This window comes from Melanerpes formicivorus, unplaced genomic scaffold (assembly GCF_026170545.1).
Source record: "Melanerpes formicivorus ecotype bairdi unplaced genomic scaffold, bMelFor1.0.p_v2 SCAF_2, whole genome shotgun sequence".
Lineage (NCBI taxonomy): Eukaryota > Metazoa > Chordata > Aves > Piciformes > Picidae > Melanerpes > Melanerpes formicivorus.
In genome coordinates, this window is record NW_027142354.1 from 7,123,174 (window position 1) to 7,267,352 (window position 144,179).

A 144,179-nucleotide genomic window follows, 5' to 3' on the forward strand; every position below is an offset into this window, starting at 1 on the left:
CCAGAACAAGGGGACACAGTCTCAAGCTGCGCCAGGGGAGGTTTAGACTCGAGGTGAGGAGGAAGTTCTTCACTGAGCGAGTCATTCCTCATTGGAATGGGTTGCCCAGGGAGGTGGTTGAGTCATCGTCCTTGGAGGCGTTCAAGAGGAGATTGGACGTGGCACTTGGTACCATGGTCTGGTCATGGGGTCTGTGTTGATAGGTTGGACTCGATGATCCTCGAGGTCCTTTCCAACCTAAGTTATACTGTGATACTGTGATACAAGTAAGGAATAGAGTTATTAAACTTACAACAGAAGCTGGGTGATTGTTTTCATACAGTCATGAAAATTCAATGCTAATAAACTAAACTGCTTCACTCTGCCATCATTAATGGGGCAAAGAACTGTTGATAGATAATTTACTTCATAATATTTGTTCATCTCAAGGCTAGACATCTGTAATTTGGTCTGTCCCTGTTGAACAGATAATATAAGGGTCAAAACTTGCATGGGACAACACTGATTTCTCTGAGTGTATAATTTAAGGTGATTTGAAGGATTATTTCAATCTTGACAATATTATGAAAAATACTGGCATAACTTTTCTTGTCACACTGAAGTGCTGTTTTGTTAATGCTCCTAATTTTTTCATGCTTTGATTCATCCAGAGAGGTTCTAGAAATTCTTCTTCCCAAGGACAGTCCCAAGTGCTAAAAGAAAACAATGACTTTCAACAGTTGTTTTTCACTATAGCGTCACATTTCAGACCACTTATAATAGCTACTGAATAACATCATTGTTACTTAAATAAAAATGCTACCCACTGCTTTATCAGAATCACTCTTCAGTTGAAATTTACAATTGCATCACTTATCACAGCAAGAAATCAATTTCACTAAAAATAATAGAAAGGGGCACACTGTATGCCAACTTTGTATAGCAATTCATTTGAAACAAGTGAATTCACAACATCTATGAAGGAGACTTGTACTAATTACACTTTTCTTTTCTGTTCTTTTCTTTTTTATTTTTCCCTATAATTCACTCTCTAGAAGTTAGAAAATATATTTAAGGCTTAACTGACATTTCTGACATTTTCCAACTGTTTTTGTCAGACTATTTTTAATGAACAAAAATAATGGATTCTAATATTTCAACATGAACTTAATTCTTATGAAAAAAAAAAAAAAAAGAAGGCAGACATAAAAATAGATTAATGCATTACTTCACAATGTACATTTTTGTCAATCCTAAAGGTCATTTACATTTCTCTGCAGTCAGAATATTTCTCATCAAGAAATACTCATGTTGAGAAAACAGGTCCTTGAGGCAGAAAACTGCACTACCACAAGCATAATTTAAGGACATCAGATGAAATGTAGTTATTTCTTTCCATGTTTGAAGTACACATTAGTTTAATGATAAATTTCATAGTTTGGATGTTTGATTTGAAATTTAGAATGTTTTTAATGGTATCTAAATTATAGAATCATAGAATCAATAAGGTTGGAAAAGGCCTCAAAGATCAAGTCCAATCTGTCACCACAGACCTCATGACTACTAAATCATGGCTTGAAGTGCCACGTCCAATCCATTTTGAACACCTCCAGGGATGGTGACTCCGCCACCTCCCTGGGCAGTCCATTCCAATGGCCAACAACTCTCTCTGCGAAGAACTTTCTCCTCACCTCGAGCCTAAATTTCCATGGGCGCATTTTGAGATTGTGTTATAGTATGTGGTATATTTTATGCTTTTCTTTGGAACTCTTAAGTCCATTTTTTCCCTTCATTTTTTCATCAAAATGGAATGTATATTGGGGAAAAAAAATTGAATTTCAACTAGTGATCTCTGTTAATGAATCATCTATCTACAAATAATTGGTAAAATTTTAATTTAAAAATATTGATTCATGACACTAGTATTCATAGAATTTAATTTTATGGACACTACTAGCTCAGTAGAGTCTTTCTACTGAAAGCTAAGACACAAATAAGACTATTAAATACAGTCTCAAGCTATGCCAGGAGAGGTTTACAATGAATGTTAGGAAGAAATTCTTCTTAGAGAGAGTGATTGCCCGTTGGAATGGGCTGCCCAGGAAGGTGGTGGAGGTGCCATCACTGGAGGTGTTTAGGAGGAGACTTGATGGGGTGATTGGTGCTATGGTTTATTTGATTAGATGGTGTTGGTTGATGGGTTGGACACGATGATCTTGAAGGTCTCTTCCAACCTGGTCTGGTTTGGTCTGGTCTGGTCTGGTCTGGTCTATTCTATTCTATTCTATTCTATTCTATGCTATTCTATTCTATTCTAAGATATGTGTTGGAATAGGAGCTGTGTTGTGGCCAGTAATGGCCTAAACATGGGATTTCAAAAAGATCCTTCAGACTGCCAACCTAAGGAATGAAGGGTTAATCTCTTTTGGTTCATGTACATGTCAGTCTTGTACACAAACCAATCACACATTAAAAAAAAACCCAAATGTATCATTACTGCGGTCTGTTATAGTTTATTTATTATTTTCTATTATATTATGGTTTGAAGAAGTAAAAATAATTCAAATGAATTGCAAAACCAACACTATGTGAATTAAGCAAGGCTTTACACAGCAGAAACAGCACAGAATCCAACGTCCTAGAATAACATTTAGCAATGTAAATTATTTGGCCATCCCCCAAATTCCTACTTAAACTTTATATACTCACAAAGTTTTGCATAAAATTGAGGTGAAAGACATAACATTCATAGCCAAATTCAATATAGAAAGATGCTTTATTTTCAACAGAATAATTGAATGAGCAGAATCCTGCAGAAAAAAAATTTAAATGATAATATAAAATCAGATCCTGCAGGACTGTGTAATAACTGGTGTACATACGGGATAAAGGATAAGTTAAGATATCATACACGACCATAGCTCAAATTTTCCTAAGGTTTTAATGTCAGGATGCCAATAAAAGTAAAAATAATAATGTGGAGGCAAAATTATATTAAATCAAATTAATATACTTCCACATATGCATATATGAGAGTGGTGAGGTACTGGAAGTGTTTGCCCAAAGAAATTGTTGAGGCTCCATTTCCAGAAGTGTTCAAAGCCTGGTTGGACGGGGCCTTGAGCAACATGATTTAGTAGGAAGCATCCCTGATCTTTAGGATAGGATAGGATAGGATAGGATAGGATAGGATAGGATAGGATAGGATAGGATAGGATAGGATAGGATAGGATAGGATAGCATTGAATTGACCAGGTTGGAAAAGACCTTTGAAATAATTGAGTCCAACCTATCCTCCAACACTATCTAATCAACTAAACTATGGCACCAAGTGCCCCATCCAGTTTCTTCCTGAACACCTCCAGTACGGATCTCTTCTAACCCAAGTCATTCTATGATTCTATGAAAAGCTGCTTATATGTCTTTCATTCTTCATATTCAAGTCTACACAGCCCTGTGACCATTGGTGCAGTGGCTTCAAGGCTGGTTCATACTGCCTGAATGCTTTTTTGAAATATTTTTATCATACAACCAGCAAAAGATTCATAAAGAAGGTCAAACATCTAACCAAAGTAAAACACTCTAATCCAAAACAGATATAGAAAACAAACCAACCAAACCAAAAAATGTATAGCAAACAAATTCTGAAGGTTTGGGCTCAGGTGTATCACCTAACCTCAGGCACTTGGCAGTAGTGATTAAGTCAGGAACTAGGGCTTCAGCTATTCTTAGTGAAGGAAATTACCTCAATGAGACAGAAATTCTCTTTAAAGTGTCTGCACGCCTCCAGTATGCATACGCAAAGACATGATCTAAGGTGGGTAGGTTTTTTAATCTAGACATAGGAGTAACATAACCTAAGTGGAATGTCTTCAGAGTGTCCATTCATAATTCAGAAAAGTGAATTTCTAAAACCTTTGTTTCCTGATGTTTCTGCTATAGTAGGTAAGCAAAACAAAACAGATATACAACGAAAGATCCTTATTTTTTTTGAGATCAGTATATGAAAAAGCCTATTTAAAGCCTGTAGATGGGGGAGGGGGTGGAAATAACCTGCCTAACTGATAGTGGACAACTGAAAAAGCTTGTATTGCTTCATTACCTTACAGTTACGTTATGCTACCACTGTGAAAATTTGCTTTATAGGTTGCTTAGGAAAAATGCTTCAGTAGACTGTTTACAAATACTGTGCATTTTGTGTCATTCTACTTCTACTACTAACCCCACTCTCATTTTCTGTTTCTTATGAAGTATTTAGATGCATACTGCCCTAAAAATGAACTCCTTGATTATTTTGAACTTTTATGCTGTTACTCAATGGTCAATTAATTCCACTTAAGGTCATAGTTATGCTTTTTTATTGCTTGTGATAATGTTATTTGACATTCATGTTACTTCATTATGTGTTATAAAAGTGATAAATGAAGAACTCCTAACTGTAGAATACAAGCTTTTTCTTCTTGTCATTCCTGCTGCATAAAGATTTCTAAGTATTTGGGAGCCTGTTCTAATAGTGAAGTAACATGTGGTCCACTCTGGGACACAAGACTTAGCTAACAAAAATAGATTTTGTAGGTGATAATGGACCAGAGCTTTCTCCCAGCCCATGAAAGACCACTTAACCGAGGGAGATTTCTTTTACTACCATTCAGCATACAAAGAAAGATTTTTTTTCCCCCTTGCTTATTCACAGCCTACATTAAAGATTAATATAAAATATAAACCCTTACCAATCTGAATTTTGTACTGTATATTATGACTCTTCAAAAAAAAATATATCCATATGTACTCACTGAGGCCAAATAGCCATACTTATTTAATCATAAATACTTATTAGCATGTTCAGTTACTAGTTTAGTTACTTCAAAAATGTTCTCTCCTTGCTCTTTGCCATATCCATATGCAAACAACTTTGCAAGCCATATTTCCCACATCAGTTTTGGGTTTGCCTTTTTTTTATTTAATTGCAGTTCTCTGTAAATGTAACTGCATTAACTGAAGGCAAAGGAGGCGAGAGGAAGAAATTGCATCTGGCATCCCTTAGTTAAAGGCAGGAATTATGCTGTTGGCATGTCACAGGACAAAGATACATATATATACTGAGGTGTGGGATTTATATATTTATATATACAAATAAATATATATATATAAATATATATATATAAAAATCCCAAAACTCAGTAATCTGCAGAACAATCAGTCAGAAAAGGAAATTAAGTTTGGACTACATTCAGAGGCTTTAAGGCTTTCTGGATGTAGTTATGGTGCTTAGAAATTTTAGCAGACCAAGGACAACTTTTGTAATAGGCTACTCTATTTAGAATTTATCCAGTGTGGTACTCTTAAACTTTTTCCTTGATGGATTTCTTCTTCTCTTCTTTCCCTCTCTTTTTTTTTTTTCCCCCTTCCTTTCCCCTTTTTCCAGTACAGTACAACAAACAGATCACTGTAAATGATATACTCTGAGATATCTGATGCAAGAACTTCTTTGTATGACTGTGGCATGGAACAACTGTGAAAAAGCAACTGTTCCATGCTTGATTGGTTGGGAGACTTGCAAAGCTCCTATCATCTGATTAAACTACATTCAGCTATTCTGAAGCACTTGTATAAGAGAAAAGATTGAGTACATGTAGAAAGTTTCTTCCCATTCTGTACACCTGTAATTTAACAGAATGGAACATTTCTGAGTATCTTTAAGCCCATCACTCTTAGGCCCTGACAGTCATTTTGTGGAATTTTCTTCCCCTTAGAAAAATCAAGAGGGACACCATGGTAATCAATACTCACTCTTTGTGCAAAAAATAAATCAGCAACAGAAAGGAAGTTTCAGAAAATATATTGTAATATAAGGATGTAACCAGTAAACAAAATAATGTTCACAAACAAATGTTCATTATTAATATTCTTTGCATAAAAATTAAACTGATGGTCTGAGTCTTGTATAGGTACGAAATATTAACCCTGCTCTTGTGAAGCCTGTATCTGAGTCACTCAGGAATGAAGAAAAGTCACAGAATCACAGAATTAACCAGGTTAGAAAAGACCTTTGAGATCATCAAGTCCAACCTATCACCCAACACAATCTAAGATAAAAGAGGAATAGGGAATGTTTTAAATTGATGCCCTTTTAATCAGCTCATAAGAGTTTAAAAGGATTTTCAAATTATAATGTTTCAGAGAAGTTGGAGGGCAGAAAATGGGGGAGCCAGTGAATTAGTTGTATCCTGCACTTGCACTGGAGTCAGACAGACATGAAGCTTTCCTGAAGCAACTCAAGTGCTGCCATTACTTCCCAGGAAATGACCATGCCTGTCAAGTACAGTACACCAGCTGTATTACTATATTAAGGATTGACCTTCAAAACTGCCTTCAAAGGACTGGGTTCTCTGAAATTATTCCTCTTACAGAGGAAAGAGAATATTCCTAAAAAATAATTTTAGCTACTGAAAAAAAAAATCTACCATGGTCACTGAAGCAATTCTTTCCTGCTCAGAGTCCCCAAAATAGACAAGCTTTTACCAGGTTAATTTGCTGTGCTGAATATTTTAGATAACTTTATTATTAAGGACAGCTAATTTTTCACTGGGAGTTACAATTGTAGAAAACATATATGCTTTCTAATCCTGGTGAAGCTTGAATGGCTCTGTTCCAAACACAAATGACTTCTACAAGGTATCAGTAGAAAATGAGAAAATATTAACTGTTTAAATACTGCTCAATATGAAAAAAAGTTTTCAAGGGTTTCTCTCTGGTTCCTTTAATTGCACATCGCTGTATCTGCACACAACTTTTGTTTTGACAGCCTAAGACTATGGTTCCCACTTGTGCTCATTCTCTTGTCATACAAATTCCTTCTAAAGTCCCACAGAAGCATATCCCTTCCATCTGCCTTCTCTACCTGAAAATAAAGAAAGGTACTAAAGTTTATATAATAAGCCAATCTGAATTACACCTCTGTAAGACTTGTCATCTCAGTGACTGTCTTCCCCAGTAGAGACCATATACTTCTACTAGACCAACTACTATTAATTAAGAAAGCAATTATTTCTTCTCTGGATTGGGTCTTCAGATTATAAAATTTCCAGACCAGGAAGTTTACTTAGTTCCTTTGTTCCAGTAACTGTAAACAAAAAAAAATAATAACTGTATATTTGGAAAGTAACAGAATGGTAACTCATAGTAGTTTTCATAAGAAAACTAGAATCCACCTTAGAAATTGACATAGAAGTATTCTTCTGTAGAAGCAGTCAAGAGTTCTCAAATGTGACAGAAAAAATGTTTATATAGTGAGTTATGTTCCTTGTCAGAAGGTTCTAAACATAGGATCAGAAATTGTCTAACTTATTCAGTGTCTTGACAATTCTCTGTGAAGCAGGTGTGATGCTCATCTAAAAGAAGGGCCTGAAGGATCATTCAAGGAACTGCAGTCCTGTCAGTCTGACTTCGGTACCAGGAAATGTCATGGAGCAGGTCATCCTGAGCACCATCACATAGCACTTACAAGACAACCAGGCCATCAGACTCAGTCAGCATGAGTTTATGAAAGGCAGGTCCTGTCTGACTAATCCAATCTCTTCTACAATAAGGTGACCTGCCTAGAGGATGAGGGAAGTGCCATGGACATTGTCTCCCTGGACTTTAGTAAAGCCTTTGACACTGTCTCCACAGAATTCTCCTTCAAGAAACACATGCCTTAGATAAGTGCACTCTGGCTGGCTGGCCAGGCCCTAAGAGTGGTAGTGAATGGAATTAAACCTGGCTGGTGCCCAGTCACTAGTGGTGTCCCCCAGGGTTCAGTACTGGGGCTTGTCTTCTTCAACACTATTATCAATGATCTGGATGAGGGAATTGAATGCACCCTCAATAAATTTGCAGATGACACCAAGCTGGGTGGATGTGTTGATCTGCTAGAGGGTAGGGAGGCTTTGCAGGGGAACCTGAACAAGTTGGACCAATGAGCCAAGGCTGATTGTATGAAGTTCAGCAAGGCCAAGTGCCAGGTCCTCTACCTGGGTCACAAAAATCCCAGTGTGCCCAGGTGGCCAAGAAGGCCATTTGCATCCTAGCCTGTATCAGAAACACTGTGGCCACCAATAACAGGGAGGTGATCATCCTCATGTACTCAACACCTGTGAGGCTACACCTTGAGTATTGTGTTCAGTTTTGGGCCCCTCACTACCAGAAAGACATCAAGGTTCTGGAGCATGTTCAGGGAAGGGCAATGAGGCCCTTGAAGGGCCTGGAGTACATGACTTACGAGGAGCATCTGAAGGGGCTGGGGTTGTTCTGTCTGAAGAGGAGGCAAGGGAAGACCTCATCACTCTCTACAACTACCTAAAGGGAAGTTGGAGGAAGGAAGGGGCCAGCCTCTTCTTGGTGACAAGTGACAGGACAAGTGAAAATGGTTATAAGCTGTGCCAGGGGAGGTTCAGGCTGGATGCTAGGAAATATTTCTTCACAGAGAGGGTTTTCAAATATTGGAATGCTCTGCCCAGGGCAGTGGTGGAGTCACATGCCTGGAGGTGTTTGGTGCTTAGGGACATGTTTAGTGTTCACTCTTTCATAGTGGGTCAAAAGTCAGATTGGATGATCTTTGAGGTCTCTTATTCTGTGAATTATGTAAAAAACCTGATGTTTTACCTTCAGTAAAATTTCAACATCTTACAAGTACAATGATGCTTCTATGATTACAGGGGGTAGAAAATATAGACAAAATATGTTTTTGAAATTCTAAGGAAATGATAATTTAATGGTTTATTTGTTGAGTTTTTTACCCCCTCAAATTTCATACATGGTTTCAGTCACAACTAGGAAGTCTGAGACCCGACTGCGGGACTATGGATGAAAGCAGAAATGATTCCCAAAAGACTACAGAATGTTACATTTCCTGTCACAGACAGCAAGATATGGAGATATTCAGTGGTTTGTTTGCATTATTCAGATCCTGCAAGCAGAAAAGCATAATTAACAAAAACTTTGATCATTCTTGTCCTGTAGTAATCCTGTTACAAAATTCAGTGTCAATTGCATTTATTTTTCTTGTGAGCTGGATCTAAAATGTTGGAAGTTTGATTTTACAATCAGTTCATCTTAAAACTTTAGAGGCATTGTGATTTTTCAAGTGTTTTTCTCATGATTATTAATCATCTGTGATCATGTATCTTCTTAACTTATGTATGCACATTTTTTTCTGTGTATTTGTCTTTTTCAACTTTGAGTTTGCATACCTAATCCATTTAAAGATGCATTAGAAATAATCTTCTGACTAGTACTGTGTTACTGCTGAAAGAACTCATAATAAGAAGGTTATTTGAATGCCTGGATTCTAATTCTATTCATTGAAGACATTTCAGTTTAGAAAGAAGGTAAAGAAGAATCCTTTTACACTAAAAACATCAAAAATAATTCTGGAGAAAATACTAGCATCTAAGGAAATAGGAATATGAAATGTAATACTGTTCTCAGGTTTTTCACTGAAGCTTGCTATGGTTATGAAGAACACTATTTCACCTTTTTATTTTTTTCAATCTAATTTTGTTGCAAGCTTTGAAACTGCATGGTTAGTACACATGCTGTGATTACGGAGATTTGTCTTAGCCCAGAATAGAAGTGGTCAGATGTATTTCTGTGCCATGTGTCAGCTAGTGCTGTGACTCTCTGTTTGACCATCTTTGTATATCAGACTTATAATATATGTAGCAGGCTATTCCCTGCTTAAAAGGTCCACAGCACATGGAATTAATTAGGTAATTGTCCATACAGTGGCCTATCACCATGTGGGGGTGGCATGGCAGTGACAGTCAGTAACCTGGCTTCTGGTGAGGGAAATTGCTTCTCAGACTCCACTGACTGTGTCAGTGAAGGACTGACACCAGCTACAGCTCTACAATGGTGCAGGTTGTACATAGGCATTCTGTCGTGTCTGTCTTCTTAGGCAGATGTTTTAGATATATGGAAGCAGTAACCAATGAAGCCGATCTCTACTTTTATGTTGAATTTTATGGATGCTTAAACACACTTCTTAAACACACAGTGCTATCTACGGAGTTATAGAAGTTGATTTTTTTTTTTTTTTTACTCATATGCAACTGTCTAGACATTTGTGATATCCCAAGGTATCTGAGATATTTACTTGGTGCTGGGAGACATGGTTGGGACATAAAGGACACCCACTACCATTCCGTCTAACATCAGCGTGTAGCCAGGTGCACATACGAAAAGGCACTACAGACAAGAGGAGAGGCTGATGGGGCCGGGGATTGTTTAGCCTGGAGAAGAGGAGGCTCAGGAGAGACCTTATTGCTCTCTACAACTACCTGAGGGAAGGTTGTGGCCAGGTGGGGTTTGGTATCCTCCCAGGCAACCAGCACCAGAACAAGAGGACACAGTCTCAAGCTGCACCAGGGGAAGTTTAGGCTGGAGGTGAGGAGAAAGTTCTTCACTGAGAGAGTTGTTTGCCATTGGAATGGGCTGCCCAGGGAGGTGGTGGAGTCACTATCCCTGGAAGTGTTCAAGAGAGGATTGGACATGACACTTGGTGCCATGGTTTAGTCATGAGGTCTGTGGTGACAGATTGGACTTGATGATCTTTGAGGTTTCTTCCAACCTTGGTAATTCTGTGATCTGAACAACTGAACTGGTCCTAAAAATACAGACGAAAAAGAAAATTGTGAAGGAGACTTTACTAGATGTCTAATACTCCTTCACAGTTTTCCTTTCCTGGATTTATAGACAGTCTAACATTCAGTTAAAATATCTGTATAACAATATAGAGCCTAAAAAGAATGTTAAAAATTTAATTTTGAGTCTACCTTTCACTTGTGTTTTTTTTTCAACTTTAGCTTCCATAAGCTTTTCTTCTTTTTCTCACACAGTAAGAACAGATATTAAACTTCAATATTTTCTCAAGAATTTCAAGGCAGCTTACAGATACAAAACTATGAGAGAATACTATCTACTTTGGTCTCCCTCCTTACTTCCCATTATGGCTAAATGAATAGAACAGAATAGAATAGAATAAACCAGGTTGGAAGAGACCTTCAAGATCATCGCGTCCAACCTATCATCCAACACCACCTAATCAACTAACCCATGTAACCAAGCACCCTGTCACGTCTCCTCCTGAACACCTCCAGTGACGGCGACTCCACCACCTCCCCGGGCAGCCCATTCCAATGGGCAATCACTCTCTCTGTGTAAAACTTCCTCCTCACCTCCAGCCTGAACTTCCCCTGGTGCAGCCTGAGACTGTGTCCTCTTGTTCTGGTGCTGGCTGCATCTTAATGTAATGGTTTCAGAACTTTGTACAGAACAGACAGCTACTGAAATCAAGGGAAAAGGACACACACACACCCTGTGTCAGAGTCCAGGGGAAAGAACAAAGTCAACCAACCAACCAAACAAATAAAAAGGCTAAAACTCTTCCAGTCAATTGCTGAACAGCATGTCAAATCCAATTGTAAAAAAAATCATCCTGAAATATGTATTATTATGTATCTATAACACTATATATTGAATTAAGTGCAGTCAGCATTTAGGAGATTAATAAAATGCCAGACCTTATTTTCTTTATTTCTGAAGACTGCAAAAACAAAACATGATTAACCATTTGGACTCTGTTTCTAATCAATGAATGCTTGTATAAATATATTGTGCTACCCAAAACTGAAGAGCAGTCTTGCCTACAGAAACCTGAGATGGACACCAAGTCAGCATACATAGAAACTGTGTGCCAGACACCAGCAATAATTCCTGAATGGCTTGATTAATTACGAAGGTAAGAACTACACAATATTGAGGCAGCAATGAAAGTTTAAAATCCCAAGCAAGTCAGTAAGACTTCTTACTGAACTAATAATGTTTAACATTTAATCAGATCTGGTGTGACACCACTTTAATGGACTTCAGATGGAAGCATATTTAAACCACCATAGTTTAGAGATGGAGCAGCTCTTAATAGAATCTCTTATTCTGCTGAATTGCAAATAAGAGACAAAGTAGGGAGTAAACATTTGAATTATGAAAGCCAAATAGATGTAGCTATCCAAATTACAGTAGATTACACCATCTAATTGTTTCATTTTCTGATTTAAAATTTGAAATCAGAAAATGTGATTCAGCAAGATAAAAGCCATGTGTTTTGTTTTGTTTTTTAATTGGCTGGAGACAATTAAAAATATAAAACCTAATTAATTTATAAGATCTTCTAATATTTTCAAATGAGTATAAAAAAATGCATTCCTCTTTATACTTTCAGGTCACAATTACAAAAGGAACATCTCAATAGCTTTTGGTCAAGATCAACCAAATAATCCAAAGGCCAAAGATATTGATAGAAAGGTTTCCGTGAGTTTTCAAGGGGCTTGATAAACAACAATTAAACAGACATCCAGCATACCACTTAAGAATTCTGCAAAAGCAAACATCTTCACCCCCCACCACAACAAAAATTTTTGGTGAAGTCCTATGAAAACTGTCACCTTTTCCTTCCATTATCTTAAACCCATCTTTGTTTTATTAAGAAATATCATGTTTATGTTTAACTTCAATGCTAAGAAGGTGTGGCTGTTTGAGGCTGTGCTTTTAAGAAAAGGGACAGTGCTGGGACACTCTGGCTGAATGTTTTGGTGAAGACAAATGAAAACATCGATATTCTAAATGAATTTCATTGGTAGATTGAGTAGAGTGCAGTCCTAAGTTTTGTGTAGCTGGGATTTTCTCTCAGTTCGCTCCTTTCCTTCTCCCTTTCCAGCTCGTCTGCTTCTGGGCTCCCTGCCAGAGCGAGCCTGAACAGATAAGCAACTAATTCGCATGAGGCCTACTAAGATTCTGCTTTATTAATTCCTGCCTTTTTCTCTCTTTCTAACTCTCTTTGGAAAAAAAGGGAGGTAGGGGGAGAGAAGGGTTTCGTTCCTGTATTCTTGGTTTTTTTTTTTTTACTTTGCTGTATATTTCTGTGTAAATATTGTAAATACTGTATATTGTGTACTTATCTTGCATTTTCCACCTTGCTTGTAAAATATAGCATTTCCCTTGCTTCTCCAGCTGGGTTAGCTGTGGTTTTTTTTTCCCTCTTTGTGGGGGAGAGAAAGCTTAGGTCTTCTCTCCAAACCACCGCAGAAGGAATTATTTCAGTTGCTCTTTCCTCTAGCCAGCAGGACTGCCTATACATACTTCATTGAATGAGGGTTCAAATCTTCCCATCAACGACAGGAAGACACTAATTAGTTTGAGAAGCCCCAAAATGAGATTGAAATTTTATGTAACTTCTAAAATTCACCAGAACACAGTAGACTGTCCCAGCATCTGGAAGCACTTAAACAGAATTCACTTAGTAGTTGATTATTGAGGAATAGTTTTTTTAGTATATAAAAATATAAGTCAAAGTGATTAGATTGTGTGTTTTCAAGTACATTACTGACATCATGTTAATTATGTAGAATCTTCACTTTAGACTAAAATGCAGTAATTTCCTGCTTTAATATGAAAAACTTAAGAACAAGTTTTGAAAAGGAATGTATTAAAATTAATCTTAATTTGAAAGCTAACATATGTAAAGATAATTGCTTGCCTTACTAATGGATTTCAGAAGCAACCAGGTTTTTAAGCCCTGTGAATAAATTAAAATTGTCTTTATCTTATTAATATGGAAATCCCTTCTGTACTCTGTCTATCTGGTACATCGGTAATTAAAGATTTAGAAGCCCTTTGCCTGATTCATTTCAGTGAAGCAGGTAAAATCACAGAGTCTGTGACTACCTTTGCAAATCCTCTAGATTATAGATATCAATGCCCAGCGTTTTTTAAAGGTCTGGAAACTTTCTAGATATATTCAAAGGAACTGTCATTTCACAGTCCTTATTCACTGATAAATTAAAGCTGGAAAGGAACTTCTCCTCTGGTGACTTGTAGACTTAAACCTAGGATCTGATATACTCTTCTCTGCACTCATGTTTGAGAACTTGTCAAGTGAGGTCATGTTGTCTTTTTTTACACATATCGATAAGGATATGGTAAAGAACTAGGGATTAGGTTCAGAAGGAGCACTGTAAAGCCTAAATTTAAGTTTCCAGGAGACTAAGCTGCACAGACTTCCCTACATAATCACCAAGATAATACACTTAACATATCTCCAAAAGCTAGCACACTGAATGGGAAGCCCTGAAACAACAGAAGTCTAAAAGCCTCCATACAGAAATACAGTAGCTGAGATGTAGACTAAAAGTTAAACCAAGGATTTGTATAGCACTAGTATCCTCATAGGTTCCTTGTTTAAATCAAACATTCATATTTCATCCTTCTGTTCTCCATCCTGCTTTTATAGGATAAAGTTTTATAATTGTTTTAAACCAAAGAGATTTCTAGAGGTTTTCCACTGGTAGCTGTTCCAACAGAACTTGAACAGTCAGGAAGTTTCTCCAAATCTGTTTCTTTTTCATTATCATTTGTTCTTTTCCAGCCATTATATTACTTAATGAAAAATTATGAGCAATAAGATCAGAACAGGCCATAATACTCTTGCTTAATCCTTTTAGCAGTTCTCTCTATGCAGAATAAGTCCTTCTCCATTGTTCCAGTGTCAAGGAAGCATGTGTTTGGGAACATCTCTTCCTTCATTATCCATGGCTCCATTTTCCTACATTCTTCTTGAATTTCCCTAACTTTATTATGGCCACATTTCTTCTCTGATCTTGATCACCGTCTGACTGGTTGGTTAGTGTTGTTTAACATTTTAATGAGTTTTCTGACTTCATCTAAAGGCAATATATTCAAGAAAATAAGAAATTGCCCCTGGGTTGGGACAAACCTCATTGTCAATACATACTGGGGATAATGTGATAGGGAGCAGTCCTGTGGAAAAGGATGAAAATCTGGCCATGAGTCAACAACGTGCACTTTCAACCCAAAAGACCAGTCACAGCCTGGGCTGCATCAAAATACTTGTAGATTGAAAGAGGTGACTCTGCCACTCTGGTGAAACCTCATCTGGAGTACTGTGTCCAGATGTGGAGTCCTCAAAACAAGCACATGGACCCAATGCAGGGACCTCAACCCACCACAAGGGGAGGGCCACAAAAATGGTCAGACAGTTGGAGCACCTCTCCTGTGGAGACAGGCTGAGAGAGTTGGGGTTGTTCAGCTTCAAGAAGAGAAAGCTCCAGAGAGACCTTACAGCAGCATTCCAGTACCTGAAGGGGACCAACAAGAAAGCTGGGGAGAAACTATCTACAAAAGCATGCAGCACTAGGACAAGGGACAATGAGTTTAAACTAGAGAAGGGTAGATTTAGACTGGATATTAGGTAGGATGCCTTCACTATGAGGGTGGTGGAACACTAGAAAAAATTGTCCAGGGAGGTGGTGGAGGCAGAGTCCCTGGAAATATTCAAGGTCAGGCTTGACCAACCTGACTGCAGGGGGGGTCAGGGTAGATAACCTTTAAAGGTCCCTTGCAACTCAGTGCATTCTATGATTCTATGATAAATTGGCATACAAATGTCTGGGAAAGTAGGATACGCAAAACATATCTGACAGCATTTATGTGATTCAAGATCTGGATTTTCACAGTACTGAGAATTTTGCAAGAAGCTATCACTGCGATTCAGCATTTGAGAAGCCTAAATTATTGCAAGCCAGTCAAAATCAGAAATTAAGTTGAATTTTGCTGTTAACTTTAAAGCAATTTCATCTTATAGAAGTATATTTGAACTAAGAATGACCTCATATTGTTTGGTACATTCATGCTTTACAAGTTTATATTCACAGTATCACAGTTGTAATTGTAATTCCTGGTATGTATTACTAAACAGTATAAATATAAAAATAAAGGAATATGAAAAGAGATGTGTAGGATTTCTGCAATATGTTACTTAGTTTCAGTTTTTTTAATGTGTTTTTATTTTATAGAAGAAACCTATGGTTGGTTTGAGGACAAGAAATGCCAGGTTCTTCAGATTGTTCTCTGATGTGGATCAGTTTTCATGCTGCAGATATATTATCATTCCAGAGAGAGCTTTGTGTGTGCAAACAGATTATAAAAGGTTAATAAATGTCCTAAGCATGTTAGGCTTAAGGACTATGTATTATAGTTAATTAGAAGCACATAAGTAGAAGGTTTGGCTGTTAACCTATTGATCCACTGAACTTTAAACCAATGTACAATAACTGGTTGACCACTCAAGTCACATATAATCATTTATTACCCTTTATATGTTCCCATGAATAAAACATTTTTTAAAACAAAATGTGATTCAAAAGCATATTTAAAACTAGTTCTCATAAGTGGCTACTTTAAAATAGTGACTACTCTCACAGGCTTTTTCTGAGCTCTAATTTATGAACTTGAATAGCTTTGAGTACTCCTGCCCCTTGCTTTCCACTTTGTCCTTCTCTTAGAAAATTGTTTTGATGAAGACAAAGCTAGCTTTTTGTACAGAAATAGCTATTTTGAGAAACATCGCTGCAAGCAACATTTCTCATTGGTGGAAGCAAGTGTACTGATACCGAATTAAGTTTTTCTTTAATACAATAAGCTATTATTAAAAATAATTAAAAGATGATGTACAAGTCCATGAAGGAGAGAGGGACATTGAGAAACTAGTACAATCACTATTCTATACAATTAGACTGAATTCCCTCACTAGATATTTGCTGCTAACAATTGATTTTTTTAAACCAATTTATAAAATTCCCAATCAGGAACTTCCTCCTTTATTTATTTTAATTGAAGATCAGAAAATAAATGTGACACAACTGCTCTTATCAGTGTGCTTTTGGAAAAGCACAAAGGTAATTTTGAAGACTGTGTTCCTCTTTGTTAGCTTTTTTCCCCCTCATTTCTTTTTTTTCCTACAATTTAGAGTTCCCACTACACACATGCAGTTATTTAATTTGTGCAAATTTATGAACATTCTTCTGCTCTGGAGCTTAAAAGTGGACAGCAGCACTGTGTGTGAAAGCAGGTTTATAGTCCCTAACAGCACTGTAAGCGCTTAACCATAATTTCTAATGATGTCTGTTGGACTTTACTCTGGGGATAATAGATCTGTTTGAAAACAAAATTCATAGAAGCAAGGGGCTTTTGGTCTAAAGAAATTGCAGATTCACATTCATTGAGCATATTTGACCTCTGCTCTTCCATTCTCAATGAGGAAGGGCATGAGGCTGTGTTGTTTTTTTTCTGTCGAACTGAGTAAAACTGCCATTCACTCCATTAATGAGAAATTCAGCTATTGATCTGATCTTTGCTCCACTGCCATTGATTTCTGCTCTTTGTTTTGTCATTCGGACCTAGAACTGTCAATAAGTTATTGACCGAAGGATAGAAAATCAATCATTTGTATTCTCCTTAGTGCTTGTGAAAATTGAATTTATCTTCATATTCACTGACATTTTACTATGAAATCTGAGCTTGTAATACAGCTGTTTCAAATTATTTTGGGCTTAAGAAGTTTATGATTATGAAATATAATTTTTGACAGAGTTAATTTACAGCTTAATGGTTTCTAAATGGCAATAGAGAACAACTCAGCATTAACCATCTGTAAGTAAACTGTGTAGTATATCTTTTACAATAGATTAGAATTATAACTCCTCTGATAATAAAACATTTTAAATCCATGCATCAATATCTGAATTGCTATTAGGTATTTTTCTGTGTTCTTTTAATACAAGAAAAGCATAAACAAAACAAGAGCGGAATATAGAAAGCATTCACAGGAAACTACCTATTGTGGATGTCAATGTGTTACAGAAAAGAGAGTTTAAAGTCGAAAGGATGACTTCAAAGACCTTTTTTTTATTTATAGATTTATAAGGAAATCATTGTTAGATTTATTTTTCTGTTTGGATCACTAGTTAGTTGTCCACTGCAAAGAATTCTGAATTCTATGCTGGATGATCTCAGATTTAGAGCTACACTTAGTTTTTCAAGTAACATTTTTTTCAGGTCACTAGATTCTCTGCGAGTCATTTTTTATTATATGTTTTACTTGATACTTCTCTGTGTGGTCTTTCAACTGAGTCCTCTGGGTAAACTAACAAAAAGTAAAGGCCAAAAAAGAACATTAAGTACTCTTTCATTTGACTGGATAGCCTGGGTCAAATACTTATGTTTTTGCAATATAGGCTTCTAAAGGTATATAACAAGAAACTAACTGTTTCCAGTGTTCGAGGGAGATGCTTCCTTGCACCTAGAGACACAAGGAAGGCAACAGAAATATATACCAGTACGTCAAAAAAATACCAGTTCATAAAGAACACGTCACCTATCATGACACAGATAAGCTTTACTGGTGGCTATAAAAGCCTTAGAATAGGAATCAAAACATTAGTGAAATGATAAAAAGCAGAGTCAATAGCCTATGATAGCATTAAAGGAGAAAAATTGACGGTTCAGGACACATCCAAGTCAATAAAAATCGTTGCATCAGTTTTCAGAAAACCGATGTTGGTGGAGCTGCTGTTGATGATGATGTTGTACACTCACAATTTACTTTTTGTTTGGTGGGGTTTTTTGGTCTTTGGGGTTTTTTAAGCATTCATTTCTATTTTATCTGATTCAGGATAAATAAATGCTGCCATTATATGATCGTATCTGAAATTGACAGAGAAGATAATTGTTTTCATTTTAAGAAATTCCTACTAAAGTGAAAATATTTAACTTCTGATTATACAGATAAAGACACTAATCTTGGTAGTTTTGCTCTAGTGATTAACTTGGAATCAATACAAGTTTGGACTATCGAAATCTGAAAAGATTTTTTTGCAAAGAAGCCCCTTTCAATGTCCCACTGAGGACTGAACTACTACTGATCTGAGCAGATGAATACCCTGCAGAGACTTTCAGTCACTTTCTGTACACAGAATGCATATCATAATTTCCTAACAAAGACTTCTTTAGCATAACAGCTGAGTGATATATCCTTATACACACATACAAAAATATGTATGAGACTGTGTGCAAATAAGGAGGTCAGGAGTACAGAATTTTCCATGGATTCACCGTTGCTGTGGTGGTGGTGGTTTCAAAAAAAAAAAAAAAGCACTGTGATATTTTATGAGTTGAGTTTTATGGTTGAGTATCCTGGTGGACTCCAGCAGTCTAGGGACAGTTTAGGTTAGACATAAGGAAAAATTTCTTCACAAAAGAGTCATCTAGAGATGGCTGAGTTACTATCCCTGGAGGTGTTTAAAAGTGGTTTGCTTAGGGGCAAGGGCTAACTTTTGTGTACAGGTAGATCACAGAATCACAGAACATCAGAGGTTGAAAGGGACCTCCAGAGACCATCAGGTCCAAATCCCCTGCCAAAGCAGGATCACCTAGGGTAGTCTGAACAGGAATGGATCCAGGCAGGTTTTGAAAGTCTCCAGAGAAGGAGACTCCACAACCTCTCTGGGCAGCCTGTTCCAGTGCTTCACCCTTACTGTAGTTTTTCCTCATGTTGAGGTGAAATCTTCCATATTCAAGCTTGTACCTCTTGTTCCTTATCTTATTACTGTGCACCACTGAAAAGGGATTGGCCCCCTTCACTCAACACCCCCTCTAAGTCTTTGCTTCTCAAGACTAAACAGCCTCAGGGATCTCAGTCTCTCTTCATAGGGGAAGTGCTCAAGTCCCTTAATCATCCTTGTGGTTCTCCATTGGACTCTTTCCAGGAGATCCCCATCTGTCTTGAACTGGGGAGCCCAAAACTGGACACAATACTCCAGGTGTGGGCTCAGCAGGGCAGATTAGAGGGGGAGAAGAACCTCCCTAGACCTTCTGGACACACTATTCTTGATGAACCCCAGGTTACCAATAACTCTCTTGGCCACAATAATCCCATGGAGAACTTATTGTCCACTAGGACTCCAAGGCCTTTCTCCATGGAGCTGCTTTCCAACAGGGCAGCCCCTAACCTATACTGATGCCTGTTGTTATTCCACCCCAGATGTTTCATACTAGTAGACAAATATGATCTGTTGCAGAGTTTTATAGAGTTTAAGCCCATTATGATTTTATATTTTAGGGCCAAATACTAAGAATAAACCAACTATTATGTTTTTCACAATTTAGGGCTTTTGTTGTTGTTTTTTTTTTCCCCAGAAGACCTTGTTTAACACAAAAATGTGATCCCAAGTTAACTCTGCAAAGTCATTGCTTCTCTGGGATTCACAGCCCTTGGCATTAAATGGCCCATATTGGACTGCTCAGCAACAATTCCTCTGCTTCCCAAAAATGGGTTGTGACTGCATGAGTGAGAGAAATATACATATCTATGTATGGAATGATCTTTCTGATTTTCAGATTTTTTTAGTGGAGTGGTTCCTTTTACTTACATTCCAAAGAAGTTTTTATCCACGTGTTGTACTCAGGAATTGTAGCTTTCAAGAAGTGAAACTTGGAAAAGCAAATTTTTGGTAGAAAGTATAAATTCTTTACGAATATTTGTATTATTTAAACACAGAGATAAATCTATAGATCAGTAATTTAAAAACAAAAATAGAATTATTTTGTCTTTTCATTCACATAGGTGTTCTTAAATTCAAGATTCCCACAGAAAAGAAGGACATTCTCTAGAAAATTCTCTAGAAATTCTCTAGAGTATAAAGAAAGACTGAGTGTGAGGCCTTTAATTTAGGAAAAGCTGATGCTCAGAGGAAGTTCTGAAGAAGTTTTGACGTAGATCTCAGTCTTGAACATATTCCTGTAAGAAGGACAATTTGGTTCAAATTAACGAATTTCCAAAAGCAGCAAGTTAGTTTCTTTCATATCAGAGATGCCAGAACTGCAGAGAAGAACATTAAATGTTTCAGCAGTGTTTACACTTCTAGGCTTACACTTTCAGGCTTTCAACTCCGTTACTTTTGCCATCTAAAAAAGAGATAACATTAAATTCAGCTAGAGAAATGGAATCATTAAATCTTTTTATCAAATGCACAGATGGAATGAATGCAAAGCTATAAATAACATTCAATCAGTTTTATTGTTTATACAGTATGCCTAGCTGTAAAAATCAGGAAAATCTACCAGCTTTTTGTCAGTCACTGCTCAAACTGATTGACACAGAACCCTGTGTGAAATTGTTTATCTTATATGGGCTTATATATAGATATAGATAAAGATATTTCTGTTTCTTAATTAAAATACACATCAGTGTGATAATTTTCTCCAAAATGAGTGAATGCTGTAAGACCTTAAGGGTATGTGCTAAAAGTTGGGTTTTTCCACACTTGTTAGTTCAGTTGAATTAGATAACATGAATTAAAAGCATGGGTGGGGATCTGCAATGCTAACAACCTGAATATTGAGATTTTAACTATAACATATCTTTTTAGTTCAGGCAGCTGGGCCTAGGAATCATCAAGTACAGTCAGTCACCAAAAGAAAGGGATCAGTGCTTCTGTTATGCATGACACATGCTTTCAAACTGCTTGTAAACTAAGTGCCCAAAACACTACTTTGTGGGTTTCAAATTCCTTTTAACTAGATCTTATTTGCTGATCAACATCTTCCCATTTGTTAGCACACCCATGTGCCCTGTTAAAGATATGAATATTTTTCTCTTACCCTCTCTCCTTGATTTGCAGCATGATGCGTGAAACGGATAAAGTGGGATAAGATCACCCTGTGTTTGCTGTTTTGACTTCATGAAATTGCATTTCAGTTAAATAGATTTGGCATCATTTCTTGGGAAAGCTATTAATCATTTTGTGCCAGGAAAAAGGTTTGCAGAGAGAAATTTCCCTTAAGTGAAGTCATCTTTGTGCTATTACCAAAATTTGTCACCAATCTTCCAACAGTTATGACTTTACATGTCAAATTTTTGGGGGAGGAGAGGGGGGGGAAGGTGAAATCTAATCTGTCATTTCAAATTTTAAAAAGTGTTATTAATTAGCAGAACTTTTAACTTTAATCTAATTTCTGTAGTCATTAATACACATTTCCTTAAAAAATGCAAGTATTATAAGTTACTGGCTGGTTTAATTTTTTTTTTTTCTCCTTGTGATAATTAATTATTGGTCTATGCTATCTCTATTTCTTCTGTTCTTTTAGGGCTCTCTACACTATGTTATTCTTTGATTATCTCCATAATTTTGTTGTTGTGTTTTTAAAATTTGTAGAAAAATTGAATGCTGCTTTTATGATCTTATAAAAAGTATAACTCTAGTTTTTCCTCTGCCTGCTATGGAACTCACATCAGAAAAGGCAGGAAGAAGATAGAAAGAAGTTTTTCACCATGAGGGTGGTGAGACACTGGCACAGATTGCCCAGGGAGGTGGTAGAAGCCTCATCCCCAGAGGTTTTTAAGGCCAGGCTGGATGTGACTCTGTGACTATTTTAGGCTGTGCCTTTAAGAACGGGACAGTTGCTGGAACACTCTGGCTGAATATTTTGAAAACAAAGATAGGTCTAAACAAATTTCATTGGTAGATAGGTAAAATGCAATTTTAAGTTTTAGTTCAGTTTGAGTCTCTCTCAGTTCTAGTCTGTTCTGTCTTTTCAGCCTGTCTGCTTCTGAGCAACAGCGGCGGGACCTGTTAACCTTGAGATAAGAAAACTAATCCTTGCATGCGCTTTGAAGCCTAACAAGAATTTCCTCCTTAATAACTACCTTTTCTGTCTCTCTAACCCTTTCTTGGAAAATAAGGGAGGTGGGGGGAGAGAGGGGGGGTACAGGGGGGAACCCTCCTCTGTCCGGAGGAGGGAGTTTTGTTCTGTATTACTTTCTTTGCTGTGTATTTCTGTATATATACTGTAAACACTGTATATTGTGTATATATCCACTGCATTTCATCCTGCTTGTAAATATAGCATATCCTTTGCTTCTCCAACTGAGTTAGCTGTGGTTTCTTTGTGGGGGAGGGAGAACTGAACCTTCTCTCACCACCATATATTTTATTCCAACCATCCAGTGTTGGCCTCTACCATAGTAAGCACGTATTGCTTACCAGAACAAGAACGCAGTGGAGTAATATAGTCAATCTGCCAAGCTTCACCATGCTTGTACTTAGACCATCTGTCACCATACCAATGGGCTCATGACAGACTCTGAGCAACCTGATGTAGTGAGGGGGGTTGGAACTGGATGATCCTTGAGGTCCCTTCCAACCCTGACAATTCTATGATTCTAACTTCTCAAAATACTTTTTTTTTCCTTTGGATGAGCTGCAGATGCCCGTTCCTTGAGGGCAGATGAACCAGGAGGCAAGGTGACCAGTGACTTCATCAGCTCATCAGAGATCCCCTGTGCTTGCATGGGGCTAGGGTGGTGACAGAAATAGGCTTTGTCAGTCATCCATAGGAGATTGTCAGACAGCATGTAATGAGTAGGGTCCAGAGTAGAGCCAGGACATCCTACTTACACATCAGAATTACAAAGGACAGGATTACTTGAAACATGGGACTGAGGTCCTTCCAGAAGACATGGCTGGAGACTTGCTCTACTGCAGATTTTCTCAGGCACACGACACCCCTGTGCCGAGCTGAAATGGGGCTTCAGAATGGGGCAGCCATCTAGGTCTCACCTCAACATACATTAATAAGATTCAGAAATCATTTTTAGAGAAATGTAACAGAATTTTCTGTTTTACTTGCAATATTTAATATCCTTTCTACCTATACCTCTATTAGTAGCTGATTTTCTCAGAAATGTGGTTTGTCCAGTCTACTGTAGGTATTGTCAGCAACAAGATTGTCTGGTCAAAGAACTTGCCATCAGAATTTAAACAAGTTTTAGTTTAAATGACCTTAAACACTGCTACCTTTTTAATTTTCTTCACCTTTCAATCATAGTGGTATTATATTTATCTTACCTGCTCTAATAGTCAAAATACCCTACCTAAATACACAGTTGGGGAGACAGCACATTTATTTCATTTGACTATGCAATAGTTTTTCCAAATGTCAAAGTATTGCTGTTGCTTAAAACCAGCAGTGAGAATTTTTTCTCTATCACAGAAAACTGTCACATGAAACCAAAACTGCAATTTCTTTGTACCACAACTTTGCCTCTTATTCTTAATCATCGTTATAAGTTGTTGCCAATATAGAAAAGAGAGACACTTTTATACAAAACAGGCACATTTATCCCAAAGCACTGATAATGTACCAATCCTTTGTTTCTTGTAATCCTTCTCCATCTGACCTTTTATATACAATACATGTCAGCTGCAGGAATAGAATAGAATAGAATAGAATAGAATAGAATAGAATAGAATAGAATAGAATAGAATAGAATAGACCAGACCAGACTAGGTTAGAAGTACCCTCAACATCATCACGTCCAACCTATCATCCAACACTATCTAACCAGCTAAACTATGGCACCAAGCACCCCATCCAGTCTCTTCTTAAACACCTCTAGTGATGGTGACTCCACCACCTCCCTGGGCAGCCCATTCCAATGGCAAATCACTCTTTCTGTGAAGAATTTCCTCCTAACATCCAGCCTAAAACTCCCCTGGCACAGCTTCAGACTGTCCTCTTGTTCTGTTGGTGGCTGCCTGGGAGAAGAGACCAACCCCCACCCAGCTACAACCTCCCTTCATGTAGTTGTAGGTCTCCCCTGAGCCTCCTCTTCTCCAGGCTAAGCAACCCCAGCTCCCTCAGCCCCCCCTTGCAGGGCTTGTGCTCCAAACCCCTCAACAGCTTTCTTGCCCTTCTCTGAACATGTTCCAGCGACTCCACATCTTTCTTAAACTGAGGGCCCCAGAACTGGACGCAGTACTCAAGGTGTGGCCTAACCAGTGCTGAGTACAGGGGCAGAATGACTTCCCTGCTCCTGCTGGCCACACTATTCCTGATACCGCTCCCAAGCATCTAGTAAATCAGTTCCTTTCAAATTAGCACCTCTGAATTCTGATACATATTTCATATAAATGCATACTCCCAGTTTAAAATGTTTAAGTTTCATGCTTTTTGCTGTATCTTATGAAGAAATGTTAAAATCAGCCTCTGGTTTTAAAATTAATCGCAAGTTTAAATTAGTCAGTTTCTCTCATTACAAAATTCCATATAAATCAAAGACAAATTTCTGCAAAAAAATATTGTCAGTGGGCTGGTCTTATGGATTTTTATAATTTTCATATGCTCAGCAGCAACATGAAATGCTAATTAGGCAAAACAAAGTTAAAAATATCTACTAAATCACTTTTTGTATTTGCTCACACAGAAACAGAGGGTCAGTGATGCTTAAGAGGAGCACATTAATTTGTATATATAATGAAAAGACTGTTAGGGTTCATCTTAGAGAACCATCCAGCCTCAGAAAAAGGATACTGATATCAATAAGGCAGTTTTTACACTGGCAGACCTTAAGGATGCTATTTACACTAATAGATTGATGAACTATCAATGAATCACTTGGAGCAGTTTTTTTGTATGAGATGACATGAAAATTGAGGGGTAACCTACTTAGGGATGATGTGATGGACATGGGGATTCTTGATTTAGGAAGGTAGTACGAAACCAAGGGCCCATTTCAGAGAAAGAACATAAAAAAACAAAACCAAAAACCAAACAGAAGTCCTTCTCTTAAAAAAAACCCAACACACCAACCAACCAACCAAAATAAAACCCAAACCCAAGAAACTTAATCCCCACAAACTACTAATTGCATATATCACTTGTTCCCATAGTGACAAAATTTGGCTAAGAAAACATTTTTCCATGTCCTGGCCTGATGGGAAGCTTGGAGAGCATTAGCTGCCATCTCCCAGACCCTAAGTAAAATGAACCAAAAATCCTTCTCTGGAGCTGATTGAAAATGGCACAGCCCACCTCAGCATGAATGAATTTTCTGTTCCCAAAAATGGTCACCTCACACATCTTGTCCCAAGAAAACTGCCCCTGGGCTGGTCAGAAGACAGCCAAGATACTGATTATCTTGAATGTAATTGCTGAATGAGGAGGCAGCCCTGATAACTGAAGAATGCAGAGTAGGTAGAGTTGCTAAATACCTTCTTTGCTTCAGCCTCTAGTCCTAAACCTAACCCCTGTGAACTCCAGACCCTGGATGCAGGAGAGAAATCCTGAAGGAGGGAAGACTCTCCACTAGTCGATGAAGACTGGATTAGGGTTCAGTTGCACAAATTAAATATACACAAGCCCATAGGCCCTGATGAGATATACCCAAGAGGGTTGAGAGAACTGGCTGATGTCAGTCTACCATTCTCCATTATTTTTGTAAAACTGTGTCAAACAGAAGAGTGCCTGAGGACTGGAGGAAAGCCCATGTCACTCCAATTTTCAGAAAGGGCAGGAAAGAGATTCCAGGAAACTATAGACAAGTCAGCCTCACCTCCATTCCTGGAAAAATGACGGAGCAGCTCATTCTGTAGGTCATATCTAGGCACATGGAAGAGAAGGCAACTATCAGGAATAGTCAACGTGGATTTACCAAGCAAAAATCATGCTTGACTAATCTGATAGCCTTCTGCGTTGTCATAACTGAATGCAGTGAGACAGTGGATGTAGTCTACCTTGACCTTAGCAAGGCTTTTTACCCTGTCTCCCATAACATCTTTCTGAGCAAGCCCAGGAAGGGTGGGATAGAAGAACAGACAGTGAGATGGATTAAGAACTGGTTGCACAATAGAGTGTAAAGAGTGGTTATCAATGGTGCCATGTCCAGCTGAAGTCCTGGAGTCCCCAGAGAAACAGTGCTGGGTCCAGTCCTGTTCAACATCTTTATCAGTGACACTGATGATGGAACAGAGTGTCTCCTCAGCAAATTTGCTGATGATATGAAACTGGAGGCTTGGCTGAAATACCTGAAGGCTGTGTGTCCATTCAGTGAGACTTAGACTGGAGAGGATCCTAATGAGGTTTAACAAGATTAAGTGCAGAGTTCTGTGTCTGGGAAGGAGCAAAAAACCAGTAGAGGTTAGGAGATGATCTGCTAGAGAGCAGCCCCGTGGAGAAGGACCTGGGAGTTGTGGTGGACCAGTTTTCCATGCGACATCAATGTGCCATTGCCTAAGAAGGCCAATGGTAAACTGAGGTGCATTAAAAAGATGCCCCACCTAGAATATTGAATCCAGTTCTGGACTCTGCAGTTCAAGAGGGACAGCGATCTATTTGAGAGAGTCCAATGGAGGGCTACAAGCATGTTGAAGGGACTGGAGCACTGACTTATGAGGAAAGGCTGAGAGCCCTGGGGCTTTTTAGTCTGGAGAGCAGAAGACTGAGAGGAGATCTAATAAATGTATATAAATACATGGGTGTCAAGGAGGAAGGACAGACTCTTCTCAGTTGCACCCTGTGATAGGACAAGGGGCAATGGATGTAAACTACAGCACAGAAAGTTCCACCTCAACATGAGAAAGAACTTCTTTTCAGTAAGGGTCACAGAGCACTGACACAGGCTGCCCAGAGAGGTTGTGGAGTCTCCTTCTCTGGAGACTTGCAAGACTCAACTGGATGTGTTCCTGTTTGACCTACACTAGATTCTATAGTCCTGCTCTGGCAAGGGGGGTTGGACTTGAAGATATCGAGAGGTCCCTTCCACCCCCTAACATCCTGTGATCCTGTGAAAAGGAGAGTAGGAGGAGCAAAAGAAATTCTGAGCTTATTAAGGGAAGGTGTCAGTCTGAGAGGAAGAAGCTCTCTAGCTCTTCTATTTAAGCCTTGCAAGGCAGGTTGCAGTAATGCAATCTCTTTTTCACATTTAGACTCTCCTTTTGCAGGCCTCATTTTTTCTCTGTGAGGCATTTAATCTCTACCATCTATTTCCTCATTCATGACCTTGTGTCCAATTACAGTAACTATTCTTGCTTCCTCATGTCAGCTATATCTTTTCAGTATTTATCACTTTCAAATAGTATCTCTTATCAGAGGCTTTCTTCATATTTTTAGTTTTAAAAAGCCAATTAAAATTCACAGGAGCTGATAAGTCTACCATTTTCCACTGTTTTTAGTGATTTTCATCACAGTCAGTTTTTATATGCAAATATAGTCCTCAGCTCGATATTTCAGAGTTAGGCAAAAAAACCCCTTAGCCATTAGCAGCTTATGATTCCCACTGAAATTTGCCCCAGGTAAAATGTTTGATTCACCGTAGCTGAAGATCAGAATGATTAGAATAGCGAGTTTAAATAGCTATTTTTAATGTTTCATCTGACATCTTAAAACCTGCATGTCTGTCTGTTTTTAAGAGAGCGAGGGAATCTGACACAGATAACTGTCACGAGACATGATCTGTTACTGTAAGTAGGTACTAATTGCCACCTTCAAGCTTGCACAAACTGATAATATGCTTTAATTTAATTTATGTGTTATAATTACTTAAATACAATTTAGACCATTTTAAAGGTAATGCTCTGGGCTGCAGGTGTTCATAAGGTAGAGTACATTAAATTCAGTTCATTATCTTCCGTATCACCCTCTACTGCTGCCTTGTCAAGAAATTTGGAACTACAATCCACGGAGAAACTGATGTATTCTTAATTAGAGAATCTCAGGATGGCAGGGGTTGGAAGGGACCCCGGAGGATCATGTAGTCCAACCCCACCTTGTTGGACTTCCTCTCTGCCCAGCCTGTCCTGGTCTTGCTGTTTGGCAGCACATTTTTCTAGTGTGTCAGCCATTCCTCCCTCCCAGATTTGCATCATCAGCAGACTTGCTGGGAGTACACTCTCGTCCATCTTCCAGGTCACTGATGAGTGTGTTGTAGACGACTTGATTCAGAGCTGACCCCCACAGAATACCACTAATTGCAGGTATCTCATTACTGATCGCAGCCCTGTGAACTCCCTCATTCAGACAGTTCTCAGCCCACCTCTCACTGTCCATTCATCTGACCCACAAAACTTCCTAAGCTGCAGTATGAACAAGTTATGGGAGACAGTATCAAAAGACTTGTGGAAGTCAAGGTAAACAACACCAGCTGCTCTCCCCTCACCTACCCAGCCTGTCATGGCCTGTTCAAGCACAATTAAACCTTGGCAAATCCATGTCAGTCCTTCCTGACAACCTTTTTTTTTCTCCTATATACATAGAGATGACCTCTAGAATGAGCTGTTCCGTCACCTTCCCAGGGAGGGAGGTGAGGCCGAGTGGTCTAAGGTTTCCTGAGTTCTCCTTCTTGCCCTTTTTGAAGACTGGAGCAACATTGGCTTTATTCCAGTCCTCAATTATCTCTCCTGTTTTCCATGACCTTTCAAATATGATGGAGAAAGGCTTAACAAAATGTGCAACAAGAGTAGAGATGATTATTTTTATTCCCAGCCCCATTTCAGAAAATATACAGCATGTTAGAACATGCAAGAAAGATCAGAATTGTTTTGATTCTTAAGAGCTTTGAGAAAAACACATTTTGGGGTTCTTTTAAAACAATTTGGCAATAGAAACAACTAGCCTAGAGACTGTAGTTAAGTGCCTTTGATTACAAGCTCATGATTTTTTCTAACACTGTAATTTAATCACCAACATACCTCTTTCCCATCATGTTTAAGGTTCACTAATGCATAGCATAAGAATGAAAAACAAAGAAAAACTGTAAAGGGAATATCTGAAAAAGATTATTTGAAACAGTCATCTTAGCATTCTAATTTGCTTTCCAGTAAGTACTATATTTTAAAAGAAAATAAGAAAAAGAAGCATCAAAATATCCTAATTAATATCATAATGTAGTCCCCAGCTGGAGATCGTGATGAGAAATAAAGAGACAGTGCTGATACGCAAAGAGGAAAATGGATTTTTCTTACAAGTAAAATGTAAAGTGATAATGTTGGTATTTACACAAAATTACTGCTATAGGCAGCAGACAGAATGTAATATAAAAAGAAAATCCATTTTTTTAATCATAGAATCATACAATCAGTCAGGATTGGAAGGGACCACAAGGATCATCTAGTTCTAACTGCCCTGACATGGGCAGGGACAGCTCACACTAGATCAGGCTGGCCAGAGCCTCATCCAGCCTGGTCTTAAACAGCTCCAGGGATGGGGCCTCAACCACCTCCCTGGACAACCCATTCCAGGGCTGCACCACTCTCACAGTGAAGAACTTCTTCCTCACATTCAGTCTGTTAATGTCATACATATATTTAATTTACATGGATATTTTAGTTTGCTTCAGAAACAGTGAGTAGGCAAACACACACATAACAAAATCTGGGCCCCTCAGTTTAAGAAGGACATTGAGACACTTGCCCATACACAAAGGCACTACACATACAATAAAGCACTACAGACATGAGGAGAGGCTGAGGGAGCTGGGATTGTTTAGCCTGGAGAAGAGCAGGCTCAGGGGAGACCTTATTGCTCTCTACAACTACCTGAAGGGTGTTTGTTGCCAGGAGGGAATTGGTCTCTTCTCTCAAGCAACCAGCACCAGAACCGGAGGACACAGTCTTAAGCTGCAGCAGGGGAGGTTTAGGCTCGAGGTGACGAGAAAGTTCTTCCCTGAGAGAGTTATTCGTCATTGGAATGTGCTGCCCAGGGAGGTGGTGGAGCCACCATTCCTGGAGGTGTTCAAGAGGGGATTGAACGTGGCACTAGGTGAATTGACTGAATTGAAATTTTTGTTTTCACTGAATGTGATTTCAAAATATATTTCATTCAACTAAATAGTTGTTGGTTTTGTTTTCAATTCCTAAAGAAAACAAAATTCAGAAATTTACAAGTGAAGAAGTTGATAACTGTAGCCATTTTCTCAGGGTTCAAAACTGTTTGTTATGAAGATGACACATGATATTGTGCCTAATCCTGTATTTTTGGAAAACACTCTAACTACATATGCAGTTTTTAGGACAGAGGTCTGTTTCTTAATCTCAATTTTTCCTGTCTATATTAGGCCATTATCTGAACTGATAGTAAAAGTTTAAGCTTTAATGTTTCCAATAATCCTTTTAATAGTGAAGAGAGATAAAATCCCTTCCTCTTGGGGAGGCCATAGTTACAAGCACATCAGTGACAGAGAATAAGTAGTAGCGAAGAACCTCACTTGTGTCATAAACCTCTAAATTACACCTCATGAACTGACAGATTACAGTGCCAAGAGGCCATCCCACAACACCCCTCAGGGATCACTCACTCTGACTGAGGTCTCTGATTTCTCAGCTCTTGCAAGAGAACGATACAAATTGGTTGTAAATATAGCCCTCAGATTTGTAAATTTGTTTCCCCCCCCCCCCCCCAGTTTTCAGCTCCGAGCAAACCCTTTAATCTAAATACTCTAATTGTTTCAGGAAAGTCAAAATGACAATTTTCTATTCCCCTCCAGTGTAATTCTGCATGTTTAATAAAGACTTCTCAGAGATGTGCCCTAGAAAAATATTGTTTAGTGCTTCTTTAGACCTTTCCAGATAGCCACAAAAGACTTCAATGAAGTCTTCTATGAAGACTTCAATATTTTCCACTATTGCTATTTATTTTTCAATACTGCTAGACCTTTCATGTTGTCCATTCTTAAAACCTGACTTTCGTTGCAAATGATATGTTAGGATTTCTATTAAATTAATATGCTTAAAATGAACACTACATAAATCTGAGTTTTACCAATAATACCAATGCAGCCCAAAATATTAATTCAACTATAGAGATGTAGTCTGAGAAAAGTGTATTTTGCATAAGACAAAAATCAAAAGGTCTTCATTTGGAAACAAGAAATCAAGTAATTCACACCTGAGAAATTGTTACAGGTTCCAAGTATCTTACAGGACTTTGAACTTTAAAAGCATTCTCTGCTACAAGCAGTCCTCCTACTGCTTTTAAACAGGGATGAATACTTTTATGATGCAGTTCAGAGACCATGTGAAACTCATTGTATTACTACAGTGCATCTGTGTATAACTCAGGAGATGTATCAGGCGGTGTTAAGGGTCGGAAGACAAGTGAAAGCTCCCCCTAACTTGCAGTCAGTCTGGTAGTACGTGCAAATAATTGATTTTGTTCCTTTTGAAAAATGGAAATAATTTTGAAGTCACAGGTTTTTCCTGAACTTCCTTAGTTATCGGAGATTCCCAATATGAGAGAGAACTGAAATCTTAAAACATATTTAACCTTCAGTACTGTGGGTAGACATATTATAGAATTAAAATTGTCAGGGTTGGAAAGGACCTCAAGGATCATTCAGTTCCAACCCTCCTGCCATGGGTAGGGACACAGAATCAAAGAAATACAGAGTTAACCAGGTTGGAAAAGACCTTCAAGATCATTAGGTCCAACCTATCACCCAACACCATCTAATCAACTAAACCATGGCACTAAGTGCCTCATCCAGTCTCTTCTTAAACACTTCCAGGGATGGTGACTCCACCATCTCCTGGGGCAGTCCAACAACCAGTCTCTAATTTCTTCCTAACATCCAGCCTAAACTGCAAAATTATTTTAGAATCATAGAATTGTTGGGGTTGGATGGGACCTCAAGGATCATCCAGTTCCAACCACCTGTCATGGGCAGGGACACCTCACACTACATCAGATTCCTCAGAGTCCCATCCAGCCTGGCCTTAAAAAATCCTATGGATGGGGCTTCCACCACCTCCCTGGGCAACCTCTTCCAGTGTCTCACCCCATTCATGGTGAAGAACTTCTTCTTAACATCCAATCTGAATCTACCCATTTCTAGTTTCACTCCATTCCCCCTAGTCCTATAACTATTTAACATCCTAAAAAGTCCCTCACCAGCTTTCCTGCAGGCCCCCTTCAGATACTGGAGGGCCACAATAAGGTCTCCTTGGAGCCTTCTCTTCTCCAGACTGAATAGCCCCAACTCTCTCAGTCTGTCTCCACAGGAGAGGTGCTCCAGCCCTTTGCTCACCCCCACGGCCTTTCTCTGGACATGTTCTAGCACCATGCTCCTTCCTTTAATAAGGGCTCCAGAACTGGAGCAGTACTCAAGGTGGGGTCTCACCAGAGTGGTGTAGAGGGGGAGGGTCCTCTCCCTTGACCTGCTGGCCACACTTCTCTTGCTGCAGCCCAGGCTTTCTGGGCTGCAATTGCACACTGGCAGCTCATACTGAGCTTTCCATCCACCAGTACCCTTAAGTCCTTTTCTTCAGGGCTTAATATTCAAAAAGAAAAAAAAAGTTTCTACATAAATTCAAATGATGATTGAAGGGTCTCTTTTTAAGGTCTTTGATTCAATTAACCAAATGGTTTAAAAATATTTTAATTCTTGAAACATGTGAGCATACATTTATATTCATACAATTATTTAGGCTGGAAAGACCACTAGAAAGCATGTAACTTGTCTCTGCTTACTTTGATGTTAGACATGTGATAAAAAAATCAATTTCTATGTGTGCATTCTTGACCCACAATCATCCTTTTGTTTTCTTTTCTTTTATTTTATTTTTTTGAGTTTGTCCACAGCTTCAGTTGAAGAACTAAAAGTTCAGAGTCAGGTTTGTTTAAAATATTAGAACATTAAAATAAAATTCACATGCATGTTTGACTTCTCTGTGGTAGATATTTGACTTTGATAGAGTCTAAAAAAGCATTACAAACTATATATTTATTTTAAGCTTTTATTAGCTTTTAAAATGCTCTTTCTGTGAAAACAGACTTCAAAAAGAGTGTCCTCCATCCACTGCTATTTTTTTTGCCCCATTAATACAATGTGCATCTACCCATATTAACATTCTGGCTGTGTGATTCATCCCACCATGTTGCAGTAATTGCTATGTTTTCACACTTTTCCTCCTGCATTATTGATTCACATTCATCCTGTTTAGTACTCATGCTCAGACAATAGGAAACTATAGGTAAAGAAAATGTGCTGCCTCAGAAGAATTTGGAGCCTAGCAATGGACTTCCTGCAGCTTTTGCTGCATCTTCCAGAATTTACGTTTTCATTAAAATGAGAAAGTTCCAGGAACATCAAATTTTAAGAAAAGCCTTCACTGTGTGAAATGTGTTCAGAAGTGTTCAGAAGAAAGCAGTTTTTCTAACAGAGTAAATTTGTCACATTCATCTTACTCCGTTGTTAAATATAACAGTGTAATTACCTACACTGTTAACCAAAGAACTGCTGATTGTCATAGCAGAACCAATAGGCTATGGCACTTATCCACTGTGACTAACTGTATCTGCCACCTCTGAGACCCTATTCATTTGAAAATGTTTCCTCAAGATAATAGAAGCTTTGACTACACAGGGTTACAACATTTTATTTTTAAAGGTTTGCTTTTCCTTAAAGGAAAAATAACAAGAGAAGAATTCCAAATTCAGTCAGCTGAAAAACTGCTATAAAGTTGTCCAGCATCAAAGATTTTTCAGCTTAGCACCTTTTGATTATCTGGCCTGCATCTTAACACTGTCTTAGCACAGACACATAGAAAAAGAATCAGGAAAAAAATAAAAAAGTCATGAAAATTCCACTGAATTTCTGAAATGCTGAAGTGAATCCTTTTAATGCGTTTGTTTTCCCAAAATGTGTTAATTCACTTGACATTAGCAAGGAATTGCTAAAGGAGCTTCTCAAACAATTTTTTAAGGTTGTTGTTTTTAGCAACTGCAAATACTCTTGTGGGTCAGGAGCCACAAATGGACCCAGAAGAGGAAGCAGGAAGGAAGGAAGTTCCAGACCTTTCACATGTATGTGAAGATAAAGTGCAGAGGCAGGACCTAGCTAAGGTGAAGTGAAATTCAGTGTGTCAGTTTGTGCCTTTTGCAGCAGTAGATGGACATGGGGCAGTTCTCATTCCAGGTGAAGGACCTGGAGAATGATCAGCACCATACGTTTTTGGGCTGTTTTCCTTGTCAGATGCACAGCTTAGAAAGTGAAAAGAAATGAAGCAGAACTAAAGAGTACTTCTTCCCAATGTTACTTTTTTAGTACAAGTCCTAGCTTATTGATAACCTTGCTCTTTCTTTCCATTTCTGCTTCTTAAAGCAAAATGCTTCCAGAGGAGCAGCCCCTTCATAAAGACAACACAGTAATCCTGCTGGATTACTGTGGGACCAGTGAATTTCTCTTCTAATCTGTGATGAATTTTCTTCCTGTATGCCCTATGTATGCTACTTAATTTTATACACTTTCAAATGGATCCTCTTCTACCCAATCCCAGTGTGCTTGTATGTCAGATTCTGTGATTTTTAACAACAAGAAGGCTGGATGTACATTCCATTTGCCCTATTTCTGGAAACCAGACAGATTTAAACGATTTACAAGCAGAAAGGAAGAATAATGTTGAGCTCTGACCTGCATCAGAAATTTATAAACAATATATTTATAATTATTATTGTCATAAATGGGAAACACGTCACATTAAAAATATAGCTAAAGTTAATTGAATAAGTGCATCACAACAGAAGAGTTGCAAAGAAAATGATGAAACTACATAGGGTTTATGAAGAATTATTTTCTGGGTCATTGCTCATAGTAGTATATTTCTCCTGGCCATGAAGTTCAGAGTTAAGTTTTGGAAGAAAACTCAAAAAACAAAAAGTGTTAGCACAGTGAGACACCAAGACCCATGCCCAGAGCCCTACAGTAACAAAGATTATTAAAAATATATATTATTAATGTAGGAAGAAACACAAATTCTGCTTACAGAGCTAAAGTTCCAGCTTGAAACTCCTGGAGAGGAAAACATAAACTTGGGGGTGGTTAGTTCTACCATCGAGGACAATATATCCATTGTATTTACATTACTGCAGATGTACATAAAACCAACAGCACCAGTAAATCTGCTTCACTTTGGATAGTAACAATGCCTCACCAGGGGAAAGAAATAAAATAAAATTAAATAAATATGGCAGTTTCTTGTTCTTTAAATGTCCACAGCAAATAATCTTTCCCTTAAACCAAACTGAGGAAAGGCCGACGACTAGCTGGAAAATATGGACACATCCAGGTGATAGAAATTTCCCAGTTCCCAGACTGTTCTTCACTTTACCCTGACCATCTGTTGATGGACAAAGGTGACACCCATCTACAAGAAGGATCCTAAGAAAGACTCGGGGAGCTATAGACCTGTCAGTCTGACCTCAGTGTCAAGTAAAATCATGAAGCAGACCATTTTGAGTGCTATTATGCATCACATGCAGGACAATCAGGTAATCTGACCCAGTCAGCATGGGTTCAAGAAGAGCAAGTAGTGTTGGACAAACCTGATCTACTACAAAAATATGACCCACATAGTGGATGAGGGGAAGTCTGTGGATGTTTTTGCTACCTGGACTTTAATGAAGAATTTGACACATTGTCCCATAGGGGTTTCCTGGAGAAACTGTCTGCTCATGGCTTGCATGGATGGATAGCCTCATCCAGCCTGGTCTTAAACACCTCCAGGGACGGCGCCCCAACCTCCTCCCTGGACAACCCACTCCAGGGATTCACCACTCTCATGGTGAAGAACTTCCTCCTCACATCTAGCCTGAATCTCCCCACCTCCAGCTTCATTCCATTCCCCCTAGTCCTATCACTACCTGAGATCCTGAGAAGTCCCTCCCCAGCCTTCTTGTAGGCCCCCTTCACATACTGGAACTGAACAGCCAGACTGAACAGCCCCAACTCCTTCAGTCTGTCCTCATAGGAAAGGTGCTCCAGCCCTCTGATCATCCTCATGGCCCTTCTCTGGACATGTTCCAGCACATCCATATCCCTCTTGTAATAGGGGCTCCAGAACTGGACACAGTACTCCAGGTGGGGTCTCACCAGAGCTGAGTAGAAGAGGGGAATCACCTCCCTCTAACTACTGGCCACACTTCTCTTGATGCAGCCCAGGATTTGATTGGCTTTCTGGGCTGCAAGTGCTGAGAGCTCATGTTGAGCTTCTCGTCCACCAGCACCCTCAAGTCTCTCTCCTCAGGGCTGCTTTTTGCTTACAAGTTAATGAAACAACAATCTAAATTACCATAGCATATCAAAACAGGAGTTTGCAGAATTAGAATTCTACCTCTGGTTGATGTTTCTCATGACAGTTTCAGACTAACAGAAATTTTATTTTAAATAAAGTTGAAATAAAAAATGTTGGAAAAATCTGGGTAATGAAGTGTTGTCATCCCACTTGAAACATCCATGCTGCTAAATCTTCCATTACGCTTTTAGTTTACATCATCATGCGTACAACTGCCATAAAATCCAATGTTTTCCTTTGAATTTTTAGGTTGTGTTAATTCACACTACGTTACAGCAACACCACCACATGCATTCAGTCTTGATCAGAGTTTTCTTCAGAGAAGACAAATATTCATGTTAACTTTTGATGAAAGCCAAGTATGATATGTTTAAGTGGTGCTTATAATTAGCAGCAAACATGAGGAACAGTAAGAGTAACTCTGTAGAAAGACTGAATTAACCTGTTTCTGGTTTCTTTCAAAAATGCAATTATATAATTTGCTAAGAACCAGTAAGATCCACATTTCATGCTGCTTTCATGGACTTGCTGTCATTCAAAAGATTATCGTGTTTAGGTGATACAGGCAGATATGACAGGCAACAAGCTGTGTTGGTGGCCTCAGTATTTTTCTGTGCCAATTACCTATTACTATAAACCAGATGTCTTGGAATAGGTAGCAACCCCTCTCTGTGCCTGCCTCACCTTCTAATTTTGATTGTCTTGCCAACATAATAGCAAAGCAGAAATGGAATCCAAAATTGCCAGCTGTTGATTACATGTAATATAGATGGATGTACATTTTATTTGTTTCTGGTAGAATTAGCTGGAAGTGATATTTATTTTTACTATTTTATTTCTCCCTAAGGATCTGGTTGGCTTTCTGGGCTGCAAGTGCACATTGAGAGCTCATGTTGAGCTTCTCGTCCACCAGCACACCCAAGTCTCTCTCCTCAGGGCTGCTGCCCAGCCAGTCACTGCTCTGAACCAGTCACTGCCCTGCACCAGTCACTGCCCTGCCTTTCTCTTAGAAACATAACAGCATAGAAAATAAAAAAAAAACATGCTCCTTCAGTACTATTTTATCTTGATGCATGGGTGGTTTTATATTATTTTATTATTTTCAAAGAACTTTTCCATCTTAGGAAGAAATGTATAAAACTATTTAATCAATAATATGTTTCCTTTTGATGTTATCATAACTGCTTTGCTTTTATCAGAGGATGAAATGTTTATGGTTAAACAAAGCTTGCTGAATGTTTATATGATTTATCAGCTTTGGGCAGGTGGTTTCTTTTCAGAAAGTAAACTGAAGACTTGGGCTCTGATCCAGGTCTGCCCACAAGCACATGCTTAATTTCAAGCACAGAAGCAATGTCCTTATAACCATGTGCAAAAAAAGTAAACAATTTTTTTCCCCTCTTATCTGGAACAAAACTTGAATTGGCAGGAGATGTCAGTCCTGTCCTGACTTTTTTTTTTCCCTTTTTTTTTCCTCCCCTTTTCTTTCTTTTTTTTTTCTCCCTCCCTCATTGCTTGGAAAACCAAAATAGGCTTAATTATGATTTAGTGCTAAATTCTATGGAGGAAAGCATAAACGTTTTGCCACTCCCTACTGCAAACTGGGTAGACACCTGGAAACTTTATCTTTAGTTCTCTACACATCAGCTTGTCATCATTTTTCAACATCTAGCTTCCACTGTAATGACACTGCAAGTGGGAGCTGAAGTCGCTGTTTCCCTGCTGATGAAGTAATCAACATACACCTGTTTTCTGCTGGGAAAAATGCAGAAGTTGATGTGGCGACTTTTTAACCTGCAAGATGATGACAAACTAGCATGCTGTAAGCATTTGAATTTGACAAAGTTTCTCTCACTGTTTGCATATTGAACATGAACAGCAGGACACTGATGCATGCATCTCTTTCTGTGATGACAGAACATTATCCTACATGTAAAACAATTACAGTCATGGCCAGTAGGGATAGAGAAATCTCACTGATTCTTTTATCAAGAAATAAAAAGCATTACTTAAGCTTGTAATGCGGATATTCCTGCAGTTCCACAGCATAAGAACATCAAAACCCTAGATTAGATATGTCCAAGCAATTATATAAGTCCATAAAATTCTTAAGAACCTTCTCCTCATGGCCCTTGGCCCATGAATGAAGCACAGCACATCATTCAGACTAAGTTCTTAACTTAAAAAACAAAAAGGAAAATAAAGGGGGTGGGGGGAGAAACAGAGAGAGAGACAAGTAACCATTTTCAAGTCAGAGTTGCGGCCGCTGCTTAGACACATGTAAACTTGGAGAATACATTAGCTGAAATATTCCTAAATAATGCTAGGAATAAGACTACAATCACCCAAAAAGGGAGATAAAAGAAAGCCCAAGGTCTGACCTTTGGGAAGTACCTTCTTGACAGCTAGAGCACTGATAATGTAAGGATCATGGGCCAGCTGAAGAGTTTTCATTACCTGTATGAACGTATCTAATAGTCTTTCTCTAGTTGTGACCAGACTCTGATGCTTTATGCTGTCTTATCCCATGATACAAAGTGAGGACAGGTATTAAAAAGAAACCACAGTACCATATCCTTTTACCTAGCAGCTATCTACACAAAGCTTTAAGGCTCTGGATTAGTACATTCTGAAATATACAGCATCTAACATGATCACCCCTTTGGGTGGGGGACGCCCACAGCCTCACATGCTTTGGTCTCTGACATTATCATGATCCTTTGCACATCCTACAGTTGTTTACATAAGCTTATGTTCTCTGTTACAAAAATAAAAACTTTGGTCCTCTTCCATTACAATCCCATGCATCCCAGTGAACATTAGGTGCTTTTTTCTATGCTTGACATCTCCTTGTAACTAGAATATCTGAGTTCGCAAGTGATCAGCGAGTCATTGAGATCTCAGATGGTTGCTTTATTGAAGGGGGGAAAAAAACCACAAACTGCTGCTAGGTTTAAAGTGTTTTGGTTTTGTTTTCATACACATTTCTTAAATGAGTAGGAGAGGAGTAGCTCATTTCCCTGAACACTGTTAAAAAAACATAAAATTCCAATTCTGGCCTACCATCAGTCTCATGATCCATTACAGTCCCTTAAGAGTCATGATCAGTTCTGCCTTTTCATTTAGTCATTGATTTATTTTCATGAGAGGAAGGGTTTGCTTTTGTTTTCCTCTGACACTACTGCTTTTAAATATGATACAAGCCTTCACTGTCTTAAATGTTGTGTCCTAGACACTCCTTTAGTAAGTCAACTGCTGAGGCCTTGACAATCTGAAAAGTTTTATGTTATTCCAATGTCGTTTTGTGTTATTCTAATGAAATTAAACAAAGTAGCATTCAAATGTCCTCTCCTCTAGCATGAATAAGGAACATGTCCAGCCACACTTGCTAACAATAATATTATGGACAGTAATGTTACACAGAAAAGAATTCTTAGAACACCTTTAAAGCTATGGGCAAAATGCTGAAAAAAATCAGGAAATACTTAATGTAAATTTGTTAGTACTTTTGTTCATCTTAATTTTTAATCCCATTTTCCCATGGTCCACTGCCTCTTTCATTTCACCATTAAATAAATTCAGTATTATTTCAGGGGGGTTGGAACTAGATGATCCTTGTGGTCCCTTCCAACCCCGACTGATTCTATGATTCTAGGATTCTATGATTCTAATATGCCTTACACCAATAAAAAAATATAATGGTTAACTATCTCTTCAGCTTTTCTATGGCAGTGATCACTACAGTATCTGAATGTGTCATAAATATTAAAAGGACTCTTCATAGCATCTTAGTAAGAGGAAAGCATGGCAATCTCGTTAAAGAAAACTGAAGGGAATTACAAAGAAGCACAATTTGAAATCAATTTTATTAACACAGTTAACATTAATGCATTTTCTATTTTCAGAGCAGTTCTTATAGAAAACACTGCAGCTGTGATCTCTCAGCAGTTCTGAAGATAACCTCCCCCAAGTTAAGCCTGAAGAAAATGAGAAAGATATCATCAATGACCAATCTTTTAAAACTTCATCTTTCAGTAACTTAAAATATTGCCACAGATGTTTTGTAGTAAAGGTAAGAACAGGCTTAGTTCATCAGGACACCATTTGTTTATTTATTCCTCTTAACCATCCTTTTCCTGCTTATTCAGTATACAATTTCTATTTTTACAGGGGAAAATCTGATGAAAGTAGAATTCTTTCATTCCCTAGTTCTGATTCACTCAGACAGCTGTCCATCCTCTCATTGTAGGGAGTGTGACATAGTTATCATATTACATACATACTAATAAGGGCTCTCTTCTGAACTACCAGTTTGTCTTAAACTTTTGGCCACTAATCTCAGTCTCACACAGGAAAATCTTGGATTTGTCCACGAACACCAGGCTACTTTCCAGCCACTCTTCCCCAAACCTGTAGCGTTGCATGAAGTTGTTGTGACCAAGCGCAGGACCCAGACCTTGGTCTTGTTAAACCTCATTCCGTTGACCTCAGCCCATCCATTTAACCTGTCCAGATTTCTCTGCAATTCCTTCCTACCCCCAACTAGATCAGCATTCCCACTGAAAACTTGCTGATGGGGCCCCCATTCTCCTCATCCCAATCATTATTAAAGTTATTTTAAGTGTACTATCTTAATACTCATTTACTCAGGACAAGAGACCTTAAATTATTTCTGCTTTAGTAATCAAACAAAAAACTTTCAAGAGCTGTTTACATCAAATTACAATAGCTCTGCCTTTTGGCTTCTGCAGTTAAAAAAAAACCCATAGGGTTTCATAAAAGTCCTGTGCACAATGTGGGAGAACAGAGTGGAATAATCAGAGACAAAGACATTACATATTTTTCTAACATTATCTGAAATTTCATGAATAATTAGCATTTCTATTAATTGCTTACCTCTTATGCTACTGGTTCTGAGAATAATTTCCCAGTCTATATTTATAGAAAACTGGCATTTCGTGCTGTAGCTGCAAAATGGTGCCATATGTGCCTCCTTTTGTAAGAGAAATAATCATCTATCTTTGGAAACATTTATTAAAATGTAAGATAGATACAATTTAATGAAGAGTTCAACTGAAATTAAATTTAATATTCTCTTTTAATTCTATTCCATTCAAGCTTTTGTTCCAACTTCATCACTATTAGACTATGTGAATGCCTATTCATTTCGCATTATTCAGCTGTGTATTAGTGTGTTGGAGTCATCTTAATTACCCTAAACCACCTAAAACTTGGGTATTAAGCCACAGAGGGGCATCTAACCATGTAGTCATATCTAATCATCATCTAGTCAGTAAAGCACCCACAGATGATGATTCATTGCTATCTAAAAATAGAAAGGATCAATTGTTCTACGGAGGTTCCAACCAGTGTTAAGTTAAAAATCCTGCAAAGAATAAATATTATTTGTTTGTTTATTTGTTTTTAAAATTACTTTTATTTCCATCATGCTTCAGTGTTGTGGCTGCCACAGGTGTTCAGGGAAAGCACATGCACCCTCCTTCCCACTGGAGCCAGGATGATAAAGATATGATTTTCTATGACAGTCACTGAGAGATTGTGAATATCATGGTACCTCACAGACTAGTGCCATATGCTGCTGAAATCTCATTTGTTTTTTCTTTGCTGCTGATAATAATCTATAATGAGCCATCTCACTGGGCTTCATGTGCGATGAGGCTTGGAGTCAGAGGACATATTTATGGTAGCTGATTCCACAGTGACTAAAATTAAAGCTCAGATGCTTAGAAGCATGGCTGTACAGATATAGAAAGAGTCATGCTTCTGGATACTCTGCAACTACTTGTGAAATTCTGTTTTGGAATTTAAATATAGTGGAACTAGGCATTATATTTCATTTTCACCTTGTCACGATGGAAAGCAAGCCGAAAGTTGCAGGGATGCAAGTAAGTTGGACACACAGAGAGATACAGAGAGATCCAGATACAGAAAAACCTCAGTGTTCAGCCTACAAGGCTCAGGGAATCTCAATAAACTATATTTATGAGAAGCACAGGAGAAATAATCGCTCTCATCATATTCCCTAGTACAACAACAGAACAGAGAATTTAATCAATTTGAGACAGTATCACAAACATGAATAAAATGCTTACCGCTTGACATTAGTATTGATATACCCCAACAAATTTCATAGGTACTATGTATCAATATGAATTCAGTAGTATTATAGAAAAGACCTAAATTGTTTAATAATTCTAAAGCTTGGAATAATTGTTTTAACCTTTATCCTCAGAGGTGTACATGTTAAGTTAATATACATAAGAATCCCAGACCTGAAGGTAAAATTTTATATGGTACAGTCCCTATATATCGGATTTCATAACTATAGGGGTTGACCCTATATACTCACGGACCCTATAGAATATAGAATATAGAATATAGAATATAGAATATAGAATATAGAATAAACCAGGTTGGAAGAGACTTCAAGATCATCACGTCCAACCTATCACCCAACACCACCTAATCAACTAACCCATGTAACCAAGCACCCCATCAAGTCTCCTCCTGAACACCTCCAGTGACGGCGACTCCACCACCTCCCCGGGCAACCCATTCCAATGGGCAATCACTCTCTCTGTGTAGAACTTCCTCCTGACCTCCAACCTGAACTTCCCCTGGCGCAGCCTGAGACTGTGTCCTCTTGTTCTGGTGCTGGCTGCCTGGGAGAAGAGACCAACCTCTGCCTGTTTACAACCCCCCTTCAGGTAGCTGTAGAGAGCAATAAGGTCACCCCTGAGTCTCCTCTTCTCCAGGCTAAGCAGCCCCAGCTCCCTCAGCCTCTCCTCATAGGGCTTGTGTTCCAAGCCCCTCACTAACTTCGTTGCCCTTCTCTGCACTCGTTCCAGCAAGTCAACATCCTTCCTAAACTGAGGGGCCCAGAACTGGACACAGTACTCGAGGTGTGGCCTAACCAGTGCAGTGTACAGGGGCAGAATGACCTCCCTGCTCCTGCTGGCCACACTGTTCTTAATGCAGGCCAGGATGCCATTGGCCCTCTTGGCTGCCTGGGCACACTGCAGGCTCATGTTCATCATAGCATCAACCAGCACCCCCAGGTCCCTCTCTGCCTGGCTGCTCTCCAGCCACTCTGACCCCAGCCTGTAGCACTGCATGGGGTTGTTGTGGCCAATGTGCAGAACCCAGCACTTGGATGTGTTAAATCTCATGCCGTTGGATTCTGCCCATCTGTCCAGCCTGTCGAGGTCTCTCTGCAAAGCCTCTCTTATCCTCTAGCAGATCAACTCCTGTCCCCAGCTTGGTGTCATCAGCAAATTTACTGATGATAGACTCAATGCCCTCATCCAGGTACAAACACATTTTGACCACAGTTACAAACTGCTACCTCAGATACTGGCTGGAAACCAGATGCATTAGAAGATGGTATGAGAATCCCACCAAAGTAGTGACTTTCTTTTTAATTTTTATCCTTACAAAATCAGAATTGTTGGAGTTAATAGTGGGGGGGGGAGGGGGGGGGGGAGGAGGAAAAAATCTTGATTTGATTTGCATTCATCTTCAAAAGAATAAACTGAAAAATAGGAAAAAAAATGTGGACACACTTGGAATGGTGTCTGTTTTTCAGTCTGAAATAGACACTGCTTTTAATATATGTATGAAAAAGAAATAACATATGAATATCTTAAGTTATTCATGAAGACTGATTATCTCTAAGAACTTATCTGGAAATCCTGGAATGATAATAGTGCCAACAAAACTTTGTTTCCATGCCTAAAAATCTTCACACTGAAGAGGTGATACTACAAGTACAAAACCAGCAGGCTGGATAGACATAGTAATTAAATAAATGAAACATATATTTTTTTTCAGCATATATTAAAGATATGATCAGAACTGTCTGTGGCCATTCTGCAGTACTCTGCACAGAGGGAGTGCATTTTGAAGCTTTTGGTAGGTTGAAGTATTCAAAGCGTTCAGAAGTTCCAATGGTTTTCTCTCACCCAGACTTTCCAAGAATTTTCTGATTTCACCTCTTTCCTTGAAGTTATTTAAACACTTTCTTATATATTCATAACCCAAAACATCTCCAGTTTCTTCATGGTCTTCTTGCTCTCCTGAATGAAATGTTCTGCATTTTTGCCAAACTCTCAACTAATCTCCAAGTTCCTACATGAAAAAGACACTCTCTAACCAACTTTGAATTGAATTTTCTCAGCTTACAAATCTCTTCTCCATTTAATATCCTTTTGTCCTATTGAGCTATTTTTTTTTTTTTTGATTGTTATTCTTTGGATCTCTCATCTACTTTGCCTTAATTTCATTACAGAGCATAACCTGAAATGAGGAACAGCTGAGTCTGAAAAAGAAGACACAGAAGAAAACAAGCCACAGAAGTCACTGGAAGGAAGAAAATTGGAGACCAAGTAAAAGCTTACACAAAACATTCCCTGAATGATTAAGATATAGCATAGGAAATTTATGATAATTCTGCACTTGAAAAGGCAAAGGGGATACCACAGAGCATGTCAAAGGATGGAGCTGATTTTGTTTTTTCTATGTCTTTTTTTTAGACAGGGACATGGGGGAGAAGTAGGCATGCCTGGTCTTAAGAATTGTATCACAAGACTTCTGCTCTGACTTTCAACATTTGTGCCTTTCTAGAACTTAACTCTTAAAGCAAATTAAGCATAAATCTCCTGCTTGTCACTGCAGCCCTACTAATAGCTTTATTATTTACTTTAGGAGCAAATAGCATCCTCATTTGGTTGTTTCAGTTAATATTGTGATCTTTGCATTTGTCCACTTATGCTTCAGACTCAGAAATGACTGGTGATTTGTACACAAGCTTGACTGTGCAAAGGAAAAACCAAAAAAAAAGAGACATTGCTCATATGAACTAATCATATCATATTCCAGGTGTTGCAACAAAGTGATCAACAAAGTTACTATATGTTTTATATTATTTAAATGTTAGAATAGAATAGAATAGAATAGAATAGAATAGAATAGAATAGAATAGAATAGAATAGAATAGACCAGGTTGGAAGAGACCTTCAAGATCATTGCGTCCAATCTATCAACCAATCCAACCCACGTAATCAACTAAACCATGGCACCAAGCACCCCATCAAATCTCCTCCTGAACACCTCCAATGATGGTGACTCCACCAACTCCCCAGGCAGCCCATTCCAATGGGCAATCACTCTCTCTGTATAGAACTTCTTCCTAATATCCAGCCTAAACCTCCCCTGGCACAGCCTGAGACTGTGTCCTCTTGTTCTGGTGCTGGCTGCCTGGGAGAAGAGACCAACCTCTGCCTGTCTACAACCACCCTTCAGGTAGTTGTAGAGAGTAATAAGGTCACCCCTGAGTCTCCTCTTCTCCATGCTAAGCAATCCCAGCTCCCTCAGTCTTTCCTCATAGGGCTTGTGTTCCAAACCCCTCACCAACTTTGTTGCCCTTCTCTGGACACGCTCCAGCAAGTCAACATCCTTCCTAAACTGAGGGGCCCAGAACTGGACACCACTAGACCAGCATTGCTATCTCTCACTAATTTTATGCCTAAACCCCATATATTAATGGTCATATGAGTTTTATTACTAGTGCTCTTGAAAAGCAAAATAAGAAAAATCTGTCCTTATTTGGGGAAGTCTAAGAAATATTCTTTTCTGAATAACTAATTAACTAATAACTAAGGGTTAACTCAGGAATAACTAATAACTGGTTCCTAAGCACCTAACTGAGGAATGTCTGCAAAGATTCAAGTGAAGAACTGAACTCCAGAAAGGATTCACAAGAATTCTCTTCCATTTGTCCCAAATTCTGGTGCAAGATTCCTAAAAGTTACCTGATTAAAACTGACTCTCAGTTTCTTTCTAGATCTGAGCTCAGTCTTCAGAGTGAAATCTAGAAGCCTGGATGAGGCAGTATTACAGTTTATGGAAAGAATTAATAGGATCAACGACAAACAGAACTGAAATGTATCTGCCTACGATAGCATCTTCAAGAAATTAAAGAATGACTCTGTAGGTTAACAGCTAAAGCAAGCACATGAAAAGAGTAGAGTTTAATCCCTACATCTAGGACTGTTGATACATTTTAGGTAATAATTGTGAAATGTCTGTGAAAGAGTGAGTTATTTCTCTACTTGGCTTCTGCAGAAAAGGTGAAGAAGGAGATACATGAAATAGGTTTTTGAATTAAAATAAATGTAAAAACTGTATTTTGAGAAAAATCCCAATTTCCACTGTATGTGGCAGTTAATTTTAAGACCAAATGTTAGATCAAGTCTTTCTCAAGTTACATGTTCCAGAAAGAGTCCTGGTCAACATTTTGAAGACTGAAGTATATTTGTTTAGGAATTAAAAAAGCATATCAATGGCTTTGCTCTAAAGCTAGCAGTGTGTCATTCACCAATGTATGTCCATGTGTTTGCTGGGAGCTCATGTTACTACTGTGTTCTCTGCCTGAATATTAAGGCACAGAATGGAGCTAAGATGTTCAGTTGTTAATACACAAAACTCTCAGCATGTCAGCACATATATTAACTTCTACATTAACTGCTTATTTTTAGCTAAATGTAGTTGTATTAATGTTATCTATCAGCCCCATGCAAGCAGCAACAAGTCTCATGCCTGTATTTCAGGTTCTGTTCTCCAACACTTAGCAATTCTAAATGATACGTTTCTGTATCCAAAATTATGTCAACCTCTCTGCTTTGTTTATAAATTTGTGGTAGGTCCACAAAGTCAGTTCTAGCAATCCCTAAAATTCTCCCTCTTTTGTGTGGCAAATAAAGAACTTGTTCATGTATAGAAAAGGCCAGAAATTCTTAATTGGGACTCTCAAAGAAAGGTTTAACCTCAGGGTACCTGGACAATCAATTGCTGCTTAATTAGGTTTATAATTACTAGTGACTGTCTCATTATAAAAGCAGCTGATATTGATGTGCTACTTGAACTCATCTCAGTATCATGAGTATGTGGTAGTAAACATCAGTAACCCAGGCTGCACATCAGTGCAAATGTTTACTTAGATCTCAAAAGGAAGCACAAACTTTGTCTTATTCTATGCAACAGAATTCTGGCTTTTTTTTATTCCTGGCAACCTTGTACTAGATTCTCAAGGACTTCTGATGTAGTCAAGCCAACGCACAATACAGAGCTCGAGTTCCTGCAGAAAAAATAGCGCTTTGGGGAATAAAATGGTGGTCACATGCAGATGCACATGATAGTAGCATAGTGCATAGCTTAGGCATCAGCTAAGACTGAGCTAATCACCTTGTATCCACATAAGTCATATGACAGCCATTGGTGTCCCCAAAAGAGATTTAACTTATCCAAGAGGCACCTGAAATATGTACATTAGATGTTTCAGAGTGTACCTACTTTAGCCTAGAGAAGAGGCTAAGGGGAGACCTTATTGCTGTCTACAACTACCTGAAAGGAATTGTAGCCAGGTGGGGGCTGGTCTCTTCCCCCAGGCAACCAGCACCAGAACAAGAGAACACAGTCTCAAGCTGTGCCGGGGGAAGTTTAGGCTTGAGGTGAGGAGAAAGTTGTTCTCAGAAAGAGTAATTGGCCATTGGAATGTGCTGCCCAGGGAGGTGGTGGAGTTACTGTCCCTGGAGGGGTTCAAAAAGGCTTGGATGTGGCACTTGAAGCCATGGTTTAGTTGTCATGAGATGGTAGGTATTAGGTAATAGGTTGGACTTGATAATCTCTGAGGTCTTTTCCAACCAGGCTGATTCTATGATTCTACTTTTTTTCCTTCACACAGGCTGGAGCAATTAGTTCAGTCTGATGTCTTTCTTTTGTGTGCATAAAGATGCATGAGAATAACCTTATTCTAAGTGTCTCTTTGCCTAAATTCCCAGAGAGTCAGATTGGACATTCTTTCTTGGAGTATGTCTAGTCAGTACTGACCATTTTAAGCTGAGTGTAAGTGTGGCTATCACATGTTTTATCTAAGGTCTTTACAACTAAACCAAAGTACAGAGTCTGTGCCAACTCATTCATCAGCCTAAAGCTTTCCGCTTTGCAAGAAATTATTCTGACCATACTGCTATGGATGATATAGTGATAAGAAACTCTCATATCAGAGGTGAATTTTGTAACCATTATGTGGCCAGTTGCTCTACTAAACCTGTCATGTTAGAGCAATTCCACGCTGCTTTCACAGTTTTTATCTAACAGTCATTTGACTACAAAGTGAAAATGGATCTGAAGTTTGGTGCAGCATGCAAAGCCAGTGAGAAAAAGGAGAGTCAAATGTGTATTTCAATCCTTACTACATTTTAACAATTATGCAATTTATGAAGGAGTGTAATGGTTTCGCATGAGGGCTAAACTGCCTGCTCTCCCAGAACTAAAGTGAGGGGAAGAGTAACACATAAAACTGACGGTTGAGATAAAGCAACAGGGCTTTAATAGAACATGATATATCATAAGCACAATGCATAATTACCTTAGCTAATAATCTAATTAATCTAATAACACAATGCATGATTGCTTTCTCTTAGCCTATTTGCAGAAGCAGCACAGTGGAACACACAGGGGGAAAAAAAGCAATAACAAACCAGCACAAACGGAGACTTGATGGGGTGCTTGGTGCCATGGGTTAGCTGTTTGGGTGGGTTGGATTGGTTGATGAGTTGGACGCGATGATCTTGAAGGTCTCTTCCAACCTGGTTTGGTTTATTCTAATAAAGGTTTATTCTAATAAACCAGAAAGCCAAAACCATTGCTACCTGACCCCATTCATTCTGCCACCATGTCTGCAGAAAAGAGCCAACACCCAAGGACGTGGAACCCAAAAGCAGCAAATGGAACAGAAAGCATTCCATGTTGCAATTGAACAGAAAGCCCCATAATACTTTGCCCCAGTTAGCGCTTCCATTTTTGAAGCTGGCATGACTGCAGTATGAATAACAGCAGCAGGTTTAACTCAATCCATGACTAGGGGGGGGAAACAACAACAAAAAATAGTATAATTTGAGTAGCAGGTAAACCAGATTGGCATATAAGGAGAATCTCCCTCCATTCAAAAAAAGAGGAAAAATAATGAAGTAAAATCTGTGTGAAGGTAGATGAATACATAGGCTATTATCTAAACAGAGCTGCATGGGTGGCATTAAACATAATCTTACTTCATCATGAGATGACCAAACCTTATTTAGTTTCCATCTGTCTTCGGCCAGCTCACAGTCATAGTTCCTGAAAGATCAAATTTTATGGACATTTTATGTCCAAGGACAGGATGTAGATGGTAGTAAAACCATACAAGCATTAGAATTTTAGATTATAAAGATACATCAGTTTTTTAATAATTTCATTTGTATTCACTATGGGGAGAAATGACTCCCATGTACTAGCCAAAACCAGCTATCTTCATGTGCTGTATGGGACTGGTGATTCATTTGGAAAATACTCTATTAGAATTGAGGTCCATTTCTGGAAGACATAAAGTATAACCTGAACTTGGGCTCAGTGATGGATAGCTGCATGAAGCAGAAATAGTCTGTGATAAACAGGATATAAAATTAGATTAGGTATTTGCCTTTTGTAGTAATAATCCTTTTCTGTGTAAGGATGATGTGGCAACAGCTTTGTCATTCGCTCCAGTTTTGAAGTATTATTGTTTCTGAAGTCCCCATCCTACCTTGTATACATGAAACAATGATGTCCTGATAACCAGTCATGTGTTTTACATGGACCTTCATGACAAATACTTCCTTCAGGATCACTCTGAGACTAGAAGTGAGTGAAGAGCTGTTTGTGAAAAAGAATTTGGTGTATTTGATCGGTTTTAAATCTCTTAAGTCTTTTGTTTTTGGCACTGGGAGTTCACCTGAGAAAGAAGGTAGAAATTAAATTATACCAGATTATCATAATAAGCACAGAAAATTGAAGCTACAGCACACTTTCCTTTCAAAACAAGCATCAGTCATTGAGAGTACACGCGTTTGGTTTTCTTTGAATGATAGTATAATGAAGTCTGGAAAACATTTTAAACCAGGCATTTTTCAATACTCGGTAGCACCTAAGAAAATCAGGAAATTTTGAATAAAATTGATTACATCTGAATTTACTTTTTTTTCTGCATGAAAACTTTTATAATCCATCTTTAAAAAAAAAAAAGAAAAAAAAAGAGAAAAAGAAAAACATCCTCCCACTAGCTTTCAAATGTTCAGATATGTTGCTTTAAGCAAACATATTTTTGTATATTTTTCTATATGGTTTTTTTCACAGAATTATTGAGGCTGGAATAGACCTCTGAGATCATCAAGTGCAGCCTATGACCTAACACCACCACATCAACTAGTCCATGTCACTAAGTGCCACATCCAATCTTTCCTTAAGCACATCCAAGGGAGGGCAACTCCACCACCTCCTTGGGCAGTCCATCCCAGTGCCTGATCAGCCTTTTTGTGACTACCTGAAGGGAGATTGTAGACAGGTGGGGGTTGGTCTCTTCTCCCAGGGAACCAGTACCAGAACAAGAGGACAGAGTCTCAAGCTGCACCAGGGGAGGTTTAGACTGGAGGTTAGGAAGAAATTCTTCATAGAGAGAGTTATTGCCCATTGGAATAGGCTGCCCGGGAAGGTGGTGGAGTCACCATCATTGGGGGTGTTCAGGAGGAGACTTGATGGGGTGCTTGATTGCATGGTTTAGTTGGTTAGATGGTGTTGGATGATGGGTTGGATGTGATGATCTTGAAGGTGTCTTCCAACCTGGTCTGGTCTATTCTGTGCTATGCTATGCTAAGCTATGCTATTCTATCCTGGCATCCAACCTAAACCTCCCCTGGCACAGCTTCATACCATGCCCTCTCATCTTGTCACAAGTCAACTGGGAGAAGAGCCCAACCCCATTTTACTACAACTTCACTTCAGGTAGTTGTAGAGCGTAATAAGGTCCCCCCTGAGTCTCTTTTCTTCCAGGCTAAACAACCCCAGCTCCCTCAGCCACTCCTCATCAGACTTTCCCTCCAGTCCCTTCACCAGTCTCATTGCTCTCCTCTGGACCCACTCCAGCACCTCAGTATCCCTCTGAAGTGAAGGGCCCACAGCTTCACACAGTACTTGAGGTGAGGCTTCACCAGGGCCAAGCACAGGGGCAGAATTATATCTCTAGTCCTGCTGGCCAAGATGCCATTGTCATTCCAGCCCAGCTGGGCACACTGCTGGCTCATGTTCAGTTGGCTGTCCAGGTTGCTTTCCAGCCACTCATCCCACAGTCTGTAGTGCTGCGTGGAGTTATTGTGGCAAAGTGTAGGACTCTGCACTTGGACCTGTTCTATCTCATACCATTGGCCTCAGCCCATTGACCCAGCCTGTCCAGCTCTCTCTGAAGCGTCTTCCTACTTTCCAGCACATCTCCACTCCGCCACAACTTGGAGCCATCTGCGAATTTACTAACAGTAAACTCGTGCCCCTCATCCAAGTCATCAATAAAGATGCTGAATAGAACTGGGCCCAGTACTGATCCCTGAGGGTCACCACTGGTCATCAGACACTGACTGGATGCTGCACCATCCACAACCACAGCCAGTATTTAACCTGTCAAAGGCTGCACCTGTCCAAGCCATGGACTACCAGCTTTTCAAGGAAGATGCTGTGGGAGACTCTGTCAAAGGCTGAAGTCTAGGTAGACCACATCCACAGCCCTCCCCTTATGTACCAGGTGGGTCACCCAGGCATTTTATTTGTAGGACAATGATGGCAGAAACCTATTAGCTATTAACTGCATTTGTAAGCATTCTCCAGTCCTCTCAGGGTGTTCTATTGAATATTTGTGCTGCCAGTTCTGCAATTTGAAAATTTTCTAATATGTGCATAGAGAGACAACAGACTCAGGTGAGGAAGTCTAAACTCTTTCAGCTTGCTTCATGAAGTATTATACATAAAGATGCGTATGTATTTATGTTTAAAAAATCAACTACATTTTAAAGATAAATTATTTATTTATTTATTTTACAATTCTCCTAGAAAATAAAGGAAAATAAGGAAGTGGAAAAAGGGAAATAAATGGTTAGGTGGATACAGACAAAGAGCTTTCCTTCCTTTTAGGAGGGAGAATGTTTGCGAGGAAAGTAAACTTAATAAATCTGAAAGTTGCATTGGAAGTCTGCTTCATTGCAAAAGGCAACATTATTTAAAAGGGAGGTTGTTGGGAATCTGAAGTATTGTCATTTCAATATTTTTGGCATTTATTTCATCACAACCCAGGAGTGTGATGTTTCTCAGTTTCCTCTTGGAAAATGCAATATGGCTTTTCCCTTGGCTGGTTCGCTCTATTTTTCAAAACTAATATCTAGTTTCCCATAGAGTAGCTATTTCAGTTTCCAGCTTTGACCATGTTGTTCATGGCCAAGCAGGACAGCCTAGATGAAGCACTGTCTTCTGTGAAGCTCTTGCCACTTGATTTGAAAGAACATTTCTGCATTTAGGCCATTAACCTGAAGTTTAGAATGGGAAAAGAATTTGAAGAACATTTGAGAGTATGACATATGTTTTCCAAAATCTTGAAAGTGTGATTCAGGTTTACTTTGTTGAAGAGACCAAGTATTCATGGGTTTCTGTTTCCACATCTCCATCCAGCTATCTCATGTGCTAGAATGATGAATGGGATAGCAAACCATTGTTTCCTGGCATGTATCAAAACTAAAAGTTGTGGTTTTCTAACATCCATATTTGATGCACACATAAATGTACAATTACATATACACTGGCATATGCATCAGATCCTAAGGGCTGCTTTAGTTTCCTTAATTCACATTTAGTAAGTCTCAGAAGCTACTTGAGAGCAAGGTATTTCTCAAAATAATTAAGGCATATTGAGTTTGAATACAGGCTTAAAGAAACACTCCCACAGATGCTCTTTACAATGTCACTTTTAAAATAAAAGAGTATGTTCTTTTTCACTGGAACTAGCTGGCTTCACCAAATGGTGTATAATTTTAAATGATAAAGCCCTTTTTCTAGCTCTTGCTTTTAGGGGTGTAATTTGAATACCCAGGAAATCAATATCTGCTTTGCTACATGATTACAACCAAATAATTGAAATATCAGAAGGGCAGTGAGCCATAGAGCCTTTGTACTGAGGAAATAAGACATTCTAATGACAATGCTTTCAGTACAAATGCAGTTCTTAATGTTATTGTGTGCAGCGTTTGAAAGTACTGGTTTTAGCACTCTGCAAAGAATATAGATGTGCAAAAATGAGCACCTGAAAACACTAGTGGCACTTTGGTGCCATCAGTTTTTAAACAGAACTCCCCATTGCTCCCTACAGTACTGCTACAAACAAGCTGCAGAAACTCCACTCAGGGGAAATATTATGCAAATTCAAGCCAAAGTGACAAGATTGATTTTGGACAAGTCTGAAGGCTGGAAACAAGCTGCTACCTCTTGTGAGCTAGGTACAGTGCTTTATGAACCCTGTTTCCTCTGAAAAAAAGTAAAAAGAAAAGATCTGTATAAGGGAAATACTTAATTCATGTTTTCATTTGTAAAGAAAAAAGGAATCTCTCTTATGATATAAAATCAGGAGAATCTGTAGGTGAAGAACAAGTCAAGGTTAATATAAATTATGTATCTGCTACTCAGTTGCAAGGCAAAGCAAAGGGGAAAAAAACAGGCTTTCTTATCAAAGAATGACTGCAATATTATTTCAAAGGTTTTCACTGTGATTGTAGGATAATAGTTTTAAAACTGGCATAGGCATGAAGGTTGAGCAGCTTACTTAATGAAGCACTAGCCTTTCATCCTAGCCTTGTAATTTAAATCCATCTTTCAGTCCTAAATGCAATGAGTGGCCTCATATTTGTCCCTCATGGACAGAATTACACATTATATAACTACTGCATGTAATTTGACGCAGTTTAGTACAACTGACAGCCATTTTATCAGTAGAACACCAAACTTCACCCGAAGGCTAAAGTAACTTTCCTCTTACACAGTAGAGCAAGTTTTAAGTGTGTTTTTGTTTTTTATCGAGGAGTCTAAAAATACTTAGTTTTTTCTCACTGCAAACCTCATTCCAGGTGTGATTTCTTATCTCTGCCTTCTGTATCCATCCACCTAAGATCCAGATTTCAATAAGGAACTTTGTTTTACAGGTATTATTTTCTTTGCTTCTATTTTCTTTAAATTTCCACAGGATTTCATGTTTAAATTTGAAATGCCAGTCATCTTATGGAAAGTATCAGTATCCGCTTGAGTGGGGACCTAAAGCAAGGCAATGTTGGCTAAAAATGAGATTTTTCAGAAGGTCTTACAACTGATTTTCAGTTACCTAATAGGGCAAATTGCATGCTTCAGTTATTCATTTCAATAATATAAAACATTTATGTATTCATAACTTATAAGGATTAGTCTGATACTACTCATAGATTCCAATCTAATAATACATTTTCAATACTTAGTAAATGGAATGGAATAGAATGGAATAGGAGAAGAGAAGAGAAGAGAAGAGAAGAGAAGAGAAGAGAAGAGAAGAGAAGAGAAGAGAAGAGAAGAGAAGAGAAGAGAAGAGAAGAGAAGAGAAGAGAAGAGAAGAGAAGAGAAGAGAAGAGAAGAGAAGAGAAGAGAAGAGAAGAGAAGAGAAGAGAAGAGAAGAGAAGAGAAGAGAAGAGAAGAGAAGAGACGAGACGAGACGAGACGAGACGAGACGAGACTGGAAAAGACCTTTGAGATCATCAAGTCCAACCTATCATCCAACACTATCTAATCAACTAAACCATGGCACCAAGCACCCCATCCAGTCTCTTCCTAAACACCTCCAGTGATGGTGACTCCACCACCTCCCTGGGCAGCACATTTCACTCTTTTTATGAACTTCTTCCTAACATCCAGCCTAAACCTCCCCTGGTGCAGCTTGAGATTGTGTCCTCTAAATAGTTACATTATATTTTGTGTTTGGATTTCCAATATAAGTGATCCTACAAACACTGATATTTAGTACCTATAACCAAATTTGGAAGATTTATTGATCTAGTAAAGTATATTGTCAGAATGTATGGGAGCTACTTTTGCTTACATCAGTAATTTTTCTTAATGCTTCAGCTGCTATGTAAATAACTTAAAAAGCCATTTTTCTTTCAGACATATTAATCATGTTTAGTGAACATGGATCTTCAGTTCATGTCAGGAGCTTTTTATTGTTTGTTCTTATGTGTGTAATTATAAGGTCAACTTTTCTGTCACATCCAGCCCCATGGCTTGGATTAGAATATCACAGTATCACAGTATAACTAAGGTTGGAAGAGACCTCAAGGATCATCGAGTCCCACCTGTCACCACAGACCTCATGACTAGACCATCGCATCAAGTGTCACGTCCAATCTCTGCTTGAACACCTCCAGGGACAGTGACTCCACCACCTCCCTGGGCAGCTGATTCCAATGATGAATGACTCTCTCAGTGAAGAACTTTCTCCTCACCTCGAGCCTAAACTTCCCCTGGTGCAGCTTGAGACTGTGTCCCCTTGTTCTGGTGCTGGTGGCCTGGGAGAAGAAACCAACCCCTTCCTGGCTACAACCACCTTTCAGGTAGTTGTAGAATAAGTAATATAAGAATATAAGAATAAGTAATATAAATAATATTTCTTTAAGAACGTTGGTTTCTTAATTTCTTCACGTGTATGCATTTGCAAAGATTAATTCCTATTCTCCTACTCCCATATTTCAATGGGACATTTACTGTTTTTTTTTTTCTGCATATTGTTTAGATTTTGACCCTTTCTGAGTGGTGAAAGCTAAAGTCTTACACATGTTCATGAAGCCTTTGGACAAGCAAACATCTACCCCAGTGAATCAGATCCTACCTCAAAAAAAAAAAAACAACTATAAAAGCATGAATAAAAATCTTTGATTAGTAACCAATTTGTTTCAGGCATATTTTTATAAACATTATTTTATAATAATAAATCTGTAGGCTAGCCAAATATGATTAATTTTAATAACTGTTATAGTCACTAGATTATTATTCAGATTATTAATCTGTTAATTTATTTGGCACATTGTCTTCACTTGTTTCTGAGGCATAACAGTAAAAAGTGACCCAGTCAAATTCTGAATAGGCCATGTATATATATTTTTTTTTAATTTGAAGGTACATCCTACATGTAATATTAAAACACTCATTATACATCATAAATTTAAGTTTGAAAATTAGGTTTATCCAATTCTCATGTACTATATGTACACTTACATCATTTATAATGAAACAGCTTCCTTAGTTTAAGTCATTATATTACAAAAGGAAAAAAAAAATATATTTTCCTTCTCCCTCAAAAAATAAATTTTCCAGTTCTATGTGTAAACTGGTGTGAGAGTCTAATAAGTTTGTCTCTCTTGATGTGAGTCAACAAAGATAAACTGATAGCAGAACCACTGGGAAGAAGGTGGAAAGAATCCTGTCTACCAATCCTGGATGCAAATCAGCTTGTGATTGCATTGTGATAACACGGGACTACAACAATGGACCCAAGGACCCAGCCATCACACCTTTAGGGCAAGATAATCTCCACCCATCAAGTACCCTGGGCAGGGTGATACAATGGGTTTTACCACCTGTTTCCTGAGGTGTAAGGAATGTGGGGGGCCTTGTCTGGATGGAGATGGAGTAGACGGAGATTCCCCCCCCTCCAGCCAGGATATTGCCCAAACACACAGCAATACACAGAACCTAAGGATTATTTCCTGCCACTGGAATTCCTGAGGGACAATATTTGAATACATACCTAAGGACTAAAAACTGTATAAAAGACTGGAGCAACTACTGGTTTGTAGAGAGAAACAGAGGAGAAAAACGGGGAGAAAAATGGAGATGAAGGAAAACACAGGAGACGGGCCAGGCCGCTGAGAAGAGAAAGCCGGGACAATGCTGCTCCGGAGAAAAGAAGCTGCCCAGAGGACCACAGCTCCAGCCGAAGCCTCAGCACCCTTTCTCTACAGACCCAGGCTGCCCAGAGGAGCCTCAACACCGTTCCTATATCAACCCAACATCTCCCCAGAGGACCACAGCTGTTCTCCAGCAAAAGCCTCAGCACCGTTTCCCTACAAACCCAACATTTCCTGCAGCACCTTTCCTCCACAGACTTTAACTGTCTTGGGGGGGATGAGGGGTGTGGTAATATAATTCTCTCTCTCTTCTCTCTCTCCCTCTCTATTTTCTCCCTCTCCTTTTCTTATGTCCACTTTATTTATGCAATAAATAGTCTAGCTGTTGATACTTTGGCCTCGTTTGTGCCTCTAATTTCACAACACGGGAATACTTAAAAGAACTGTGTCTCCGGACCTTGACAACTGGAGACTTTCTTTTAGCCAAGGATTTAGTCCTCTTTTGGTCTAACTTCAATCCACTTTATTTGTGTCTGTTTTCAAGTAGACAATGATTTTGGGGGAGGGGAGAGGCAGGGGAAAGCTGAAACATTATCCATTCTTAACAACACGATAAGCCGAGTCATTCTTGAAATGTATCAAGATGCATTCTTTTTTTTTTTAAATAATGACTTAAAAAGCATTTTGTGTGCCAGAGTGATGTTTTCCTGCACTCAGCTCTATTCTGACAATGCAAAAATAATGTTTACAATTACCTGGAAGATGATTATTTCTCTGAAAAATAGATATGTGCGTTTAGACTAATATTTTCATTCGCTTCTGTCCATCAGAGCTTTCCTGTACAGAAATACTATGAAAACCCGTTACTCAACAGTACTTGAATAATAGAAATGTCTGAGCTGTTTTTCCCTTCAAGCAAGCTGGAGGAACTGAAGAAAAAAAGCGAAGCACCCAAGAACTGCATTATGACTTGACATGGTACTTAGGTTCACCCTTCTAATAAGCCTAAAATACCACATCGAGGAGAATTTCAAAGACTGCCTTTTTACAAAGTCTGTACAGAACTGCCTTTTTCTCAGTCTCAAAAGCTTTCAAGGACAGAGAGGCCAGGATATGAACACTGTCTTGTCGACAGAATTCCCATCAAATATAGTGCATAAGGCAGAGTTTACAATTCTGGACTTTTTTTTTCTTTTTTATGAGAGAGATTCAGACAGTTCCTGGTTTAGGTTTTATTTAATTATTTAAGACTAACTTTGATCTTGAGTGTTTATTATGAAACCCCTTTGACAGAAGGCAAAATCCACTTAAATACAGTGATTATCAGTTTAGTATTTGTGTGCTGTGAGGAATGACTACACTTTGTCTTTTAGCATTATACACCCATGATTTTTCAAAAAGACATATGGCTTCATTAACTTAAAGGAAGGGGTTGTATAGTTGACACCAGTAGTTATCTACAGGCCTGGAGTATACCGATCTGTAAAGATATTGCCAAAGACAAATCTATATAGTGCTATTAAATTAAACCTGACATCTACCTCGTCATCATCATGAAAGAAGAACAGAAATGGCCATGGAAGCAAATATCTCATTAGCTAGTGTGAAAAAGTTTTAATTAGGGTAATTTTTCAAGATTTTTTTCTTACTGGGCTTGTGGCTTTTATATGTCCCTGACTCTTCAAATATTTAAAGTCAGTGTTGCTAATTTTCTATTGAAAATATATCTCTAGGTTAAACGGACAAAAAAATTCAACAACAATCTTATAAAGTTTTTTATCTTTTTTTCCCCCTCACATGGAGGAGGGGGAGGCGCCTCAACTCTGTAAAGCAGAAGCCAATCTTCTGCTCAGCAGGCAGCTGTTGGAGGAGTGAAGCTCAGAGCTGTAATCCAACACATTTTAATGCTAAACTTCATTGAAAACAGGAAGTAGGTCTTGGATTTCTGGACCTTCTTTTCTTTTTAGTTGCAATTCTTGTGTCTGTTGAATTAGGAAAAAACCCTTTTCTTTTATTTTCTTTTGTTTTTTAATGATACTTATGTAATTGTAGCAGTTACCATTACTTTACTAAAGAAGTATGATAAAACTTTGTTAATCACGTCCTGAGAAGACATTCATTGTATACATTATGTCTACATGCTGTTGAGATAGCCTGGGTTTAATAGGTGTATTTATTGATTTGTTAGGGTTAAGAATTACGTACTGTTTGTTGATATAAAAATAGAAATTTCATCAGATAATTTAACCTATAAATATTACATACCTTTATAAATACAGTTATAAGATTTATAGTCACAGATATAAAACTCTATAGAACTATAAATATCTCAAACTATGCCAGGGGAAGTTTAGGCTCGAGGTGAGGAGAAAATTCTTCAGTGAGAGAGTCATTTGCCATTGGAATGGGCTGCCCAGGGAGGTGGTGGAGTCACCATCCCTGGAGGTGTTCAAGAGGAGATTGGACGTGGCACTTGGTGCCATGGTGCAGTCATGAGGTCTGTGGTGACAGGTTGGACTAGATGATCCTCGAGGTCTCTTCCAACCTTGGTGATTCTGTGATTCTGTGAAATAACTGTAAGTATATAGTTATAATTTTGTATTTATTGCCAATTCCTGGGTTCTCTAGTTAGGAAAAAAGTGTGGGAGGAGAGTGAATTTGTGAGACAAAGTTTGGGTTTCTGTCTGTGGATGTTAAAATAATGATCAAGGAATAATACTATGGAAAAATGAAAACAATTTGAAACTTGCTTTGATTTTAGAATTTAAAATTGTGGTCTCACTCAAGCATGATGGAATACCTAAATTTTTTAAAAATCATAGGTTAAAAATTTCAGAGGTTTTTAAGCCCAGAAGGAGATTGCTCATTCAGAAAAAGGTTCAGTTAAAAGTCCCACAACTGAATAGGGCAAAAATTTCTGAATCTTGTATAGAAGAATGTTTAGAAGAGATTTTAAACAATATGACACCAAGAGGAAAACTGCCTACAGCTGTCTTACATTCAAGAATGGGCATGTAAACCAGAAAAATTTCTTAGCTGATAATATGTGAGGAAATAAACATTTCAGTGTCATCTTGTTTTTCATAATATAAGGGGGAAAAAGCAGAATAATCTATATTCATTTTAATTAAACTAAGACTTTTGATCTCAATAACAAAAAAAAAATGCATTTTAAGTAAGAAACAAGTTTGCCTTTTATATATTTTAAATATATAAGACAACAAATTTCACTGTAATATACTTAAGAAAGTAAAATATTCCTGTACTGGAAAGCTTAATTTCATTATTTATGTGGAATTTAGTTTAATCTGAATGTGGCATTCAGTACAAATTCTATTTCTAATAAGTTTTTCAGCCATGTGCGAGGAAAAGTATTAGTTCTGCTGGAATTTGTTTTAGATAATTTTGGATGCACATACCTGTAAAAATTGTATTACTATTTAAATGTAAAAAACAGAATCTCTTTTACATTCTCCTTACCCTTCTCTAACCCTTTCCCCTTCATCTTCCCCTTCTTCTTCCCCTTCTCTTCCATTTCCACATAAGTGTTGGACAGTGGTATCATTTTATTGTGTAAAAAGCATTTAATAGTATTAGATTCACAACCATTCCTCAACAAGAGAAGGAAAAGCAGTTTTCTTTCTTTCTTTTACTGAAATTCCTGTGCATTTCTTTTGTATGTTTACTATAATTGTCATGTATACAACTCTTATAGTCATTTTCATTAAAAAATGTCCTCAGAAACACTGCAAGCAGAGCTTCTATAGCAAATCTCAAACCTACCCACATGTTTAGCCTTGTGCTGTTTTCTTGGGTCTTTTAATATCAAAGCATACCTTCCAATGTCTATGAAGTGCAAAGTGAATACATTCCTAAGTCACAGCTGATTTTCCTTTTAGCATGTGTAACAACAAAATTGGAGGATCTTCAGGTCATGTTTCAGTGACTACCAACAGAGTTAAAAAAATTACAAGGCAAAAAGCAACTGTATCATTTAATGCAGATCCTCAATATGAGACTCTCAAATGAAAATGTTACACATGCAGAAGGCATATCTAAAGCTCACAGGTGGACTGGCTAGAGGAATCCTACTTTAATGGTCCCTGGGGGGCTTGAGGGATTAAGTCCTCTCTTTCACTTGGATAAAGTCTAGCAAAGGAGCTGCCTCCAGTGGAGAATGTCAAACCTATTGGAGGTCACTTTGTGTTGCAAAGCAGCTGCATAAAAGGAGAGTTAATTCTCAACTCCCCAGAAGTCATCTATACTTAGTTTTGGAACACAAGCTTCGTGTGGTCAAAGGCTAATGATAAAGTTAAGACATTTCTCAGATGAAAAGTAAAGGGCATATGACAAAAAAAATTAGAAAAAGTGTGGGGGAAAAAAGCTGACTTTGAGGGAGAAGCACTTAGAAATATTTCTATAATGTCTATAGAGTCATCTTTTAGGCACTAGCATCAAAAACATTAAGTGAAACACTGGTTTGGTTCCATTGCTAGATGGAAGAGAAATACACACACTGAGTTTATTTTTTATAAAAGCAATTAACTGTTCTTTTTTTCCCAGTGAAATTTGACAGGCTGTAATGCCCAAGAATCATTTACATAGCATAAAAAAAAAAAAAAGGATCAGCAGTAGCAGCAACACTGAGCCTCCTAGTTGTGTCTTAGAATATAATTCAGTCTCCATAGAAGAGAAAGAGCTGTCAAGACAATTCTCCTCTCTAGCAGTGGAATAAATATATAAATGAGATAAAAGCATTGTAGAAAATAAATTCGGTTCAACAACCATGCAATTGGTTATTGAAGTACCACAGTGAATGTAGAATTTGGAAAATTGAAAAGCTAACTGGCTTCCATAAGCTGGCATATAAATGACTTTAAATCATAAGGCTATCTTCAAGATTAGCAGAAGATATTTCTTCATGGACAGTTAAACTAATATATGTATGTGTAAATACATTACATATATATATATGTATGTATATAAACATATCTGTTATTTCTAAAGTGATAAACAGCCGAAACCCATAGTATGAATTAATTATGTTCATTTTCAAGAACCCAAGGAAAGTATGTGAACAAACTGTGGAATGTGAGGAATACAGAAGTCAGCTCATGTAATGGATACAAAGGAGACAACAGATATTTCTTTAATTATGAGTACTTCTTATTCAAGGCAGTGTCAGAACCTGCTGCATACTAAATTAAATTACTGTAAAGTAGGCAATGGTATTGGATACCATTTCTTTATATCAAAGTATATCACTGAATTGATAAAAGCAAACGTAGATGCTGGTTCATATTTTGCAAATCTGAACAATGTCTTTCATGTGGTAGATAAAGAGGAGCTGTGGCTCAAATTTAATGTCTATATTGTTACTTTGCAGCTCTGAACTGTGTGTGAACAAATCATGACAAGTTTTCATTTTAACTATGAAGAAAAATCAGTATTTTTGAAGTATGTTTCATTTTATCTCACAACAATAGCTGTCATGTGAATTGTACCCTAAGCATGCTTGTTTTGCTGCACTGGTTTTAAAGAGAATAAAGAGTAAATAATTCACAGGAAGATAAGAAAAGCAGGATAATTGCACCTCTTTACAATAAATATGTAACAATTCAAAGAGACATTAAAATAGAAAGTTTTGTGTTTGTTGTTGGTTTTTTTTTAATTGATTAAAAAAAATGTCAAGACATGAAAGCTTACAATCTTTGCTCTCCATTGTACAGTATGACAGAATTGCTTCAGCCTATCTGAATTGGGATAATGCATTGCACAGATGATTGCCAGATGACAGCAAAGATGAGGTTTCTATCTATGAAACCTCTGTGGAGCAAAAGTATCTCAGGGTGATTGAAATATTCATTCATCATAGCCAGGGAAAGGGATCTTTTCCTGAGGCAATGGTCATGCTAACCTTCAGCGTGCACAAGAGCATGACAGTGACAAAGGCCACACTACATTGTAACAGCTTTCAGTTTCACATGATCATAAGAAATAACTCACCAAGGAAGAAAATGCTTCCAAATATATTCCAACACTTTGTCCAGTACAAGACAGAAACTCCACTCCCAATATGCCAACAGCTCCAAGAAAAATACAGTTAAATTAAGCCAAGAGAAATGACAAAGTTATTTCCTTTTGTACCAAGCATGAGATTTTATTAGTGCATATACAGAGTACAGAAAGAAGAATTGGATCATAAGACTTTTGGTTCAGTTTTCATGATACCTCTTCCAAAACCCCATATCAGATGACAGTGGTTGCTACTTTGATGAAGAATTGTCACACATTGCTGAGAAGGTAAACATGCAATGGAATATTGCAACCATGTGCTGCAGAATCAGTCACTGAAATCCACACACTATCTAGTGTGTGACTGAGTGTTTGGCTATGCTTTGGACTAGGAAAACATATCTTCTAGCCCAGTGAATTGTTCTTTTTTTGTTCTCTCCTCAGGCAGAAAACACTATCAATAACTACATCAAGATACCAGGCAGCTAGTATAGAAGGGCCAAAAAGAGGCACTACCTGGGTCTCACCTGTTCCTTCCAGGAAGATGATAAACACCTTAGGTTAGAACCATAAAACACAAAAGTGTAGAAAGAGTAGTACCACTTGGCTACTAGGAAATAAATCAGGGAAATCTATATCCCACATAAAAAAAAATGTTTTCAAGCAAAGGATATTAAATTCAGTGAAGGCAGATGCAATGGTTAACTTGCTAATACATATATATATCCCAGGAAATAGCTGGACAGGCCAAAGAATTTCAGATCACCCAGGGTTAAAGTGCTACTCGAACTGTATAGAAGGCATCAGCATGATGCCACTTAAGAAACTTAAGCACCGTTCTGAAATGGATTAAGACTGCACTTTATATTTAAGCCAGATCCTACTTTGACCTGGCAATAGTTTAACCTTGGGCTACACTCTCAACACACCCAGTTCTAGGGAATCTTACTGTAGAAGGGACCTAGCTCATTCAGGTCATTCTTGAATGTGCTTTTACATGCAACGTAAACCATGGGCACTTTTGAACATTGCCAGTGGAAGCACAAAGTTCTTTGTTGACTGAAGAAGTACTCATCCTTAAAGTGTGGATACCATGAAGTTATAAATGTTATTAGCTGGATGCTTGGTGCCAGAACATGCACAGAGTCACAAGAGTCACACATTCATCCCAGCAATTACAGCCACATCCAGAGAGAAGCCCTCTGCCATGCAGCCTCTCCCCATATCGATTGTGTTTCTGGGTAGAGCAAAGGAGAAGCCACAGGATTAGTTTTCCTGGTGTGAATCTAAAGCTCCCCTAAGCTGCCACCTCTTAAGAAAGATGTTCCCTGTTGCCCATGGACTGAGCTGTTTGCGTGTCAGTGTCCAGATGAGGATACAGCAAGAGTGGATTAGCAGTTCATTAAGGTCACTAGACTGGACACAGAAAATGGATATAGCTGAATAGAAACATTGTATGTGCAACAGGGGAGGTAATTATTTAAATTATTCTCATCAGTTTAGCACTGATAAGGCCTCAGAAGGACTATTATGCTGAGCAGTTTAAATAAGTTGTAGGAATACTGGAAAAAAAGCTTGAAGAGCAAAATAGTGATGAGGGGTTTAGGAAGAACAACCTGTGAAGAGAGGCTGAAAGCACTGCTTTGTTTAGTCTGGAAAAGAAAAGGCTAAGGGGAGACATTAAAATATCCATGAAAGATGCAAAAAGATTACTAGAAAAACAATTCATGGTCCCCACTTTATTTGAGGACAGAACAAATCATAATTGATTTAACTTGCAGAAAGAAAGATTTAAATTAGTTATTATGAAAAAAAATATTTCTTAAACTGTATGGATAGGTGCTGGAACATGTAACACAGGGAGATAGTGGAATTTCTGCTGTTAGGTCTTTTTTATGAACATGGTTAAGAAAAATCTATCTGCTACTCTCATTTTTGTGAATAGGAATGACCACTGCATTCCTAAAAATGAGATTATTTTCCTTCTTGAAAATCTACACCCACGTACATGGCTTGAGATATTATTTTAACTGTGTTTTCCCAGGAGGGGGAGTGGTGATGGTGGTGTAGGAGGAGGGAGGGGAGAAATTAAATATTTTTTTTTAAAGAGTAATACTAAAACCTGAAAGTAGAGCATGGGAACGTTAAGACTAAACCTCTAAGAGGGATTTTGGACAGCGTGTGCTGCTGTTGGGTGGTTTCAGTTTTTCTCTAAAGGGCTCTTTGCCTCTATGGTGAGGGCATTTTTTTAGAAGAAAATTACATCTCTCTGTCTGAAGTTGCATGACTTTGGTTATACCAAAGAGGAACTTCCATGATACATTTTGTAGTTTGTCATTGAATCTGAAAGATTTTTCTTATTCGCTGATGTTATCTCATGTAATTATTCCTTGTTGTGTTTCGTTTAATTGAGAACCTGTGACTGTTTGAGGCTGTGCCTTTAAGAAAGGGACAGTGCTGGAACACTCTGGCTGAATGCTTTGGAATAATAACAAAACCTATCAGATATTCTAAACGAATTTCATTGGTAGAATGCAACTTTAAGTTTGAATTCAGTTGGAATTTTTCTCAGTTTCTCTCTGTCCTGCTCTGCCCGGAGGAGGGAGTTTTGTTCCTGTATTTTTTCTTTGCTGTATATTTCTGTATATATATATTGTAAATACTGTATATTGTGTATATATATAACCTACATTTCATTTTTGCTTGTAAATATAGCATTCCTTTTGCTTCTCTGACTGAGTTAGCTGTGGTTTGGGTTTTTTTTAACTCTTTGTGGGGGAGAGAGAGCTAGGCCTTCTCTTGACCCACTACAGAACCTTTGAGGTTTTTGCTACATTACTCCCTAAAAGATATGTTAATAATGAGTCAGAAATGACAGGCACTCTCAAAAAACTCCAAGGAGAACTACTGATATAAGTTAATTTAAAAAGCCAAGCTCACATGTATGATGAGGGAAAAAAGAAGGAAAAAAAAAAAAGAAAGACAATAAAAGAAAAAAGAAGAAGAAAAAAAAAGCTGTGTTTTGTATCAATTAAGCTTATCAGTCCAGATGTGGTATGCAAGATAAACACATCTTTGTGCTATCTTGACACAAAGCAATAATTAATTGATTGTGTTAATTTTTGGTATGCTACACAACATCTCTCTTGATCAGATAACCAGCTATGCTATGCAAAGTCTCCCCAAGTATTCCAGGTCAGGTACTAGGTTGAAACTACCCTTATTGTAATTATTTTTCATAGCTTTAAAACTGGTGAACTTTTTGTGGGCAAAGTTTGAAAGCTCATATGCAGTCTCCTCAGAATGGTAGGACAGCTGACAGCTCCTCACAGAGCTGGTGCTCCTCCTTGACTTCCTGATGATGCAAACTGCTTGAGCAGTTGCAGAACAGAGAAGTCACTTTGGAAAGGGGGTCATCCGGTACAGTAATGCAGCTTTATATGCCCCCAAAGTAATACCTGTAGGAGAACAAGGGTAAAAGGTGTGAAATATCTGACTGTGGTGGGTTGAAATTTCTCTCCCAATATTAACCTCACCAGACCAGCCCAGCTGGAAGCAAATGAAAGCTGTATTTACAAGCAAAACTACAATCTACAATGGAATTCAATGAATATGTACAAAATATACAGTATGTACAATATTTACAATATGTACAATATATACAGTATGTACAATATTTACAATATCTACAAAGAAGGCAGAAAGGAGCAGAAAAAGTTGCTGTTATATTTAATCAAAACAGTGTAGCCAAGGTTAAGCAGAAGCAAGTTAGTATCTCCTCAGAGTGACAAAGCAAGAAGAGAAAAGACGAAAAGAAGGAATTGTTTTGGTACAAGCAAAACAATCTCTCCAATAGGTGGGGAGGTGGGGAGATTCAGGCTGGATGTGAGGAAGAAGTTCTTCACCATGAGAGTGGTGAGGTCCTGGAATGGGCTGTCCAGGGAGGTGTTTGGGGTGCTGTCCCTGGAGGTGTTTAAGACCAGGCTGGATGAGGCTCTGGCCAGCCTGATCTAGTGTGGGATGTCCCTGCCCATGGCAGGGGGTTTGGAACTAGGTGATCCTTGTGGTCTCTTCCAACCCTGATACTATGACACTACTATAACAGAATTGTTTAGAATTATCTTTATTTTCCTTTTTACACCCAATAGTGATTTATTTACATTTTACTACTTTTGTGCTCAGGATGTGTGAAAAAATTTAAAGACATAGCCTAAACCTACCACACTAAGCCACACGGTCTTTCCAGGATTCTGTGAAGCAGAACGGGCAGAGGCAGATTATTTTATTCTCTGCCTTGTATTCCGTACAGCATTGTACATATATTTGGGTTATCTCTGTTTAAAATAGCAACAGTTCTGACAAAGAAATTCACCATTTTCAACCTTTTACATTGTGCTAAAAATGTTACAACATTTGTAAAGGGGGGTTGGTGGTTCTGTTTTTGTGGGGATTTTGCTGTTGTTACTTGATTTGGTTGTTTGGTGGAGGTTTTGTGTGTGTATTATATTATTATTGTCGTTGTTGTTGTTGTTATTATTGTTATGATTGTGATGATGATGATGATGATGATGATTTTACTTTGTGTGAAGGGTTTTTGTTTGGTTCTTTTTTGGGGGTTTTGTTAGTTTGTTGTTCTGTGTTTTTTCCCCTAATGTACAATGGGGTTTGTTCACTGTGTTGTGGTTTTCTTTTCAGTTTTTATCTTTTATTTATTTATTTATTTATTTCCCTCTGTTCTTTGCTGTTTGGTTGCTGGCTGCCATGCTTTTTGTTTCATAACCCACTCTGTGTTCAAAGTCAACTGTGTCAGTGGCTGGGTCTGGAATAGAGTATATATTCAATGTACTCCTATGGAGACTGGTAAATCCAGCACAACAGCAGTAATGGAAAACATATGTGTAAATCTGATTGTCTATACAGCAAACACCCCTATTTATAACACATTCTGCAAGAGTATCTCAAATTATTTTGGTTCAGAAACCTACAAATAAACCAAATATTTTTTACACAGGGCAAAGAAAATAAAGGAGAAAAATAAAAGAAAACAAGAAAAAAATGCCATTGAAAAACAAGATGGTTTAAGGGCCAGACTTAACAAGTCTGATTAGATCTGGAGTCTCTTATCTGTTTGTTTTCTCCTCTCTTGATGAATGCAGTCTATTGAACATTGTTTATCTTGGTTGAAGAAAATCTTAGATATTTTGCCACAAAGAGATCTATTTCAAGGAGCTTGGAAGTTCTCATTTTCTCCCTAGACCAGCTGGCATAGTACAAATCTTGCCTTATAACCTCAGATATAACCTACAACAATGTTTCTACTGTGTAAATCCTGATTGCATATAAAAGTTCCTAGTCTGATATACATTCTGATAGATAATATTTTTTTTACAAAGCTGTTTTGCTAAATCAGGCTGTAAAATAAGTTATCCAGAAAAGGCCTTCTCAAATAAATGAAATTTGTTAGCTTTGATCTTATCAAATGAACTTAAAAATAGCTACAGCTACATGAATCCATGAAAGTCTGACTTTCTAATGTATCACCAAAGAAGATAAAGTTTTTATCTTTTCCCATAGCTTTGGTATGCTATAAGCATGGCAAAATGTTCACTTAATGAAACAAATGTCAATGTTGGGTTTTTTTTTTCAAACTGTTGCTATTTTCAAAAGAGGAGTCTAAAAACTGGCTATAGAAGCTGAAAACCAAAAGAGTAAAAACTTTAAAGACACCTAGTCATGTGATATTAATTTGCCCTGGAAGTTTCTTTGTGGTTGCTTAAGACATTAGTAAGTACTGAAGCAAACTACAGAGAAATGAGGGTCAATCCAGTTGATACTACAGCAATAATTTTAGTTCTCCAACTTTGAAGGATTAAGATCTAATCCAAAGTAAAATATACATTCTTCTACCTATTCTAATAATAGTTAAAAAATGCACTCTGACATTAAATAAAGAGCAAACTTTTATCATTTCATAGCTTTTTCTTTCTTTTTTTTTTTTTTTTTGTCTTCTGGTAAGATCATTGCTTTTGATCCAGAGGGGCCTTATGAATGTAAAGTTGTGTGTGTAGATTTATGGTTGCTATGGAGTATTGAAAAAAGGTAGACTGTGCTATCATCTCAGAAAGTTACATATAAAAGAGTTTCTTCATACAGCAGCTCCACACATGCATTTCCCATTAATGCCTGGAAAAGAAATATAGTACATATATCCCATTGGAGCAAAATAAGAATCTACTGCATCACAATACCAGATAATTAAAGCAAGTCAATCTCACACATTCTTCTTCAACAGAATGGACAGGATAAGAAGAAAACACAGAATCACAGAGTCACCAAGGTTGGAAGAGACCTCAAAGATCATCAAGTCCAACCTGTCACCACAGACCTCATGACTAAACCATGGCACCAAGTGCCACGTTCAATCCCATCTTGAACACGTCCAGGGAGGGCGATTCCACCACCTCCCTGGGCAGCCCATTCCAATGACAAACGACTCTCTCTGTGAAGAACTTTCTCCTCACCTCAAGCCTAAACTTCCCCTGGCACAGTTTGAGACTGTGTCCTCTTGTTCTGGTGCTGGTTGCCTGGAAGAAGAGACCAACCCCCTCCTGGCTACAACCACCCTTCAGGTAATTGTAGACAGCAATAAGGTCTCCCCTGAGCCTCCTCCAGACTGAACAATCCCAGCTCCCTCAGCCTCTCCTCATCAGGCTTGTGCTCAAAACCTAACTACAAGAAGTTGATGGCTGATTCTTACACTAGTAATCTGCAGACAGTCATTTAATTCAAAAGAAGGAAACTATTCCTATCAGAGCATATCTGAGTGTAGTTTGGTGTCTCCTATACGCAGAAGTGTCATAGACAAAATTAATCTCTAACAAGGGTGTTTGCCAAATGCCTGTATTAAATCTGAAGCTTTAATGAAGGCTTGTCTGTTTGAAAGTGCTTGGCTTGTGTGGTCTTGTAATGGTAATTACAGTTTCCTTCCAAGTAAGAAAACTAAACTAAACTAAACTAGTAATTTAAACACGAACAACAAAAAAGTAGTTTTCAAAAGAAAAGTCTTCAGATTCCCACACAAAGGAATCATCACTTATCTACACCAGGCACAAAATAACAATGTTGTTAATCTGTCCTAAATTTTCATCTTGAATTTTATACTTTTCTCAGAGATCCAAGAAATATCTTGGTGGCACCAGACCTTCTTAGATTTTGACGAGTAAAAGATATGCTGGGAAAGATATCTATCTCACCACATTTCTTACTTGAGGGGAAAAAACCCTGCACCTTAGCTTTTTGGTTGGTTTAAATGTACAGGGATTGATTTTTGTAGCATAAGAATATGTGCATGCCTGTCAGGACAAGATATAAGAACACACCACACCATGAGTTCCTTCTGTGTCCTAGTACCACTGCAAGAAAACCCAGCACGTGTACAAATCCAAGCAGCTGAGCACAAATGGAGACACAAGTACTTCCAACAGATCCCTTATCTTGAATTACTGGCCTAATAAATATCTTCACAAAAGTTTTGTTTCTTTCAACAGCCATTCATTATTGCTTTTTTCATTCTTTTTGTTTGTTTGTTTATCAGAGGCTTTCCTTTTCTCAGATCCCTTCATCAGTGAAATTCACAATTGATAACCAAAGCTATTGCCTGTAAGGCTAACGATGAAATCTACTAAATGTTAAGCTATGAAAGAGCATAATAAAGTAGGTGTAATGGGGCAAGGATGAGTGGCTGCATGTTAAATGCATTTTGCTAGGTTTCTAGATGCACAACAATGACAGAAATTGCCTTTAGGCAACAAGGTTGTAGGTAGTATAATGGTAGGTTGGAGAGTATTGGATAGTTTTTGAGGAAGAATCAAAGCCTACTAGACACATCACTTTCTCTAGTTATAGAGGAGTGGAGTCTTGGGAGACCAAGAATTTCTTTTCCTTCAATCTGAAATGGAATGGTAGAAAAAATGGATGGGCAATAAAAACATAAATTCAAGAAAATATTAAGTCAGAAGAAAAAAAGCAGTTAATGGAGAGTGGTCAAAGAAGAATACCCAGAAGTGTTAATACATAACAGGAAAAAATGTGCTAGGTACTAACTCTAATAGCAGGTTTTGGTGCAGAATAATCAATGGATCACATTCTACTACTGTTACAGAAACTACTGGTAGAAGTAGCATAAAAGAGAAAATTAGGTGGCTAATTTGTCTAGAGAGATGATACCAAGGAGAGGAAACTGAAACTTCTGGTCTTTTTGATACAAGGATTAAACTCATCAGAAAAATAAAATGTGGAAAGTGTGGAAGCTTACAAACTCATTTCTGCAATAGGCAGATCTTCCTCTTGGAAGGTGAGTTAAAAGTTAAGATGGGAACAATTCTTGAAGTTTACTGAATATTAGAAATGTATCCCAAAGGAAGCAACACTGAAAGAGACAGAAAATTAGTATGAGGAATTGAGGAATCGCAGAATCACAGAATGTTAGGAGCATGAAGGGACCTCAAAAGATCATCTAGTCAAACTCCCCTGCCACAACAGGATAACCTATACCAGATCACACAGGAATGCATCCAGGCAGGTCTTGAATATCTCCAGAGAGGGCTACTCCACGAGCCCCCTGGGTAACCTGTTCCAGTGCTCTATCAGCCTCACAGTGAAAAAAATCTTCCTCGTTTTCACATGGAACTTCCTGTACCTCATCTTCCACCCATTGCCTATTGTCCTGTCATTGGGCATCACCCAGAAGAACCTGACTCCATTCTCTTGGCACTCACCCTTTACATATTTATAAACATTAATGAGGTCACCCCTCAATCTCCTCCTCTCCCTCAGTCTCTCCTCTGCACTGGACTCTCACTAGTAGCTCCCTGTCCCTCTTGACCAGAGGCACCCAAAACTGGACACAGTATTCCAGATGAGGACTCACCAGGGCAGAGTAGAGGGGGAGGAGAACCTCTCTTGGCCTACTAACCATAGCCCTTCTGATCCACCCCACAATGGCATTGTCCTTCTTGGCCACAAGAGCACCTTGCTGGCTCATGGTCAGCCTTCCATCCACTAGGACCCCCAGGTCCTTTTTGCCTTCACTGCCCTCCAACAAGTCAGTCCCCAGTCTATACTGTTCTTTCCCAGGTGCAAGACTCTACACTTGCCCTTGTTGAACTTCATTAAATCTCTCTCTGCCCAACTCTCAGCCTAAGTTTCGCTGACTGGCAGCACAACCCTCTGGTATGTCAGCCACTCCACCCAGTTTTGTGTCATCAGGAAACTTGCTGACGGTGCTTTCTGTTCCTTCATCCAGGCCATTGATGAATATATTGAGCAGAACTGGTCCCGGTACTGACCCCTGAGGGACTCCAACAGTTACATGCCTCCAACTAGACTCCATCCCATTGACCACAACTCTCTGATTAAAATACAGCAAGTATTAGTGATAGCTTGCATGGGTAAATCCATGAAACACAATTTGCTCTTGCAATCAGACATGCAACAGCAGGAACAACCCACATTGATAATAATAGACTCAACTTCATTTAGTTTATAATGGGAAACAATAATTATGGTAAGCACCCTTAATCATCACTTTTTCTCTCACCTTGTCCATTTATGCACAGACTTACATGCATGTAAAAAGCAAGGTGTCATGGAAACCTGCTTACTGCCTTAGTCCAATCCATTCCTGCCTGGCATTTTATCAAACCGGTAGGTTTATACAGCAAAGACATTTGCCTGCACCTCAGGGAGAGTAAAATTACTCTGACACACACAGTTCTCATCTTAAAATATGTAATCTATTATACACTAATAAAATACTGTTTTTACAAATGGAACTGATTATTTAAGTATACAACACATTTAAAAATTCCTTTTATGGAGAAAAGCTGTTACAACAAAATGTTCTGCTGTAACTCATTGTTTTCAGAAACTACTCAGAGTCCAAGAGTGAACAAGTGAACAAATTAATGACAATCCAACTCCTCTGACAAAATGTTGGGAACCAGAAATAAAATAATGATTCATCAGACAGATTATTTTTTGCAATGAATAGTTCAAGCAAGCTCTACTCAGAGAAGATGATAAGCTGTTCATTAAGGGCTACTTAATTTGTTATTACTTTATCAAGATTCACAATATAATGTAGAAAAGGCAGTTTAGTGGTTTGAATGTTTGAATAACAGTTTCATTGCATTGCAACTTGTTGAAATTATTAGAAAACAATAATGTTACAAAAGTAACAAAAGGTAGAGATTTAGCAGAAGTTACCTCACAACATTTGCAGACATACCTTATTGCTACATTCCCAAAAAAAATACAATTTAAGGAAGGTAAAATAATTTCTGTGATTCATATGTTTTGCCATACTATTTTTCATCCTGGTTTCATCAGGACAGAATCACAGACCAGCCACGGGCAGCTCTGAATCAGCCAGGAAGATCCATGCAAAAGGCACACAGACTGGATGAGGCACTGAGTGCCACGATTTAGTTGATTAGATGGTGTTGGGTGATAGATTGGACTTGATGATCTTGAAGGTCTTTTCCAACCTGGTAAATTCTCTATTTGGCATAACAGCATTAAATAAGCTTCATGATACATTCATTACTTCTTTTGCAAAGGACGACACCTGTGTGGATATTCTATTTAGGACTGTATAACTGAGAGAGCTCCTCTAGATCTCCAATACTGCATAACTGAGAGAGCTCTTCTAGATCACCAATACTGTTCCCTTGATACTACATCCTGAGTGATGTACCTCTTGATGCAGTGCTTAAGCCTTGTCCCTTTCTCCCATTGGAAGGTATTACACATACTACTAGTAGCAGCTTTCAGACAACACCTGTTTTGTACATCAGTCATTCTTTATATGAGGGTTGTTTATACGGGTCTGGCTTAAGTTAGAAGAGATAATGAAGATCTCTAAAATCCATATGTAAACTCTAGTCCTGGTTTAACATTTTCACAAATAAATAAATAAATTAGCATTTAAGAGAAGAAAGTTAATGAAATGTATGATGGGCAGTGTAATGTTCCTCAGCCTGAAGTCAAGGTATTTTGTATCTTTATCTCCTACTTTTCAGAAGTTTTCAGAACTTACACAGCTAAGCTTTTACTTAGACACAAAGATATGATATCACTGATGCACAAGAAAGCAGCTTTTCAGACAGAAAGGGCAGGTGATCGGTGGACTTGCACAGTAGAAATCAAAAGAACACATAGTACAAAGTTGAAAATCATGCCCTGCAAGAGGCATTGTTGTAACTTTAGCTGCCTAAGGTGAGGAGAATGATGAAATTAGCCATCCAACCTTCTTCTTTCTTATAGTGGAGAGAAAAATTCAATTTATCCTTCATATTTGGGACATTTCATTTCAAGAGGGGTGTATTAATTTTTCCTGCAAAGTACAGAGGGTCTATGAGCTGATCAGCTTATACTTAATGTCATGATTTTCATATACATACATGAAATGAATGCTTTCACAGGAATAAATGTCCCATTTGACTTATATAGTAAAGCAAATCAGCCAAATGACAGCTATTGGTTCAAGAGTTCAGAGGGCATATTAAAAACATAATATCCACTCAGTAGAAAATAAAATCAGGTATGCTTCCAATTAGATTACCTCAAATACATTAGCATGCCTTCCTAACACATTTATTAATGAGGTGGAAATTTATGCCAGATTTGTTTGAATGGTTGGGTCAGACATTGAAATGCACTTGAACTGAACTTTAAAACTAGTTAATAACAATGAATACATATCTGAGTGTAAAGGGATAGTATTGCTAGTCTACTGTCATGTCTAAAATAATAGGACAACCTTTTTTTTATTTGGCTATTTAAACTATTTCAATAATAATTTCTACAAATTTAACCAAATCTTTATTCACTGTCAAATCCAAGAAGAAATCTTTTTGTTTAAAAACATGCCATGTGATCAAATTATTGAAACAACAGACAGTGATATCTCTTGCATTATATATCTGTGCCACAAGATGGTTTTGGAGATCACAGAATCACAGAATCACACAGAATCACCAAGATTGGAAGAGACCTCAAAGATCATCAAGTCCAACCTGTCACCACAGACCTCATGACTAAACCATGGCACCAAGTGCCACGTCCAACCCCCTCTTGAACACCTCCAGGGATGGTGACTCCACCACCTCCCTGGGCAGCCCATTCCAATAGCTAACAATCCTCTCAGTGAAGAATTTTCTCCTCACCTTGAGCCTAAATCTAAACAAAGAATAAAAGTTTACGTTCTCTTCATAAAGCTTTGATAGTGCTCAGGGCTCATTAATCTCTGCTTTAGATAATGTTGAGCCAAATACTGATAAAATCAAATGCCTGAATGTTCATAACTTAGATTCTGTGGACTCTAGAACACTTTTGCTAAGAGGCTTCGCAGCATTTTAATTTTTGTGTGCAGGTGTGTGATCCTGAGTAATAACTAGTGTAAATAAATTGCATGAAAAAAAGTTTATTCAATTCCCTTTCATAAAATTTCAGGGAGTAACAAGGGAACAAAGCCTCAAAATCTCTTGAAAACTGTTCATGGAGTGATTCCTGGAAAAAAAAGAGTGTAGGGGATTTGTGGAGGTGCTCAGGACCCTGAGTGTGCATGAAGTGCATGTGCTTTGTGGCATGTACAGGATCAGAAACAGAAATACAGAGGGGGATAGCCTGAAAAGAGCCATTAAGTATCATGAAGAGATATCAAATTGGAGGGGACCCTGGAAGGGGATTGTCAGCGGCAGCCCCCACTGTGGATGGGTGGTTATGCAAACACACAGAAGGATCTATATGGGTGGAGGGTCCCTGTGATCCACTAGCCAGGGGTAGAGCAGAGCTACCTAGGATCTGGGGATACACTGAGGTGTGTGCTTCTGGGATTAGTTCCTGGGCCTGGGACATGCATAGCTGTTTAACAGCCTGTAACTGTCTAGTATCATGATTTATCACTTGTGTTGATATTGATCTTTGTTAGCATGTTGTCAATAAATCGATGAACAGCTTCAATGATGTGGTTTGAACTGCATCAACTGACTATTTTTTCTCTGTGACAGGATCTAGCCCTGTTCAATTTTATTTTGCCCAAGGTCAGAAACGTGATTATTTTTTCCTAATATCTAGATCTCAGACACCTTTCCCTTTGTTCAGCATTGTAGATTGGGGAAGGGGATGGAAGATGGAGCAGACAATCCAGAACTGATAGTTGAAGTGAAGACCAAACACTGTAATGAAAACATCAAAACTCATGTTTCTTCTGCATATCTTATTCCAAACTCGTTAATTTGTCTACTATTCTGTATCTGTCTTCAGTTCCTCATGTCATCTTTCCTTTGATTATCCATATAGCAATTCCCTTCCTTTTTCTTGGTGAAGCAAAATAAAGAAATATCTAAAACATAACTTAAAAGGAAATATATTTTTATTACCACTGAACTTATGGCAGGAGTCACTCTTAACTTCTATTCTTCCTTTTCTCTATTGTGCTGATCTTGTCTGTGTGGACCATAATCTACTTTAAGCTCAAGCAAGTTCTAATTGTCTTTTTTTTTATGGCATAAACACTGACATTTAACTGAACAATCGGCATCACCATGGCAACAGGTGTAAGAATGTTCCTACCATAATAGTTTACAGGGCAAATTTTGTGAAGCTTTATCTTGTGACATGGAGTACCCAAATATGAAAACCCTTAGTTTGAAAGATAATTAAGCTGCATTTTGCACTTCAAAGGCAACTAGACCAATATATAATGTATTATAATTTCTTCTGTCTTGTTTCAAAAGAAAGAATATTTTAATTTGTCCACACAACCTCAATAGGTTGAAATTTCCAGCTGTTTATAACATTCTGTGTATCTATTTCTGAGTGTTGAATGTAAACTGCTTAGTTAAGGTGCTTGATCATTGAGAATCCTAATTGAAGATGACATCAAAAAGATAAAAACAATATTGCAATTATTTTCCCTATTTCTTAACTAGATGGATAATCAGGGAGAGGATGAAGGAAGAAGTACCCAGATGACATGCTTTCACAAAGCACATTTTCAAGTTAAACTCAAGTAGATACTTGGGTGCTTTGCTTAATCAGAATCCAAATCTCTTGGAAGCAGCTAACTGTCTGGAGCAGGTAAAAGATTAGGTTAGGATATCAGACAAGTAAGATTGTTGATTTATGCCTTCATAGGCCACCCAGAGCTTGCTTCAGGCTCTTTTCTTTGAAAAATTATTCCTCTGCATGATTTATTAGCTATTTTCTGAGTTTAAATATTAAAGTTCTGTCACTTTCCTGGAAAGTAATTCATGTGCAGTAATTGTTGTGAGCTGGCTGACTCTTTCAATGTCTTCACACTGAAAATTTGTGAAGGAAGGAATTGACTCCTATGCTTTAATGCTGTCCTATGGTATATAAAATCTCCATGAGGAGTCACAGAAGCATTCAGGTTGGAAAAGACCCTCAGAATCACCAAGTCCAACTGATAACCCTACTCTAAAAAGTTCACTGTTAAACCATATCCCCAAGCGCCACATCTAAACAACCTCTAAGCACATCCAGGGTTGGGGACTCAACTACCTCCCTGGGTAGCCCATTCCAATGCCTGACCACTCTTGCTGTGAATTTTTTTTTCCTAATCCCAGTCAAAACCTGTCCAAGTTGCAGCTTGAGGCTGCTCCCTCTTGTCTATCACTAACTACCTGTGAGAAGAGACCAGCACCAGACTCTCCACCAGACTCCACAACATCCCTTCAGGTAGTTATAGAGATCAATGAGGTCTCCCCTCAGCCTCCTCTTCTCCAAACTAAACAGCCCCAGCTCCTTCAATTGCTCCTCATAAAACATATTTTCCAGGCCCTTCACCCACTTTGTTGCCCTCCTCTGCACTTGCTCCAGCATCTCCACATCTCTCCTGTACTGCGGTGCCCAAAACTGGTCACAATATTCAAGGCGTGGCCTTACCAGAGCTGAGTACAAGGGGACAATCACTTCCCTACTCCTGCTGGGCAGCATTTTTGATACAAGCCAGGATGCCACTGGCTTTCTTGGCCACCTGTGCACACTGCTAGTTCATATTCCGTTGCTTGTCAATTAGAACCCCCCAGGTCACTTTCAGCCAGACAGCTTTCCAGCCACACTTCCCCAAGCCTGTAGCATTGCTTGTGGTTGTTATGACCTAAGTCTGTGAATTAGTCTGGATGCTTAAAATTTGACACATGTCAAAGTAGCCTCCGAGTTTCATGGATACTGAAAATTAAAGGACCACAAACTTGAGGAAAATAAGATATTTTCCGGTATACAAAACTTCATTATATTTGTGTGAAAAAGATAATTCCAGGTACATTATAATCTCTCTGGTTTTTCTAATTTAAGGATTTATTTTTGTTTTCTTTTGCATTGAGGCACTGGTGTTGTTTTGTGAAGTTACTAACAAATGAAGGTTCAGTAGAATCATAGAATCATAGAATGTTTAGGTTGGAAGGGACAATTGAAGGTCATCTAGTCCATTCCCTCTACAGTGATCAGGGACATCTTTAATTAGATCAGATTAATCAGAGCCTTGTTCAACATGACCTTTACTATTTCCAGGGATCTGGTTTCTAACACTACACTCAGTAACTTTTTCCAGCGTTTCATCACTTCTGTATTTTTTTTCCCCTTATATGTAGTCTAAATCTACCCTCTTTAAGAACATCACCGCTTCTGTTGCAACAGGCCGTGCTTGAAAGCTTGTCCCCATCATTTTTATAAGACCCCTTTAAGTTCTGAAAGGCGGCAATAAGGTCTCCCTGAAGCCTTCTACTTGCCAGGATGAACACCACCAACTCTCTCAGGCAATCCTTGTAAGAGAGGTACTCTAGCCCTTGGATCATTTTTGTGGCCTTCCTCTGGATCCATTCTGAAGGGTTAATGTACCTTTTGTGCTAAGGGCTCCAGAGACAGACGCAGTACTTCTGGTAAGGTCTCAACAGAACAAAGCAGAGGGGTAGAATCACTTTCTTTGGCCTACTGGCCACACTTCTTTCTATGCACCCAGCAATGTAAGTGGCCTTCTGGGCTGCAAGGTCACATTGCGATCTCAGGTCCATCTTTTAAGCAACCTCTACTCCAAGCCTTTCTCCACAGGACTGTTCTCAATCACATCATCCCCTAACTTGTATTAATACTCAGGCTTGCCTCAACCCAAGTGTAGAACCTTGCACTTGGACTTGTTGAACCTCATGAGATTCACACAGGCCTACTTCTTGAGCTTGTCCAGGCTCTACAGATGATATCCTATCCTTCCTGTGTGTCAACTGCAGCACTCAGATGTCACCTGCAAACTTGATGAGAGGTGGAGTCACTATCATTGGAGGTGTTTAGGAGACTTGATGGGGTACTTGGTGCCATGGTTTAGTTGAGTAGATGGTATTGGATGATGGGTTGGACACAATGATCTCGAAGGTCTCTTCCAACTTAATCTATTCTATTCTATTCTATTCTATTCTTGATCCTACTATGTCATTGATCTAGATATTAAAGAGTATTGGTCCTTTTATGGACTAATTGGCTAGTCAAGCCAGTGACATTGTATCGAGTTTATGTTTAGAAGATTTCCAGAGTTCCTTGGTGGTGATATTAAAAAATTATAACTGATATTATAATGAGTTATCAAATTCAAAGTAAATCTGGTTTCAATTTCAATATGGATAATGTATTCTCGGTTCGATGGACATACATGAAGAATAAGTCAAAACCAGAAGTCTCTGTATTGCCTTCTCCCTTCTGTTGTGAACTATTCAAAAGTGCAGCTGGGTGCAGAAGATCCAAAGGATTCATTGTTTAGGTCTGCAAGACCTTAGCAATACTGTCTACAGTCACAGGGGTGACCTCACTCAGATGAGTCACAAAACAACTTTATGTGGCTTACAAGTACCTGCTAGCAGTACAGGCTAAACACATAGGTTTTGTAACAACATTTTATATAGGAACACTAAATAAAATGTCTTCTATGCATCAGTAACTCTATTACTGACACAAGTGTTGCACTTGCTGTGAAGTTATGGACAACATGGTTTTTTGTCATACAGCACTGTGAGAAGCTTGAAATTATATATTTACTAAATGTGTTCTTATTTTACATCCTAAATATTGAAGAGTCAAAAATATAGGAGTAGCATCGATTTTAGCCTGAAATTTTGAAAGTTGTTAGCAAGAACTGTCTTTCCTTTTACATAGCACTGCAGCCTGACAGACTTCCTTCCACTGAGAAATCTGAGGCAGCTGCAGCTGATGCCTACTTTGATTTCACTTTGTCATGACTGTGTTGGCATAATTCAGTTAAGCCAGGCTCAGAAATTCTCATTTTCACACTGAAGAGCAAAATTATTTTACATATAAACCAACAATTGATGAATCTGTCCCTTGTTTGTCTATTTATAAGATAAACATAACCCTGATTCTATTTTCAAGAGTGTTCTTACCAGCAATCAAAGAGTTCTCTTAAACTCTGTTGCTGCTTTGTGGATCCAGATGTCTAACTGGATACAGGGACCACACAGCCATCCCACACATAACTGCAGAATAGAATAGAATAGAATAGAATAGAATAGAATAGAATAGAATAGAATAGAATAGAATAGAATAGAATAGAATAGAATAGAATAGAATAGAATAGACCAAGTTGGAAGAGACCTTCAAGATCATCTCATCCAACCTATCATCCAACACCACCTAATCAACTAAACCATGCAACCAAGCACCCCATCAAGTCTGTTCTTAAACACCTCCAATGATGGCGACTCCACCACCTCCCTGGGCAGCCCATTCTAATGGGCAATCACTCCCTCTATGAAGAATTCCTTCCTAACAGCCATTTTAAACCTCCCCTGGTGAAGCTTGAGACTGTGTCCTCTAAAGCTATCCCATGTTCACAGCACAGATCACATTCAGGTAGAAACTGTCCTAATAAGATTGGTCCATATTGAAAGGCCATGTTTGGGAAGGATGAGAATTAATAATACTGAACTATCCTGGGAGCTGCTAAAATTTTTTTGGGGATAAGATGAATAATACATTTTATATTTTATTATTAACTTGACAGGGATTCTTAGAGGAATTTCATAATTGTCCTTTTTATCATTCATCTTTTCTCATGTGCTAAGCCATCTAACACTGTTACTTTATTTTTATTGCCAGAGGATGAAATCCACAAATACTGAAAGGCTGATCAAGAAGAGGAAGGTGCTGCAACATTTCAAATGTTAAGCTACTCTTACAGGTCTTTACTGGTGGTTACTTGGTGTGAAAACACTTCCTCAGCAAAGCCTGCCAAGTGTGTACGTACACACACCTTACAGCAAAAACCCCCAGTCTTTTCCTGGCATGAGTTCTAACAGAAACAGTTTTACTTGCAGATTCAGCTCTACAGAATCAATTTCTCTTGTGAAAACTAGGTGCAAATATTGGCTTTTGTGTGATGAGGGATTATGTACTTCATTAAAATGCTGAGCACCATCCCTGAGTGCCAAACACCTCCTGTGAGTGTTCTGTGGCCACAATCTCACAGGATTTAACACTACAGGCTTTACATTAACATTTGTCTCAATCCTATAGGTCTTAATCTCATGAAATTACTTTCAAAAACTCTTGTTGACTTGATTGGGAAAATGGTAAGGTTGAATATAAAGCAGAAGACTAGAGGGGCATAGCTGGTTAATTGAACACGGCTGAATATAGTCCTATGAAATTTCAGGAAAGAGATGCTTAGATTTGCAGTCCAGAAGTAGAACAAACTGCCTGTTTCACACGTCCTGTATACCATATCCACAAAACACAGCACTGTTTAAGAAACTTGAAACCTATATTAAAAGATCAAAAGCCAGAAATACATTTTGCCACATCTTGTCACATCAAAAGCACTCAAAACACAAAAAAAACCTTATGTTTTTAAGACAACACTGACTTACCCAGGCAGTCATGGGAATTGGATGGTGTTGTGCTTTCATTGGGAAAGTTATGGGGGTAGAGGAGCAAGAAAGAAAAACAAAACCAAACCAAAACACAATAAAACAGCAACAACAAAAAAGGTAACAAAAAGACACAGAGTAAAAGCTAAGCAACAGTGGTTTAAATGTATGAGCTAAACAACAATACAATCCCCTGAATGATATTTAATGGCACAGGAAAATATATCAGGATGAAAACTATGACCAGTTTAGTGGCTGATCATGTGCAATGTTTTTTTTTGTGATCATCATTGTTGTAGCAAAAAGGAAATGAGAAGCTAAGCTGTGTCACAGAGGGAAAATAAATATCCTTGTGACTAGCTGAAAAGCACATTGGAAAGCCCCTAGAATATTGTTTTAGTATAATAAATAAATAAATAAATAAATAGATTTAAAAGTGCAGCAGAATAAGATATCCTTAAAGAGAAAAAATGAAGTGTATCATAAGCTTTAGTTCCCACCTTCAAAACAATCTTTTTAATGTGCAATGATTTCTCTTAACCTTTTTGAAGTGTTTCTTTAAAGGGACTAAACCTTTGTGATTCACATCAAATGTAATGATGAAGGAGTCAAGTGATAATTTTAACTAAATCTCACAGAAACAACTGTAAGAGAAAATACAAGACAAAAAGGAACAGTATTATAATTTTAAGATGTACACACCATGCAAAGTTTTAAGAAAACATGGGGGAAAAGAGTCTTCTAATCTCAAGACAGTATAATTGCAGAGAAAAGCGACACAGCATCTCTGCGTGAAGTGACTGGATTTAAAAATACCAATATGCTGGGTTTAGAGTTTTCACTTTTAGATGCCTGAAATCAGAATATGTGTTATACCACATGAAAAATCTTGAGATGAGCCATGAAGGTGTCTGGCTAGCATCAAGGCAGATCTAGCATTTGATGAAAAATTACAAAGCTTAACATTATTTAATGCTGAACTGAACAGAGTTAGAAGAGACTTAGCCAAGGCACTAAAAATTCAGAACTGAAAAGTCCCTCCTCATTATCCTGTGGCAGAGTAGCAGTGGCATAATGCATAATGATCCCATAACAAAGGGAGTCTTTCAATGTAATTAAAAGTCAGTAGAATGGAACACAATTATAAGATTTTAATTTTTTTTTAAGCCAGTGTGTGGTCAGCCAGGGAAATTCATTGTCACAGAAAATCACTGAGATGTCACTTATGTCAAAAACTGGGAAAATGCTATGATAACTTCTTAATCATATCCAAATTTTTACTTTTATTTTAATATGTATGGGTGTCCACTGTAGAGAGAAAAGAAACTACACTAGACATTATAGACATTATACCACTATATATACATTCATCTAATGTAAATACATATGGTATGCTGTCCTGTTCCACAAACTGCTTACCCACAGATGTAATATTTGTCAAGATAAACGTTCACATACCAGAATACTCATTTCACATGAATTTAGCAATCTGTAAGTTGTTTGTATAAGGTAGTCAAGGCTAGTCTTTCTTTAAACAAATCAGAGAAAACATTTCCAGAAATCAAACCACCTCACAGAGTGATTCCCTCCTTGCATTTACTTTTTTCTTTATAAACAGTGTGTGAAGTAATTATCGTGCAACTAATCAGCTAATAAACAGTAGATTAATACCATCCTCAGCATCTGTGTTCTGCCTGAAGAGACAGACATCTCCAGAAGCAATTTGTCCCATTTAAAAATAAATGTCTAAAGCAGATGATAGGATTCAGCCTCAGATTTCTTAGTTCTCTCCATTAAGTACAGGAGGGAGCTGGAATCGTTTAGCCTGGAGAAGAGGAGGCTCAGGGAAGACCTTATTGCTGTCTACAATTACCTGAAAGGTTGTTGTAGCCAGGAGGGGGTTGGTCTCTTCTCCCAGGCAACCAGCACCAGAACAAGAGGAAACAGTACCAAGCTGTGCCAGGGGAAGTTTAGACTCGAGGTGAGGAGAAAGTTCTTCACAGAGAAAGTTGTTAGCCATTGAAATGGGCTGCCCAGGGAGGTGGCAGTCACCGTCCCTGGAGGCGTTCACGAGGGGATTGGACATGGCACTTGGTGCCATGGTTTAGTCATGAGGTCTGTGGTGATGGGTTGGACATGATGATCTTTGAGGTCTCTTCCAACCTTGGTGATTCTGTGATTGGCCAGCTTTTTGATGAAACTCTTAGAATACAACATTTTTTATGGGAAAAACCCTCTCATAAATGCTTTGTTGAAATAGGGATCATTTGCTGACTTTGCACGCCAACAAATTGTGCAGTGAAATGATTTTTTGACAATGAGGCATAAGATCTGATGAGAGGCTGGAATGTATGATAACTTCTAGACTCATGAATAGCTTCCCTGAATGTTACTACGCTGTGTGCTTTCTCTCAACCAGCTATGCTATGAGGTGAAGCCTCTCTAGCTTCAGACACCATCAGTGGAAAAGGGGGAAAAGGGCAAAGACAAAATCAATTTGTTTGATATTAACAAGTACAAGAGTATATCCAGAGGACAGGATCCAGTTTCTATGAGGATAATATTCCCTTTTTATTTTTCCCTGCCCAGTGAACACTAATGATCACTGTGTTGCACAGGACTGTGTATCAAATTATGATGTCTCACTATGATAAGTGTTCTCATTTTTCAGATATCTAACAAGAATGTTTTAAATGTATCTTAAAATACTGATAAATGACAGCCAACAACAAAAAAAAATAATAGAAATGTAAGTCAATTATTAGAGAACAGATCCTGAAAAATTGCAAAATGCAGTTTACATTATCTGCCTAACACTGAGAACATCTAAAACAGATACATGGAATTGAAATTCCAAATAACATTATTTCAACGGCTTGGAGAGTTGGTATAAAATATACAGATCTCTTCAGAGATCAAGCTGCCTAAAATTAACAAGTAATTAACTAGTAAATTACTGGAATTATATCATGGTTTTATACAAAGAGTTTTCTTTAGATATCTTAAATTACATAGTAAAAAAAGAGGAAGCCTTTCCAAAAGGAATCAATAGAAACACAAGGATGAATTTGGCATAATTTCCAGTATGTGTACTCATACAGATCTGCAGTATCACAAAACTAAAGGCACAGATACTATTTCTATTTTACCATAAATCTATGAAATTATTGTTTTGTGTAAAAGAATGTGTACTGTAATGCAATTATTTAAGCTATATTATAACTTAGAAAAGTTGGACCAGATGATCCTTAGTGTCTTTTCTATCCTGGCATTCTATGATTCCATGTGACTGTAATTCTGTGAAAGGAGTAATATATACTCTTCATGTGAGAAGATGCTAACATTGGCAGTTGACTGCTAAAACAGCTTATGTCTCAGCCCAGCAGGCAAGTTTGGTTGGTTTTTGGTTGTTCATTTTCCAGTAGCTGTAGAGCTGAAGTGTAACATTTTGTTGGTGAGGACATGATGTCCTCACTACATCAGTTTAGGAGGATGAAAGTGCTTCAGACTCATTACAGCCAGATTCAGAGGACGGCTTGCCTACTATCCCTAGAAACAGCTGAGGTGTTCTGTGAACATATATGCACCAGTCAGGTGCTGTCCAGAAGGAATCCAGCTTGTGTGCTCTAATGTAGCCCTGGGAGAGTGAACAATCAGTGGTAGATCAGCTTGAAATACTCACTCCTGAGTCAAAAGAAAACACTAATACAGGAACATCCACAGACTGTAATAGAAGGGTCAGTAGAGTCCTGCATTAATTCATATAGGGGACTCATACGTCTCTGAGTGAGGAGATGTGACATAAGCCAATATTGTCCCAAATTCCATGGAACAGTGCCATTTACATTAGCTAGCAGAAAGAATCTAGACTGAACTGTGCCCCCCCCAAAACACTGCTGTGAATTATGGTACTTAAAAGCCATTGTACTGAAGGAATTCAGAGGTTTTAGATGTGCTCATCAGGTGTCTCTTGGAGAAACTGACAGTTACTGTATGCAGTCCCTTCTGGAGACTATTCTCTACATCTCTTCCCTTTGCTGAACAGACTTTCTTTTTGTAAATGTTATTTGCCCTGACTTCAGCGCTGCAGCACCTAAACACAGTATTAAGGATTCTGCAGATATTCCTTGGAAGAATGTGCTTTTTAATAATATTTCCCAGCTTTGAAGAAAAAGCTTTAGCTTGAATCATCAAAGAATCTTACTATTCACATATTAAAAAAAAAAAAAAAAAGAAAAAAAGAAAGAAAAAGAAAAAAAAAATAAGTAAAGCTTTTCTAGTGCAAGAATAATTAGCCTCTTTCTATTAATGCACAAAGTGAAATGCAGAAAAGAGATGGCTGTACAGTGAGTCAGTCACACAGTAGTAACTAGAGCCTTGGTTATCAACTTACTTCCAGTGGAGAAACGGTATTGGCCATGGACAGATGAAACAAACTCATGATTATAGTGTAAAGAATGCAACTCACACTGAGAATGTTTGGCAATTTGGGGAAAATCATGCAGTCTAACAGCTCTTTTGTGTGACAAACCCCAAAACTTAAATGATAAATATACACAGTATTATCGTCAGCAGGATAAAGAGGATAAGGCTTTCATAGATCCTTTCTGAAACAAATTACATAAAAATTACCAAGTTTAGGTGAGGTAATGAAAATATCTAGGAACTTTATAACCCTGGGTTAACACTGGGTTAAGATTTGTTTTGGGATTTTAAATGTCATAGAATCATAGGGTTGGAAGGGACCACAAGGATCATCTAGTTCCAACCCCCCTGCCATGGGCAGGGACACCTCATACTAGATCAGGCTGGCCAGAGCCTCATCCAGCCAGCTCTTAAACACCTCCAGGGACGGGACCTCGACCGCCTCCCTGGACAACCCATTCCAGGGCTTCACCAATCTCATGGTGAAGAACCTCCTCCTCACATCCAGCCTGAATCTCCCCACCTCCCCCTTCATTCCATTCCCCCTAGTCCTATCACTACCTGAGAGCCTGAGAAGTCCCTCCCCAGCCTTCTTGTTAGCCCCCTTCAGATACTGGAAGGCCACAATTAGGTCACCTCGGAGCCTTCTCTTCTGCAGACTGAACAGCCCCAACTCCTTCAGTCTGTCCTCATAGGAGAGGTGCTCCAGCCCTCTGATCATCCTCGTGGCCCTTCTCTGGACATGTTCCAGCACATCCATATCCCTCTTGTAATAGAAGCTCCAGAACTGGGCACAGTACTCCAGGTGGGGTCTCACCAGAGCTGAGTAGAGGGGGAGAATCACCTCCCTTGACATGCTGGCCACACTTCTCCTGATGCAGCCCAGGATCTGATTGGCTTTGCGGGCTGCAAATGCACATTGAGAGCTCATGCTGAGCTTCTCGTCCAACAGCACCCCCAAGTCTCTCTCCTCAGGGCTGCTTTCCAGCCCATCACTGCCCAAATCTCTTTATTCCTAAACCTTTTTTCTTTTTAATTACATAAAGAAATAATGTTATTCTAGTCAAATTAAGAATCATTCACCAGATAAAATAAATTAGTATTAAGTGGAATATATTTTCATCATAGTGTCTTAGGATACCTAAGTATTCTCATCGTATGTGCTGACTATTTGGAGTTTTATACAGGAGTTTACTACATGGGTTTTCAGGGTATTTTCCTTATCTGTGAAGTACAAGAATATATACCAAGAATTTTACTCTATAATATTTTCTCCATATTTTTACTCAAACATAAAAGATCTTACCCAGAGCAGTATAGTCAAACAACATGCTACTCTCATGATGGAGGAGTTTATTAATGGTATCTAGAAAGGTCACTGTGACACTGCAAAGAAAAAAATGGATATAGAAACTTGGAGATTGGTTGATTCATTTCACAGAGGTAAATACTCAGTGCTGCATAACTGTCTCCTTTTAATTAGCTTGTCAAAAGATTTTGACAAAGACCTCCAGTGGATTATTGAGTAAACCTGGCCTGCAGATTACCTCTATTGAATCATTTATTGTCTTTTCAAGCTTTTAATAGAAGTGATCTAGTCGTTCTATTTTCTTATCAATTCTCTGCTTCTTTTTTGTTTGCATTAGTTACTACAAGGTTTTCCAGCAACTGTTTTGTTGGTGTTTTTTTTCTTTCCTGTTTGATATAGTAAGGCTGTGTGTGAATATACACCATAAATCTTCCTTGATATCTTTATTTAGCTCTTCTATTTCTCTTTTCTTTCCCTACTTGTAAAAGTATCTTTATGTGAATGAACGACATCTTCAGTTTGACACTACATTAACACAAGTTGCTCTTGGAAGTAAATAGACATTTCCAAACAAAACAAAATAGTATTAGTTGCCTTTCTCAGTGCCCTCTGACCTCTAACCTCTGTCTTGCTGACCATATTTTAATTTATATTAGCAATTCTCTAAGCACAATTCTGTGCCACCAAAACACATTGTACGAATTGTATTAATGAGATACAAATGTACATGCTGGTTAGTTATAACTTGACAGAATTGGGAATATAAATGAGAAAAATGTCTCTCACAACTATTTTCTGACTTAGAATTCAAAAGACATGGAGGGAAGGATGAAAAAGACTAATTGTACTTTCCCATTAAGCATTTCTGAACACAGGCACAACTTATTCTCAGAAGTCACTTAGTGAAAGTAAAGTTAATTAATTATCTTACCAACCTTTAGTAGAGAGTGGGTAAAATAATAAAGGTAATGGTCAGGTACAGGCATAGTTACAGGCAGTCCAAAGAGCCGTCAGAAGTGAGGGCAGTCATTCACTAGTGAAGTACTTAGCTTATGCTAAATGACATAGTCGGAGAACGGTGTTCTTTGCCTCTGGTTATGTAAGGATCTGAAAGCAAGTTAGCACTTTAAAAACAACTGGCATTCTAATAAGGGATGATACAGTGTGCAATTGCCGCAATGAATCCTAGTCAACATGGATGTTTTTTGGTTTGACAGCATCAATAACTTACTTCCATCCAGACCATCTAAAGCAGACTCTGAACATTACAATCTAGATATTAAATAATGTAAATCAGCCTTATTTCTAGCTTTCTAGCATTATATAATAATAATAATAATAATAATAGTAAAGCAGCCTATGCTGTTAAAGCACATTGTCCTCTATCTTGAATGAATTTTGGTTTTGTTAACTGGTTTATCCATTAAAAAGTAGTCTTCAAAAACTAGTTCTTTGTGTTAGATCCACTAATTTCACATGAAATTTCGGAGGATACTAGAGATTCACAAAATTAGTATTTTCCTTTATCAGTCTTCAGATCATTATTTCCTTTCTGTTGGGAGGCAGTGAAACTTTCTGTTGTGCTGAGAGGATTTGGATCTGTACAGATTGTCATGTTGTGGGGTGTCCAGAGGAGTGGTGACGAGAGAGCCTTATTCTCATTGTCAGAGTTATTTGAAGTTCTTGGAAAACCCCAAAGATGCCAAATGAGGTGCTCAGTATAAATGTTGCACACTTTTGTACAGTGTGGTGCAGGAGTACGAAGAGAGAGAAGATTATATGAATCTGCTTCTCTTTCCCTGTTTTGTACCCTTTTGCAGGACATATAGAATAGGCTTTCAACTTGGATGAAGTGGATGGAGATTTCACGAGAGAGAAGGAATGGAATCGTTTCCTGCCTTCTGCACAGGTTCTAGGAGGACTAGTTTTTTTCCATTAAAGAAAGGCATTGTTCTCACTTCATTTACCATATCTAAGTTTTACCCTTCATTTCCTTTACTTTCTTTCACTAGAGATGCATTTTGGCATAATATGAAAAAGATGTTTTGCTTGGAAGCCTTTTTACTTTGAATGAGATGCATTCACAGAAATATGTGTGTGTATATGTGTATATAGATAAAAGGTTTGCATTTATTTCTGTTTATACACAGTTTTATTAGTCTAATGGTAACAAAGCTCTTTTGTTTGTTTTACTTTTTAAATTGGCAAGGAAACAAAAAGAGCACCACACATATCCATAAGGAACCACAGCCTGAAGTTTGCAGTTGCCTAAAGAGTTTTGTATATTTGATGAAATTATATGCTATGTAGCAAAATTACATGCAATTATTGCAGTGTCCAAAGTCTCTAAAGGATTGAATAATGAATTGTTAATTTGAAATATTCATATAAAACAGTTGAAAGAAAAATCTTTGTGCATAGTTTAAGGTAGATAAGGAAACCTCTAAGAGGAAAAAAATAAAATCTGATAAAGTGAGTGTATTTGGGAAAATATGTTTAGTGTGGCACTACAGTCCAAAATAGATGCTGTATGCAGTACATAAAGATATTAATTTGTCAGCAGTTTCTCAGTGCCAAAATGCTTTACAAAGTTTTAAAAGAACTATGCAGCACTCTGAGTGGTATGCTGGCAAGATGCCTACTCTTGTTCTACTGTTTCAGTATAGTTTTACTTACCTCATAAGGATATGAACATGATTACTTTATCAGTTCTTGTAATGTCCATTTTGTCCTTCTCAAAAATATCTATACTTTGTCTTCCAAACATCGAGCTCCTTTATCAGCAGACTAAATGAAGGAAAGGGGGGGGTGGGAAACAAAAAGAAAACAAGAAAACTATTTCATCACCCAACCCACATTCAGAGCAAAGCAATTAATTTGATGGGTTGACAGTTAAAAATGGTAGCTTCTGACAGACATCCAGTATGATGGCAGCCAGAATGATATACTACTGTACATCATCTTTCCTTAAAAGGGAAAGTAAATCAGGCATCCCAAAGGTAAGTTCTTTGTATTTCATTGAAGCTTTTAGGTATTAGTGCATCTTTGTTGTGTATTCCTGACAAGCTGTAAAGAATTCTGATGTACTTAAAATATATTAAAGAAGAATTCACAAAGGGCTGCATGCAAATTCTACAGAGAAGCAGCAAAGAGGCATGCAGAGGGCAAAGAAACCAGCAACACGTTGCTCAGTCACAGCACAGCTGCTGTGCAGATATCTGTAGTTGCCAAGGACAGTAGGGACAGGGAGCAGGTTAGCAGAACAGTATTAGGACCATTATGCTCCCTTCAAAGTCCATTAGCTATTACAGTAGTTAAATAATCACAAGTGACTTCTACAGTTCTGTTTTGTACAAATGTCTGTGTATGAAAGGAAAATGAGCACAAAGTGAGCAACATTCTGTGATTTTTGGTTGCAGTGAGGCAATTAAATCACACAGATTAGAAAACACTCACAAAATTCTTAGTATTTATGTCTTGGAAACATCCCATATACACTTCACAGAGTCCAGTTATAAAGAGAGAGGAAAGACAAGTGTGAACAGACCCTTCAAAGATGTTTTCTGTGAATGCATATCTTTAAACCTTTATTAGAATAAACCTTTATTAGAATAAACCAAACCAGGTTGGAAGAGACCTTCAAGATCATTGCGTCCAACCCATCAACCAAACCAACCCACCCAAACAGCTAACCCATGGCACCAAGTACCCCATCAAGTCTCCTCCTGAACACCTTCAATGATGGTGACTCCACCACCTCCCCGGGCAGCCCATTCCATAGCGCAATCACTCTTTCTGTATAGAACTTCTTCCTAACATCCAACCTGAACCTCCCCTGGAGCAGCCTGAGACTGTGTCCTCTTGTTCTGGTACTGGGTGCCTGGGAGAAGAGACCATCATCCACCTGTCTACAACCTCCCTTCAGATATGGAAGGAAAATTTGTATGTTTTTTAATTGAAGGATAAACATTAGCTGGTACTAAGAGTAAATACTTCATGCTTGTGTTACAAAAGAAACATTAAACTGGGGCACAGTTGACTTGCTCAGCAAGGAAGTAAATTGCATAATAATCCCATAATGCAGAACCAACATAATCACTTTGGTGTGACTTTTAGTCCATTGGATACCATGTTCCACCTCTTCTTGGAGTAGCAGCAGGACCATTTATGGATTTCTCTTATGGAATTATCCTAAATATATTATGTCTGCCTTTTATGGCAGAAGTATAAGACTATGTAGTAAATGGAATTTTAATTATGCAATCAATGTCAAGCTGCATTTTGGACTTATAGCTGGGAACAAATCTATCACCTTAAACTCTTTAGATGTTATGTCCAGATAACAAACAACTGCACTTACATAATATAATAAGATTTACATTTTCTTGCAACTGTTTCAATTTAGAATAGAATAGAATAGAATAGAATAGAATAGAATAGAATAGAATAGAATAGAATAGACCAGACCAGGTTGGAAGAGACCTTCAAGATCATCATGTCCAACCTATCATCCAACACCACCCAACCAACTAAACTATGCAACCAAGCACCCTGTCAAGTCTCCTCCTGAACACCTCCAATGGTGGTGACTCCACCACCTCCTCGGGCAGCCCATTCCAATGGGCAATCACTCTCTCTGTATAGAACTTCTTCCTAACATCCAGCCTAAACCTCCCCTGGCGCAGCCTGAGACTGTGTCCTCTTGTTCTGATACTGGCTGCCTGGGAGAAGAGACCAACCTCTGCCTGTCTACAATCCCCCTTCAGGTAGTTGTAGAGAGCAATAAGGTCAATTTACAGTAGTCATTAGGAAGATTTAGCAAGATAGAGCATTTACATTGATTTTTTGCTAGCTTAGTTGTTCCTAGTTGCCAAACAACAAAGACTCACTAAAGAAATATTAAATATATATATATATATATATATACATACATATATATAAGAAAATATATAGACAGTTACTGGGTGCCACATCCAGCTGGCAGCCAGTCACTAGTGGTGTGCCCCAGGGATCAGTGCTGGGCCCTGTGCTCTTTAACATCTTTATTGATGATCTGGATGAGGGCATTGAGTCCATCATCAGTAAATTTGCTGACGACACCAAGCTGGGGGCAAGAGTTGATCTGCTGGAGGGTAGAGAGGCTCTGCAGAGAGACCTTGACAGGCTGGACAGATGGGCAGAATCCAACGGCATGAGATTTAACACATCCAAGTGCCGGGTTCTGCACATTGGCCACAACAACCCCATGCAGTGCTACAGGCTGGGGTCAGAGTGGCTAGAGAGCAGCCAGGCAGAGAGGGACCTGGGGGTGCTGGTTGATGGTAGGCTTAACATGAGCCTGCAGTGTGCCCAGGCAGCCAAGAGGGCCAATGGCATCCTGGCCTGCATCAAGAACAGTGTGGCCAGCAGGAGCAGGGAGGTCATTCTGCCCCTGTACACTGCACTGGTTAGGCCACACCTCGAGTCCTGTGTCCAGTTCTGGGCCCCTCAGTTTAGGAAGGATGTTGACTTGCTGGAACGAGTCCAGAGAAGAGCAACAAAGTTGGTGAGGGGTTTGGAACACAAGCCCTATGAGGAGAGGCTGAGGGAGCTGGGGCTGCTTAGCCTGGAGAAGAGGAGACTCAGGGGTGACCTTATCACTCTCTACAACTACCTGAAGGGAGGTTGTAGACAGGCTGATGATGGTCTCTTCTCCCAGGCACCCAGTACCAGAACAAGAGGACACAGTCTCAGGCTGTGCCAGGGGAGGTTCAGGCTGGATGTTAGGAAGAAGTTCTATACAGAAAGAGTGATTACGCTATGGAATGGGTTGCCTGGGGAGGTGGTGGAGTCGCCGTCATTGAAGGTGTTCAGAAGGAGACTTGATGGGGTGCTTGGTGCCATGGGTTAGCTGTTTGGGTGGGTTGGATTGGTTGATGGGTTGGACACGATGATCTTGAAGGTCTCTTCCAACCTGGTTTGGTTTATTCTAATAAAGGTTTATTCTAATAAAGCTACAATCCCCTCTTTACAAATAGCATATCTGTCATGCACACTTTGGTTAATCTGTAGATACAAACTTTGTGACATCAAAAATTGTTTCATTGAGTTTTCCAAAATTTACTGTCCTCTGTCATTCTAAAGCTTAGGTCGAACTCCTCTCTAGGATTGGCTCCCAGATCCATTATTTCAGGTATTGTAATTTGTCTCAAAAAATTTAAAAACAGAAAACGATTGAATTCAAATTAGCAACTGAGTGTTAATTCTATGGGATATTTTATTGTGTTCCACGGCTATAGCCTTGTGCAAACATTAATGAGACAAAACTTCAAGTACATTGCCACAGGAGTTTTGATTAAAGGTTGCATGCGCTGATGGTCCTCATTTAGCAAGGCATTTACACTCATGCTTATTCTTAGGAAGATAAAATCTAGAGAATATTGTAAAAGGCATGTGTATACATGTATCTGTACACACACAAACATTCACACACATACATACTCACAGGAGGCTCAAGGGTGACCTCATTGCCCTCTACAATTACCTGAACGGTGGTTGTAGCCAGGAAGGGGTTGGTCTCTTCTCCCAGGCAACCAGCACCAGAACAAGGGGACACAGTCTCAAGCTGTGCCAGGGGAGGTTTAGACTCGAGGTGAGGAGAAAGTTCTTCACTGAGACAGTTATTAGTCATTTGAATGGGCTGCCCAGGGAGGTGGTGAAGTCACCATCCCTCAAGGTGTTCAAGAGGAGATTGGACGTGGCACTTGGTGCCATGGTCTGGTCATGGGTCTGTGGTGACAGGTTAGACTCGATGATCCTTGAGCTCTCTTCCAACCTTGGCGATACTGTGATAATTCAAGGTCTTTGTCCTGTTGTGAGAATCTAATAAGTTTGTCTCTCTTGATGTGAGTCAACAAAGATAAACTGATAGCAGAGCCACTGGAAAGAAGGTGGAAAAAAATCCTGTCTACCAATCCTGGATGCAAATCAGCTTGCGATTGCATCGTGATAACACAGGACTACAACAATGGACCCAAGGACCCAGCCATCACGCCTTTAGGGCAAGATAATCTCCACCCATCAAGTACCCTGGGCAGGGTAACACACTGGTTTTTACCACCTGTTTCCTGCTGTGTAAGGAATGTGGGGGGCTTGTAGATGGGGGAGACGGAGATTCCCCCCCCCTCCATCCAAAAATCTTGCCCAAACACACAGCAATACACAGAAAGATTTCCGGGGAAACAAATATTTGAATACATACCTAAGGACTAAAAACTGTATAAAAGACTTGAGCAACTACTGGTTTGTGGAGAGAAACAAGAGAGAGAAACAGAGGAGAAAAACGGGGAGAAAAATGGAGATGAAGGAAAACACAGGAGACAGGCCAGGCTGCTGAGAAGAGAAAGCCAGGACAATGCTGCTCTGGAGAAAAGAAGCTGCCCAGAGGACCACAGCTCCAGCCAAAGCCTCAGCACCCTTTCTCTACAGACCCAGGCTGCCCAGAGGAGCCTCAGCACTGTTCCTGTACTAACCCAACATCTCCCCAGAGGATCACAGCTCTTCTCCAGCCAGAGCCTCAGCACCGTTTCCCTACAAACCCAACATCTCCTGCATCACCTTTCCTCCACAGACTTTAACTCTCTTGGGGGGATGAGGGGTGTGGTAATATAACTCCTTTCCTCTTCTCTCTCTCTCCCTCTCTCTTTTCTCCCTCTCCCCTTCTTATGTCCACTTTATTTATGTAATAAATAGTCTAGCTGTTGATATTTTGGCCTCGTTTGTGCCTCTAATTTCACAACACGGGAATATTTAAAAGAACAGTGTCTCCGGACCGAGACATTTAGTGTATCCGGACCGTGACATTTAGTGTCTCTGGACCATGACACCTGTGTAGGTCTCTATAATTCCTTCTACACATCTCAACATTGAAAAAGTTTAGAAAAGTATTTACCAGGCAGTGAATTGGTGAAATCTGTACAAGTTACCTAGTCAACCATTTTCAGAGTAAGAAAATTAATATTATAGACATCACACATTTCACACAGCCCATATAATATACAACTACACTGTTCTTATCCAGAAAATTAAATAGCCATTTAACAACCGTTAATGTTAACTTCTCTCTTTCTTTATGTGTTTTTAACAAATCTTGATTTTGCAGTGGCTAGCATAATCACTGAATAAGTGAATCAACTGATGCATTTTGGTACCTTTTTGGTTTGTTTGCTTTAAAGCAACTTAGCATATATGCATAAAGTTTTGCCTGAAGCTTTACATTCTCCTAAAATGTACCTATGATGATCTCCTTCTTTTTCAGGAGGATTTTTATTCTGCAGCTGTTAGAACATGCACATCTACATTCAATTAGAATGTTATTTGATATAATTTCTCCATGCTTTGATATTTTAACACTTTTGTTAATGACATCAGATAAACTTGCACATGTTTTGCAATTCTCAAAGAATTCACTCCTTAATAAAACTCTTTCAGGTATAGAGTGACTGCTAAGTAAACTCTTTGGTCAAAGTTATGCAATGTTTTAGACAATATGAGTAGTTGATTCTTCAATGCAGCACACAAAAATGATGCCTTCATCATTATATCCTCCTTCTGACCCCACTATATTCCTCCTATCTTGTGACAAATCACCAGTTTATGGACTTCCTGAGCTCAGTGTTTTATCCTTAATATTATGACTAGTAGACTTTAATTAACTTTTCCTCTATTAATTTGCCTGCTCACTTTTCAAACATATTTTTAGTTTGGCATCCAAACATCCTTTGGCAATGTGTGTCACATTTTAATTATGTGCTGTGTAAAACAAGCTTCTTTTTGTTTGTTTTAAAACTTCCACCTGATAAATTCCCTTTTGAGCCCCTTGGGTTTTCTGCTGTTAAAAATTGTAGATAATAGTTGTAATTTATCAGCATTATCCATTGCCTTCTTTGTGTGTTCCTCTCGCCTTCTGCAATTGTCTTACTTCCAAGCTTGGGAGTATTATATTAAATACATCTCTTCTTGTAGTGAAGCTGTTCTTCAACTGAGAATATTTTCTGTCTTTCTCAAGTTCCTCTCTATCATTTTCATAATTACTTAAACAGTCATATTTCCATGGTGCTCACCAGTTCTAAACCAGCTGCTAGGCCCCAGCTGAGGTGGGGCACCTCCTGGAGGAGCCTGCTGGGGACCATCCCCCATGGAACCATGTGCCAACACCTGCCCCTGTGAGGTTGAGCCTGGAATATTGTGTCCAGTTCTGGGGCCATTACTTCAAGAAGAACAGGGAACTGCTTGAATAAGTCCAGCCCAGAGAAATGATTAAGGGATTGAAACATTTCTTTTGTGAGGAAATGGTGAGGGAGCTGGGTCTCTTTAGCTTGGAGAAGAGGAGACTGAGATATAACCACATTTATGTTTATAAATATGTGAAGGGCTAGTGTTGGGAGGATGAAGCCAGGCTCTCCTCAGTGGTGACAAGGATGTTAGCTGGAACAGAGGTGGTTCCATGTAAACAGAGGGGAAAACTTTTCTGTTGTGAGGGTGACAGAAAACTGAAACACTCTGCCCAAAGAGGTTGTGGAGTCTACTTCTGTGGAGATATTCAAAACCTAACCTGATGCATTCCCCTGTGACTGTGACTTCTCCAGGTAGTCTTGCTCTAGTAGAGGGTTTGAGCTGGATGATCTTTCAATGTCCCTTCCAACCCCTAACATTCTGTGATTCTGTGATTTACAATACTGTATATTTCACACATTGACTGAAGCATGGATTAACTGAACTAGAGCTGCTTATCTCTCTGAAAGATCATGCAAAGCTTATGATTTTTCAAGTACCATTCTCTTCTGCAAATGCTTTGCTTATGATCACTTCAAAGGGTAAATAAAGTGAAATCATACATGTAGAAAAAAATACACCCTGGCCACCATACTCAGACAACACACTCCTTTTTTTGCTTTATAGCAGCACACATACTATTTCGGCTGTGTTGCCATAGCAAGCAACAGTAAATAGCCTTTGTTCAATTCACTCTTCTCTTATCTTTCCTTTCATTCCAGCCACCAGCTCTGGAGAGCAATTTAACAGAATATAACCTTGCTTGTGCTTGTATTTCTGACATAGATAGGAGTGAGAAGAGTAGCCTCACCTTACCTTGGATATATTGGTACCTGGATAGTCCATGTAACAAACAAGTTTTTAAATTTCCCTCAAAGATCTGATCTGGAGGAACACTACTATTCAGTGCAGAGCTGCACATTCACTTTTAAGTTTTATAGCAGTTGTATTACTTACTTAAGTAAGGCTGTATTCATCCTAGCTGCTAATGGAACCTTTGGAGTGAGCATTTGAATTAAAAATTGGTTTGTTTATTTGGTTGCTTTTTAAATCATCTAGCGACTAAGAGATTGTATATCTATTACAAAGTGCTGCTTTTCTGCTTTCTTCATTGGAAGTTATTTGCACATTTTAACTCAGCATAAATAATTGTTTCAGTCAGGTCACGGCCTTCAGAGTTCAGATGGCTGTCAGCGTTCCAGCCGAATGGCATCTGCGCTTACATCCTGCTTCGAGGGGAAATGCAAACAATCATGCTGCTTCAGGAACAAAAATCTCAATATTTATGTTAAAATCACTTTTGATTAAAAGCCAGTTATGCTGAAGATGATGCAAATATTTCCTGCTTTTGTTTGGGCAAATACGGAGATAAAAGACCTGAATCTAAACCCACTTTTCTGCTCCTCATTGAACTGTCTGTAGTTTTGAAATTATAGCTGCTCTATAACCCTAATCAGCCACTACAGGATGCCAGAATGTGAGACTAAACCAAGTAAGTATGCAAAGGCAGTGACTGTTAGATACCTCTGAACTGTCACCAACTTGGGCAGTGTTAGGGGCTCCTAGCTGATTGTGTACTCAATGACATTTGATATTTTGTACAATCTGCAGTACAATCTTAAATCTGCAAATGATTCAATTTTGCAGGGGCACCCAGTTCTAAGGTTCTTGACCCCTTTTTTAACATTGTTTGGGAACCTGGAAATTTTCATTGGCTTTATGAAGATTCCATGTAATACAGTTCAAACAGAAGAGGCAAATGAAAAACATAGTTTGGGATGGCATCTGCATGAGATTTGAGGTGGATCTACTTGGGTGAATAGCAGGTAGCATTCAAGTAACATGCAAGATTTATAGTTTTGTTCTCTCTTCACTTAAACAGGGTTGAAATTCACTCTTACACACAAGGGTTCCCTGTGTGTATGTGATGAAGCTGTATATTAACATGTGGTAAAGCCATACCTAATAATAAGATAAGGTTAAGATACCAATATCATTATTCTCAGAACATTGTTCATAAAATAATGTAATTTTAATATATCTGGAAATAATTAAAGAAACCATTCATCTCTACATTAAAAAAATACCCACTTGAGTACATCATAGATGTACTTGAATGCAGAAGTCCCTTTAAGTAAATTATTACAAACAGGAATGAATTTAAGCATAGATTGTGACTCAGACTCAAACAATACATTCCTTAGTGCCCAGTGTTCCACTGTTCATGAATAAACATAACATGCACAGTATGATGCCACAAGGGAAAAATGATATAAGAAGAAAAGTTCCTCCTGCAAAATAAATGCCCTGTAAAGTAAAATAAACACAAGACAGCAAATGGAAGAAATAAAAAAATAAGCAAACTACAAGGCTATGGACTCATTGAATCAAGCAGACACGTGAGGCATCCTATTCTGTTTACACTTTCATAGCATGATATTAATCAAGCTATCTATGTATCTATCACAGCATTTCTATTGTTTTTTCCCAAGTTTTTTATATTTAGATCAGAAATGAGGGCTACTGTTTTAAAAAAATATAAAAAATTATGTATTTATTTTTTTCAGAATCTGTTTGTACTTCCCACCTTGGTCAGCTCTGTTTGCCATTGTAGGTTAAAAGAGTAAAACAGTAAAAGAGATGTACTAAGTTTTTATTTCTCTGATTACCTCCTTCTCATGCCTATCCTAGTGAGCCAAGTTTGAATTCTTAATACAGGGCGTTCAACAATCTGTAAAAAAGTTCACTGAGAGCAAAAGAGAGCAAGAGAAGGATAAAACAGAACCCTTGGCAGAAAGCCTTTTTTGTAGGTAGTTCATACACATACTAATTTCTAATGTACCATTCGTGATTCTCAGAGACGGATCAAACTTGAAAGAAGATTGAATTCAAGTGCTATGTTTGCTGCTTGAACTGAACGTATCGCATGGCTCTTATCATCTTCAAAGGTTGCCTCCTACTTTATGAATAATGAGTCCTTAAAGCAATGTTGTCAAAACACAAATGCAAGTCAGGCATCACTATGCACAATTATAATTGTTGAAAGAAGACACAAGTAGTAAAGGGCAGAGGTGGCTTTCCCAACCCCCCAAAAAAAAGAAATAATATTTCCAGAGCCCAGGGATAAACTTTGGTCCAAGCAACAATTAGACATTTTAATCCAATTATTCCAATTATAATAAATCTTTCTAATTAAAATTGAATATAAATTGGAATCTTACATTGAAATATACTCAAACTTCATAGTGTTCAAAAGTTATTTGAATATTAATGCAGACTTAGACATCTCAGGACCTTCTCTGACAATATTAAGAGGATTTCAAGCCATATTGGTGAGCATGATCTCATCTTCTCATATTTATTTTTGAAGCACTTCAACTTGGCACTACATGTTAATGTGTACAGTATTTGTATTGCCTATTAATGAATAGCTCTAGGCAACAATGGTTAAACATAATTTTTCAAGATTTTCCCTGTAATTATTTTATTTTTCACTTGTAAAATGTTTTTTTCTAAAAAGTTAAAGGCTTAAAGTGAAATCAGTACATTTGCCACTCTGCAGGACAGTAAAAAAGTTAAGGGGGTAGATAATAATAATAATAAAAATAATAATAAAAAAAAACAGGTTGGAAGAGAACTTCAAGATCATCGTGTCCAATCCATCAACCAATCCAACCCACCTAAATAACTACACCATGGCACCAAGCACCCTATCAAGTCTCCTCCTGAATACCTCCAATGATGGTGACAACACCACCTCCCCAGGCAACCCATTCCAATGGGCAATCACTCTCTCTGTATAGAACTTCTTCCTAACATCCAACCTGAACCTCCCCTGGCACAGCTTGAGACTGTGTCCTCTTGTTCTGGTACTGGCTGCCTGGGAGAAGAGAGCAACATCCACCTGTCTACAGCCTCCCTTCAGGTAGTTGTAGAGAGCAATAAGGTCACCCCTGACTCTCCTCCTCTCCAGGCTAAGCAACACCAGCTCCCTCAGTCTCTCCTCATAGGGCTTGTGTTCCAAACCCCTCACCAACTTCGTTGCCCTTCTCTGTACTCGTTCCAGCAAGTCAACATCCTTCCTAAACTGAGGGGCCCAGAACTGGACACAGTACTCAAAGTGCGGCCTAACCAGTGCAGTGTACAGAGGCAGAATGACCTCCCTTCTCCTGCTGGCTGGGCACATTGCAGGTTCACGTTCAGCCTACCATCGACCAGTACCCCCAGGTCCCTCTCTGCCTGGCTGCTCTCCAGCCACTCTGACCCCAGCCTGTAGCACTGCATGGGGTTGTTGTGGCCAATGTGCGTAACCCAGCACTTGGATGTGTTAAATCTCATGCCGTTGGATTCTGCCCATCTCTCCAGCCTGTCGAGGTCCCTCTGCAGAGCCTTGGTGTATCCAGGAACTCAATTTACCATTCAACTTCAGTGAGATCTGGGATCCTAAATTCCTTTGTAGGTCTTGACCAGAGGTCTTGTTCATGTACACAAATTTAGAATGCAGAATCAATCACTTATAAACAGCATTTTTGTATTTCTGTGCTCTGTCCAGTAATACAGGGCTCCTGAACTGGAACTTACACAGCTATTAAATATTAAGGGGGTGTAGGTGCTCAATCTATGCAAAACCATAATTTTTAAACTCTCCTTCACATAAGTACACGTTTACTTTCAATTAACCTGAGAACTCTATCTTATATGACTCCAATAAACCACCATTTCTAATAATTAATATTGCTTTAAACATAATTTTCCTGCTCTAAAATTAAGCAAGATTTCAGAGGCATTAAATTTAAAATTAACAGCCTGGTCTTAGAAAAGGAGAATTAATTTTTCTGTTCAAGAGTTTTAGAACAGTGGTATCGTAAGAACTAGAAGGAAGAAGTTAGATAAACTAATAGGATGTGAAAAACTGAACTCATACAATGTACAGTAGTTTTCATCTTGTTAAATTAAAAATAATTTAACATTTACAAAATAGCATTCAACAGAAGAAAAGTCTGCATATACAGCAGAAGGACAGTAAATGATTTGAGATTAAGCCCTTTGATATTTTACCTTGCTCTGTTCAAATGTTGGTCAAGGGCTATGGTGACTTTCAAGATGTTGGATCTAATATGTATCTGGATGATATTTTGAGTAGTTCAGTGGGAGGGACCTTTTCCTGCCTCGTGCATGCCATTGCGTGGCTTATCCAAATTAGATCCGCCCTATATGGATTGTACCCAGTTTCAAACTGCAGATCCCTTTGAGTGTATTCTGTCAGATTCTATTTGGGGGATAAAAAAAATATATAAAAAGAAAGAAAGAAAATAAAAATGTGTATAAGCAGAATGGCCTTTATTAAGATTCACATCAAATAGACTATTCACCCTGGTTACTTCAAATGCTTGCAACAACCTGAGGCAGCTTCTGGGTAACCCTGAATTTGAGATGGGAAATAACACTGTTAAACATACTTGAGCAGCTTAAATAAGCAGGCAGTCAAACTGTGCAAATCAGAGAGAATATAAAAAACAAATGAACTTACTCATCTTGGTTCTGCCTAGGTAGCTGCTGCATAACAGATATTTAAGAATACTCAACTGAACTTCCTTCTAGTACATTAGAATAGAATAATAGAATAATAAACCAGGGTGGAAGAGAACTTCAAGATCATCGTGTCCAACCAATCAACCAATCCAACCCACCCAAACAACTAAACCATGGCACCAAGCACCCCATCAAGTCTCCTCCTGAACACCTCCAATGATGGTGACTCCACCACCTCCCCAGGCAGCCCATTCCAATGGGCAATCACTCTCTCTGTATAGAACTTCTTCCTAACATCCAGCCTAAAACTCCCCTGGTGCAGCCTGAGACTGTGTCCTCTTCCTCTGCTACTGGCTGCCTGGGAGAAGAGACCAACATCCACGTGCCTACAACTTCCCTTCAGGTACATCCCTTTAGGCACATCAGAGCCAAGCCTAACTCTCCTGGAGTGCCTGGCAAGTGTTAACTGACAAGAGCTTGGAGTGGTGAATCTTTAAGGAAATGAAGGACAGCAGGTAGCCTATCACTGCATTTACATTAAACAATATCAAACGTTTGTGTTGGGTCCATCAGATGCCTCCCCAATGGACTTTAAAACACTAACTAAAGCATTAGGAAACCATCTCATAACTTCTTTGTTAGTCTCAATTTACACTTAGTCCAAGGAAATGTTTGCAGAATGGAGAAGCTGTATATGCTGCTTGTCTGCTTTAAAGAAATGGTGTGGTGGGTGGAAGGGTAAGGCCGAGAAGCCTCCTCCCTTCCCCCTTGTAAGGTAAAAGGGAAAAAAAAAATTGAAGGGAAAGGAAAAAAAAACTCGCAAGCTGAATTAGCAAAGCAGTGGAGCTATATTTACAAAGCAATGTAGGGTTTGCAGGGGATTATTTACAAATTTACAATATCTACAATATATACAAAGATATACAACAGAGTAACACAGAAATGAGAGTAAACCCCTCGGCAGAGAGGCGTCCCCCACCTCCGCTCTCCCCTCTCTCCCCCCCTTTCCCCAGAATGGGATAGAAAGAGAAAGGAAAGAGAGGAAAAAAAAGTTAGAAGCAGCTCGTGTTAATTGCAAGGGAGTTAGTATACAGGCCTGTTATCTGGTTTTCAAGGCCGAGGCCTTGGCAGAAAGCCCAGCACAGGCAAAGCTGCTGCACGAAGCAAAGACGGAAGCAAGACTGACAGAAAAGTGCTGGAAATGTCCACTTCACTCCCACTTCAGAAGGTGCTTCCTCCCACTCGTCCAATGAAATTAGTTTAGACTATTCCTTCCGTTTACCAACTTCCGTCCACCATGTTCCCTTTCTTAAGGGGGCAACGTCAACCAGCCACAAATGGACAGTAAAAAATAATAAGCATCACACAGTGTGTTCTATTCTTTATTTTTCTAATTTCTAATTTTGTTGCTATTTCCAGCATGCTGATAATTTGAATTTTTATGTGCTCCTGAAAGAACAATTAAAATTACTTTATGTGAGATCTCAGTAGAGAAGAACAAGAAATTACTAGTTGGCCAAATAGATTAACATTGAATAACTATGAAAGTCAAAAGATAAATGCTTAGAAATACTTTCCACAGAGTTCTTGGTCTTTCTGCCGTTTTGCTGAGATTTTTTTTTTTTATTATTATTATTTTACTTTGAAAATAATCTTCTGAACTTTAAAGTTAATAACAATTTCTAGTTTTAATTTAGACTTAAGAAAAAAAAAGCTTAAGAAGAGCAACAAAATTACTGCTTATAAAGACACAAGGAAGAATGAATAAGTAAGGGTTTGTACCTTATTAGCCTTATAGCTTATATTCTTGATATAAAGAGATTGACAAGATGGAGAGGGATAAAAAAAAAAGAAGGGCAAAACCTCTGTATTAAATGATTAGTACTTAAATACTGGAAGTAGTTTTCTATGAAGTTGCATATCTCAAACATGATAAATGGGACTGTGATGGAGCAGTGTCCTGTCTGTCATAAGACACACAAAACAGTAATAATAGAATACCAAGAATATTCATTTGCACCCCACAAATGCCTCTCAGCCTGAGTTAGAATGAATTGGTTTTGACAGTGAGCAGGTAGTCTTTTGATGGAGCTGTAAGAGAATAGTCTATACCCAACACAAGGCAGTAAAACTATGTGATTGCCCATTGGAATGGGCTGCCTGAGGAGGTGGTGGAGTCACCATCATTGGAGGTGTTCAGGAGGAGACTTGATGGGGTGCTTGACGTCATGGTTTAGTTGTTTGGGTGGGTTGGATTGGTTGATGAGTTGGACGCGATGATCTTGAAGGCCTCTTCCAACCTGGTTTATTCTAAATAAATCCTAAAAATAAATTCTAAATAAACATATAAACATTTTTTTCCCTCTGATTTTCTGGGCAAAACAGGTGGATGTAAATGTTCCACCAAAGAATGGGCTGCAAAGAGACAGTCAAATCAGGGCAGGGTTTATGCAGGCTGCACAGGAATCCAGCTCTTCTGCACCCAGCCTCCATCAATCTGCAGGTCTGGGCACCACTCCTATGTAGAAACGGTGGCAATTATTATCCCATTTCTCCTTGTTTTGTAAACAGGCAGAAGCACAGTAAAATCAGAAGATGACAAAGAACTTTCATTTCAGGTTCCTCTGCCAAATGCTCAATTTGCAGATGACTGCAGTTGCTATAGCTGTGGTTAATTGAAAAGATAGGGGGGAAAACTGTGTGTGTGTGTATATAAATACCTGCATATATAAGGGGAAGAGAAAGGAAAATTAATAAAAGCTTACCTTTTGTATTTAGGAACTTTATAATTGATGTAATTAAGCAGCATAAAAATACTAAAAAACACCCCACACCAAAAAAACCCACCACAAAACAAACCAAAAAAAACCAACAAAACATAACCAAAACCCCAACAAAACACCAAAACCAAAATTACTCATCATGGAATAACCTGGATGAAGGGATTATTCATTCTTAATTAACCTTCCTATATTTTGTTAGTGATGGTATAAAAAAAACCCAAAATCAAGGCCCAGCACTAGAATCACAACCTTATCTTTACGTACGTATAGATTATCTATTAGAAAGTAGATTATTATGGACCATAGGATGCCCCAAAACCCTGATCATTAGACAGGGACTCAGGACTTGCTTGAGTTCTCCATCAGCTCAAGGACACGGATTGCATTTGTGTATGAATGGGAATGGAATGAAGTTGGAGGTGGGGAGATTCAGGCTGAATTTGAGGAGGAAGTTCTTCACCATGACAGTGGTGAAGCCCTGGAATGGGTTGTCCAGGGAGGTGGTTGAGGCCCCATCCCTGGAGGTGTTTAAGAGCAGGCTGGATGAGGCTCTGGCCAGCCTGATCTAGTGTGGGGTGTCCTTGCCCATGGCAGGGGGGTTGGAACTAGATGATCCTTGTGGTCCCTTCCAACCCTGACTGATACTATGATGCTATGAAACTGGGTTCAGGGAGCAGCCTGGGAAATGAAGAGCTGGTTTCATGATGTATCAGCATTTGCTTATTCTTTATATAGTTTACCATATGGCAAAATTTGTTTTCTTCCCCTCATATTCTCTGTATTGACATTATTTTCCACAAAATGATGAAAAGCATAAATAAAATATTCTTGGCTGCAAGCCTCCTCCATTGAAATCTGTATGAGAGGGGTAGGGTTTTATTTATTTTTTTTCATGTACTTGGAGTATAAAATCTGAAGATTACTCAGGATGCCCTATTTTGATAAGTGTTCTCTTCATTCACACTGCTGCAACACAGAAGCTGCAACAGAGAAGCAATTGCATTGTATCTCCTTCCTGATAGACACCCTTTTTCCCTTTTTTTCAAACTAGTAACCTTAGAATGCAAGTTGTTCAAATCACTTCTATTATACAGAGTGTATTCAATATAGCATAGAAATGTTTGCCTACTAAAGGCTCTTTTATAATGGCTTGTATTGACTTTGCTGTTTTTAAACTAAATATCAACCATAAGGTAAGAGTGGGAAGGAACAGATGGAGAGTTCATTTCTCAAAATGTATTGGAATCAAAATACATTCTTTAAGATTCATGTCCAAATGTGGCCCTGGGAAATTATAAATGATATCTCTAAACTGTTTTTGTAGTGGTGTTTCTGATACACTGTTATCATAATGGTTGTGTAACAAAGATAATGAAATCCTGTGCACTATTATTGTAATGGATAAAACTGTTGTCTTAAGCAAGGAAAGGGGACTGTGTTTCAAAGAGGAACCATTTTAAAGAGAGTAACCACAATAGCTTCCACAATCTATCAGTGTGACTATTAATATTTTATGTCATTAATCTTGTTGCCACTGTGTGTACCTGTGTATCTGTATGATATACCTAACATATTAACAGCTTCCACAATAACAGCCTTACAAGAGTATTTATTAACAAGTCTTTCACCTCATCTTGGCTCAGATACCTTCATCTTACCATCTACAACTCATATCTTAAGTACCTTAGACTCTTTTTGTAGCCAATGGATAGAAACAAGAATAGGATAGGATAGGATAGGATAGGATAGGATAGGATAGGATAGGATAGGATAGGATAGGATAGGATAGGAAATTAGAATAGAAAAGAATAGAAAAGAATAGAAAAGAATAGAATAGAATAGAATAGAATAGAATAGAATAGAATAGAATAGAATAGAATAGAATAGAATAGAATAGAATAGAATAGACCAGGTTGGAAAAGACCTTTGAGATCATCGAGTCCAGCCTATCACCCAACATTATCTAATCAACTAAACCATGGCAACAAGCAGCCCATCCAGTCACTTCCTAAACACCTCCAGTGATGGTGACTCCACTACCTCCCTGGGCAGCCCATTCCAATAGCCAATCAGGATTTTGATCCTTATCTATTTCATGTTTGTAAACATTAGGATCATGTGTTGCATATACAGTGCTAGTTTGAGTCCTTTGCCTCTGAAGGAAGCCTTGATTAAAAGGTCAAGTATACACATTTACAGGCAGATGTGTGCTAGATCAGATGAATCTGAACTTCTGCATCACTAGAGAAAGCCTTTGATTAGAAAATGGAAGAATGTGTGAGCCTTTGCTAAAAAAGGACCAGCCTCCAACAGCACATAAAAGAATTTTTTTTTCCTTTTACTCTGTAAACAATTCCTATTTGTGGAAACATTTAACTTACAGAAACTGATCTATAAAACCTGGGAGCTCAGAGGCAGTAATTTTTGCAATGAATGGTGCATTTATCACAGAAATGGAGCAAATAGTTTTTGGCATCATATTGGTGCATTGAAGGATACTGGCCAGTTATTTATTTCATTTTTATCCAACAGGAGACTGAAGGAAAAGCATTGCTATTAGTAAAGTTAAATGCAGAGACCATTTATGTGTTCCTCCAACCAAGAGGGCCAATGGCAACCTGGCCTGTATCAGGAACAGTGTGGCCAGCAGGAGCAGGGAGGTTATTCTGCCCCTCTACACTGCACTGGTTAGGCCACACCTTGAGTACTGTGTCCAGTTCTGGGCCCCTCAGTTTAGGAAGGATGTTGACTTGCTGGAATGTGTCCAGAGAAGGGCAACAAAGTTGGTGAGAGGTTTGGAACACATGTCCTATGAGGAGAGATTGAGGGAGCTGGGGTTGTTTAGCCTGGAGAAAAGGAGGCTCAGGGGTAACCTTATTGCTTTCTACAACTACCTGAAGGGAGATTGTAGACAGGCAGATGTTGGTCTCTTCTCCCAGGCAAACAGCACCAGAACAAGAGGACACAGTCTCAGGCTGCACCAAGGGAGGTTTAGGTTGGATGTTAGGAAGAAATTCTACACAGAGAGAGTGATTGCCCATTGGAATGGGCTGTCCGGGGAGGTGGTGGAGTCACCATCATTGGAGGTATTCAGGAGGAGACTTGACAGGGTGCTTGGTTGCATGGTTTAATTGATTAGGTGGTGTTGGATGATAGGTTGGATGCAATGATCTTGAAGGTCTCTTCCAACCTGGTCTGGTCTATTCTATTCTATTCTATTCTATTCTATTCTATTCTATTCTAACCACTGGAAATAATTATATGAATTTGGTATTCAACTGTCTGGTTGCTTCTGACAACTTATGCAGTCAATGTCCAAAAGCGTCTTCCAGTAATCTTTAGCATGGGAAATACTCTGCACCAAACTGAATAACTGGTGGTCAAGTATTAAAAAAACCCAAACCATTATATTTAAATTTTATTACACTTTACTTGTATACAGGGTTGGTACAAAGTAGAGATGTGACTGAGTGGGAGTTTTTTACCTTTCTTCTTTAATGTGAAAATGTTGCAATTTATTACTTTTAAATCTTTGGGTTTTGCATTGGACTAGAAGCAAGGCTGCTTACAGAGAAATCAGAGGAATTTAATATATGTTAAAAAAATAACTGAGAAGAGGTTCCTACTCCTCCCCTGCAATTCAGGAGACAGCATCTTGTAGAAACTTCCAAGGTACTGGGAAACTATACTGACTTGTTTCAGCATAACTTGGATACACCTCCTTGGTTCCTGGATGCCTGTCAGCTAGAAGTTAAGCAGTGAATATACAGCTTTCTAGCTGGCACACAGCATGGCTATAAGGTGCGAAGGGCTGCCAGCAGTCCTGCAGGTCGTCTGTGCTGTGTGAGCCTTGCTCACCACTGGCACACTCTGCAAACAGAAGAAACTCAGGTTCACATCTAAAGGCTCTGCACAAAGTAGCTGTTTGCATTGCAGAGTAAGAGGTCTGACTGCTGGAAAATTCAAGTCTCTTATGTTCCAGTTATGATCAGCAAACCTAACAAGTTCTGAGATTATTTTTTTTTATGAAATAGATCCATTTCCCAGAAATCATTCATTCCCGTGATAAACATTGTTAATTAAAGAAGTACCTCAGCAAAATTCCTGACCAGCCATACTAGCCAACAGGCTTTAACCAGACTTTGTAGTGATAACTTTGTAAATTAATTTTTTTCATTTTAATTTACAATATGTTTTGTTATATGCAAGGAACAAAAGATGAGGTCTCCTGCAGTTAATTTAGCACCTGTACATTCTCAGAAATGATAATGAAACACTACACAATTCAGCCTTTATAGGGCAGTGAATTCTAATCTTGTTGGGGTGGTTCTTTAATTAAAATGTCTATTAACTTTTCTGGAGTTAATGCAATTATGGATTTATTGCTTCTTGCCATTCTAGGAATTTATTTATTTTATTTTTTTTTTATGGACCAATAATATTTAATTTACAAAATCTTACCTTAGGAAAAGAACAGTTCAACTGAGTAACATACACCTATAAAACTATCCACTTTCAGAAATAAAGTATTTGTTTAACAGTTCTGAATAAGCAACATGTAATAAAAGGCTTTTTACATTATGTCCTGGATTTACAATCCTCCTTTACATGTTAAAGAACCATATTATAAATTTATTTTACATCACTGTGTACATTTTATCACATCTTTCCATAAGTCTAGAGTACTTTCAGGACACTTTCCTTCACATAGTATGTTCTATCTATTTAATTTGTAAGTGTTCATAGAACTTTCATATTTAAGTTTCCTTTCTTTCGATGAGGGTAATACACTGACACTACCAAACAGGTATTAAGGTAATCTCAATTAGTATTTCTTGGTTCCTTGTCTTAAGAAATCTTCAACATTTTCTTTTGCCTATATACATTACCTTGCTATAAAACACTGACCAAAAAGAGGTAGTAGTGAAAAAAATTAGTAAATGACTGTGCAATTCCCTTCCAGGATGGGGAGGCAGACATCACAAGAACTGAACAGAAGCATGTCTGAGATCTTACACAGAGTGTGCAGTGTGACCCGGTAATCCACTTGTGACCCGGTAATCCCCTTGTGACCCAATGTTTACTGCTAATGCTTTCTACCATATCACTGGAGTTAGAAATGCATGTGTTAAACCATTGCCTTTCCAGATATTTATAGCTCCCCACTTGCAGTTAATGCATTTTGTATTAGCCCTCAGTGTGAAGAAATCATAGCTCTGTATACCAAGGGATAAACTCCAACTTAGATTACTAGAAAACAGCATCTGGAGACTTAGGGATATTCACTGAGATGCCAATTCTATTGCCTTTCCCCTAGTAAATGGAGTTTTCATCGTATTTCTACCCAGACTTTGGTTTTCTTTTTTAAAATGTGGTTTGAGACAAAAAAGGTGGAAAAGTAAAGCTCTCAAACACGTCAAAGGCTTGACCCATTAGAACAGTCAAGACAGAAAATTATTTCACATAAGCTTTTAATAAAAGTCCCGAGAGTGAATTGCACTGGTTTATGAGTACAACTTTGTCCTGTTACAAGTTTTAGCACAATATAAATATCAAGTTGTGCAATACAATATACATGTCATGGTTATACTGCTAGTCAGAAGTATAAGGTTACACAGACTTATGGAACCATTGCCCAACAATACAAAATTAAATGCTTGAATACCTCTAAGGCAGTCCAGCAAAGAGTGCTTGATCTGATGTGTACTGAGGGTGGAGGTGGAAAGACAAATAAGTAGGTGCATTTTGTGACCATAAATAGTAGTTCTTTCACTTTATTAAAATCATGTTCCAGATAAGGCAATATGATGACTCAGATAAGGCAATATGATGACTCCGATAAGACAATATGATGATTCACAACATTATGCATTGTGTTGTGTAGTTGTAGAGATTTGGGACAAGAAATTATTTTTTAAGGACAATTAGAGTTTTGGCCATTTCAGGAATCACACGTTTTAAAAGTTGTGTATTAATTAGAAAAGTAAAGTGTCAGCTAAGTCTTTGTTAATTGCTATGCTCTGACTGCAGAGAGAAAATTATTTGTTGTTTCCTTTTCCTGTTTTTATAAAGGCTGAAATGGCAGAAACTTCTGCTAAGGAAAAATCAGCAACAAAGAAAACAGCATCTGTAAAACAGAGAGTTTTCAACAATTGTGCAAAATGACAACATCTTGGTTTTGCTCTTAAGAAGAGAGCTAAAAGCTGCTTTAGGATTCTGGCAATGGAATTACCTGCTTAGCCTGGAGAGGAGGAGACTCAGGGGTGACCTTATTGCTCTCCACAGCTCCCTGAAAGGAAGTTGTAGACAGGCAGATGTTGTTCTCTTCTCCCAGGCAGCCAGTACCAGAACAAGAGGACACAGTCTCAGGCTGTGCCAGGGGAGGTTTAGGCTGGATGTTAGGAAGAAATTCTATACAGAGAGAGTGATTGCCCATTGGAATGGGCTGCCCGAGGAGGTGGTGGAGTCACCATCATTGGAGGTGTTCAGGAGGAGACTTGATGGGGTGCTTGGTGTCGTTGTTTAGGTCAGTTGGATTGGTTGATGGGTTGGACACGATGATCTTGAAGGTTCTGTTCTGGTCTATTCTATTCTATTCTATTCTATTCTATTCTAGTCTAGTCTAGTCTAGTCTAGTCTAGTCTAGTCTATTCTATTCTATTCTATTCTATTCCATCCTGAAGTGGAACATTCTCAGGTCTTTCCATATCAGAGGAATGGAAGCAGAAGTTGCAGAATTTCCCTGCACCAAAGTCTCTAAATTCATAGTCAGGGAAAAAGTTTTTAACTCTTCCCATTGAGGATGGGCAGAGGAACACTGCCTCATTTGATGTCTTACTGGTGGCTTTGAAATATTGTCTAGCTTGAATGGATAGGAGAGTGGTCATGTTTGGGTGTCTATTCTAATACAGGAATGTTGGAGATTACATGAGATCAGGTACAGGAATCTTAAGGCCATGTCTCTGTTAACAGCTATTTATTAAAGTAGCATATTCTGCAATAGTTCTACAAGACTGTGTGATACACATCAGGACTTTCTAAAGTGGTGTAGCATCCACAAAGGAATCTTAAAATAGTCTCACAGTCCATGTAAGCTGAAGGACAGTAATTAGTTTACCACTACTTATATTGAATACCACTGCTGAATCTCTGTGTTGCCCAGGAACACTTTTCCTGCAAAGACATTTATCTTTTCAACCTGCTCTATAATAGCTCAGGAAGTTGATATTCAATACAGTCCATAAGAACAAGCTGATTTGAAATTAAAAAATTGATTAAACTTGGTAGAAAAGGTAGCTTAAAGATGAATGGATTACAATAGACAGCTACAGTGATCCCATTCTTCTGTTTATCTTTGTTTCAAGCTGTAGCTAAATCAAGATAAGAAGCAGAAACAATTTCTCTTTTTTATTTATAAAAACCTTTTAATTACTCTAATAGACACAGATGAGCATTGACTGCTGCCTTTCATTGTGAGTTAGGAGGAAGCTTGGAAACACAAACCAATTTTGTTTCAGCTCTGAAACATGGCTGACCTTAGCTTCTCTGTTCAATGTAAACAAACTCCAGTAGGAAACATTGCTAAAGTAGACAGAAAAGGAGGACCAGTTGCATGCACAATGCTGTTTCTCTTCTCTCTAACTTCATTTTACTGATAATGGTGGAAACCAAGTACCTAATAGTTCAGACGTTACTTAGAAAGCATCCAACAAAAAGTGCTCGTGCAGGCCTTTTCTAACATTGTAGTTTAAGACTGAGACAAATATACAGATAATGCATTGCTAAGTGGTAAAAAGTCTTATGCCATTATTCTTAGCTTAGAGTACTCATAAGGGTTTGGTGTATTATCAGCTAGACAATCTAATAATCCTTTCCATCACTAATTGTATAGATCTGGATTCTGGTTTTATATACCTCAATAGAAATGTGGACTATTTCAATACATATGAGGCTGCCAAAGGTGTACAATAGAATCTAGTTACCCATGGATGATATTGGAGCAGCCACCAACCCTCTTCCTACCTAACCAGGGGGCCACAAGACCCCCTGGCCTTTATCCCTATCCCAGTCACCTGGTAGGTACCACGAGGACTCACCATTGAAGAGAAGAGGATCCCTCAGCCCAGATGGGCTCAGCTTGGAGTTTCTGCCTTTCTTGGGGGGGATTAAAAAGACAGAGAGGGTAAAATGGCCATACCTTAGTTGGGAGGAGACTCCAACAGAGCCCAGGTGCTCTGGGATTTGAGGTGAAAAAGAGGGAAAATGGGGCAGATGGGGTCAAAAAAAGGCAGACTGTGAAACCAGTGTCATTGAGAAAGAATGGAGATTAAAATAATATTCAAATGTGAATTATTGACTTGTAGTGATTGCTAGATGCTTGCTCTGGCTATCTTCAGGATGTTCCACTACTCTTGGATGTTAGATAATTTATTGACAAACCCAAACATGATTTTGATAAGCCAATATTAAGTTCAATAAACAAACCAACCCACACAGCTTCTGCTAAGGTAATTGTATAGCTATCATCTCATCAAACTCTTGATCTCAACCAGGGATGGGGGGGTGGGGTTTGGGGACTCTTTTTCTGCCCATCTGTGTGTGGAGGAGGGGGCTTGTTTCTGAGAACAGGCTGTGTGAAGCCAGTACACTGCTGGGCTGAAGAGGAGCTAATGAGTTTAGCCAGCAGAGCTGAACAGGAACAGTCCATAGCACAAGGAACTCTGTGGCTTCTCCTGTGTGAGTGTGGGGACAGTCTGAGTATGAGATGGAAACACTTTGCTCTCCAAGCACAAAGGCATGAGTTACAAAGAAAAGGAAAGAGTTCTTCCAGCAGGAGAGCTGTACTGGTCTTCCATGAGTGGTTCTTTGGTCTTAGGACATGGGCTTCAGATCCAAATTTGAGTAGGCGTAAATCTCAAGAGCTGCCTGTATTGGAGGCTGAAGTAAGCATAACTGGCAATGAGTGGGAAAAGCAACCTTTTAGAATCATAGCATCATTAAGGCTGGAAAAGTCCTCTTATACCATTGAGTCCAACCAAAACCCAACTGCCACAACCACTAAACTGTGTCCTCAAGTGCCACAAGCAAACAAAAGGGACTTCAAGACACTGGGAAAACTAGTTGATGAATCAGGGGTACAGGTAATTTTTTCATCAACATCCTTAGTTACAGGAAGGAATACTGAAAGGCACAGGAAAGCAGATGTAATTAACAAGTGGCTCAGCAGCTGGTGTCACCAACAGAGTTTGGGGTTTTTCGATCTTGGGAAACTTTCTGTGGCACCAGGTCCACTAGTAACAGATGGAGTACATCTGTCCAAGAGGGGGAGAAAAATCCTAGCACATGAGAATAACCTATCCCACAGAGGGAAAAGAGTTTTAGAGGGGGGGGGGTTGAAACTAGTACCCACAGACAGGAGTCTGAGGGTGGTAAGATGGAGTCAGGGGTGAAACCAACAGCCCAGCTGAAGTACATGCAAAAGACATCCAGCCTACAAGTTACAAAAAGCTTATCCTAAAGAACTGATGACAAAAAGAGAAATCTCTATTAAAATTAGGAATTATTCTCTTTATGCAAAAGAGATGAACATTATCTGCATCATTCCACCTTAATAATCAGACTATTTTTTAACGGGTGTCTGAGCTAAGTAATTGTTTACAGACTAGACAGTTATACTTATTTTATCATATATAGGACAGGTCAGAAAAATGTTAACTAATTTGCTCTTTTTCTTTTTACATAAAGCATATCAAAAGGAAATTCCTATATCAGTGACTTACAAGAAAAATAGTCTAGTTTACTTCACTATGAAGTCATTTCTGTATAGTAAGAAGCACACAAAAACTCCATAAGATCTAAATTTTCCTCTTTTTCAGTAGCACTCTTCAGACTTTTTAGCTGTTTCTTGACAGTAGTTCATCTTAAATATTAAGGGAAAGGTCTTGGAAGATAGGTGGTTTACAGGCCAAACAAGATGCTTATCTTTATTCTTCAGAATGCTTTAGACTTTTTTTTGGGCTGAGAATGGTTCAGGAGCTCTACTTGTATTACATCCATGGTGACCATTTCAACTATAAACCAGATTGATAGCACAGCTTCTGAGAGCTCATTGAAGGTTTCTTCCCAGGGGCTATGGAAAACATCTAGTTCTCAGGCTAGGATAGCACTAATTCCTAAATTATTCTTATTTCATTGTAATTTCATATTTTTGTCCTGCAGAGCATAAATTGTGCATTCTAAAAGGACTAATTTCTCCTGGGACTCCTGTCCTGCTCAATTTCATATCTGATCTCTAATAATTGCTCTCATGCTATTATTATGTGTCATGTCTTGTATTTTTACATAAAATTTATATATGCTTAAATTGTTTTCCAAAAATTCTGCCACTTTTCTCCTGCTTACCTTGTTTCTGAGGAGAGGAGGAACCAGAACTTATGTCCACTTGTTGTTTTCTTATTGGTTACATTATTGAGCTACTTAGAGTGGAAATTGCCTGAATGGTAGTAATTTAAATATAAGCTAAGCATTTTAGGCTCATCTTACAGTTAAAAGAAACTACTACTGGACCACAATTTATGTCATCTCTCTCAGACAACTGATTTACCTGAACCATTCTAGAGAAGTGCTTAGTTATCCCTATTGCCTATAAAAGGAACTGTGCTGGTTTGAGCCTTACATGGAGTCTAAAAGCCCAAATGGTAACAGAGATTCCTCCCCTCTCACTTTCCTGTTAAGATTAGAATTAGAATTAACCAGATTGGAAAAGACCTTTGAGATCATCAAGTCCAACCTATCATCCAACACCACCCAATCAAATAAACCATGTCACCATGCACCCCATCAAGTCTCTTCCTAAACACCTCCAGTGATGGCGACTCCACCACCTCCCTGGACAGCCCATTCCAATGGCAAATCACTCTTTCTGGGAAGAAATTCTTCCTAACATCCAGCCTAAACTTCCTGTGGCATAGCTTGAGACTGTGTCCTCTTTCTCTGGTGCTAGTTGCCTGGGTGAAGAGACCAACCCTCATCTAGGTACAACAAAATCAGGTAGGGAAAAGCAGAGGCCAATTCACAAAAGAAATAGTCAGGAATCGGTTTGGAAGTAAAAGAGGTAATTTTTTAACAAAAAATATGTATAGCAAGAATAGGGAGGGTTTACAATGGTAAGAGATAAGGATAAATAGGAAAATACCCAACACCAAGCCTGGATGGCCCTTTATTCCCTGGATGTGATTGGATTACAGTTCATTAGAAAGTGCATATTCAGCTTGGAACATAGGCCCCTGGTCAGTGCAGGAAGTAGAAGCAGCAGCAGATGACCTCTCTTGAGCAGGGGAAGCAAGGCAGTAAAAAATGTCTGCCCTTTTTATAGGCTTGGTGGACATGATGATGGACTGGAATGAATTACCTTTGATCCAGGGGACCCCTCCTCCTGGGATGGGGAAAATCAAGTCTCTCTCTGCCCACCTGGATCAAGTTTCTTTTGTCCACCTGGGGCTGGGTTCTTTCAGCCCGCTTCAAGGATGGGTACAACCCAGCACAGGAACATAGGCAGGTTAATTTTATGTAGGTTTTTTAAAAGTTCAGTTAGGTAAGGTTAAGACAACTCAGACTATGCACATTTAATCTTAAGGGCTCCATTTTCTGTGTCATACTTCAGGCAATCTTGCTTAGATATATAAATATTTAATAGAAATTATCACTTGTATGAGAAAAGAATAAGGCAGACAATTAAATTCTGAAACACAGAAATGTTCTGAGTGGGTCAGTCAGGACACCCACTGCTGCAAAACAGAAAACCTTGAAAAAAGGGGGAAAAAATTCCAAATCAGATTATCATAGAATGCACAGCTACAAAAATGTGCCTGTTTGTCAAAATAATAAAAGTTTGAAGCAGAACTGATCAAATACAGAAAGATTTTTGCTAAGTGCTGAAACAGTTGGAAAAGTATTTTTTCCTCCCAAGTCCTACTTTTAACTTCCTTTGATACAAGGTGGCACAAAGTCAAGAAAGAACTTGAAACAAGCTTCACATTAATATTTGAAAAAGGGCACCCAATGTGTTTGATGTGGCGCCCTTCATGCAAATCATGTAGTCTGAGAGAAATCCCAATAGGAAATACGATTCTTTCTTCTTAGCACTTGCTTTTTTTCCAGTTGATAATAATGAACTTTTCACACTCCCGTTGCAACCCCCCTGAGCTATACAGAAATGAAGTTATTACTCACTAGGTGCTGCCTATTTGGGTAGGATTTTTTTGTTGTGGTGGTTGCCTTTTATTGATTTCTTTTTGTTTTGTTATTGAAAGTACAATCTCAGTTTAACACGTATTTTGTACTTATTTTTCCCCAGGCTTCTGAATGATGGAACCCAGACATTTTATCAAAACAACAAAATACCTGCTCTCACCTAGGATTTTTTAATGTGAAGATGTATATACATGATAAAAAATGTCACGATGATATAACATTGAGTGTTGAGTTCAGCAGAGGAGGGTCTAGGTGTGGCTGAATATAAAGCAGAGCATAACTCTTAAATGTAATATGTTTGTTTTAAAATAAAAACCACTTAATTATGTAAATAATAGTAAGTTGCACCTCAGAGAATTTTCCAGACATTACCATGTAAAGTATGCAGGTCCACCCAAATTTCAGAGCACTGTAACAGTATTGATCACATTCCCTTCTCTTACTCTCATTTGTGCATACTTCATTCCCTTGTATAGCAACTAATATATCTCCCATATTACACAACCCACACACTTGTTAACACTTTCTGAAGGGACAGGAACCTTTCTCTACAGGTAATTTCTTGATTATACATTGAAAAATTTCATAGATAGATTCTGGTAATCGTTGAAAATAGAAATAAATGTCACATTCTCCCACCAACCCTAAGGGAAAAGGAGCCCTCAGAGTTTTCAGAAGGAAAAGGAAAAGGAAAAGGAAAAGGAAAAGGAAAAGGAAAAGGAAAAGGAAAAGGAAAAGGAAAAGGAAAAGGAAAAGGAAAAGGAAAAGGAAAAGGAAAAGGAAAAGGAAAAGGAAGAAAAGGAAAAGGAAAAGGAAAAGGAAAAGGAAAAGGAAAAGGAAAAGGAAAGAGAGAGAAAGATAAAGAGAAAGAGAAAGAGAAAGAGAAAGAGAAAGAGAAAGAGAAAAGAGAAAGAGAAAGAGAAAGAGAGAGGGAAAGAGAGAGGGAAAGAGAGAGAAAAAGAAAAAGAAGAAAAAGAAAAAGAAAAAGAAAAAGAAAAAGAAAAAGAAAAAGAAAAAGAAAAAGAAAAAGAAAAAGAAAAAGAAAAAGAAAAAGAAAAAGAAAAAGAAAAAGAAAAAGAAAAAGAAAAAGAAAAAGAAAAAGAAAAAGAAAAAGAAAAAGAAAAAGAGAAAAGGAAAAGGAAAAGGAAAAGGAAAAGGAAAAGGAAGAAAAAAGAAAGGAAGAAAGAAGAAAAAAAAGAAAAATATGGAAAAAAAAAACCCAAGATTCATGGTTGAGGAAAGAAGGCAAAATCAGGAAAGGGTGAAAGAAGGAGAGAAAAGATGAGAGAGGAAAGGAAGTAAGAGCACTTCTAAAAAGTAAAATGGGAGTAAATAGAAGAAAAAATAATGATTACAATCTAGTGAAGCATATGAAAGGATATACTGCAATAAAAACATGTAAATGTTGAGACAGAAACTTATTCTGTAAGTATGCGTTCCTAAGGACAAAGAGAAAAAAAGGAAAATATCAAAATCATGATGTTCCTGTGCATGAGAATACAAATATTATCATATTTTCCAGCAGGTTATGATTATTGAATTCTTTCTCATTCTTGATTTTCAAAAATGCTCAAAATTTTGTATGGTTCCTAATGTATCTCTACCATTATAATAATAAACTAATGTATTATTGATTTCTGATCATAGAACGTGTACAAGGCCATATAAAAGCATTGATAACAAGAAATTAAACAGCAAGGTATAAAATAAATACTTCTGATAAGTATTCCAGCTTGAGCTCATGTAACTGAATTATCATTCCTTGATACTTGCAAATATTAATTTACTTTATTGCCTTTTCTTTTGTTCTCTCATATATAGGCTTAAAATTGATTCATCAAATCAATAATAAAATTAATAAATGAATAATAACTATGAAATATTGCTGCATAAGCAATCGTTGTTCTCACATCTACTAGGGGTATTTAATTTACATTGTGTTACTAGAAAAGTTGAAGAGCCCCCAATATACCCTGACAAACCTTGCACTCCACCCAATTTCAACTCTACTGGGAAATTTGGAACTGAAATTTAGTTCTCTGCTGATGGAAACTTTCACATAAATAAGGATGAAGATGCTATTAAATAGAAAAGTAAAAACTTGGTCCAACTGAAATAAATTACTATTGTTTTGCTTCAAAAAAAGGAATATTTTCATGTTCCTGACATACTTCAGGTAAGCTGCCTTTTGAAAGAGCTAGTTAAGGGTCTTTGGGTTTTACTGCTAGAGCACAGATACAGGACACCCATCAATTACCCAGGAGAGACTTGGACATCAGAAACTAAATTTTCCCTTAAAGGATTAATGAAGACTGACCGAAGTGGGACTCTGCAGAGGAGGGAAATCCATAGGTTTTCTTTTTGTTAAGGGACATTACTTCATTTCTTCCTCATTCCTTCTCCCATTTCATTCTTCTTTTTTACTTTTTTTTTTTTTTCCTTTTCAATTTCTTTTTATTATCTAATCCTGGTTCCTTCTTTGAATAGCACAGAGCTTGCCACAAGCTGAAATAACACACCTGCTGTCCAACTTTTTAAACAGAACTTCACTTAAACATCTTTAAACTAAAGAAAACCAAACACTTCTGTTACCCAGTGACTTTAGCATTCATTAGATACACACACGGCGTAAGACTGTGAAGAAAGAATATGTTCATCCAAAAAAGAACACTTAACACAATTAGAAATTTCTCTTTTGAAGATAGTTCCACTCATGTAATACTAGTATTTTTTTCTTCATACATAAAATACTTTTTATTTTAGAAATGCAGAATTATGAAAACTCACTGAATATTCCTGGGCCCCTCAGTTTAGGAAGGATGTTGACTTGCTGAAACGTGTCCAGAGAAGGGCAACAAAGTTGGTGAGATGTCTCGAGCACAAGCCCTATGAGGAGAGGCTGAGTGAGCTGGGGTTGTTTAGCCTGGAGAGGAGGAGGCTCAGGGGAGACCTTATTGCTCTCTACAACTACCTGAAGGGAGGTTGTAGACAGGTGGGGGTTGGTCTCTTCTCCCTCAACAGCACCAGAGCAAGAGGACACAGTCTCAAGCTGCACCAGGTGAGGTTTGGGCTGGATGTTAGGAAGAAGTTCTATACAGAGAGAGTGATTGGCCATTGGAATGGGCTGCCTGGGGAGGTGGGAAGTCATCATCACTGGAAGTGTTTAGGAGGAAACTTGATGTGGTGCTTGGTTGCATAATTTAGTTGATTGGGTGGTGTTGGATGATAGGTTGGACACAATGATCTTGAAGTTCTCTTCCAACCTGGTCTGGTCTATTCTATTCTATCCTATCCTATCCTATTCTATTCTATTCTATTCTATTCTATTCTATTCTATTCTATTCTATTCTATTCTATTCTATTCTATTCTATTCTTCTACTCTACCCTACTCTACTCTACTCTATCCCATCCTATTCTATTCTAATGTCTAATTCACAGGTCTCAACTTGCACAGTTAGTTAGGTTGCTAGGCTTCTGCTACATTTTCTTCTTTCCCTCTGTTAACATATCTAATTAACCAAAGCAGCATGAACTGGGTATTACAATTAAACAGACAATTTTGAAATTGCTTTTGACAAAGTGGAGATTAACATGTCCTTTTCCTGATTATTTGCACTAATGAAAATTGAGCGCCTGAATGTTCACACACAGTGAAAACAAGCAAGACACAGAGGTGTCAGGGACATGATTGAGCAAAATATTCCTGTAAAATCTCACTCTGGAGAGAAGATGGGGGAAAGAAAGTAAAAAATAATGATTCTGTCATTTACTCAGCTGTTGAAACAAAATCTCTGTCAAAAACACATGCATAGGCTAAAGGATGTGCAGCAAATTGTGCTTTGATCTAGGTTAAACAGGCAACTCTGCTGAAGACTGACATTGAAACTGAAGCATAAGGATGTGAATTCTTGTTGTACACAGTTTGAACAACTAGTAAAAGCACACACGGGAAAGAGATTTTTTAATGAAAAGACAAAGAAATAGTAGTAGAAATTACATGTTTCCAAACAACTTGTTTTTTAATTTAATTTATTTGAACATTGCCAAAACCTCTAGTTTTTAAGAAGTTAGCAAGTTCTGGACATTCATAAAAACAAAACAACAAAAAAATAAGAGAAGTACATGTTCACCTTTTTGTTTATTTCTCCCTTTTTCTCCCCTCTCCTCTGACTCCTGTGAGCTGCAGAGGATGGTATGGAAGCAATTGTCTCCATGGGGTCTGGAATGGAGCATGTGTTTTCAAAGAGAGACAAATTAGATCACTCAGGGATGTCTCAGGGGTAAAATTCCTTTGGCCAAAAGCTCTTATCTATTTATTTTGAGAATACATGTTCAGAATTAAAAATTTTCAGAGAGAATAAAGGACCAAACCCCATGCTTTCTAAGAAGAAAAAGACATGGATTGATATGTTAAATTAAATGGGCAGAAAGGCATACTCACATTTTTTGACACATGATCTTAAACCTCTTGTTTTCATTTTTTGGGGGAAACAGTGAAAAATGTATCTGTGGCCCTTCTATGGTAAATATTACTCAGGAACCATCTGATTTTAGGTTTGAGCCAATAAGCAGAATATTCCACTCTGGTTTCGCTTTGGAACTCTGTGTACTGTGAGGTTTTTCACTTTGCTTCCTTTGAACCTTGTAATGTCATAAAGCAAAAAACAAAAACAAACAAACAAAAAACAACCACCCACCCAAACACAACAACAGAAAAACCCCACACCCAGAAAGGCATGATAAAAAGACACAAATGATTACAAGCCATATATTGCAATAAGCATGGCTTAGCTATTCTCCTTATCATTTTTTCATCTGCTGGCTTTAAACCAAAGACAAGCATTTCAATTACCATTTCCCAGAAAAGCACCCTATAAAGTACAGTACAGGCAAAGCCACTCTCTCTGTTTACCTTTTCATCTGTATTTGGGCCACAGCAAAACTAGAATGTAATATTCATGACACAAAACAAATGCAAGCAAGCATTCAGGATGTACTGAGCTTGCACAGAAAAGTGAGGATGCTAGTCTTGGCTTTTATCACTGTTACCACATCTTCGATAAGTATAATTTAATAAAAAGAATAACTCTGAAATAGAGAGGCACAGAACTTTCAAAGGCCATAATAGTGCACCACTGAGCTACAATAAATCCAAGTTTTATAGAGTAGCTACTGCTTGAACAAATCCTGCATATATCAACCATTTCTCATATCAGCTCTGTAAGTAATCACCTCTTACTCCATGTATGTGTGATGGATCTTTCTGGATCAAGGAGAAGGGTCCTCCAAAAGACCCACCCTTCTTTTCCATTTGGGAGTCTGAGCGCTGTACTTGTCTTTTTCCCTACCCCTTCACACCGCCTCCATATTTTGCAGCAAAAAGAAGCATCTGGTCCAGAGCAGCTAAATCGTATGGTATGTCAGGGAGTTCTGCCAACCTTGGCAGAAGGAGTCACACAACTCCAGCTGGCTGCAATGGCTTTCCTTGTCCAAAAGATATTTATTAGGCAAAAATAAAAAGTCTGATTGCAAGCCCCAAATAAACTTAAATAATGGTTACAAAATGTAGGACCATGAAAGAAGTTTTCAACAAAATGTTTCTGGTTTTTATCTACATTAAAAAAATAAGCCAACACAAAACTAACAACAACAAAAAAACTAAAAATAATAAAACAAGGTGACTGCTGAACAGACTGAAGCCTTCTTCACATCACAGGCATCTAAGAACATACACTTTCTTCATCCCAGAGGATGCTTTCATCATTGTAAGGGGAAATTAATCTTTACTTTATGAAGCTGATTAACTGGGGAACTTGGGGATGAAGTATGCAGGGTAGGGTGCATATTAACATGTATATTAACTTGATTCTCTATTTTATTTCTTCTTTACAAAAATATTTTCAAAGCAAGACCAGGAATATGTTACCTCAAGCCTGGCTTGAAGCCAAGGAATGTGCAGAATAATATCCTTGCCTAATATACCTCATAAACAAATTAGGAGGAGAATATCACTTTCTCTGAATAAAATCCCAAAGACAATATCTTCCATTTCACCTGTGGCTGTGCTGACTAAAATTAAAGCACTTCTGCGCTTCTTTTCATTTATAATGATGGAGATAATCACAAAAATACATTATTTTCTCTTACACCAGGACCGGTGAAAAAGAGACATATTAATGCACAGATTATCTTTTCTCTTTTTTTTTAAACATTTCTTGCTTTTTATTTTCTTTTCTTTTTTATAAACAGCTACAGCCAAAAAAAAAGAAGCTGACTTAATTCTTTCCTCTCAACACCCACCGTAAACCTGTGAAGACACCTGTGAATAAACATGGAAAACCCCACTTTCATTTATTTTGTGTTTACAAACCAGGGCCAAGTACTAGCAGAGTCTGTATTCTGGCAGTCAAGCACGGAAAGTGCGAGCCCCTGCAAGGTACACAGCAGGAGCACCAACAGGCTCGTACATGATCTCCTGATAGGGCAGCCGCTGTTCTCCACTAGTAATATCCAGGGCTGTCTGGAGCAGTGAGACAGGCTGTAGCTGGTGGCCCCCTGGAAGCCCTTGGCCCCCTGTGCACCCTGACAGTGTTCAACTGAACAAGGATGCTGTGCAGGTTTAAATATGCTATAGAGCTTTCCATACTAATGTGCAAAAAATGTTATTTTGGTATGCATCAGATGAAAAGGCAATTGTAATGCGAGTACCTGAGGCTTAGCTTTGTACTAGAGCCTTCTGTGTTTAAGAATAACAAGCTCACATTTTTGAAGAATTACATGAATGTATTACTTTATAGTATGAGAATCTCAAAAGGTGCATCTTATTTACTATGTATCCCCCTACAGATAAGATTAGTTCTCGTGTAATCTAAAGCTACTCTCTGAAGCAAAAGATTGTTTTTTCCCTCTGTGTGTGGCTTCAAGGCACCAAAGCCTGCTCTCTACCATCACTGTCAGCAGCTTTCTTCCTTTCAAGCAGTAAAGGGTCACTAATGGTGCAGTAATGTGTTCTGAGAGGGAAAGGATAATTTTGTACAAAAGGATCCAAAACATCCCTGTGGCAGGGGTCTTTAACCAGGCAGCAAAGTCTGAAAGATAGGACATAATGGCTACAACAGGACAGCATGGTTAGGGTGTCATCAAATGACCTGACTCCATGATGGCCTAGGATGAACTCTGATCACTTCATGCCAGACCTGCTGAAAATGTGATGGACTTTCCTAGGGGCATCTGAGATTCAGTAAATGCCAAGGCATGTTTAAAAAATAAAACAAAAAACCCAACAAATCCTCCAAATCATTCCATTCAAAGATACTGTATTGCAAAAACACACTGTAAACATGTCTAATGTTGAGGTTCCTAGTGCTGAACTTAGCATAGGCAGCCCAAGGTCACTGATCAAAAGTCAGAGTATATTCACTATATTTAGACCTACATATATTTTAACAGATTTTTTTAAATAGATTATTTCTGAAAGTGGCTCAGTTGGTAGTGCTATAAGACCCTTAATGGGAAGCTCGTGAGTTCAAGGCTGCAGTAGGCAGTAGTGTCCTCCCTACTCTAGTCATGAGGTCTGTGGTGACAGGTTGGACTTGATGATCTTTGAGGTCTCTTCCGACCTTGGTGATACTGAATACAATGGTCTTTGGTATCATAGTGAATACCAAAAGGGATGTGATTTCCCACATTGGTGTACTAAGTAAAGAAGCAAATCAAATCAAAACAAAGGGTGGTATTTAATGAGATTATTAACTGGTCAGACTATTAATTGGACACCACATCTGTTGCCTACTGTTTGAAAAGCATGCTAATAATTTTAAAAGGAATTCAAACTCTATATAAAATACTTTTTTAGCCTAGAGTCTATTTTTTATCCAAAAGAGGAAATGGGTTGATCACTGTCTGAGAATACTTTCAGAAGGCATAGAAATTAGATAAGGCTGCTATTTAAAGTAGCAAATAAAAGCAAAATAGACTCTAATGACTGGAAGCCAACATCATCCACATGCACATTTTAAACAGTGAGGGCAAATAAGAGTTGGCATAATTTCTGAAAGTTATGACTGTCCAGTGTGCAAATCATTTTACTGAGGCAGAGTGCCCTTCGGAGAATTATGTTCTGACAGCAAGTCAGAAACTTGGTTCAGGAACCAAGTTCCCGAACTTGTGTTGTGTGGGCTGTCAGCCTAACTATGACAATACCTTGTGGCCTAAGAAATCTATCATCTGATCTCTTAGCTACACGAAGATGAAGACTTGTTTTGGTGAAAGGTGTTGTAAATATCACTTGCAATTGGTGATTCAGAAGTAATTTGTAAGAGTCAGAAATCTTTGGGGGGAGTGGGGAGGCATCGGGGGGAGAATAGTGTAGGGTGCGTCGTTCAAGTCATGGTTTACTACTTACAAAATCATAACAATTTGATTTACTACAAAACTTCAGCGTACTAAATTGAACATACATCCAATAGTAAAAATCTCTTACAATTATTCTGCCACATCTGAAAAGATCTCTTCAATACAGGCATGCTATCTCCACGTACAGTTGGAGGTTGCTGAGGATATTGTTGATGATATCTGAACAGCAGCAATAAAAATAATTCTGTTGGATTCAGCTATGCTAGAATTACCATTCATACTGTTACTTTTAATACTTGATTATGCCAGTTTAGAGCTTGTCTAGGAAATACATGTAGAGAGGAAAAGCAGAGAAAATTTATATTATCCTGAACCTGACACTTGCTCTGTCTATTTCTTTGGGGAATGAATGCTTCAGACTGCTGCTTTTGTTATCCATAGCAATTTGGTCAATCCTACTTATAACAGCATTGTATTGTCTTTTAATATTGAATCAATGAGTCCTTCTCAGGTGATTATTTCTTTCAGATAAATTATCTTAAAATTCTCAGCATCCAGTCACAGAACCAGTTCATCATAGTGTGTGTGTAATCAGTCATGGTGCAGGGTGTGACCAAAGCAGACAGTGTCAAAATTCATATCAGGTAAAAGTAAACACCAAGCCATGGGAATGACTGAGTTCTTTGCAGGGCTGTGTTCAACACATCCTTTCTGGACAAGAATGTGTTATTTGTTTGGCACAGATCTCTCAGTGTGTAACATTGAGAACATTTACAGAAAAGTATGGAATAAATCAATAGTAAGATAATCATGTTATTTAGAGGGCAATTTTTGTGTTTGAGTGTTTCCTTAGCAAATGGCAATAAGTATAACAGTGTGAAAGATCACAGAAACAGCATCAGTCAGAAGAAAATGAGATGTAAACAACCCTACACAACTGTGTCAAGGACTAAGTTCACAGAAATTAAAACATAACCAGGAGATGAGGAGAAAATATTATAACATACACCACATGACAAGGAATTAAACTGATTTATGAATAAACAGATCTTTTTAAAGTCACCACGTTGCCTTTTCTTTGGAAAAGCCTTCATTTCTTGACATAATCTCTTCTTTCCTCTTTTGAGGTCAAAATATTTTGGTTTGGGGTTTTTTGTGTTTTGGTTGGTTGGTTTGGTTTGATTTGGTTTTGTTTGTTGGTTTGGGGTCTTTTTGTTTGTTTTGAGGTTTTTGTGGGGAGTGGTTTGGTTTGGTTGTTTGTTTTATTGTGGGTTTTGGTTTTGTTTGGTTGGTTGTTGGTTGTTTTTTTTAAGTAGGGACTAAGTAGTTATATAGCACTAATTCTGTGACTGCATCAGCAGATCAGGACTGAATACCAGGAGCATGAGATTTGTTCACACGTTGTACAGATAATTTCCCTTTTTGTCCTACATATTTTTCAGGCTCATGAACTGTATTCTCAAAACACTAGCAGTAAATATGCCTCGAAGAGCGTTTATATTAGAGGCAAATGCAAAGTTAATAAATCAACTATAAGATGCAATTTCCAAGGCAATAGTTTAGCTAACTGGCAGTAGGGTAAATGGTTGTAAAATTTACATGCATGCACAAACACCAGGAGACAGAAGAGGATCTTGTGTTCCTGCAAAATGTGGTTTTGGGAGGGAAAAGGTCAGGGGGAGCAGGGGAAGGGCCTTTCATGGGAAACCTAATAGTTAAAATGCTAACAGGTTTCCAAATTCTTTCAGGTACCAGCAGCAAATGATGTATTGATTTTGCTGTTAAACCGCACAGCTGTAACCAACACATTAGACATGGAAGATAAAAGCAATGACTAAAAGCACCTTACTTCATCTGTCACACCTGAGGCTCTGCCTTCTTCAGACCTTTAGTGTATTAGCACAGAAAATCAATTAGGTAAAAAGCTAAACAAATGAAGAGGGGGGAAAAAAAAAAGAAAAAGGACTCATTCACAAAGAGTTGGGAATGCCAGCAAGCCCTGGAGACTTCAGCAAAGTGTGAGATATCTCCAAATAATCTACAGTAACTTTTCTGAATGTTTTTAAGAAGTAATTGCATACTGCACGGCTATGTCAATGAGCATCTTTTAGTGCTGGTCTACCAAGTGACCGGTATTCACAACCACAAGATTCCTTTTCAATTAAAAACAAATACAATAAAACAAAAATTAAAGCATTTTTAGTGACGTGACCATTTACTTCTCAATTTGCATTATTTTGAATGGCTGACTTGTCATCCCATTCAAGATGGAATGATAGATCAGTTACACAGAGAAATTAAGTATTTTTCCAAGTAATAGTGTTATAAACCAGTACTTCATTAGGGTCAGGGATATGTTATTGAACCTAGTGCTATGAGATACAAGAATTGTTCCTGTTTTAATGAAGCAAAGTCTTTCATCTGTCACCATATATTTTGCATCCAGAAAGCAGAGTTCACCAATGTTTCATCAATTGACTCATGGTGAAGAGTAATCCACAGTGACACATTACAAGTAACTGATAGTGAAGCAGGTCCCAGAAGATCAGGACTCGCTTGTGGAAACACAAGCAAATGTGCTCTCTTCTTCAGTTTCTCATCTACAATACAGAGGATTTCATCCATTAGTTCTGTCCTCCTCTGCCTGCTGAGATTGCAAGCTCATTGGATTTATTCAGTGCCAGTAACTGGTAAAACTGATTTCCTGATTCCAAGTGGAGGTCAATAAGCCTTAAATAAATAATTATTAAAAGGATGTAACTAAACAAGCCTTGGATTTATAATTTAATAAAAGTCCTAGTGTTTTCCTACTCAAGAATATGTTTCCCTACATGTACAGGATGCATGCACATCTCAAGGTAACCTCTGCATAGATATATGTACCTTTTTATCTGTGACACCTGAAACAAATATACCTTTGGATAAGTGGGGGCTGGAAGAGGGTGAGGGGCGTGGAGAAGGGGAGTGTGAAACGTTCTTTCTGTGAAGAATTCTCTTAAAAATCCCAGAGCACCCAAATGGCCGAGTTGGCACATTGCCGCAGTGCCACCTAGCGGGGGGACTAGCACTGCACCACCCCCCCAACCAACGGAACCCTTTGCTTAACCCACGCTCGTGCATGAAGAGAGGAGAGGTTCAGAGAGGAGAGGAGAGGAGACGTTCAGAGAGGAGAGGTTCAGAGAGGAGAGGTTGAGAGGAGAGGTTGAGAGGTTTGGAGAGGTTCGGAGAGGAGAGGTTCAGAGATGTTCAGAGAGGAGAGGTTCAGAGAGGAGAGGTTCAGAGAGGAGAGGTTGAGAGGAGAGGAGAGGAGAGGTTCAGAGAGGTTCAGAGAGGAGATGTTCTGAGAGGTTCGGAGAGGAGAGGTTCAGAGAGGAGAGGTTGAGAGGAGAGGTTGAGAGGTTTGGAGAGGTTCGGAGAGGAGAGGTTCAGAGATGTTCAGAGAGGAGAGGTTCAGAGAGGAGAGGTTGAGAGGAGAGGAGAGGAGAGGTTCAGAGAGGTTCAGAGAGGAGATGTTCTGAGAGGTTCGGAGAGGAGAGGTTCGGAGAGGTTCGGAGAGGAGAGGTTCAGAGAGGAGAGAAGAGGAGAGGTTCAGAGAGGAGAGGTTCGGAGAGGTTCGGAGAGGAGAGGTTCGGAGAGGAGAGGAGAGGAGAGGAGAGGAGAGGAGAGGAGAGGAGAGGAGAGGAGAGGTTCGGAGAGGAGAGGAGAGGAGAGGTTCGGAGAGGAGAGGAGAGGTTCGGAGAGGAGAGGTTCGGAGAGGAGAGGAGAGGTTCGGAGAGGAGAGGAGAGGTTCGGAGAGGAGAGGTTCGGAGAGGAGAGGAGAGGTTCGGAGAGGTTCGGAGAGGAGAGGTTCGGAGAGGAGAGGTTCGGAGAGGAGAGGTTCGGAGAGGTTCGGAGAGGTTCGGAGAGGTTCGGAGAGGAGAGGTTCGGAGAGGAGAGGTTCGGAGAGGAGAGGTTCGGAGAGGAGAGGAGAGGAGAGGAGAGGAGAGGAGAGGAGAGGAGAGGAGAGGAGAGGAGAGGAGAGGAGAGGAGAGGAGAGGAGAGGAGAGGAGAGGAGAGGAGAGGAGAGGAGAGGAGAGGAGAGGAGAGGAGAGACCTCAGGCATTTCTGCCTCTGAAGAGCTCAGTTCTTTGAAAAAGATGACATAATTTTCCATGCTTGTTCAATTACTTCTAAAGAGGAAGATTTGGAAGCATGTTGCTAAGAAAAAATTACACCACTTCCATATTTCTACTCATTTTTTGAGAGAGAAAGTGTGGAAAGAAAAAAAAAATAAACAGACAAGGTGATGCTAATTTTGAAAGTGCATGCCATATACAGCTTCTGCCTCTGGGTTTCATCCTTTCTTGTAGTCTTTCTTCTGTTATTTTTGTAATCTAATTTTTACTATATTATACATCCACTCAATAATGTAGTTTTCTCCACCTCTGAGGGCACAGTACATAACTATAACAGTGGGATGCAGCATGAAACAGACACACAGGTCTCAGTTTTAACCCACCAGCACAGAAAATCTCTAGTGCTGTTTAAATTGTATGACACATGAGCACTGTAACTGTGTAGATATGCATACAGTTATAAACACATTGTCTGGAAGCAGCCACCTTAGGAACAAATCAACTGAAGAGCCATTGTTGAAAAATAATATGGTGTGGCTTAAGGGGCAGCAGATAGCACATAGAAACTGAAGTACAGTGTTGTGCTGCAGACTATAGTCTAAAAGAGCAGCACAAAAGGGAAAAATGAAACCTGAGCTTGTATGTATGATCCTTGTGGTCCCTTCCAACCCTGACTGATACTATGATACTATGATACTATGATACTATGTGTCAGAAATGATGCTTTAATCGTGGTCAGCAGTTCCTGTCATTTAAACACTGACTTTCCCATCACCACTTCCCTCTAGGCTGAATTACCAAGTCTTTATCTCTGTGGAAAACCCTGCAATTCTCTGACTAAAAAGTAGGAGCTCTTTACTCTGTGTGGTTTGAAAACATACACACACACACAGACACACAAATGTTTATGAACACAAAACTAAGGTAGACTTCTGACTGCATTTTGTCATATATTTCAGCAAGAGACAAGACCCTACTCCAGGAACTCCTGGAAGAATTTTTCTTGCAAGACAAACTATATTCCCTGGGCCAGGCACTGCACAAAAACCACAATCAAATCACAGAGGATGGAAATCTCAAGGTAAGCGCATTAATAAAACAATGAAGCCAAGTAGCTCAGGCATGATTAGAAGGAGGAAGGGCGTCTCCTTCTGCACTGCTGAATTGGCCATTAGTGTCAGAGTGGCTTTTAAATTTAGAGTAATTCTTGTCTTCTTTGCACTACTTGAGGTGTTCACCCAATGTTTGCCTGTATTATTAAAGGATTGAACTCTGTCAGAGGGCAAAAGCAAATTACCTGCAGGGAGTCAGGGGCCAGATGAGCTGTACCTTCCCTGTGCTCTTTCCTTTAGTACCCAGTGGTAAAAGACTACAAGGCTGCTTTTATGTAGATGTCACATCATTCACCGACTGGAACACCCAGCTGTGATAATAGCATAGGAATGGGAGGTGGGCAACCATTACTAATTCCTCCCTTACCCAACCTTGCCATTTGAATTATTAGCTAAATTGCCATCTTCAGATCTTAATTTTTCCTGGCCTGCAGGTTCAAGAAGTTTATTTTACAGCTCTTTGTTTAATTGTATACGTAATTGCCTAATGTTATCAGTGAGTGCATATTTTGCTTCAGAAACACTTTTTATGCCTACATTTTGTTAAGTATTTTGCAGTCCTTGATAGTCACTGTTATATATCCACAGGGTAAGCAACAATTAAAACATTCTTTACATATATTACTAAAACAAAAAGAAAAAAGAGAGAGAGAATTCAAATTTTTTTTCTATAAAAAAATAGCAAAGCAACACTCAAAGCTGCAAAGGCTAATGAGTGATTACAGCATACAGATAAAGACATTGATTCATTGAAATACATGTGAGAAAATGTGAAGAAATGATTGGGTATGGACAAGACATGCAGGTTTTTGTTGATTCAAAAATAGTTCTGCTAATTTGATCCAATTACTTTGATTGTGAAACTGTTAAATGAAGGTTTTGTAATGTCTTTTAAAATAAACTTTATTTTTATTGCATGAAACAACTCATTGATTAATCTGCATTGACTGTAATATTGAAGATATAAATGTGTTTAAGGGAAAACGAGCTACAGTTTTGAAACTAAATAAAAAATATATGTATTAACATATTGTCGTGTTTTCATACATTTTGCAACTGCAAATGCACACTAAAAAGCTTTGTTGTTCCTAGTTCTACATGCCATTAAGTATGTAGTTACTGGGTGGAGGAGCGAAGGATAGATGGGTTCAGAGTAGGGCAACGAGTCTGGTGAGAGGCCTTGAGCACAAAGCCCTACAAGGAGAGGTTGAGGGAGCTGGGATTGTTTAGCCTAGAGAAGAGGAAGCTCAGGAGAGACTTTATTGCTGTCTACAACTACCTGAAGGGAAGTTGTAGCCTGGAGGGGTTTGGTCTCTTCTCCCAGGCAACAAGCACCAGAACAAGAGGACACACTCTCAAGCTGTGCCAGGGGAAGTTTAGGCTTGAGGTGAGGAGAAAGTGCTTCACTGAGAGAGTCGTTAGGTGTTCAAGAGGGGATTGGACATGGCACTTGGTGCCATGGTTTAGTCATGAGGTCTGTGGTGACAGGTTGGATGATGATCTTTGATGTCTCTTCCAACCTTGGTGATTCTGTGATTCTGATTCTTCATAACCACTGCTTCCATTACTGCCTGGAACAATATGCATTCAGGGCACAATACCACAGAACATTTTTCACTTGGTCAGTATTGGGTCCAGTTTTGTTCAATATCTTCAGCAATGACTCTGAGCAAGTCCACTGATGATACAAAATTGGGGGGGAGGGGGTGGTTGGTAACTGGCACACTGGAAGGCTATGCTGCCATCCAGTGAGATCTGGAAAGGCTGGGGAACTGGGTGAAGGAGAACCTCACAAAGTTCAATAGTGGAGCGTCTTGCATCTGGGGAGCAATGCTAGGCATCAGTATAGAGTAGGGGCTGTCCTGCTGGAAAGCAGCCCTATGGAGAAAGACCTTGGAGTCCTAGTGCACAACAGTGTGCCCTTGTTAAGAGGGCCAACAGCATGCTGGGGTACATGAAGAAAAGTGTGTCCAGCAGGTCTAGGGAGATTATTCTCCCCCTCTACTCTGTCCTGCTGAGACCACACCTGGAATTCTGTGTCCAGTTTTAGGACCCCAAATTCAAGTGAGGCAGGGATCTGCTGGAGAGAGTCCAGTGGAGAGCTATGAGGATGACTGGTGGGACTTGAATAACTCTCCTCTGAAAATGAGAGAGAACTGGGCATGTTTGGCCTTGAGAAGAGAGGGCTGAGAGGGGATCTTGTCAGCATCTAAAAACATCTGAGGGTTGGGTGTCAAGATGAAGGCAATAGTCTCTTCAGTGGTGCCCAGTTATAGGACAGGGAATAATGGGTACAAACTAGAACACAAGGAGACACATATTTACAGTGAGGGTGACAGAGCAGGTTACCCAGAGAGGTTGTGGAGTTTCCTTCTCTGGAGACTGTCCAAACCCTCCTGGATGCATTCCTGTGTGCCCTGCCCTAGGTGATCCTGCTTTGGGAAGGGGGTTGGATCAATGATCTCCAGAGGTCACTTCCAATCTCTAACATTCTGTGATTTTCTTGATTCTGTGATATTCATGTTTGTAGTTCATTAAAAGTCAGTGATTAGAAGCAAAACAATGGCAACAACAAATTATTCCTTTATTTTTCTTGTTCTAAAATCCATTCTCTTTCTAATCCCATGCATTTGAGACCTCCTAACCCCTTTCATTTTCTCCATGATACCACTGGCCTTTGAATTTTCCAGGTTTTCCACCAGTATTTATGCCTTACAGTTTTATTTCATTTCCCATTTAACTGCCCTCTGTTCATGTATTGGTTAGCTGCAAATTAAAGCTATCCAAAGACTTCTTTTCAATTTTTGGCATGGATTGTATATTATCTATCCAGCTGATTATATTCCAGTCTACCTTTGTGCCAGGTTGCCTGAGGAATATTCCAGGTCATTCAAAGGACCCTTGAAACCTGTTGCTCTTCACATCCTCTGAGTAGCCATAATTTTATATCCACATTTGTATGATGTTACCAGTGAAAAAGTAATAATAACAAGACAATACTTGGAAGAACTTAGTCTTATTCACTGGAGAAAGTCTCCTAAATTAACTTGTGCCAATATGAAGCTATTCTACTTTTAGGAGCAGTCTCTAAAATGTAAATGAGTTGCTGGTAACACTTTTTAATGTGTGTTATTTTTCTAACATTTCAACCAATGAATTTACTTTTCACTTTTCTTTCTCACTTCTGACACCAATGATGACACCCTTGTGTAGTCCATGCTTATTCACCCATGAGAATTTAGGAGCTTCTGGACAATTTTCAGTGTCAATATCATGCTTACTGATATGATTTCCACTGACTACCATTTATTTATTTATTTATTTGCTTTCTGACTGATTAGCACTAAGGAAGTGGAAATAATGGATTTCCTTCACCCCATGGTAGCATACTGCAATATTCACAAGTGGGGAGAGAACATCTGCCCTAGCCAAATGTCAGCAGGTACAGATTACTTTGGCAGTTGATGCAGCCAGAATGCTATTAGGGCTATTAGTAATATCACCCTAGGCAGGGAGCAGGCTCCCTTTGGGACTCTGAGGGACAGTTAATTCTCACCTGGGTTTTGCAAAGAAATAAAACTTCCAGTAGGCCTGGTATATATCATTACAGCAAAACCACCAGGCAAGAGGTTACTAGAGCTTCATTCTTAACTAATACATTGCCTTTTCATCCACCTTCATGTAACAGAATGGCAAATCTTGGGAGAACTCAAGCTTTTTTCCAGAGAGGAATATGGAGAAACAATTCAGCCTTGTTGTAGCCCCAAGGCTGCAAAGAACAGGTGTGAGAGTGTAATTTTACTTTCACAGAAATCACTGGTGAACAAGGTTCTCAGTGCCTGGTGCTTAATCATGATGATAATTCTGGCATAAGAAAAATCTTGACTGAGGTCCATATCTTCAATTAGGTTGAAATTTTATGATACTGAACATTATGTTGGACTTCTGCTTTCTCCTTAGTCACACTTGAAAACAGATTAGTTCCTGTTATCATTTGATAATTGTGCATTATGCACAAGTAGGGGAGGGAAAAATCAAATAGGAACAGAGACAACCATTTAACTTGATATTTACAGGCCATACTGATGCTGAACTTGGGTTTACTCTACAAAGATGATTTTGCAGACCCAACATTTATGATTAAGCTAACTTTAAAGCACAAAGTATCTTAATGAAAACATAGTTCTTATGGAAATATGGAAACATAAGAGAGTAATATATCTAAAAATGTCAGCCAGGTATTTTATAATACCAATAGAGCCTTCAGCAGAGGTCATGTTTCATATCAGATCTGATATTTCAGAGAAGAGGAGGCTCAGGGGTGACCTCATTGCCCTCTACAACTACCTGAAAGGTGGTTGTAGCCAGGAAGGGGTTGCTCTCTTCTCCCAGGCAACCAGCACCAGAACAAGGGGACACAGTCTCAAGATGCTCCAGGGGAGGTTTAGACTCGAGGTGAGGAGAAAGTTCTTCACTGAGCGAGTCGTTCGTCATTGGAATGGGCTGCCCAGGGAGGTGGTGGAGTCACTGTCCCTGGAGGTGTTCAAGAGGAGATTGGATGTGGCATTTGGTGCCATGATCTAGTCATGAGGTCTGTGTTGACAGGTTGGACTCGATGATCCTCGAGGTCTCTTCCAACCTTAGTTATACTGTGATACTGTGATACTGTGATTATAGCCTGTTTGAAAAGCTTTTTTTTACTTCTATCAGATAAAGCTAAATTACTTTACTTAAAAAAAAGTTTTCAGCGATGAGTATTAAAAAAAAAAAAAGTATCTATACTGAAGAATAGCAAAAGAAAATATTCAAACATGTAATATAAGTTCAGAAGGACCAAATTTTACAATAAGATATTGAAAATGAGTGGATATTTGATTGAATCCTTGAGAATAGAAGTTCATCTCATGATATGACTGAATTTTAAATTATTTTAAGTTATTCCTTTCAACTTGGATCCATCTCAACTATATGCATAAAAGGGCACTACATTAAATTGTATCAGCAGCATCTTACACAGAAAGTCTGAGGCATCAGCACAATTGTCACTATAAAAATACTACTGTACAGTCACTAGAGCACTGACCAACACAGAAACATTTTGTAATGAAATTAAGGTAAATTGTTTTGTCACCATAATCCTTGGTTAGTCCTGAAACCAAGTGTGACTACAAGGGCCATTTGGACCAGTAATGACAGTGGATTAAACAGTATCACAGTACTACAGTATCGCTTAGGTTGGAAAGGACCTCGAGGATCATCGAGTCCAACCTATCAACACAGACCCCATGACTAGACCATGGCACCAAGTGCCACGTCCAATCTCCCCTTGAACGCCTCCAGGGTCGATGACTCAACCACCTCCCTGGGCAACCCATTCCAATGACGAATGACTCGCTTGGTGAAGAACTTCCTCCTCACCTCGAGTCTAAACCTCCCCTGGTGCAGCTTGAGACTGTGTCCCCTTGTTCTGGTGCTGGTTGCCTGGGAGAAGAGGCCAACCCCTTCCTGGCTACAACCACCTTTCAGGTAGTTGTAGAGGGCAATCAGGTCACCCCTGAGCCTCCTCTTCTCCAGACTAAGACCTGAGTCTTTACCCAGTCTTACTGCTCACATGCTCTCATGTCACACATTTCTTTTCTTAGGCTGTAAGTTTTCTGAAGCTGAACCGGACTTTTCCTACCTTACCTATAATCCACTTGATAAAATGCAATTTTGATCTCTATTTGGAGTTCACAGTTTGGTTATGTTGGTTGGGGAAATCATTTCATACAGCAGTCAGTTTAAATCTACTTCACTTCTGTACCTATTCAGACTGCCATTACAGCGGTGTGATCCCCTCACCTTTTAGAACACGTATTTTCATGTTTTAGTTCCTGACCCAATGCTAGCTAAAATCCTTCAAACTGCTCTCGTAAAACTTCCTGATTATATCATATTTTTTGAGTGCTCAGAATATTCCTCTCATCTTTCATGACTAAATTGTTCCTGATTTTTTTTTATAAATATACATTTATAAATATATATGTACTCGTGTGTGAGTTTGCACAAATCATGCCTATTCTGAACTCTGCAGACTTTGCAGTTTTCTTCAGCAAAAATATCCCTTATGAAAACCATCTGAGCAATGCTGGCTTCTAAAGAAAGAAAGCACACACGGCTAGAGCGCTCATTTCCCCTGCTCATTTATACTTTTAACATACATTGATAGTCAGAGGTCAGATATAGAGGTGACTGAATGTAGTGATACTTGCATTCTCATACCGCCTCACAAGTGCTGTGGGAGACCTATAAACTGCCTACCTCTACCCAAGTGGGGAGAGCTGCAGCTTCAAAAACGAAGATCTGGGAGAAAAGTAAGAGGGCAGAGGAAGAAGATGGATGGCCTGTTGATCATTTGGCTTAGTGTTTTTTTAATAAGCCCTGCAAAGCAAAAGTAAATGTAGCTGCTAGTCTGTAAATCGCATGCTGGGAGGTATTCTTTGTGCTTAATAGATTCTTTTGAGACAATCTCAAAGAACTCTGATCTCCTCCACATAGTATCAATTACTTACCTTCCCCCCCTTTTTTTTTTTGCACTGTGCCAACTCTTAGCATTGCACAATCACAAAGTTAACTTTGCATAGTTTTAACCCAGATATCTCTGACATCTTTATCTCATATAGTCTAAGATGGCCTTTCATAAGTTGGCAGCCATTATACTTTACAAAGTTGCCTATATTCTGTTGCTGTCATTTGCTTAATGCTATAACGGAAAGTTCTCTAAGGAAGAAAGAAAAGCAAAACCAAAATCTTTTTGTTCTGTTCCATGATCAGGATTCCTAGACACCATTAAAATATAAATAATAAAAAATAAAAAAACTACTTAAAAATATAGAAACAAAAACTTGTGTCTGATTTCTTTCATTGCTTTTTCTTCAGCTGCCTAGCAATTGATTCTTGACATGCCTTTCTGCACTAATTTACAGAGTGCTCCTGCATCCAATATCCACACCCACCATAAAGGCACTTACACACTCTAATTCAACGCTCTTCAGAAAAGCCAAATATATTGAACTCTGTAAATGACTTTTAATAGCACCTGAGCTATTTCTGCAGGTCTTTCTCTCCTTGCTCCACTTTACAAGTTCAAACAGAACTACATTCAGCACTTCAGTATCAGTGTCATCAGCGCTGTGCAAAGGTGAACTCAACTTCTCACTCTTAGTCTTCAATCTCTACCTCTGAGGATTGCACAAATCCTTTTCGACACTGCATTTGAACAGCAGCTAACGTTGATTTCAGTGTCCAAAAAGTTGGCTTCTGTAGGCAGTTCTCTATATTGTTGTAATCTTACATTTAGCTATGTGAAAATATTTTGAAAGTAGATCCAGCTTGCAAAGATTGTTTATTTTATGTGACATTAAATTGTGTTGTTTTCTGCACTGATGATTTTTAAACTACAAGTATTTTGTGTTTCTAGACAGCTGCACAAGCATCTCAGAACTCCATTAGTTGTGTGATGTTCCTGTGCATGATGGGTGTGGGCTTGGTTTGACTTTTTTTTTTTGGTTGGGTGGGGTTTTTTTTGTTTTGTTTTGGTTGGTTGGTTTGTTGTTTTTTGGGGTGGTTTTTTTTGTTAGTTGGGTGTTTTTTGGTGATAAATTTCAGGCTGTGGTTCTAATTCAGTCAATAAATACATTTTATTTAATTTTACAACACCTGGAGGTGTTCAAAAGGGGATTGGACGTGGCACTTGGTGCCATGGTCTAGTCATGAGGTCTGTGGTGACAAGTTGGACTCGATGATCTTTGAGGTCTCTTCCAACCTCGGTGATACTGTGATTTATTTATCTTTTATGCTGTCTAGAACCTCTTTTAAGCAGGAGTTTTGCAGTTTAGTAAGCAAAATGTTTCACAAGTGTTTCAAAGTTGTACATACTCACCTGCTTACATCAGTAAATGATTTCATATCATGAAAGGAAAAAATGGCAGCTTTAAGATTATTTGACACCTACTTCTTAGCACAGAATTTTTTTAAGGAATGTGCCATGAGGGTGCAGTATTAATATGACAGCATATCATGCTATACAGCCTTAAGGCACATATTGACACTTTAGGACTCTTCCAAGTAGGTTAGACTTGGGTATAAATTATCAAAACTGCCAAAAGGAGCATTCCGGAAGAAACCATATGGACTTAAAAGGCTTATGCCCTAAGTAATCCAAAAGCTAGACAAGATGGAAGAGGAGAAACTCAATTGCAATGGTAACATATTCTGTAGTGTCAAATCACTGGAGCTGAGCCTGCTTTGGGGTCCCAGCTTAGTGTGTTAGTCTTGGAAGTAATTGTGTAAAGCTAGGAATCTGTTCCCATGAATGGAAGTATGAATTCTGCAAATCTGGTTTCTTGCTTCATTCTTCCTATAAGAAGATAATGAAATTAATGCAATTGTTTTCATGGGCTAAAAATGATATAGTAATGGACTGGTCATAAAAATATCTCTTGGAATTTTGGAGTATTTAATTGGAAATATAAACTAATGGGGTTTACATCAAATAATGGAAACACAGAAGAGTTTTTCTTTGCCTGTGTATAGAACACAGATCAGAAAGTATAATTTTTTTCTCAGTAAGAATACAAAAAGTAATTTGTTCTTACTTTAACATATAGTTCTGAATTAAGACTACTCTCTATTGCTGGTGAAGTCAGTCATTTAGCAGTGTGTGGCCACCAAAACCAGAACAATGCTTTCAAAATAGTTGAAAGATAATTCGTTTCACTGCTGCACTGTTAGGCAGAAACTATTTTTAAGTGAACATGACATTTTCAAAGTCACTTTATATAAATGCAAGCATTTGCTTAATTTTTAGCATCTAGTTGCACATATATTAGTGAAAATCTGTTTCCTAGCACTCAGAGCTGTTATATACCTGGCTGACATTGTGTTCACACAACTACAAGCTTCATGTCTCTCCCTGATAAGTTTACCTTACCTTTTCATTTGTTTGTCTGCCCTGGCCTATACTCATAACACATTCATTATGCTTTCTAAAAAAAACCCAAAAAATCAAACCAAAACCTTTAGCAAGAAGAAGGAATGAAACTGCATTCTGAACAAATTGCCAAATTCTATTGAATCTGGTTTGGTTGTCCAGGAGGAGGGATTAACTATCATTTGTTTACAAGTCATGCAAAGCTGCATTTCACTAATGTTATTCACTGGATTAGCTGCAATTTTTAATAAATGTGGTGGGTTAATACCCATTCTGAAAACAAAACCAAAACAGGGTGGAGGGCTTGCGGGTGCTTTGCACTCCCTGCAGGGCGTTTTCCCCCTGGGAAACTGAGTCTGTTCCCCTCCCCCCTCCCTGCCCAGCTAGGGTATAAAAAGCAGGGCATTGAAGCTATTAGGTCTCCTTTTGGCTCCTGCCTCTCCTGCATGAGAGCTACTGCAGCTGCCTTCCTGCTCTTTTGCCATGTGGTCAGGCCTGATCCCTCTCCCTGCTGCCTCCATGCCTCTTCAGAAAGAGCCTGATTCCATATTCTCCTTGTTTGTCCCCCTCCCAACCATCCTTGTTCCCTGCCCTTGTGAACTTTACCTGTTATTGTTTATATATATATATATATATATATACACATTTTGTTTAAAGAAAACTCCACCTCTCTACTTCCAAGCCAACTCCAAATTATTGTTTGGTGGATTTGATCCTTTCCCTTTTTTTCCCCTCTCTGTTGGGAGGGAGGAGCAGGGGAGAGATTCTCAGCCTTGTCCCCATCTGAGCTCTTAACTCCCAGTTAAGGCTTAAGCCACCACAATAAATTATGGGTTTAAATATATTTAGTTTTAGGAAGAAGACAGAAAAGACACTCAGAAAAGAACAACTAGATACATACTTAAAATAGATTCATGTGTAGGTATTTGTCTTAGGAATGCTGGGAAAGAAGATGAGAGATGGAATTCAGTTTCATGGTGGTATCTCTTGACTATAGGTCTCTTTTTTGTTAACAAACAAATTTGTTACATTCTTACACACTAAGCAGACATATTTGGGAGGGACAGTTCCATCTGCAAACTCACTAGAAGCATTTTGTTCACTGGTTATAAAGAGGAGGGTAATGCTGGATATTTATAAATAGAAGGATCAAGACATACATTGGTTGAAGATCCTAAAGCCAGTCTGCCCTATGAGGAGAGGCTGGGGGAGCTGGGGTTGTTTAGCATGGAGAAGAGGAGGCTTAGGGGAGACCATATTGCTCTCTACAACTACCTGAAGTGAGGATGAAGACAGGTGGGGGCTGGTCTCTTCTCCTAGGCAACCAGCAGCAGAACAAGGGGACACAGTCTCAAGCTGCACCAGCGGAGGTTCAGACTGGATGTTAGGAAGAAATTCTACATAGAGAGAGTGATTGCCCATTGGAATGGTCTTCCTGGGGAGGTGGTGGAGTCACCATCATTGGAGGTGTTTAGGAGGAGACTTGATGTGGTGCTTGGTTGCATGGTATAGTTGATTAGGTGGTGTTGGATGATGATCTTGAAGGTCTCTTGCAACATGGTCTGGTCTATTCTATTCTATTCTATTCTATTCTATTCTATTCTATTCTATTCTATTCTATTCTAACCATCACTGGAAGTGTTTAAAAAGAGGCTGGATGAGGCACTTAGTTGATTAGATGGTGTTGGGTGATAGGTTGGACTTGATGATCTTGAAGGTCTTTTCCAACCTGGTGTATTCTGTATTCTGCATTTTGCATTATAAATTCTCTATGCCTCCCTCTCATTAGAGGCCTGACCAGGCTAACAAGATGTGAATTTCAAAGCAAATGACACCATCACCATTAAATGAGAAATGCTTTATGCATCTGTCCATATCATGATTGGCGGTTACAGCTTTTGACTTGCATTATGACCAGCCTTTGAATTTAAAGATGTATTATTACACTGTGATTTTTACTGTTATTTTTATGTCATTAAGTTACTTGTGCATATGAGTTTGTATAAGATGTTTGGAGAAGTACAGACTGTTTCTCACAGCATAAAGAGTAATTGTTCAATTCTCCTAGAATATTCAATTCTCCTAGATGATGTTAACTTATGTTAAAATCATATGCTGGTGAATCCAAATCATTGTGGTTTTGAAAAACTTGTTATTTTCAACAATTGCAACACTTCTAAATGGAAAGGAGATGTTGACTAATTAAATGAGGTATATTTTCTGATGAGAAACTTTCACTGCAAGCACATTTATTCTGTATGTGTCTTAATATCATTTGGGATTAAAAAAAAAAAACATACCATTAAACGTTTATTCTTCTTTAAGCTTGAATGTGTGCCTACTTGTACATGTAATCAAAGTTTATGTAAATTACCTTATGACATCTATCATCCCAATTTCTTCACATTCTTCCACCCAGAAAATATCATCTTATAATCTTTTTGTTCAAAGAGAGATAAAGTTTTCATGTTTCTCTGGGTTTGTATATTCTGCCTGGCTTCCCCTCTACTTTTTATTCTCTTGTCATGCATTTATTATAATGAAATGAGTAAGACTGGCATACTCCTGCAGTGCTCTAGATCCACAGGTACAACTTTGACTAGGAACAGCCAGTACAGATTTAGCCAGAGTAAATTATGGTTGATCAACTGTCTAGGATGAGATAACCTGCTCCTTAAGGGAACATGGGAAAAGAAGGGAATATTTTTCACTTTGAATTCAGCAGGACCTTCATCACAGATCTCCAGTTATATACTTACAGACAAATTGGGTGAGACAGAATTTCAATAGGTCATCTACAAGTTGGCTGGAATATTGTCTGGAACACCGGCCTCAATGGATTGGAATCAGTAACATAGTCTGTCAGGTTCACATATCAGGAATTAGGAAATTAGAAAGCTTATTTATATTAGGCATCTACAGCTAACCAATGCTACAATTTCCACTGATCATGGAATATTTTAGATGATCAATCTGGACACAGTGGCACTTGATGCCATGGTTTAGTCATGAGGTCTGTGGTGACAAGTTGGACTTGATGATCTTTGAGGGCTCTTCCAACCTTGGTGGTTCTGTGATTCTGTGTGGAAAATGGCTAATTTACAGTTAAAATGAGAACAATTAAATCCTGCTTCTTCTGACAGCATCCTTGTCACATCTTTTTTTTTTGTTTCTGAATTTCTACTTTTAACAGATATTTCCCCAGGCTGGGTGAGCATAAAACTACCTTTTTGATTGATTCTTGTTTATACCACTTCATTAAAAAAAGTCTGAGTTTATATCTCAGATTCAAAAATACCATTGCTAGTTCTGCATTGAGTTGATTCTCCTATTGATGTTGAGGTACATTTGACCTTCTTTTCCTGACAGAAAGTTGATAATCTCACCCTTTTATTTTTTTCTGCCAGTGGACAATAGTTTTACTTTTTTTCTAAACAGAA